General features: G+C 54.3%; 26 protein-coding genes across 26 annotated transcripts; 13 read left to right on the forward strand and 13 right to left on the reverse strand.

The window, feature by feature from the left end:
- Window positions 1-2,441: 2,441 nt before the first annotated feature.
- On the forward strand, window positions 2,442-5,082 carry COL26b_006401 (uncharacterized protein; the record flags this gene model as incomplete). Its single annotated transcript, XM_053179220.1, has 2 exons — window positions 2,442-2,474; window positions 2,560-5,082. 2 exons carry the CDS (start codon window positions 2,442-2,444, stop codon window positions 5,080-5,082), a joined length of 2,556 nt encoding a protein of 851 aa, XP_053036807.1.
- A 5,110-nt stretch (window positions 5,083-10,192) lies between these two features.
- COL26b_006402 (uncharacterized protein) lies at window positions 10,193-11,572 on the reverse strand (the record flags this gene model as incomplete). The annotated part of the gene is made up of 2 exons (XM_053179221.1): window positions 10,193-10,383; window positions 10,444-11,572. 2 exons carry the CDS (start codon window positions 11,570-11,572, stop codon window positions 10,193-10,195), a joined length of 1,320 nt encoding a protein of 439 aa, XP_053036808.1.
- A 4,161-nt stretch (window positions 11,573-15,733) lies between these two features.
- COL26b_006403 (uncharacterized protein) lies at window positions 15,734-17,522 on the reverse strand (the record flags this gene model as incomplete). Its single annotated transcript, XM_053179222.1, has 2 exons — window positions 15,734-17,079; window positions 17,129-17,522. 2 exons carry the CDS (start codon window positions 17,520-17,522, stop codon window positions 15,734-15,736), a joined length of 1,740 nt encoding a protein of 579 aa, XP_053036809.1.
- Window positions 17,523-24,320: 6,798 nt separating this feature from the next.
- COL26b_006404 (uncharacterized protein) lies at window positions 24,321-26,600 on the forward strand (the record flags this gene model as incomplete). Its single annotated transcript, XM_053179223.1, has 5 exons — window positions 24,321-24,348; window positions 24,402-24,610; window positions 24,659-25,010; window positions 25,065-25,746; window positions 25,805-26,600. 5 exons carry the CDS (start codon window positions 24,321-24,323, stop codon window positions 26,598-26,600), a joined length of 2,067 nt encoding a protein of 688 aa, XP_053036810.1.
- Window positions 26,601-27,077: 477 nt separating this feature from the next.
- On the reverse strand, window positions 27,078-28,081 carry COL26b_006405 (uncharacterized protein; the record flags this gene model as incomplete). The annotated part of the gene is made up of 2 exons (XM_053179224.1): window positions 27,078-27,788; window positions 27,872-28,081. The coding sequence occupies 2 exons, from the start codon at window positions 28,079-28,081 to the stop codon at window positions 27,078-27,080; spliced, it is 921 nt and encodes a 306-aa protein (XP_053036811.1).
- Window positions 28,082-31,773: 3,692 nt separating this feature from the next.
- On the reverse strand, window positions 31,774-34,460 carry COL26b_006406 (uncharacterized protein; the record flags this gene model as incomplete). The annotated part of the gene is made up of 4 exons (XM_053179225.1): window positions 31,774-32,503; window positions 32,557-32,762; window positions 32,815-33,569; window positions 33,623-34,460. 4 exons carry the CDS (start codon window positions 34,458-34,460, stop codon window positions 31,774-31,776), a joined length of 2,529 nt encoding a protein of 842 aa, XP_053036812.1.
- A 1,933-nt stretch (window positions 34,461-36,393) lies between these two features.
- COL26b_006407 (uncharacterized protein) lies at window positions 36,394-37,831 on the forward strand (the record flags this gene model as incomplete). Its single annotated transcript, XM_053179226.1, has 3 exons — window positions 36,394-36,798; window positions 36,858-37,580; window positions 37,670-37,831. The coding sequence occupies 3 exons, from the start codon at window positions 36,394-36,396 to the stop codon at window positions 37,829-37,831; spliced, it is 1,290 nt and encodes a 429-aa protein (XP_053036813.1).
- Window positions 37,832-38,535: 704 nt separating this feature from the next.
- COL26b_006408 (uncharacterized protein) lies at window positions 38,536-39,636 on the forward strand (the record flags this gene model as incomplete). Its single annotated transcript, XM_053179227.1, has 2 exons — window positions 38,536-38,959; window positions 39,023-39,636. 2 exons carry the CDS (start codon window positions 38,536-38,538, stop codon window positions 39,634-39,636), a joined length of 1,038 nt encoding a protein of 345 aa, XP_053036814.1.
- A 189-nt stretch (window positions 39,637-39,825) lies between these two features.
- Window positions 39,826-40,543, reverse strand: COL26b_006409 (uncharacterized protein; the record flags this gene model as incomplete). Its single annotated transcript, XM_053179228.1, has 2 exons — window positions 39,826-40,323; window positions 40,409-40,543. The coding sequence occupies 2 exons, from the start codon at window positions 40,541-40,543 to the stop codon at window positions 39,826-39,828; spliced, it is 633 nt and encodes a 210-aa protein (XP_053036815.1).
- Window positions 40,544-41,409: 866 nt separating this feature from the next.
- On the reverse strand, window positions 41,410-42,934 carry COL26b_006410 (uncharacterized protein; the record flags this gene model as incomplete). Its single annotated transcript, XM_053179229.1, has 3 exons — window positions 41,410-42,163; window positions 42,213-42,535; window positions 42,641-42,934. The coding sequence occupies 3 exons, from the start codon at window positions 42,932-42,934 to the stop codon at window positions 41,410-41,412; spliced, it is 1,371 nt and encodes a 456-aa protein (XP_053036816.1).
- Window positions 42,935-44,505: 1,571 nt separating this feature from the next.
- COL26b_006411 (uncharacterized protein) lies at window positions 44,506-46,097 on the forward strand (the record flags this gene model as incomplete). Its single annotated transcript, XM_053179230.1, has 2 exons — window positions 44,506-44,869; window positions 44,920-46,097. The coding sequence occupies 2 exons, from the start codon at window positions 44,506-44,508 to the stop codon at window positions 46,095-46,097; spliced, it is 1,542 nt and encodes a 513-aa protein (XP_053036817.1).
- Window positions 46,098-50,918: 4,821 nt separating this feature from the next.
- COL26b_006412 (uncharacterized protein) lies at window positions 50,919-54,250 on the reverse strand (the record flags this gene model as incomplete). The annotated part of the gene is made up of 3 exons (XM_053179231.1): window positions 50,919-53,531; window positions 53,597-53,692; window positions 53,774-54,250. The coding sequence occupies 3 exons, from the start codon at window positions 54,248-54,250 to the stop codon at window positions 50,919-50,921; spliced, it is 3,186 nt and encodes a 1,061-aa protein (XP_053036818.1).
- Window positions 54,251-57,234: 2,984 nt separating this feature from the next.
- Window positions 57,235-58,347, forward strand: COL26b_006413 (uncharacterized protein; the record flags this gene model as incomplete). Its single annotated transcript, XM_053179232.1, has 1 exon — window positions 57,235-58,347. One exon carries the CDS (start codon window positions 57,235-57,237, stop codon window positions 58,345-58,347), a length of 1,113 nt encoding a protein of 370 aa, XP_053036819.1.
- Window positions 58,348-59,108: 761 nt separating this feature from the next.
- On the reverse strand, window positions 59,109-61,947 carry SET2 (histone methyltransferase set2; the record flags this gene model as incomplete). Its single annotated transcript, XM_053179233.1, has 3 exons — window positions 59,109-59,828; window positions 59,877-61,477; window positions 61,554-61,947. 3 exons carry the CDS (start codon window positions 61,945-61,947, stop codon window positions 59,109-59,111), a joined length of 2,715 nt encoding a protein of 904 aa, XP_053036820.1.
- Window positions 61,948-63,682: 1,735 nt separating this feature from the next.
- Window positions 63,683-64,132, forward strand: COL26b_006415 (uncharacterized protein; the record flags this gene model as incomplete). Its single annotated transcript, XM_053179234.1, has 2 exons — window positions 63,683-63,938; window positions 63,978-64,132. The coding sequence occupies 2 exons, from the start codon at window positions 63,683-63,685 to the stop codon at window positions 64,130-64,132; spliced, it is 411 nt and encodes a 136-aa protein (XP_053036821.1).
- Window positions 64,133-69,022: 4,890 nt separating this feature from the next.
- On the reverse strand, window positions 69,023-70,582 carry COL26b_006416 (uncharacterized protein; the record flags this gene model as incomplete). The annotated part of the gene is made up of 2 exons (XM_053179235.1): window positions 69,023-70,232; window positions 70,290-70,582. 2 exons carry the CDS (start codon window positions 70,580-70,582, stop codon window positions 69,023-69,025), a joined length of 1,503 nt encoding a protein of 500 aa, XP_053036822.1.
- Window positions 70,583-72,424: 1,842 nt separating this feature from the next.
- Window positions 72,425-75,388, reverse strand: COL26b_006417 (uncharacterized protein; the record flags this gene model as incomplete). The annotated part of the gene is made up of 7 exons (XM_053179236.1): window positions 72,425-72,481; window positions 72,535-72,645; window positions 72,694-73,077; window positions 73,131-73,463; window positions 73,513-74,628; window positions 74,715-75,094; window positions 75,172-75,388. 7 exons carry the CDS (start codon window positions 75,386-75,388, stop codon window positions 72,425-72,427), a joined length of 2,598 nt encoding a protein of 865 aa, XP_053036823.1.
- A 1,953-nt stretch (window positions 75,389-77,341) lies between these two features.
- COL26b_006418 (uncharacterized protein) lies at window positions 77,342-80,747 on the forward strand (the record flags this gene model as incomplete). Its single annotated transcript, XM_053179237.1, has 4 exons — window positions 77,342-77,538; window positions 77,644-79,654; window positions 79,712-80,154; window positions 80,204-80,747. 4 exons carry the CDS (start codon window positions 77,342-77,344, stop codon window positions 80,745-80,747), a joined length of 3,195 nt encoding a protein of 1,064 aa, XP_053036824.1.
- Window positions 80,748-81,444: 697 nt separating this feature from the next.
- TIF6 (Eukaryotic translation initiation factor 6) lies at window positions 81,445-82,384 on the forward strand (the record flags this gene model as incomplete). The annotated part of the gene is made up of 3 exons (XM_053179238.1): window positions 81,445-81,479; window positions 81,575-81,733; window positions 81,838-82,384. The coding sequence occupies 3 exons, from the start codon at window positions 81,445-81,447 to the stop codon at window positions 82,382-82,384; spliced, it is 741 nt and encodes a 246-aa protein (XP_053036825.1).
- A 445-nt stretch (window positions 82,385-82,829) lies between these two features.
- Window positions 82,830-83,615, forward strand: COL26b_006420 (uncharacterized protein; the record flags this gene model as incomplete). Its single annotated transcript, XM_053179239.1, has 2 exons — window positions 82,830-83,247; window positions 83,323-83,615. 2 exons carry the CDS (start codon window positions 82,830-82,832, stop codon window positions 83,613-83,615), a joined length of 711 nt encoding a protein of 236 aa, XP_053036826.1.
- A 3,914-nt stretch (window positions 83,616-87,529) lies between these two features.
- On the forward strand, window positions 87,530-88,678 carry COL26b_006421 (uncharacterized protein; the record flags this gene model as incomplete). The annotated part of the gene is made up of 1 exon (XM_053179240.1): window positions 87,530-88,678. One exon carries the CDS (start codon window positions 87,530-87,532, stop codon window positions 88,676-88,678), a length of 1,149 nt encoding a protein of 382 aa, XP_053036827.1.
- Window positions 88,679-90,057: 1,379 nt separating this feature from the next.
- COL26b_006422 (uncharacterized protein) lies at window positions 90,058-90,488 on the reverse strand (the record flags this gene model as incomplete). Its single annotated transcript, XM_053179241.1, has 3 exons — window positions 90,058-90,226; window positions 90,294-90,398; window positions 90,475-90,488. The coding sequence occupies 3 exons, from the start codon at window positions 90,486-90,488 to the stop codon at window positions 90,058-90,060; spliced, it is 288 nt and encodes a 95-aa protein (XP_053036828.1).
- Window positions 90,489-91,051: 563 nt separating this feature from the next.
- Window positions 91,052-92,612, forward strand: COL26b_006423 (uncharacterized protein; the record flags this gene model as incomplete). Its single annotated transcript, XM_053179242.1, has 2 exons — window positions 91,052-91,501; window positions 91,563-92,612. The coding sequence occupies 2 exons, from the start codon at window positions 91,052-91,054 to the stop codon at window positions 92,610-92,612; spliced, it is 1,500 nt and encodes a 499-aa protein (XP_053036829.1).
- A 1,079-nt stretch (window positions 92,613-93,691) lies between these two features.
- Window positions 93,692-95,048, reverse strand: FYV10 (uncharacterized protein; the record flags this gene model as incomplete). The annotated part of the gene is made up of 3 exons (XM_053179243.1): window positions 93,692-94,345; window positions 94,403-94,942; window positions 94,998-95,048. 3 exons carry the CDS (start codon window positions 95,046-95,048, stop codon window positions 93,692-93,694), a joined length of 1,245 nt encoding a protein of 414 aa, XP_053036830.1.
- Window positions 95,049-97,341: 2,293 nt separating this feature from the next.
- COL26b_006425 (uncharacterized protein) lies at window positions 97,342-98,329 on the forward strand (the record flags this gene model as incomplete). The annotated part of the gene is made up of 2 exons (XM_053179244.1): window positions 97,342-97,948; window positions 97,998-98,329. The coding sequence occupies 2 exons, from the start codon at window positions 97,342-97,344 to the stop codon at window positions 98,327-98,329; spliced, it is 939 nt and encodes a 312-aa protein (XP_053036831.1).
- Window positions 98,330-105,747: 7,418 nt separating this feature from the next.
- On the reverse strand, window positions 105,748-107,689 carry COL26b_006426 (uncharacterized protein; the record flags this gene model as incomplete). The annotated part of the gene is made up of 5 exons (XM_053179245.1): window positions 105,748-105,869; window positions 105,937-106,545; window positions 106,594-106,830; window positions 106,886-107,559; window positions 107,658-107,689. 5 exons carry the CDS (start codon window positions 107,687-107,689, stop codon window positions 105,748-105,750), a joined length of 1,674 nt encoding a protein of 557 aa, XP_053036832.1.
- Window positions 107,690-123,291: the final 15,602 nt, after the last annotated feature.

Here is a 123,291-nt window from a genome sequence, read left to right on the forward strand (position 1 = left end):
TCTGGCCTTCCTGGCTGCCCAGTGCCTGCCTCTGTCGTGGGCTTCGTTATCCGAAGACAGGAAGCGGCAGCGAAGAAAAAAAAAAAAACCCCCAGTAGCGGAAGGAGACGCTCAACCAACCAACAAGACAAAAAGAGAGGCAGCAGTCGCAGTTGCAGTCGAAATGGAAAGGCCCATCTCGCATCCTCCTCCTCCTTCCCAGATGTACTGGACGAGTGAAGTACCGGGTACTTTCAACCTTCCTCTGCGTCTGCTCTTCCTGTCTTTCTCTCTTCTGTGCTTACCAGCGACAGACCCGCCGCCTCAAAGCAGGGGTGTCCCTAGCTAGTGCTAATCGCTCTGCATCTGTCTGTCTGTCTGTCTGTCTGGTCTGTCGTCTCTCGCAAGTTCGAGCTCCATCTTTCCCGCTGTCTTCCATCGTCAACCGCCTTCATGCAGTGCAGCCTCTCACACCCACACTCACTGGCACTGGCAGCGGCACTGGTTTCTCGCCTCTTCTCGCTGCTGCCGCTGGCGAACCGTCCTTGGCGCCTCGACTGAAGGGTGCAGGGTCGACTAGAGCGCGATGCCTGTGAGGGTGCTCAGGGTAGGTGCTGGGGGTATGCCAGTCAGCTAAACCTCGCGCAGGGTCAGGGTTCTGGGATGCCTGTCTGTTGCCCAAATGCTCTTGTGGGTTCTCGTGAGTGGGCAACTCTCAACTGGCCTGTTCCCACTGCCATGGTCATATCCCATCGCCCATGCCCGCCTGGTGCTCTCCTCTCTCTCTGTGGTCTCCCATGTCCAGCCAGCCAGGGTGTCTGGAGCAGGGTCACCCGTCAGGGAAGGCTGGCTGCTGGTCTCTTTCTTCGCTGCAGGGTGTGGATACCGCGCGAAAAAAGGTGTGGGTGCTTGCTTGGTGCTGGACGATGGGATGGGATGGGATGGAAAAAAAGATGGATGTGGGTGTGGGTGGGCGGCGGCCTGGCGCTGCCTCTGTCTGGCTGGCGACGATGTGCACCACCCTGAGGAGCCAGAGAGAGAGAGAGAGGAGTCCACTGCCCGTGGATGGACAAGGTGTGCTTGGATGCGTGGGTTGGGTGCGTGGGTAAAGCGGTAGCAGTACTGGGGAGGTACTGGGCACCCTGCCCACCACCCACCACCCACCACCCACCCCCCGTCCGTCGTCTCCTTCCTGCTCTCCTACCTAGTCTCTCCCCTACTCTGCTAGCCTGCGTCTACTTGCTCCTGGCCTGGCACCTCAGCGCACTGGAAGAGAGAGAGAGGCAGGTTGACGACCATTTGTTATTATTAAACCCGGACCCCGTCCGACCACCCCCCTCGATCTAAGAAAGACCCTTTCCCTCACACTCCTTTCTCTGTATTGTGCAGAGTCGTCGAGAGGAGTTGGAAATAGCTTCCTCGACCCTCGAACCTTTCAACAAACATCCTCCTCCTCGTACGAGCCTCACCTCGCCTCGCAACGTACCGTACCGTATCGTACCTTATCGCCTCGCCTCGTCCGTCCTTCACTGCGACGAACACAATATCCCCGTCGGCCGACTCGATATCTGCGAGAGATAGAGAACCACTGTTCGCGGTGCTGCTTCTCTGTCCGTCACCACCACCACCAACAACAACTCGAGACAAGGTGAGTGTTCTCTCTTTGGATGGTTCTACTTTTGCGTTGCCTACTTCATGCCCAGAAACCAGAGGGAAAACAGAACAAAACCAAGACCACGGTTCACCACAACTGCCCTTTTTTGCCTTTTGTACACAGCATTTTTGCCTCGCACCCGTGACTCCTCCCCTCCCGCCGCCTGCTTATCTCCTCGCCTCGTTTTTACGAGGGACGAGGACAACATCTGCCTTGCTGAGCACATCTGCGCGTTCTCGTCTGCAAATCCGTCTTGTCTCCCAAAAATTTGCCTGTCGTGTCTGCCTGTATTATCTATCGCCTGTCACTATTCACCAGCATTCGGCCGCCCCGTGTTTTCTCACTTCGACACACCTCACGTTCCCCCCAGAGTCGTCCTCGGCCTCTTGTCCTCCCCTTCAGAATTCCTGCGTTGTGAGACAAGACGGGCCCTGCAGCATCTGCAACGGGATACATCACTCGTGGCCCCTCTCACGAGCCAGTCCTGTCATCCCGACTGTACTGCCCGGCGAAGTATCGCAACGGCGCTTCCCTCTCCAGCAGAAAACCCCCCGCCCGACATCCTCAGAGTCACCTCATGGGTTTTCAGCCACGCAGCGACAACATACTAATCCGAGTTGCACTAGACTGCGGTAGAACCGGTCACGACTCAATTTCCCTCGTCCGACTCGCATAGCGGAATCTGGTACAAGAGTTGAGAGATTTCTCCTCCGACCATATTAGGCGCCGAGACTCGCCGTTCCCTCCTTTCCTCAACCCAGATACCCTACACCCAGTTATTGTTTTTGCCCCCGATGCGTCCTTGAAAATGGATTCTGAAGACGGGGAGTTGTTCATAAAGGTATGTCGCCAGATTTTCGTCTTATCGCTCGCTGCTTGGCTGTGCCGCCTCGCTATCTGTTCCGTCTTGCTCACGATATCTTCAGCAACTGGCCAGCTTCGTGCGCACGCACGAAAAGGCTCTCGCCAACGCCTTGCAATTCCGAAGACAGACCGCCCGCCATGGCGCCTCGCAGAGTGTCAGCTCGCTACCCACGCCGCAGTCTCCAGTCGTTCCCGAACGGCCATCGACCTCGGCTTCAACTTCGAGCGGCCTTGCATCCGCCCTATCTCTGGGCTCTCTGAACTTCACTTCGCACAGCGTAAAGTCTGCGAAGCTGGCCTTGACGCCTCACCATCTATTCTACCTACTTTCTCGATTCGAAGAACTCGCCATTCCTGTCGGCCCCATGAAGATTCGTCTCGAGAACCTCCACGATAGCTCTACATCCGCCAACTACGTTTCATTCCTTAGCAATACCCAACGATCCAGAAGCCGCGGCTCCGATGTCGGTTCCATACACTCCGTATCTAGTGTCCGCAGCGTCATGTCTGGCATGTCGGCTCTCTGGCAAAGCTTTGGCATCGGCGCCAGTATATCTGCCGCCAGAACAGAGCGACAAAAGGCTGCCATCCAGGCTGACCTGAAATACCTCTACTCGGCTTTCACCAAGATTCCGTGCCTGCGTCTCGCCCCCGATTGGCGTGCCCGCCTGATTCGCGGCTACGAAGAATTCCCGTTCGACTCTGCCGTACCACTATACGTTTTCAAGAACGTCCAAGCTCTTGAAGTCAACAGCATCGACTTTAGACAGTTCTTTGGCTGGGACAAGATGGCCGAGCAGCTTAGATCTCTCACTCTCAAGCGTGCCGGCGTGGAAGACCCCGCGGACATCCTTATCGACATTGTGCTCGACGACATGGACAAGAGGCGCAGGAGAAGTGCGAAGCAACAATCTTCCCCAACAACGCCTTGGCCCGCCAGTTCGAGTCCTCGCAGGAGTCCGACGCTCCCGCACGCAGAACTCCATAAGGCTACTTCAGCACCTGGTTCGCCGGACCCGCGAAGCTCTATCGGAGACCTCGGCATCGGTTCCTTGAACATGCACGACGACGATATGGCACCTGGCGAAGGTAGAAGGCCTTCTATCGCTCGCACCGAGACCTTTGAGGCCATGTCACCGCCGAAGAGCAGGCCGCGCAGCAACTCGCCCACCCGGCCAATCAGCTCACGCAACCACTCGCACATGAGAGGCGGCCACAAGGTTCGTCGCTCCGGATCTGGTAGCTCGCAGTCGAGCCTGTCGGACTCGTGGCACCACAGCCGTACTGGAAGCTCATCAAATTTGTTGAACATGGGCATTTTGCCTGCGTCCAAGTGGCGCTTCCTCAAGCACCTTAGTCTTGCAGACAACTCCATGACCTCCATCCCGGCTACCAGCTTGGCTCCTCTCGCAAACACCCTCCATTCGCTGGACTTGTCGTCGAACCTGTTTACTCAGATTCCCGATAGTCTGGCCACCCTTACCGCCCTCCGCGCACTTAACCTCTCACACTGCATGATTGATGGGCTCCACTCCCTGACGCGCAATCCCCTCCCCGCCATCTCAGCCCTCAACCTCCGGGCCAACCGACTCCAGTCCATTGCCGGCATCGAGAAGTTGTACCCTCTCGAGCGTTTGGACCTGAGAGATAACCGCCTCTCTGATCCCTCGGAGCTTGCTAGACTTACCGGCATCCCCGACATTCGGGAGATCTGGGTCGAGGGCAACCCCTTCACTCGCACCCACAAGGACTACCGCATCACCATCTTCAACCTGTTCCGGAAGACTCCCGGCTACACTGAGGACATCATCATTGACAACTCCGGCCCTTCCTACTCAGAGAGAAGATACCTGGTCGAGCGTACTCCGGTGCCCGCCGCGGTCCCAGTTGTCAAGCCCGCCCCTGCCGACATTCCCGCCGTCGATGTCAGCAAGCCCGCCATCATCTACGACATTCCCAAGGAGGCGTCCGTTCTCCGTAAGGAGCGACCGGTTCCAAAGGCCGTCACTAGCGAGGTTAACACCAGCTCCACTCGTCGCCGTAAGACCCCTAAAAGGCGCATAGTGGATCTGTCAACATCTGATGGCACCCCAATCTTGCCGCCTGGTGTTGCACAGCTCCCGCCGACCGATGTCAAGGTCCTGGCTGCGGACGCCACTGCTACCGCAGCCGGGTCCGACAGCAACTACCGCATCTCCCAACCCCCCGAGGTTCCACCTCTGCCGTCTGCGGTGCTCTCCGATGGCCGAAAAGCCACCTCACAACCGGAAGTACCACGCATCGACACTAGCGTAGTCCCCGAGCTTCCTCCCATCTATACGACTCGCGAGACTCCGGCCGACTCCCAGGACTGGGACGTCAGTGGCGAGATGTATCGCAGAAAGATCGAGGCGCTACGGGACAAGGTTGGAAACGGCTACCTGAGCGTGCTCAGTGAGGAGGGCTGGGATCCCTCTCGCCCTCCAACATACACTGTCCCCGACTTCAGTCCAGCCTCGACTGTACGGCCTAGCCCTACAACACCCCGTACCGCCACCACCACCCATCACCCCCAGGCCATCCACAGTGGCCGCACTCTTGGTTAAAAAGTCACCTTTCCATGATACCCTTCATGATACCCCACCCCCCTCTTGAGGTTCAATTCTACACTGGGCTGCATTCTCGATTTCTCGTTTGCAGCATCGCATCTGGCATTGCCACGAGCATGGACTTGTCCACCCATTGTCTTATTCGTCATCTTTTTCCGAGCATGTTAGAGCATAGCGTACAAGGCGTTCCGGTTTCGCGGGTTCTTTCGTTCATCCCGCACTTTTCTTCTCCTTCTCACAGATTGCACCGCCCGAGGTGGTAGAAGGCCACAGTAGATCTTGTCGCTTCTCATCTGTCTGGTTTCTCGGCGCGGCTCCCTGAAGGGGGTCTCGGTCTTGGGCTCATAGGGATAGGCGGATGAAATAAAAGCGAGTGGCATTGGCGTGCAGGTTTCCTCTTTCTTTCTTCTCTTCTTCAAGACTTCCATTTTGGCACTTGATTTTTCCGAACCTGGCGTTGGCGGATTACTTATCTCGAGTGGCTTCAGTCCTTTCTCTTTCTTTTTTTGCTGGTCATCATGGGGCACGAAAAAATTCCCGGCATGAAGGTTTTGCATTGCGCGTTGTTGGTATGGCAGATGATGACTTGTCGTGAAGACAAGCTGGCGGGCGGGCGGTCGGCTCCTTAATACATGAAGAAATGCATTGTTCAAACTTTTCGGTCTACAACATGACGTGATATGGTGACTAGATACGTGCCTTCTGTGATGATAATCCACTGCAACTTGGACGTAGAGGATCTATATTGACGATCAGGATGTGCCTGTAGCGGCGTATAAAACAAAAGCCTTGCCACCGGTGAGTAACATCAGAGCAATAGCTTTCTTCTGCTCCCCGGATTTCCCACGGTACATGAGTTATGCGCGTCGGATTTGCGGTGACTCGAAGTTACTCGCTTGCGACCCCCACGCTGGCTGCCATCGCTCTCCGCTGCTCTCCTTGGCTTTCCCGTTTCTATTCGCGTGTATACTGAAGGGAAAGCTGATTCGAAAACGGGTATTAGGCATACGCAGTGCTGTTGTCTGCAAAGTCTAGGTACCAGACACAGATAAGGCGACAACATACACATCATGACTCATTGTTTTCTTTGCAAGGCATAGTCAGGTTTGGCGAGAGTTATCACCGTTATATATGGAGTCTAGAGCTTCTTCTGGTCAATATCGGCAGTGATGGGGAGGGAGCTTGGCGTGAAGGTCTACCCTCACCCTGAGATTGTCGTGGGCTCCAAGGGGTGGTGGTTTCTGTGGAGGTATAAATCAAGGCTTCAGGTTAAAGATTTCGACTTCTCAAATCACTGTGTGTGTGTGTCTGCACTCTTTGGGCTTGATGGGAATCAGGGTAACTTATACTCAATTCAGGTCTCTATTTACAAAATAGACATCGGATTAAGTGATTGCATCCTGTCCCAGAGCCTTTTTTGCCGCCGTCCTTCGTTGTCGTAGTCTTCTGTTGATCTCTTAGTATTCATGGTCCGATGATACATCAGAACTGCGCGAGTGCTTGAGGCCGTCACTTTCACTCTCAGTACAACTTCGTAGCTGCAAGTTGTACACAGGTCGCTATCAAGCTGCCGTCTGCCGGTGAGACCCATGCTACAGCCGTCAACTCATTGGCTTGTCTTGGCCTGATTCCTGAGAGCATACGAGGAAGAACCCCTGTTCGGTACTTGAAGGACTTTGCTGTTGCTATGTTGGGAAGCAACTCTGCGGTCTCGGTGGGCTGAATTTCACGATGTTTGAGTGAAGCAGGCGGGTGATCGTTGAATTCAAATAACTTGGAACTTTTTGGCATTCATCAAAGAGCCTCAAATGAGTTCTGAGCGGCAAACCTGAAAGTAGGCATGTTGTGAATTCTTCACTCGCGCAGTTCAAAGCATGATGGCGGACACAGAGTTGACGCAGAGCTGGAAGAGACAGTTATGTGTACCAGGCATCCGTCATTCTGACCTGTTTCTCTCGTTCCTCATCTTTTGCCTATTCATTTTGATGTTTCTAAGCATGTTCCTTCTGAGCTGAGATGATTCGGAGGGCGAATGGGATGTCAGACTTCTTGGTCTGATCATAAGACATTTGCCTTGCTCAAACAACAGTCGATCTGTTAAAAACATTTCTTTTGTTTCTCAGGGCCTGTCGGTAGAAACAACGATCAGCTCTTTTATAGCACATATGAGTTCTCATGAAGTCGTGTAAGGATCAGCGCACTTTTATATATCGGTGAGTTTCGACCATGTGAATCGCCTTCTAAAACAGTTGACACGCCTGGCAGTGGGTCCTGAAGAATTCATGGGACAAAAATGAAGTATATTGGCCTTGCTTAAGAAGCGGACTGGACGAGGAAACTACGGTCTGGGCATGACTACATGCTCTCCTCTAGAGTATTGCTAACATAATACTTCAGGGACAACAGAATTAGTAGATTAGGACAATAAATTCTGGGTAGAAGGATTTGCGAGCCTCGTGTCTATGCCCTCGAGGATCATCATGTTCTGGTCGGCGGGCTTCGACCTCTTTCAAGGATTCGGCACAATGCCAATTCGATTGTGGTGGCGAGGGAAATACTGACGCATCATTCGTCTTTTCGAACCCCCCATCACAGCAGCAAGTCGTAATTCTGTCGATTCCCCAAGTGCAGTTGAGAAGTCTGTGACTTCCCCCTGTTGGGTTGTGTGAAGTGAATTGCGCCTGCCTAAAGCACGAGGGCGCTCCTGCTTCTCGGAATGGCAAACCTCACCTGTGGCTTTCTGAGGAGGCAGGTGACCGTCCTGTTCAACCGCCCTATCGGACTTGCCTTGGGTCCAACTGGCTCAACGGGTCAATCGACCTGAGGTGTGAGTGGCCACCAGGGATCACAGGTTCGGAGCCCGGTTCTGACTTTTTTTTCGATTTTTGCTTTTTTGCGCCCCTTTTGATTTATTGTGGCAACTCCCTTGTGCATGGACTTGGGCTTGAAGTCGGTCGTCTTTGATGTGCCCGATGTAATTACACAGGTTATTAGGAACCTCACCACTACGAAGCTCATGAGATCAAGCCAGTCCTTCACTGAATGTTTCTACGGCATAGCAGGCCACCACCCGATTATGTACGTTCTAGTCGCTGCGAATGAGCCCAATGGCTACCGCCTGTTCCCCGTGAATTTCACAGCCCTGTGAGCTTTTTTTTGTAGAGAATAAGAACGGAAGAATGGAACTGGTGGAAAGAGAAGACCGAAGATACCTTAGGCGCTCTCACTAATGTTGAATCCTCTCTTAATGTGACGACGACTTGAATGAAACGTGTAAGCTCACCGAAGGGAAGACACTCATTCCATTAGACAGAGCAGGGCTTCTGAATTGGTTGGTTTCTGATGCTATATTTTCGTTACGGCCATGCATTGATATGAGATCTAAGAAGACCTAAGACGTTCCAACTCTGCTTTAGTCTACGTAGCAGGTCTTGAATAACACCACGAGGAGCGCTGTTCGATGCTTGCGGGTGCCTCAACGTTCTTTAGACGTGAGTTTGCATCCACCTTCCTTCGCCCCTGACTTCTTCGTTAGCAGGAACGATCTTCGTATTAGAGTGCTATTCTGCATCAAAGGCTGAAATTACGGCAATATGCTGCCTGTAAACCGCTATTAGAACCATGAAAGCTGCTATGTACCTGATATGTCGCATCTTGTAGTGACCTTCCTCTCACAGGGACAGATTTGTCCCGAGTGAGGTAGGATGTCGTACTTGTGGAAACCCGCTTCAAGGGGAGAGGCCATAATATCTGGAAATTTGCAACTGGTTGACATATAAATATTGTGTTAGCTGGGCTATGATGATCGAAGCAACAGAATGGGCAGCATCGTTTATTCACTGCCTTCGCTTCTCCCGGGTAATTGAAAATTCAACGTGGGATGAGTGCTATATGGATGCATGATGGCAACTTATATGGGCTGATGATTATTGGCACAAAGATCGGAATTCATCATCTATGTCCTTCTCGTATACATTGAGTTTCTAACAGAGGCTTCGGGCTTATCAGGGCTTACTTGACTTTTAGTCACAAGCTATGTCCTACTACCATCACACTGTACTCAACTTTCGTTTTCCGCATCAACTGAGAGATACGTCCGACTCATTGGCGTCCTTATGCAATTACAATGAATCCCGCAGACATCTTAAGGCCATGCAGCTGATCAAAGCGAACGTAGTAGTCATTCAAGTAACTAAGTGATGTGTACTAAGGGAAAGAGAGTGAAAGCATGCCATCACTGGACTAAAATGCTTGAAGTCAATGAAAAGAGATATAATGAAACGCATCCATGCAAGTAGTTTCTCACAGTTCCAGATCGATTCGACACAAATTGTCGGACGCTCGTGATCTACTACTTGGTCACAAACGTTGTCTGCCTGCCCCTGTTCTTCCTCCCTGAGGGCGCCGCTCGTGAGTATACTCATCCTGTTCTTCTTCCTCATCATACTGATCTCGCAGATTGTCGTCTTCCATGTCATCATCATCTTCATGGTAGTCGTCCTGAGCCGGTCGAGTCATGCGGCTTCCCCGTGGGCGCTGCTGCTCTCGGCCTGCTCCGCGCCCTCCGCCCATGTCGTCCTGGCGTCTTCGATGTGCGGGTTGAGTTCTATCAAGTACGTCGGAACGTTGTGGCCTTGAATTTTTCCGAGGTCTCGAAGAGGATAATCCAGGGTCTACTGAAGATTCCCTGTATCTGGCCACCTGTGTGCGTCGCCTCGTTTCTCTATCAGAGTGGTCTTCATCGTATATCTCCCTCGCCCGCCAATGGTCGGCACGCTCTTGGCGACGTCTTGCCTGGTCTTCCTCATCTCCAATCTTTACAATCTTTAAGTATTCTTCAAATTCAGCTGTGGTGCCTGCAACAGCCTCGAAATGCTTGGCTCTAAGGGTGGCCGGGGCATTGTCTTCGCCGTCTTCCTCTATTTCGATTTGTTTGTCGTACAGAGCAAGGCCTGCGGCTATTTGCACCGCGTTTCTGATTTGGCGTCCGTTCCATGGACCTCTGTTCCTGCCTGTTGACTCGGAATACTCCTCATATTGAGTCCTGACGAATTTAATGATGCCTTTGTCCTTGACATCGAGGAACCCATCCCGCGCAACGCCATCTTTATTTAGCATACTCCAATCTGGGCAAACGTCTTAGATTTGCCTCGAGGATCTTGATTGTGTCGGCAAGACTCAAATTGGGGTAGCACAGACTGAGATGCACACGGGACCGAAAGCCTTCATCGAGGGCACCAACCCTGTTGGTCGTGAGGAACAGGATCCCGCTATAATACTCCAACACTCTCAGGAACACTTAAAAACAGATGGTCAGTTACTGTCACTCAGGAGCTGTGGGGTTACGTGTGGACTCACCTCCCACGAGAGCGTTGCGTTCCAGATTTCCAGCGCCGCGTTCCCTCTGTGTGAGGAACACATCAGCTTCGTCAAACAGAAGAATGCAGTTCCACAAGTGGGCATAGCGGAAAATATCCTTCCCAGACCTTTCGACTGCTGCAGGCGAGAACCCGAGATCGCCACATGTGATAGGAAATAACGGCCTCTCGGTCTCAGCGGCAACTGCTTCTGCTGTCGCTGTCTTTCCAACACCAGGAGCGCCATGTAACAGTATTACAAGGCCCTTTCCCTTTCCTCTGATAGGGTCAAGATCGGACGTAGAAGGACCTTGTTTGCCCCTGAAGTGTGCCGCAACAGCTGACCGAATCATTCTCCTGCGTTCGGGCTTCATCTGGATTTGATCCAGAGTAAGATTGCCTTGGTTGGTATTGAACTCGATGCTTCTGACGTCAATGCGTGTGAACTTGCGCTCTCGTAAAATGTAGGCGAATACCCGTCGGGGTAGGAGGGCGATATCTTCATCTGACCAACTCCATTCCTTCCAATTTGTCTTTTTGCCCAAGAAGGAATCACGATCGAACCATGCCTTCGCTTCAGACTCGTACAGTTCTTGCTCTTCAATGACGATTGAAGTATTCACAGGGTACGATAGGCGCGGCTGTGGAAACGTTCTGGCGTCTTCGTCCCAGATCTTCAGGGGGTACTCAGCGTAAGGTTCCGAATCCCAAGACGAGCCAACCCAAGGCTGAGGCGATCCTGAGTAGGTTTCCCATCCGGGATAGCTCTGAAGTGTTTCCTTGAAATCAACGACAATTTCGCTCTCGATATGCTCGGGAAAGTGCAATTCTCGACCTCCGTCATCTAGCAAAGGCTCCGCAAACAGACCTGTGATGAAGGTCCAGCCCGAATAGTAGTGATGCTTTGCGCTACTCCTGATGCACTTCAGAAAAAGCTTGCCGCAAGCCTTTTGCTCCTCAATAATGTCCTTCACGTTCTCGTGTAGAGACAGAGGATAGCATTCTAAAGAGGTGATGTCCATTTCCCCCGTGAAACGTTCAAATTTGACGACCGCCCAGATTGGCACCAAATTCTCTCCGTCGTAATCGAAGGAGTACAGGGACCATCGAGTGAACTGGCTCGGGTTCATTGTCGAGCCGTATCTGTAAACCGTAGGGACAGTAGCAGGACAACAAGACACCATTCTCCACACCTTCTGGACCGCAGATCGGTGTAGGAGCCTCTTCGTCCTCGCTCTATGAGTTAAGAATGCCAACGACCCGGGTTGGAAGAGGTAAGGGATATCCTCAAAGCAAACACGTCGGCGTTTCTGAAGCTCTGAACCTCGAAATCTCTCCCGGATGGGAAGCACGACTTGTTCTACAAAATTAACAAAACACCGCATATGTTCCAAGTCTCGGTCAACTGCAGCTGGCGATGTCGTATGTTCTTCGTTGCCTTTCCCCTCGGATAAGTCAGGCAAGGTGTTAATCGGATCAGCTGTACCAAGTGATTCCGAACTCAAGGGGGCGTTGTCGGTGTGATCAACCTCTTGTTGCTCGCTCTTTGCTGCGACATGTGATGCCTCCGGTGTTTGTTTTTCCATCGCTCTTTCCATCTCAGACAACTTGGATTTCATTCCAGTAAGGGACTCCTCAAGCACTCGAAATGGGCGGTGGAATTCGACGACTTTTTCTCTGGCAATGCCATCGTAACCAGCCACAGATGCTAGAGCACGAAGAACAACCTCGGACCGGAGCCTAATGCGCATAATCCTTCCATCCGGAGCCGTCTCTGAGCCCGATGATAGCTGCAATCGCGAGGCATATGCGTACTTGTGGCCATCTAGTCGTTGATCTGGAGCTCTTACTTCGACGTCATAGAAATCGGGGTGTGGCACTGGTGGGAAGTAGGGAGGGGGAGGAGGAGGCGGCGGCGGTCCGTTAGACGACGCAAATTGCTGGCGACTTTCTTTGATAAGGGCGGTGGCGGTCGCTGTGGCGGGGGCATCCGTGGTAGATGCGCCTGCTCTGGCAGTGGTTGCCGACGTGACGATCGATGTCTAGGACGTTGCGGGCGCTTCGGTGGGGGGCAGTCTCTCATGTCGTCCTCCGCCATCATCTCAGAAAACCAGTCCGGCTTTGCGACGAAGACTTCAATTCCAGAGTCACCCTCATCTTTTCGCATCCTATTCTGGAATCCATTATAGTTGTAGTATCGTACCCCCGACGTCAAAGGTCTCTCCAATAGTGACGAGTCTTCAATGGGTGGCAGCTCCTCTTCGGATAACTCGCTGTCTGAATAATAGACATAGGGCGATCTTCTTCTTCTTGGTCGAGAGTAGTCCTTCTTTCTGGGGCTCGAATCTTCTGGCAAACTGATAGGGTCGGAAATATCATGGTCTGATTTCTCAGTGGTAGCAATCTTTTCAGCCATTTTGATGCTTGCGTTCTGTCCAAACCGACTTGTACACTTGATTAAAACTCGGTTGGCATGATTTCTGAAGAGGCTGTGATACAGAATTATACAATGAAGAATTTAGATCACGTCTCGCTTTTGTACTCTTTTCGTGTTCGCTTGAGCCTTAGTAGAGTTCTCAGAGCCTTGCCTGCGTTCCATTGCAGGATGACGTTTTGGCTGCCGCGTTGCTCAGCTTCGCAGCAGGCTGAGGACTTGGCGATGAGTCTTTGGACTGTGCTGACCTCGCTAGACATCAAGATGGTGGTCAGAACTTATGCAAGGTAAGTATTTTTGGAATTTCGTTCCGTCGCATTTTCGCCATTGGCTCATCGACTTCGTAGGATCAGCTGGTGAGCCAGCCTGCCTATGCGCTCATGCGCATTTATCTGGGTTGGCTCACCGAGGGTTTAGTGATACAAAACGTGACACGAATTGCCCCTCAAAGAACTTTAATAAGACTGGGACCAGCCTGCTATTCAACATGTGTGTAGAATACGTGTTTATCATCAGTTCTAGGTAAAGAGAAAGCGGCAGAAGATTTCTTCATTTACGACGTCCATCGTCACAATGGAGGAGGATAGTAGCTATCGCCGCCTTTTGCACTTGCACAGACCATTTTATCTCTCAAAAGATAGGGGACGACAAACCGATCCCCAAACATGTGACAAGATCGTCCAGAAAACGGTTTTCAGCACTCGCAATGCGTACCCAGGGCAACTCCAATACGACAACGAGGAAGATAGGTTCAAGGCGAAATCCAGGATTGCAGCGAAGTATGTCCCTTCAGTCTAGCTTCTTCTTAGTTAACTGAACTAAACTAAATTTCATAGGGATCTAGAGAAAATCATCGAAGCTCATGACAGAGAACCAAATACAATCTTAGAGGTTAGAGATAGCTCCTGGGACCTCGTCTTCGAACAAATGGCTGCAGCGAAGGCTCGTAACGAAGAGAAGTCCGGTCTCAGATCCAAGATTTCAACTGGGAATGATGTGTTGTCAGCCTATATCAGCCTTCTACCGGACGATTACGGTATTGGAATCTTGAAAGGGGGCCTTGCTCTCATATTCGATGTACGGCTATTATACCTGAACATCGCACTTGCTTTATGTATGTGACTGCAAGAAGAGGCTGACTAGTCAAAATAGGCTACTAAGGCGCACGATGAAAATAGGAATAGAATCGTCGAAACTTTCGAGACGATTCCTGACAGCATCCTGACAATTAACATGGCCTTCGACCTTCTCGACGCCGACCCGGCTGACATGAAAGTCCAGGCGGAAGCAATCAGCATGCTCCTAGAAGATCTCCCCGTTCTCATCAAAATCCTTCTAGGAAAAGAGAAATGTAAGATATGTTGCTCATGTACATGACTCCATTCTCACTAAATTTTGTTCATGATGTAGGGTATTGCAAAGTTGTCAAGCTTCTGTTACTCAGCATCCCAGAGACCATGACAATCGACGACAGCTTGTCACGTTGGAAACGAAAAGTGGTACAGCTACAAGAGCATGTACAGCGAATGAAGTGGAAAATGTGCTCCAAATTCTCGGTCGAACTGAAGGACATCGGCGCTGAATTGAAACGTTCAGACGTAGGGATCCGGGCACTTCTTGCAGAGAGCAAATCAATGCAGGTTGCTCTGTTCGATAATGTCAAGAAAGATTATGCGTCCATCCTGTACGAGATAAATCGGGCCAATGATATTGCGGCGGACGTGACTTCACTGATGAAGATACAGTTAGAAGGCATGGAGAGGGACAAGGAGCAATGAGACAAGGAACGAGAGAGCTTTTGTCGAGAAAGAGAACACTTTCAAGCCAGGGAGTTGAGGCTGGAAGAAAGTGAGCTAGACCGTAGACCTCATCTTCATCCCGCAGCGCTGACTAGTAACAGAGAACCAGAACCTCAGCCTGGAGGTCGAGACACTACGTCGAAAGGTATCCCAGCATAGTATCACAGAACAGCCTAGAGTCAGCCTCATCGAATCTGTACAGCTTGTAGAAATTCTTGGAATTTCTCTGGGCAACTTAGCGGACGATCTGGCAACTGTTGTGGGCCATTCGGAGCGTTTTGATTCGGATGATAGGGCAAAAGCTCAGTGGTCACTACAAACTGATGAGTTTCGCAGTTGGCTCCGAGAGAACCACTCTTCATTGCTTCTTGTGGACGGAGAGTTGCAGGACTCCATGATATCCCCGCTATCAGGGATATGTGGTGGTATAGTAGGCGCCCTCATGCAGAACCGGAGCTCGGCCGTGGCCTTCTTCTTCGCAGGGTTGCATGTCGATATGCAGCAGCCAGACATTGACAGCGGGCCAGTGCCGATGATGAGGAGCCTCATCGCTCAGCTCCTTATGAGTCCCAATCTGCCCTCACGCGACTTGAGTTTCATGTCCAAGGACATGATCAAGGGATGCAGAGATGGGGACTTTCCCGTTCTCTGTGAAGTGTTCGTCAAGATTATCAAGCAGGTTCCAACTCAGACGACTGTGTACTGCATCATCGACGGTGTTTCGTGGTATGAGCAGGGACGCTGGCTGGATGATCTCGATCAATTTGCCACGGCGTTGGAGTACATAACAAAGAGGAACAATGCTGGCCGTTCTGGGTCGCTGAAAGTTTTGCTGACCAGCCCGACCCAAAGCACCGAGATTGGTCATCTTGCGAGAAAGCATAAAAATCTCTGGTGGTATGTATCGTTGGCAGCTGGCCACATTCACCCTGACTTGGGCTTTATGGATTCGAACTCACTCCCTATGCAGTAACTCTAGATATTGTCATCTCCTGTAATATGATATCAATTTTTCTCCCGAAAGAAAGCAAGTCTGGTATCAGTAATCGAGCAATTCATCAAGACCTAATAGCATCGTCCTGAAATTCCCAGTCTTCCCATGTAGGTTCGTCAGCTCCATTAGGCCTCGAGGTCCGAACGTGTCCTACGCTGATCCCTTCCACGCTGACAGCCTCTCTGGGCCACCTCACCTCAGCGTCAAATCCCTCGCTGTATGCAGAGTGCATCATGTCCTCCGCGAACAAACCCGGGTGAAGCTTCTTCACACTCTTCAGAGCTCTCTTACTAACCTCATCCACCGAATCGTGGTGCTTCAGGTCAAAGAACGCAGGATCATGCGACTTGCGCAGCTTAGCCTGCACCTCTGGCGAGTACGCCCCAAGCGAAAGCAGAAAGACATCATACTGACACAGGCTCGTCCTGCAAACCCACGACCTGCCCTCCGTGGCCCTTCGATACAGCCCGGCCATGGCAGCAACGGCACCCAGCGCGCCCGTGCCGTAGTCAGACATTGGGAAAGGCGGGACGACGGGCGCATCAAGACCCATGAAATGGCCCTGCTCCCACGCCACGCCCGTGACACAGTCCGCGATCTGTTGCCATCCAGGACGGCCGGCCCATTCTGCCCTACCCTCTCCGAGATCCGTCCCTCCGAAGCAGTCCTCCGCCACGTAGACGAACCCCTTGCCGCGTTTTATGGCGATGGCAGCGAGTTGATCTGGACCGTAGCCTAGACGGTCAATGACACCCGGGCGATAACCATCGATAATGACGTCTGCGCTCGCAAGCAAAGCATCGAACGTCTCACGGTCTTTGGGATCCTTAAGATGCAGTGAGGTGGTATGCTTCCCGGTGTTGACGTCCACCTGGAAAAAGGGAACGTCGGGAAGTTGCGGGGATGTCACTTTGAGAACGGAGGCGCCGTGGGCTGCGAGAGAGCGGCCTATGGTGGGGCCGGCTATCACTCGGCAGAGCTCGAGGACGCGAACTCCGCGGAGACACTGCTCGGGGCCGGGAGGGCTGTTTTGAGACTCAAAGGGAACTGGTGGGGCGGTCGTTTCGGCCGGCTTTATTGTGAAAGGAGAAAGAGATTGTAGAGCCGTGCCGTGTGGCGTATCGAGCAATTGCTCTTTTTTGAGGACGGGGACGCCGGCTTGGCCTTCTCTACGGTTCATCTCTTCAAGCTCCTCGACGGTGAAACGCTTCATGGCGGTCTCGATGGTCTTGATGCACTCGCCATAGCTTTGGAGGTCCGGGTTGAAGGCCGGGAGGCCGATCATGTTGAGGGCCTTACTAGCCTCGAGGGATCCATGGAGGTGGTAGTACTCTCCCGGAGTTTTTGTCTCATATAAGTTTGCTGACAGGCGCCGATAAAGAATTGACTGCGCCTGGTTCAAGTCGGTGTCTGCCGAACGTTAGCGGGCGAGCTTTCGTTGTTTAGTATGACGACATACCTGGTATTTTCGACTTGACATTTGGATGGGCTTTGTCCATGCCATCAACGGTAGTCAAATAAGCCGATATCAGGAAACAAGCAGTGCGCGCAAGGTCAACATCTATATCTCTTGAAGCCTGCCCGTACCTCAAGTCGGCGATGGCGGCCGCGGCCATGCCCTCGAGAGCTTTGATGGAGGCAGTGGCCTCCTGTTCCTTCAGGGGACATGGGAAGAATGTTGTGTCCCCAAGTGGCGTACTAAAGGTAACGTTTCGCAAGTGCTCGACAAATTCAGGAGGAAGCTGTCGTTGACACGCGGAGACGAGGGCAACCAGAGCACTCTCCGCGCCCTCCCTGACCGAATAACTCGGCGTTCTTTGTTGGACAACACCAGGTCTTTTGGGCACCACCATGTTGAAGGGGATGGGGAGGGGAGGGTGTGTGAGGTGGTGCGAGATTCAGGTCGTGATACGATGAGGAGGATCACAGACTTGCGAAGTTTCCGAAAGCCACATTTTTGTACAAACCTCAAAGCGAAGCCTATATGTATCAGGGATCAGAGATAGGTCGGGTCGAGGCAGGGCAAGTGCTCGGCTAGGGGCATGCTGATCCCTCCACTAAGGCAAGAGCTTGAATCGAGGAGCTCACTCCATGCGATCCTGGTAGCGTCGGAAACAAGAAGCGAAAGGAAAAGGGGTTCGGTGAGAGGGCCCATCGGTTACCTGTGTATCCCCAGCACCTGGTATTAGACGGTATCCGTGCCAGGATGGCCTCGCGGGAGCATAGCAGCGGGGTTCAAACATGGGATCTCTGGGTGTGAGTGGCCAGGGACGGGGACACCCGAACGGAACGTTGACGGGGAGGGTGTTCCATCATAGGAAGGGGGGTCTAGGATTCATTGGGATATTACATGGATGGAAAACGTCCGAAAGGGATGCTCAGCCCGCCATCAGTGGTTGGAGTTGCCGAAGTGTACAGACAGAAATTGACACTGATGAGAGTGTACTGAGAAGCTAGTTTAGGTGCAGAATGATATCGAATTGGAGAAGCGTAATGGCGTGCGCAAGGGAACGGAGTTGTCGACCACATGCGCCTCAGCCGCGGATGACGAAACAAAGCGGCATACTACATGTAGACTACCCACGCTGCTGAAGAAAGAGGGGTCTATCTCTGCCATGGAGAACCGCGTACACGGAACCTGTGGAGAAGGGGTGGGAGGGGGGAGGGCAGAAGTTCAGGATGGTCCCGGGATCAGAAGCCAAGGTTTGGCTAATTCCAGCTAGTCTGATGAGCCCGACAAACAAGAAGCGACCTCGCTTACACGTCGCTTCTGGCGTGCGGCATCGATCTGGGTTGAGGCGACTTCACCCCGTCATTGTCTCGGTTGAGGTGTCGAAGACGTGATACCGACGTATAATATGTTGACCGACCAAGTTCCGACGGCTGAGGACGACATGCAGGAACAGGCGATTAGAGAGTTGAAAGAAAGACTGGAATTTGGACGGAACAAAGAAAACCGAATGTGGCAGTCACAAGCACCAGTCATGCTGGGTGCAGCATCCGATGACAACTGTTTGCGGCATGCAATGCGGCATGCATGTGTTGCTGGCCAGCGCGAATCCTTGTGCTCTGGGTGGACTGGGTGATTTGACGACGACTTGACATATCGGATCTGAGCCAATCTACGCTGAATTTCAGGTCGACGAGACGTGGTGATGGGCTTTGGAACATCTAGGGGCAGAAAATCTGCTGCGGGGAAACGATAATGGATGGGCAAAGATTGAAATTCGATGGTGCGCAAAGTCGAAAAGCTGGTCTGCATCTGACTTATTGGCCTGTCTCCTCCTTTCATCGGCCTCCTCCCGCGCATACATACCCTGTCAGGTGTGTCGCGATTCATGTCTTGCCTCTACCTTGGGCTTAGGTGCACTATCCGATGATATCGACAGCGATCTAATACAGTGAGAGTCAGATCGCTCAAAGAAAACAGCGACTTCAGCGAGGGATGTGCTGTTGACGACGGCAAGTCAGTGGAGGGTTGTCGACATGGCTGACTTGACCAATTGTGACTGCATCGGGACTCGGGTAGATACAGGGAGGTGCTGCACCAAGTCCGGCCCGGACATCGATCCGATGCAATGCTGGCACTTCGGTTTGCCATTCTCGTCCATAGGATGTCGTGTGTCGAGAGATCAACCGTGGTTGAGTGATGATGGTACAGCATGAAGGAGAAAGAGTATTATTTCGCTGTCGTCAGAGAGGAACAAGAAATGTTTTCCTCTTCTCACCTAAATGCATATATTCATATCTGAGAGTATTCACTTAGAGGTCATGCATGCGGTGACTTTAAGGTGAGCAAGATAAGCGAGGAAAGCGTGCCTCGGTGAGCAGCCCATGGATTGCACCTACCACATCAGTCTGCCGGCTGTGGCAGAAACTCAGATACTCTATTATTTCTTGCGCTTTCCTCAATGAATCTTCCTTTCCGCCTCAACAAAAACATCGACAAGTCAGATACCCATTGTCTACTACCTACCCCCCGTCTCCTGCGTACCTCATCTTCACCTCACTCCGCACCGCATTGCATCATGTACGATGCAGCTCAGCTTCTCCTCACGACCACACCACCAATCTCCAATATTCGACACTGACTCCCGATATTTAGCTTTGGGCATGCAGATCAGACTTCTTCTCAAAACGCTCCTTGCAAGTAGGTTCCGGTATCCAGCATCGCGACCCATCGAGAAGAAAAAACGGCCGCGCCCAAACCGCCACTTCCCGCAAGACAACCGAGAGTATAATCACAAATCGACAACATCTCAAACGGCCCATACGGGTGTCCTGCCAGGAGGAATGGTGACCAATTCGAGAAGCATCGCTCCCGTGCCGTGCTCTCGGTGACATTCCAATCGACATCGGATCTCTCGATCGAGACGGGAGCGCGACCAGATCCATGGCGAATGGTCTTCACCCACCTCCAGACCCAAGACACTGCTAACCCCAGGTGGCAATCAGCACCTTAGCTCCCATCTGTTCTCCAAGCCTCGCCCGCCCTACGTGCTCACCATCGCCGCGGGCTCAGCGAGGGGCCAGCCCGGTCTAGCCAGACGGTCCAGCCAAAGGCATTGGATGGCCACCCTCCGCCAAAGACACAGCGAGCATTTCTGCGTCTGATGCCCGCCCACCGGGTGCCTCGCATGCATCAGAAGAGCTACAGGGCCATAGGGCGACGGAGCCAGCAAGCCATGTGTTGTCTCGCGTCCTCTTGCTTTTCAATACAACGCTAGCAGCGGCGCCACTGGCTTGGAGGCTTGCAATAATTATCACAGCTCCACGACAACCGCATCGTCTGTCTGCGCAAATCTTGCTGCAAGAAAAGTCTTGCAACACTACCGCATCAACAACTCCGCTGTGCGTGGCATTATTTGCGTGATACGAGGGGAGAAGGCTACCTTACCTACCCTTGCAGCCTTTTCAAGCGAAAGATTGGTCATCGTCTACTGCGGCGGCTTCGTCACATTGTGCTCGCACACGCTCGCACACAAACGTATGCCTGACACGCAGACTCCTCAATGCCCCCAGATAGGCGCTGCGCTAACACCAGCTTCGACCGTGCGGCTCGTTTGGTGTGGTTGCGGACTCGTGGCCCTGAACTTTGACACTAGCTGACATTCCTCCCGCCGGCGATAAGACAGGTACATACACGTCTGTTCAGCCGTTCAACGTCTAATCTGCAGCTTGTGGGCTGCAGTCCTGACAGCTCCTCGGTTTTGGCCACCGCTTTCTTCAGGACGAGGCCCGTCCAATTGATTTCCATCTGTGGCATCCAGCATATCAGAGGAACCGTCCGTTTTGCCAAGCGGGAATTTCTCATCATCTCATCAGCGCGGCAGCAGCAATGCCCACCTCAAAACCACCCCATGAAGCACACTATCGGTGACCAGAAGCGCCGACGCCGACCTCTGCTCAGTTGAAGTCGCAATCGCGCTGACGTTGACGGAGGATTGCCTCCACTGAGGAGTTCCCGCTCGCTTATTACTACTCCACACACAAGAGACATTGAAGCAGGATGTCAAGGTGTTGAGCGGCGAACAGACAGAGGGTCATGTCATGCGTTGCCGTACGCAGGGCAGCATGTATGTACTATGAGATGACACTCTTCATGTCCATACGCGCAGAGGAACCAGTAGCGCCGTCGCCGCCGTCCTTTTGGGCCCCCATGCCGTGCATACGGGCGTATCTTCGGGGTATCTTCATCTCCTCGGCCTGTTTCATTCTGTCATGTTGATGGCGGGAAGTAAGAAAAAAAAACCGCTCTGCATGTTGCCTGTTGGAACGAAAAGTAAGGGCCTAGCCTCGTCTCGCCTGGCACTCTTTTCTCAAGACCAGCGATGCTCCTGTTGCAGTAGTCTTGGTGCACCCGAGTTACCACCCACACGCCCCCTAGACTTGAGCCCCTCAAGAATTCCCCAAACCCAACTTGATCCATCCCAGATCCAGACAACGGGGGGCGCCCATCAAAGTCAAGGCCCCTGCCCTACCGACTCTCCTCTCGGCCACACCCCCCTGTCCCCGTCTGAATCCCCGACCCTCTCTTGGCCCCCGCTGTGCATCTTTTGTCGCGCGAGGACAAGACTCGGGGACAGCCCGCCGGCCGACTCTACTCGACTCGGGCGACCACCCTGCCTGCGTACTCGCTGAGAGCGAGCGAGCGGGTGAGCGGGCAGCAGGCGGGCGGGCGAGGGCTCCAATCCTCCTCCATCCCAATTCCCCCCCGTCCCTGACAAGTGACCTGACCTGACTTGAGTGATGTGTGAACGGGCTCCCGTTAGGCGCAGGTGGTCTTCTGTTGGCCCAAATCGAAGGTGCCTGGCCTGGCCCGGCCTGGCCGCCAGTCCCATATCCGATCAAAGTCTCGACGTTCCCTCCCTCACTCGGCCAGGCTCGCCGCTCTCTTCTCTCTGTCCTCTCCTCATCCTCGCCAGTCGCCGCCGTCCTGTCCCTACTTGTCTCTCTCATTGAGTCCCGTTCCCCGCCTTCGCCGACATCCGCTGCCGCAACGGCGGCCCCCATCCCTTTCTCAGTCGCCCGCAGTGCTGCGAGGCAAAAGCACAAGCTTAGATCTACTACTCCCCACGTCACATCTCATCTCTATTGTGTATGGTGTTGTTGCTCTTTAAAGTAACCAACCCCATACCCGACGCTCAAGGTCCCCACTTGCAGCTAACCTCGTCGAGCAGCCGCCCATCACCAGACCAGACGCTTGTTTGCTTCCCTGTCCCGTCCTCGTCGGAACATGTCAAAAAAGCTTGCCCAGAGAACCGATCCTTACTAGTTTGATTTCCGCCTTGGAAATTAGGACAGGCCTTGTTTGTTGGAATTGAGCCGCCTTGCGCCTTTCCGTCCAAGGTTCTGTTATCGCAACCCTCAACGGCGGCCTGTTTCTTCTAACCCGCAACCGCGATCCTCCCTCGCGGCTCCGGCTCCTCGCTTGCTGCAGCGAAGGGGTGAAGGAAAGCATGCCTACCTGGTGCCTGCTATCCGTTTCCTAGCAGTCCACCCCTCCGACACAGTTCGTGCCGTGCAGGAAGCTTGGTTCTGTGAATCCCCGCCGCGTCTTTCCGCCTTTCGACACATTGGGCTACTCACTGGTCTGGTACATCCCGTCACCCTACTCATTCTCACTCGCCTTGCCTTACTGCGGCCGTTTCTCGTCCAAAACCAACTCGACCGCCCACCATCACGCGCATCATCGGATAACGGGTATTGCTAAGAAGGGTCGGTCCATGGAAGTTCGGCTGATGCATCGATCTCGACAATGACCCGTCCAAAGGTCCCCGAAGACAAGCGCCAACGGACCGCCCAGGCCTGTGACACTTGTAAGCGCCGGAAGCAGAAGGTGAGCCCTACTTTTGTTTTCCACACCACGTCCCTGTCTGCCACCATCAACTTCAGCCGGAATCCAATTGGTCTCGACTTTTGTCACGATCCTCTCCCCTTGCCTAGCTCTCTCTACCTGCCTTGCCTTTACCGCCTTTTCTATCCATCCCCCTTGTCATCTGAGACGTATTGTCGCCATAAACACACAGTGTGGTTGTTGTTCATGATGGCGTTGCATACCATCCCCTCCGATCCCCACCATCCCCTCGCCCCGGCCTTGGGCTAGTTGCTTCAAGACTCCAAATCGGTCACATATCAGCTCCCGATAATGGGAATCCGTCCGCACATCACCCGTCGCCTAGTTTGGGTACCGGATATCACTCCAGCCCGGGTACCCTCCGCCCCGAAATAGGCGTCAAATCCTCCGATCAAGGTTGAGATGCCCGGGGTCTCACAATTCGATCAATACCCAAACCCAGTTTCACCGCACTTGTCTATGTATCCCAGTCTACCACCCTGATGATCAATGTTACGTTGCCAACTAGGTTGGACCATCTCAAGTGGATGGTGGGCAGAGCTGCGTCTCCCAGAAATGTGTTTGGAAAGTGTTTCCTGCGCGGCATTACTTGCAATATCGCTGGATCCTTAAACGGGGCACTCTCCGGTCGAGCTGGCCGGGATATTCCCCGGCTGGGACCTGACCTCGGCCGCCAACCCGACGATCTGGTCGCAGACTTCACCGGGGTCATTGGTTCATCCCATGGAGAAGCCCTAGTATCGATCTCCGGGCGGGTTTCCATGTTGCCGGTCTCGCGTCCACCGCTCTCTAGGGGTTGACTGACTCCAGGGGTCGGAGATTTCGAGCCTGTCACTTTCTTCATCTGCCTTGGTTTGGATGGCGCACTTTGTACCCAGCCTGCTTCAATGACTGACCAATATCTCAAAAGTGCAACGGTTCTAAACCATGTGCGACGTGTACTAAGAGGAATTTGATGTGTACATACACACAAAACCCAAACCACACGTCCGACCAGACTACCCCGGACCAATTAGCTTCGCCTTCGAAACGTCGCAATATTGAAGAGCTCCCCACAAGCAAGCCAGTTGTCCAAGATGCTGCATTCGCATCAGAAAGTCCCGCAGCGATCGCCACGCCGTGGGAGACGAAACCGCTGCCCAATGAGGACAAGCCGCATGTTGGCTTCGACATAAAACCCTCCATCGAGCAAGAACATGAACCGGCAGGGGGAGATCGGGATTTCGACATTCGCTCTAGGCACAGCACAGCTTCAGGCCCCGACGAAGAGACGGCACTCACGCAATCTGTCAGGATGCTTCAAGATCCGACAGGAAGACTACGTACGACAGACCCCTTAGATATGCGACCAAGGCAAAACTAACAAAACTGATAGTCTACGTTGGCGACTCCGCGTCGTTGGCTTACCTTCAACTCATTCGTATGATTGTTGAAGCCAGCGCTGGTCCTAGCGAATTCACGGAAGACCCAAGCCGCCACAAGATCATGGAGGCCACGATAGCGATGCCGGCCAACATACAGACACCGCACATCTTACCTGACAGGGATACGGCCAATGCTTTGGTTGAGTCGTTTTTTACAAACGTAAAAAAAGTCTATTCCTAGTACAACACACCTGCTAACCCTCCATAGACGTATGGTTTGATTCAAGTCTTCGACAGGCCCACTTTCGAAAGATCACTGGAGGCGTGTTACTCGGATCCTCTTACGGCACAGTCATCCTTCCTATGTCTGTTGTACCTGACCTTTGCCATCGGCATGGTGTTCGCGACGCCGCTTCCTAACAGCAAAGAGGATGCCATCTTCAAGAAGCTCAGAACGGCCCAGTTTGATCGAGCCGAGTCTTTCTTTAGGAGTGCGAAAGCCCTCGGCGACCCCATCTCTGGGTTCGAAGATGCGGATTTCTGGTCTGTGCAAGCGTTGTTGTTGATGGCTGTCTACATGCTGGCAGTATCCAAGCGCAATGCGGCGTATGCCTATTTCGGTAAGTCTTAGCTCAACCCCTCCCCTGCACACCATGTCTAACACCGTCCCAAAGGCATGGCAGTTCGCTCTGGCTTCGCACTCGGCTTGCACAGAGTCCATGAAAACCATTTCATCTTCAAAAGCGAAGACGTCAGGTTGCGCCGAAGCCTCTGGAGAAGCTTGTTCGTCCTCGACCGTTTCCTCGCCGCTTCGCTGGGCCGTCCAGTCGCGATTGACGAGGAAGAATGCTCGGCCGACGCTCTGCTTGTATTTGAGAAGAAGTCTGCCAGTGAATTGGTACGGATTCAGAACCCCAGCGACGGGCTCGACGCCGCTGTAAAATGCTGTCAAATTGTTGGCCAGATCTTGAAAAAGATCTACGCCCGCCGGCTCGTATCAATTCGCAGGACGTCTGAGATTTGGGAGCAATGCGGAGCCTGGCACGCATCACTCAGCGACGACCTGTCGTCGGGGCAGGTGGCCGCCGATCCAAGCAACCCAGCGCAGGCCATCGCCGCCCTTCACGTCAACCTTTTTTACTACCACACCATCATCATCCTCACACGGCCGTTCTTTATTTATCTCCTGAGCAAGGTTCACAATGAGCGCAAAGGGTTTACGCTGCCGGTTCCTCGCTGGATCAACCGCACGTCGAAATACTGCGAGGCTTGCCTCAGCGCGGCCAATGAGACAATCGCCCTGGTGCAGAAGGCATTCGACAGCAACTATCTTCCGCAGCGCAACCCGTTTGTCCTGTAAGCTCTCCCCCGAAAAAGAAATATTCTCAAGACATGCCACTTACATTACTTCAAGGTACTTTCTCTTCGCCGCGTCCCTTATCGTCCTCAGTAACGAGTTCTCCGCCATATACCCGAACCCGACCTACGGAACCTCCATGTCCAGCACAATTTCTATCATGAACTACTGCGCGACGAGCGACCCGCAGGCCAATAGGCTTCTCTTCATTCTCAACTCGTTTCGCAACGTTATTTACGAATTGCGCTCAAAGAAGCCCGAGCAGCCAGCCATGCCTATCCCGCAAACAATGTCCCCGACGGCCCTCCACGACCCGATCGGCAGCCTCTTCAAACGCACCGCCCCCTCCCGCAAGAACTCCTTCGCGACAACCGCCACCTCCGCGCCGCCCGGGTCCGCGGTAAAGGCGATGGCGCCTCCGCCGTTGTCCATGAGGACTGAGCACAGCTTCTCCTCCGCCCCGGCCGGCCCTTCTGCCGGCGTCTCCCCGGCGGGTAGCACGCCCGGCATGTCGCACTCGGGCGGCGACCTGAGCGCGAGGATGGGAGATTCCGACATGGGCGACGAAGAGGTTCCCTTTGACTCGATGTGGGCCTTCGGCGCCACCCCGGGTCCTCCTGCGGGCGGGCCCATGCCGGCGGGACCAAATGTACCTGCGCCGCCGCAGACGGGCGGGGTGATGCCGGTGCCCGGGCAAGGTTTCCCGGTGCAAGGCCCGGGTCCGCGATTCCAGGGGTTCGGAAACTTCGGGCCTAATGGGAACGCAGGTGGAGGAGGGGGTGCTCCTGCTGGTACGGGGGGTTATGTGGCTCCTTTGAACGTGCCGATGTACACCCTTGCGGAACATTCGTAGTACCATTTGGGCGAGGGATCGAGCAGACGAAGATGACAAAAGCCGACTGGAGGAGAATGGAAAGTGCGCTGGCGCGGCGAGATAGATATACCCAGTGTTGGTGGATCGTGTGTTTGACTGTATGAGGGCAGGCAAGCTTGCGCGGTAGGAGAGGAGGTTTGCGAAGCCGCTGTGTCGTGTGTATGTACACCATGTATCGGTATTGGAAGACCTCCGGGCTTGCTCCATGGGTAATGATCATTGGTACGGAGTTACGGTGAGACAAAATGGAAGGAAAGGATTATGCCAAGCAACAAGATACGGGGCATGGGATACCAAAAAAGCACAAAAATTCAAATTCAAAGGAATGAAACATCCAAAAGCAGACAGTACAGTGTGCATAATGTTTGCAAGTGTGTCTTGTCATTCATGTCTTCGTAAAAGCGTTTTAGTCTGCTAACTAGGTGATTTACCCCATGTATCCGTAGAGAGAGGGCTTCACGCACGCGGCAAGACAAAGTCGTACTCCAAAACCCAGGCAGCCCTGGGATCCGACTCGCTTGGTTTGTACTCCACCACCAGATCCTTCTTGACCGCGAAAACTGTGTCGTTCTCGAGGAACTTGTCCTCGCTGTCGAACAGCTGCGTCGTCAGCGGCCTGTGCCCGTCCGCTGAGACGATAAAATGTATGTGTGCGGGGCGGTAGGGGTGTCTGTCGAGCAGCTTCAGGATCTTGCCGCCGGGCCCGTCGTCGGGGACGGGGTACGGCACGGGCCGCAGGCAGTACAGCGAGTATCTCCCCTCCTCGTCGGTCTTGAATCGGCCGCGAAGGTCCATGTCCGGCTGGTCCGCGTCCTGTTGCTCGTACATGCCGTTCGGGGCGGTGTGCCAGAGGTCGACGATGGCGCCGGGGACCGGGCTGCCGCTCTGGTCGAGGACGCGGCCGTATAGGTGGGTCGAGGCTTTCTGGTAGTCTGGGGAGTCGAGGGAGGAGACGATGGAGCTGCCGTTGGGGAGGATAGGGGCGTCGTGGCGGTAGAAGGGGCCCAGGATAGCGGATGACGTCGGGTTTGCTGCGAGAGAGGATGTTGTTTGGAGCTGGAGCTGTGTGGAGGTTATTTCGTCGACGAGGGATTCGAGACCGAGGATATCGCAGACAAGTTGGGTCTCGTTACGGGCGTCGTTAGACATTTGGCCTGCCTCGTTGATCTAAACGGTGACGACATGTTAGTAGACGAGGGTTCAACATTCTTCTGTTGAGTTGACAAGAACAAAGCAGACGGCAGACGAACAAGTTGCACGCCAGCCATCCATTCACCGACTGTCAAGTCGACTTCTCTTGCGAAGTCATGGAGATGTCGCAGCAGGCTCGGCATAATCTGGGCCAGACGGGGATTGGCGTTCGGCCCCGTAGCGGCAATAACACGGGCAGTGAAGTCCGGGTCATAGACTGCCTTTCCGGCCGGTGCCGACTCTTTCTCGAGGGCGTTTTGGCTCGCCATCTTCGGTCGAATAAGCAAGTCGAATTGGGTTCAGGGGTCTCAAGGGTCTAGGTGTTATAGCTTGACAGACGGCTCCAGAGTGGGTAGCGTTCGTCGGATCAGTTGAAACTTTAAATACGCGTAGATTAAAGCGACTTCGTATCCTCGCGGAGGAGAATCCTATTCGGGAGGTGATAAAGTGAGTTCAATAGGGTTTGAATTAAGAATACGTATGTATTGATACTTGGCGTTGTTGGAGGAGGCAGGATGAGAAATTAGTCCTCTCGTCAGCTTGTCGACATGATGCTGATTTGAGCAGCAAAACACTAAGAAGGCAGATCGTTTGGGAAGAACTTCCGTCGCCACGACGAGTTGCCCACAGAAGGCCACACTGGCAGTTGCTGGGTCGGAAGCTACGGCCCCTCGGGACCGATCTGGAGGGATTGGATTGGGAACTGCCTCTCCATGACTGGTCCTCAGGAAAGATGGATGGCGCCTGTAGCGATTGTCTCCAAGTGCCAAGCGAGCGGGCTCTTTCTCTCAGCTAAACTCAATGGCTGATGCCAAGCATTGAGCCAGCCGAGTTGCCAGGATCGTCATGTCACGGGCTTTGTCCCCAGTTTGAAAGGGCAGAATTTGCAGAAGCGACGCAATGATACCTCAACGGATGTGCCGGTGTTAGTTGGGTGTCAATGGCCGCAAGCTTCCCAACTGAGCGGGCTGCATAACCTGCGAGCGGCGCAGAAGCCACTGACAAAGTTCCATGGAGTCGGTAATCCGTCAGCAGACGGAGAAGGTGGTCATCTGTGCATTTTGCCGGGCCAGAGACGAAGGCTAGACTTCTTCACGGCATCTTCCAGAGAGATGTCCAATGAACGGCGAAAAGTGGCTCGAATCAGAGAGGTTTGCTGGGTTAGGGTCAGTGAGGGCAACGTGATAATAGCATGTCTGTGCGGTGCATTAGTCTTGCAGGAGTCATCGTCTGAGAACCCATCGTCTCTGCATTGCTGGTGTATCGTGATCCACTGGACCTAATTGGTTGCGGAAGATTCTCCATGGCGGACTTGATGTCTATCGAGAGCCCAAACCATTCTCAGTGGGATGTCTCAGAGCTTTGGCACAGGACCAAGTGGTTTGGGCGAGAACAGAAGCGGCAGGCAGCTCCAGACCTTCTCAGGATTGGGAAGCACTCGGAGGTCGCGATTACCTCAAGCCCAAGCCAAGGGGGCATGCGAGTGGCATGTTGAAGTGGCGTCTCCGCCGCGGCGGATTGGAGGGGCGCCAGATGCAGCTGCAATGCAACAACGACTTTCGATGTCGGGGGATCTAGGGGAAGCCAAGTGTCTGTGGAGTGAGGTGTCGAGGAAGAAGGAAGCATGATGGGATTTCGTGCTTCACGATGGGTGTCAGTCGGCGGGCGGTTGAGATCGACCGCTGTTCATGCAGGTCATTGGCTGTTCCAGCCACTTTGAGTGCAACTGTGTTTTGGATGACCGTCGTTAGCCTCCTTGCCTCTGCCCTTCTGCAGGGCCAGGTCGTAGAGACATTCCACGAGGGTGACAGCTCTAGGCGTGGAGCTAGTGGTCGGGGTTCAGTCAAGCCACCTGCGGCCGAAATCAAATTCCGATAGGCCGGCCGGTGTGCTGGGATATAGGGCTTCTGGTGGCGGTGAACTAGCCCCAACGGTGAATCCGTGATCCAGATGAGCCTGGTCGCTGATTTCTTCGTACGATTTGTGCATACCGGCGTGGAGTTGGAGGGGGAAAGGGAACATTACCCGCGTGAATGGGTTCTGAAAGGGTGAAATCGAGAGAGTCTGATTGGCGGCTGCCGAGGAATAAGCAAATATTAGCGATGAGGAATGGGCATGCAAATAGAGTGGGAAAGTGCAAATCAAATCAAGGTTGTCCAGGAAGTTGCATTGTTGTCTGCATCCTTCCAGGCCGGGCCTTCTCTGGATCACATCCCATCCCATCCCATCCCATCCCACTTGCCCCTGCATACCTACCTAGACACCGGAGATGGGGACTGGCGTCAACATTCCCGAGGTGACAGAAGGTTCGGCCGATTTTGCAGTGACAACATCTCCATCTTACAGCCCTCTGATTTGACGAGCGACAGGCAGTACGACATCGGGCAACATCACCGCCAACAGAATCTAGGCCCCATTTGCCGGTGCCGCCGCTACCTGAACAATGGAGACCCCCTCTGCCCCGTTACACTCAGTCAACCTCGCCGCCCACATCAAGAAGGCCCCTCTTGGCTCCCTCTCTGGTGGGAACCAACAGTGAACCTCCATCATGGAGTGCCCACCCATCCGGCCGGCATTTCACAATTGTCCATTTGAGATACACCCTCCCGAAAAAGCTCCAATATCATAACGTCACTCAAAAACCCTGACTCGTCGTCAAACTGGGGCAACAGAAATCATCGAGATGCCCTTGGCAAACCCAATGACACCTGCCCTCACACGAAAGCACAGACAATGACAGCATCGTCCTGACTCTGTGTTTCTTCCCGCCGACTCCGCCCCTCCCAGCCTTCCGCGGGGGAGGCTTCGAGCATTCGGGCCGTGGCTGGCAAGAATCGGAGACTCTGGTCCATCCACAACATGCACAAGAAACAATGGTTCGAAACTTAGAGGCTCCATTGTGTTCTAGTGCCGATTTTACGTATGGGCTTGTTTTTCGCCCCCAACGAAACTTCAACGCATGAAGGACACTAAGAGGAGGGAGGGTCTGGGCCACTCCAGCGCCTCTTCCCTGTGGCTTGAGTGAGAGTCTCGAGTCTTGACTGGACCTGCCCGCCCGCCCCGTCGCAGTGCCCCACTGCCCCGGCCGTTTGCCCCGAACCGTTAGCGCCTCCACAGCGGATTAACGGAGTTGAACACCATCGCCGCGCGCGGGCCCCACCCATCAAAACTCGACTGTTTCCACTCAGCAGACAGGCACAATCCACCGCCGATGCGACGCTCTTAGTTTCGGGTACCGTTACTACGCTGCTTGGTTTCACAAACATTGTGTGGCGTTTTGAACCACCAAGAGCCAAGAATCCGTGTGTTGTAAGATCTACGGTTCTTGTTGCTTTGCTATGGGGTTCTGGCTCGGTGTGAGAATGCCGAAGCTGCATCTCCGGTCTTCGTTATCGATGCCTGTACGATGATGGGTGGTGGTTCGATTTTACACCACGCGTGGGGCACAGCGCGCTTGAGTGACTGCGTAATCGCGGCGCGGCTCTACTTACTGTTGTAAAGAGATCTTCCTATACGACCCGTTGACAGGGACCACTACGAGGCTTAGCCAGGCTGTTGTTTACGCTCTGTCAGTTGATCGCCATATGATGGTCGTCTCGCCATACTTTGGTAATCTAGTTGTTTCAATCGTCTCTTGCGGATTTCATCAGTTCGTGTATGACAAAGCAGACATGAAACAGTCAACAATATATGAAGTGACTGAAGTGGTGGATCGTGTACAGAAACAACGAGTAAGATTAGACAAAAAAGTCGGCGTAGCGCGGCTGAGTACAGAATATACACAATAATTGAAGCAGCTTAGTGTCGTGGTTACCAGCCATCTACCATCTCTTAGTAATCCCAACCTTGGTTTTCCCAATCCCTTGTTGTCCCTATATCAAAATTAGTTTGTGTGACACCCATAGACCCAACGCCGTCGCAAACCCCCACACACACACATACACATACACCTCTTTTCTCTCTACCAGTGCGTCGGTCCAAACTTCTGACCCGGAGGCGGCGTCATCTGGATCGCAGTGCCCTGCGCATCCATTGTTGATGTGACAATGTCGTTGCCCCACCACTTGGGCGGCTCGATCTTGTTGAGCGTGAAGGCCAGGAAGATGACCAGCGTCGCCAGGGCGAGTCCCAGGTCCAGGCCGGACGAGGTGAGGTAGTTGAGGCGCGACCACCAGCCAAAGTGCTTCTTGCGGATGTAGTGCTGGAAGATGTAGCCGACGATGCCCCAGCTGAGGTAGTTGAGCGGGGTGGCGGGCGGGATGGCGCCGGCGCCGCCGAAGATGACGGGGGCCATGAGGTACTTGATGGGGCTCTTGGGCCACTTGAGGGCGGCGAAGTAGAAGATAACGGGGGTGATGGCGCCGACGCCGAAGAAGATGAAGAGGCCCGAGTACACCTGGCCCGGGGAGAACATGCGCGCAGGGCCGATGAGACCCCAGATGACGGAGGCGGCGAAGAAGACGCGGCCGCCGGGGCAGGAGAACTTGTTCTCCTGGTGCGGGGTGCAGACGTCGGGGATGTTCTTCAGTGCGGCGTTGAGGACGGCGATCTGGATGAAGCAGGAGAAGGTCGTGGCGACGACCTGGCACATGAACATTGTGCGGGGCGGGATCTTCATGTAGTGACCGAACTTGAGGTCTGAGACAAAGCTGAGGGCCTGAGACATGGTGATGTAGCCGAAGGTCTTGAAACTGTGGAGGGTGTCAGCGAGGCGCGAAGGGCAAGAGGGAAATAAAGAGCTTACATCATGAGGGCGAGAGGTCGTCCGGGCTGGATGTAACCGTAGATGAACTCCGTGAGCACGTTCAGACCAATCTGGTTGTTCGTGATGGCCTGAATGATACCGATGGGCAGGGAGAAGCTGAAGGAGATGACAACAGCCAGGAGGAAAGCCCACCAGCTCAGGTTGGTCGGATACGCGAGGACAGCAACGAAGCCGACGCCAAGCATCTAGAGTTCAGGTCAGTAAGCGACGGAAGGATTTCGGCGCTTGAGCACTCACAATTACGAAGAGACCCATGTACCACCACGTAGGCGCCTCCTTGTACTTCTTCATGAGCTTCATGTGGATATCGGGCTTCTCCTTGGTGCTGCCGCGGTACTGAGCCCAAATCTGCTTTCCGTTGTGCAGGTAAGTGTAAACGATCAGGGAGGCGATGGCGGCAAATGACAGGCCGTAAGAAATGGCAAAAGTCGTGCTGATGAACAGCGGCGAGTAGGCCTTGTACGCCTCCTCGTTCAGCGTCAACTGGGGGGTCAAAATACGGCTAGTGTTGTACGGGCTGCCGGTGTTGTCATAGGTGCCCGAGTCACTCATGGGCAGGTATTGGGCGTACCACACACCGCTGTAGTGGAAGGCTGAGGCGCCGATGAGGAAGAAGGTGACAACACCGATCAGGGTGTTGGCAATGGCGTGCCATGGGGGGATAAGAGGGGAGCCGACGAAACCGGAGATCTGAGTCCAGTCGAGGGTCAGTGGCAGCAGCGACAGGCCACTTGTGCCGCCAAACAGTTGGTTGACGATGACGTTGTTCGGCGCAATCCAAGTGGCGAAGGCCATGATGCTGAGGAATTGCGCGAGGAAACCCGGGATCCAGTAGTAGCAGAACGAAGCCAAAACGATGATCGAGAACCACTTGTATCGCGGCATGGAGCCACCGATGAAGCTCGGGTCGGGGCGGTCATTCTTCTCGTACATGGCGTTCATCAGAGTGACGGAGACCAAGTTTCCGGGCCAGATCATGGCGGCCGGATAGACTGATCTTGACATTAGCAAACTGACACACCACCCCGCTCACGTACCAACTCACCGAGGAACTTTCTCATAATGCCGGCTATTCCGTAGCCGAGTGATTGTGTCGAAATCGTCAGTAGCAGCTGGAAGAGGATGCCGAAATCCTGCTTGTAGAACACAAGCTGAGCCAAAATAATATCCGTGGCATACGCAACAGAGAAGGAGACACCCGCCATGACGACGATGATAGAGTGCTCCTTGACATTGAATGGTCCCGGGTTCAAACTCCACTTGATACCAAACGTCTTGAACTGCTTCGTGGGCATGACCTTAGCCCAGCCATGTCCCATGGGCCAAGCGATAATCTGGGCAATCAGAGGTCCAAGACCAATGGACGGCTGGCGTAATGAGAACAGCGTGTTCATCGAGGCACCGACGGTCACCAGCAGCAAACCGATAGTCCATGCTCGGATCGTATTGCATGGTACGTCTTCGTCGTAGTTGCGGACGGCGGCGCGAACTTCGGGATACGGTGAGTCCTCCTCCTCCTCGGCCTTCATAGCCAACTCATCGTCAACCTCTTCAGTAGGCGTGGTCGCCGCCTTCTGGACTCTCGAGTCGTATTCTTCGGGCAGATTGGGATCTAAGAGAAGTTCATGTTCGGACCCTTGCTCTTCATCATCAGAGTAGCCGGCATAGACACTAGACTCACCCCATTGCGAGAGGCGCTCCTTCAAGTCCTCGACCGGATCAGGCCGTTCTTGATATCTCGACGTGATCGAGTCGGAGGCAGGGTTGATCTCGCGCCCACTGACTTCAACCCCTTCCTGTTTGTCGTCGTACCCGCGATCGTGGTCTACCATCATTGGTGCGGAAGCCGTGCCAGACGACTGTGCATGTGATGGTTGGACCATGTTGAAGGTATTCCCAGACTGGATTGACAGCGAGGGAGCACAATCATCGACGCGAGGGCTAAAACGTCCAAAATAGGAAGAAGGCAGTGGGTTTCTATATAGGGGAGAGTCTAAAGTGTCTACTACGGCACAGGCGGATGTGCTGTGCGTTGGGAGAGAGAGACGGGTCGAGGGGAACCCGCTGAGCTACGAGCGCCGATCCCAGACGAACATGAAGCAAACGCTAATGGGAACCTTTTGGATGTACCCGATAAGCCTCTCTGATGAATTTCTCAAGGCCAGCGGTGGCGTGATTGGACGCGGAACTCGAGGTGAATCAACCTGCAGGGCCGCAGGGTCGATGAGTAGATGACTGGCCCCGTGCTCTGGGGGAGACAGGGTGATGCTCGGCAGAGGAGAAGTAGGGGCGATCAGCGAACCGGGATCAGACTGAAGGCAGGCGAGGAGGATGACTGAAGGGAGGCAACGTCGAGGGTATGGGATGTGGGATGGGCGATGATCGGATGGCCACAGATGTCGAGGACGATGGTGTGCGAAGGCATGAAATGGGCTAGTCTCAAGGAAGGCGTATGTCCCGACTGGTATCAATGCTCGAGCGAGAAGGTTGGACTAAGGCGATGTACAGGCTCATAGGACGACAGAGGCCAATCGATAAGAAGGGAAACAAATGCGACGCTGAAACCAAGCTGCGGCACAACTCAGCACAGATGCGTGTGGGTGTGGCGAGTTGAGGGCCGAGAGGTGAGAGCCGCAAGTTGCGGGGATGAAAGAAGGTCGTGTTTGGGTGCCGCGTCGACCGAAGTGCGATGGGAGACCCTGCCAGACAGCAAAGCCAAGATTGGGGTGTTGCCTCTTGTTCCTGGCGGCAGTGGTATTGTTTCTCTCGGCTGGTTTAGCCTGGACGGTGGTGATGGCGATTTGGAATGCAAGGAAGACGGTCTTGTCTGAAACGTGGCTCAATGGCAAGTTGAGATGTCGTCCGCCGGGGAGTTCGTTCTTTCTCGCGTATTGGATTGGGCGGCCCCTGGAGCGCGCATGGAAGAGGGATCCAAAGGGTTGGATAAGGATGTCACCCCTTCAGTCGCAATCGACGTGGTGTTGTGGTGGTGGTGAGTGAATGCAAAGCGCAGACGCAGCAGAGAGGTGAAGGTTTCGCGGGTCGTGGGGGTACGTTGGATGGAGGTGAGAGTGAGAGGTGAGTGAGTGAGTGAGCGACAGCAGCATGTGCAGTCGAGTCGCAGTCGCAACGTATGTCGTTGCGCAGCGTTGCGTTGCGTTTGCGGCGCAGAGACCCCGTTGGCTGGAACCAGGTCTCTGGAGCTGCCCGCCGCCAATGGGGGACCTGACCCAATTGCAGCGACCACATTAGTGTCCCCCGCTTCCCGCTGCAATCTGCTCTCGGCGACGGCCGTCAGATCTCGACACTGTGACAGCACCATGAAATGGCGCCCTGAAATGCCCTACTGCCTCCAGATGTCGCGTGGTCGTCGCTATGACGGCCCCTGGCAGCACAGTGTGTCTGCGCTCCTCTCCCCCTGCAGCCTCGAGCGGTACGTACCTTATCCGAACTGTCTCTCTGTGAAGAACGCGCTAAAACTTGCATCTGTGCGGCGCAGCAGAAGCGACCCGACCGCGGCTTCTACTGCAAGTCTGCAGCGCAGTCTCTAACATTGTTCCGACTTCAATCCTCGACTCCTTAGCCACACCCGGCTTGGCCTGACACTTGACACTGCACTTCATACCTGGCCGTGCTCTTCTCAGACCCTCGTCTTCTCTCTCAATTCTTATCGGGCGAATCACGGCAACGCCCCATTTTCCCCCGCCTTTTGCCCTTCCTTGCCGTTTATCTTCACGCCGTTTATATTCCGGTGCGTTTATAAGGCAAAAGTAACCACACACCACAGATCGCCGTCACCCTGGACATGGCCGGATCATGCGACGAGTTGTCGTGACAGGGCTCGGCGCCATCTCGCCCTTCGGTGTCGGCGTGCGCAATACATGGAAACGGCTGCTGGCTGGAGAGTCCGCCATCACCAGCGTCGCCAACTTCGAGCCACAGAAGCATTGGAAGGATCTGACAAGCACGGTTGCTGGTGTAGTCCCCAGCCATGGCACAGGTCCTGAACAGTGGCGACCGTCCGACTGGCTCAACGCCACGGAACAACGTCGCATGTCCAAGTTTGCCCAATATGCCGTGGCCTGTGCGGACATGGCCATGAAGGATGCCGCATGGAAGCCGGAAAGCCAAGACGACCTGGAAGCAACGGGAGTTTGTCTGGGCAGTGGTATCGGCAATCTGGAAGAGATTTACGAGACGAGCTTGGCATTCAACCAACAAGTGAGGATTTGAGCCGCAGTGATCGACGAGCGAAGCCAAGCTAAAGTCTGTTCGGATAGGGCTACAAGAAGGTTTCGCCGCTGTTCGTCCCCAAAATTCTCATCAACCTGGCCGCTGGCCATGTCTCCATGAAATACGGCCTGCAAGGCCCTAACCATGCCGTTACAACCGCCTGCACAACCGGCGCGCATTCCATAGGCGACGCGATGCGATTCATTGCTTTTGGCGATGCCGACGTCATGGTTGCTGGCGGAACAGAGTCCTGCATCCATCCCTTGACATTTGCAGGTTTCGGGAGGGCAAGGTCCCTCTCCACGGCCTACAACCACAACCCCCACGCCAGCTGTCGTCCCTTCGACCGCGACCGCAATGGTTTCGTCGTCTCGGAGGGTGCGGCAGTCCTGGTCCTGGAGGAACTCGAGCACGCCAGGGCCCGGGGTGCGCACATCTACGCGGAGGTCAGGGGCTACGGCTGCAGCGGCGACGCAAATCACATGACGGCTCCGCGAGACGACGGCCACGGTGCTTTCCGCGCCATGAAGGCTGCCTTGAAGAACGCGGGCATCCCACCGGCCGATGTGAGCTACGTTAATGCCCATGCTACGGCGACACAGGTGGGTGATGTCGCAGAAGCTTCCGCAATTCGAAGCATCATGACGGGTGAGGAAGGCCACGCGGACGAGTCGCAGATAACCGTGAGCAGCACCAAGGGCGCAGTTGGGCATCTACTGGGGGCGGCTGGCGCGATCGAAGCCATGTTTGCCGTGCTATCAGTGGCTGAGGTGAGTATAGGGCGCGGCTATTTCTTCTGAAACCGAAACCTTATCTTCCCCAGACTTTGGCCCAATGAACACCACTGACTCTATCAAAGGATGTTGTGCCGCCTACTCTGAATCTCGAAAACCCAGATGTCGGGGGATCCATGAATCTGGTACCCCTCAAAGCACAAGCGAAACAGGTTAACGTTGCCATGTCCAATAGCTTTGGCTTCGGCGGCACGAATGCCTCGTTGGTTTTTTCCAAAGTCCGATAAGGACGGTTCGTCGACCGGGAAAGAACGAAGCATGTTGCGACGAAGACACCCGTCTCGTCGCAGCATCTCATCAGTCTGGCTCAGACTTTGCGAATAGACATATACGAGATGGGCCGAAGCTTGTCGTCGTCATCACCTCTGTGCAACTTGGATACACCACGTGTATGAGATAGAATTGCCGATAACCGCAATTGAAGGCGCGAATGGCGCCAACTATAATTGTCGAACTCACCTCAAGACGGGAAGCTTGAGGCTGGAGATACCCGCCGGTCAATTGTCAAATTTGGGAGTCCGTCTCCAGAATTTGAAGTCTCTGGTCTGAACACGCGACCAGTCGACTTGGCTATTCCTGGTCGCCAATAGAACTCTGCCAGTGTTTATGCAAGGGACGAGACTTCCCTAATAAAAGGTGTAATAAGGATAGTTAACGATATCGAGATACCTTATAGTCACCGTGCGAAGTAGACGTCACACTGTGCAAAGGTGGATGACCCGAAGTTCCGCCGATCTGGCACATGCGCGCTAGCTCGAAATTTCCAATTCGATGTGTTCATGAATTTTTTGGATGACGTTCAGACTTTGAGCCTCGCGAAGCCGGGCCCGAGCTGACCCAAGAAAAAGGCCCGCCCCAATTCGTCGATTTACCTCCCCTGCAACATCGAAGCTCATGCGCAGCCGAAATTCAATCCGAACAACCTCTCAACATGGCCTGCCAGAGCTGCCGCTACCAAGCCCGGCTCCTAGCCCGGAGTCTTCGAGCTACCGCAGAACTTTCAAGTGCATCTTCGACCCAGAACGTCCTCGCCCGCCGTGCGATAGCCTCTTCTGCCCCGGCAACCCAAACTACGAGACCGACAGCGGCGAGCGGAGCGAGATATTTTAGCCAATCTGTGCCCAGGAAAGATGTTAAAGGCGCAAGCTTCAAGCAGGCGATCCGCGCGGGTATGCTCGCCGCGGCACCCAAGACGATGGCGGCTTCGCTGACGACGAACCGTCTCGAGGCGTTGTACGGTGCCTGCGCCAAGCCTGCCCTGTACAAGATTTCCGAGCAAGACCGCCACAACGAGACGGTGAGGATGACGGATGACGGCGAGGAAGTCGGCGAGGCTCAGGGTCCCTGGCTCGAAGGTAGGCATAATGCCCCGCCATAAGATATCCCAAGATGCTAACATGATTGCCCGCCAAAAACAGCCCTCGACCTCCAGCCTTCATTCTCCTCCTGGTCCCAGACCACGATGCTGCACATGTACATCGTCCTAGCCCGCCTCCGCTGCCTCGACCGCGACGCAGCCCAAGCCCTGCAGCACCAGTTCATCGACCAGTTCTTCTTCGACTGCGAGCGCATGATGCACCTTAACCACGGCATGACGTCGTCCGCGCTGCGCCAGCGCTACCTCAAGGAGATATTCGTGCAGTGGCGCGGCCTCATCGCCGCCTACGACGAGGGCATCGTCAAGGACGACCGCGTCCTCGGCGCCGCCGTCTGGCGCAACCTATTCAAGTCCCGCGAGGACGCCGACATGCGCCAGGTCGCCGCCGTCGTCGCGTGGATCCGCGCCAGCCTGCGCGACCTCGAGGCCGGCGCCGTGGAGGACCTGCTCGTGGACCCGCGGACGGTGTTCAGACGGGACCTGAAGGACATGTTCAAGCTCGTGGACGCGTTTGCGCCGGAGCTGCAGGGGGAGTTTGGGACGCTGGGCGCGAAGGGGGAGGGGCTGCCGCCGCCTGAGCCGGTTGCGGAGAGGCAGGGCGCCGTGTACGAGGAGGTTGAGTCATTAAAGGAGGCTGCTGCCAAGGTTTTGTAAAGAGCTGGAATGCGCTTCTTTTGTGTACCATCATGGCAATACGCTTGTAATTCTGTACAATCACCGGCATACTAGAGGCGTCACCATGAATGATGATGCTTACGGCTCATGAGGGTCGGAAAAAGTAGACATGTCCACGAACCCCAAGTCTCCATTGGAGACCCAACAAGGAATGAAAAAACACCCATCTTATGCCTTCTCCCACATCTGGAACTCATACCGCGTGCCGTTCTCCTCAATCTCGCCCCCCTCAACCTCCTCGCCAACCCACCCGTCCAGCTCCCGCTTCTCCCTCCTCTTCCACCCCTCCGCCGCGTCCTCGCCGCCAAGCTTAAGCGGGAAGAACGCATCGCACTCAAAGTCGCCCAGCACCCTCGTTAGAAGCACCCGCTTCGCCTCGGGCAGCTCCAGCGCGGCGCCGTAGATCTGCGCGCCCCCGATGACGAAGACCTTGCTGCTGACCTCTTCACCGGGCCGGCTGCGCACGAAGGCGAGGGCCTGCTCGAGCGAGCCGACCTTGACGGGCTCCTTGTCGTAGTCCGCCGGGGTCGCGGCGGAGGAGTCGAAGGGAGGGTGGGAGCGGGAGATGACAATGTTGAGGCGGCCCTTGAGAGGGCGGAAGCGCGGGGGGATGCTGTCCCATGTTTTACGGCCCATGATCACTGCATTCTTTGCGCCGGAGGGGGCCTGGTGATGTGTGTTAGTCTGGGTGCATTTGAGGTGTGTTGCGTTGCCGTCGGTTGAGTGAGGAATGAGGGCGGAAGAAGGTTACCTGAGCTGGAAGCCTCTTGGTCACGCGCGCAAAGTAGGCCATCTCCTTTTTCAAACCCGTCCAGGGGAGGCCCCCCTTGGCTCCGATGCCCATGTTGCGCGTCGCCGCGACGATGAGTGTGAGTTCGTGGCTCATTTTTGATGACGTTGTGTGTTTTTGCGCTATGCTCCGCTTTCCAAACGGCAGGTTTGGTCAAACTCAGTTTTAAGACAGCTGCTAAATAGCTAGGTGTTGGGTTATTGGGCTGGCTTGCTTGTACTGAATGTTCACTGACAAAGCAGTATGAATGACGAATTGCGGTTCATTCTAGGTTTTGCGGGACGAGGTGAGGACGAAAATGGCTTGCACAAGGCGGGCGATTGGTGGGTTTGGTCCCCCCCAACGAACCATCGAATCAGACTACACCTCCGAGACAAACCGCGACGACAACGGTCAAGACAACAAATTTGATCAGTTATCAGGACCTGGGAAACAAGTGTAGCATCTATTCGTGATATTTTCTGGAAACTTTTTCAAGTTCAGATTCATCGTCGCTGAGCGATGGAAGAAATTGGGGGACTCGCCTCAGAAAGAAAAGAAAGAAAGGGGGAAAAAAGTTCAACATGTCAAAAGAATTCATTTGAACCCTTAAACCCCACCGATCAGATATGGACACCAGGGCGCTGCGATTGCGCTGACCTGACCGCTGGGCCATTTTGCTCTTCTCGCCGGTTGACAACAAAGCAGCAGAAGCAAGAACATATAGGCTGTCGCCTAAGATGAGAGCCATCGCCCCCGCCGTCTTTAGCCATGTCAGTCTGAACAGGGTCATATATCACCCCGAATCCCACGCTCAGGTGATGAAGCCTCGAATAAATTTATATGGTATATAATAATGTGATTTCTCATCACGATTCCAGTTTGCGCCACTGCCAAGAACTCCATTCGACGTCCCGTCATGAGTTATGAAGCCACCTTACTAATATTAGGAAATTCAGGTCGTGTTCATCCTCTACCCGATCTCATCGCAGTTCCACCGAAGGGAAATACCGAGGCCCCGCGAAGCCCTTTGCGAGAACCGCTTGTATATCAATGTTGCTTCCAGATGCACGGCTGCTGCTCCACATCTTGAGGAGAATGAACCGCCCCGAGACTGGGGGGTCAAACCGTATGGTACACTTGCTCTTGTCCTTCTCGATGAAGAACTTGGCGTGCGGCGCCATTAATTCACCGCCCACAGCTCGGACAGCTTCTTGGGTTGCCATCTGAGTGGCCTCAACAGCCTCTGCCAGAGACATATTCGACGGGTCTCGGCGTCTGTTGTTGAAAGAATAATCTTCAAAATCATACCTGTCCGACGCGAACGGGTTCCCATCATCGCTACTATCGCTTTCGAACGGCAGCGATCCGATTCTATTCGGTGCTCGCCTATTGACCGAGATTCTTGGTGTATCTTCGTCATCCGTCTCCTCGTAGCTGCACTCGGTTGTGATGTTGAAAGGTGGCAGCTGACTTGTGAACTCTGCGGGTATTTGTGCCGTCCGCTGCTCGTTTTCGTCATCTTCCCCGTCCATACTGTACATCCGTCTCTGTCGAGTGTGTGTCCTGGTCACGGTAGTTCCGTCCTCATGGTGCCGAATAGAGATGATTGGGGCCAGCGGTCTTGTGGACGATGATCGGCCTGATCTCAATGAAGCATATTGAATCTCATATTGTGCCGTTCGCGTCAAGACCTCATCCTGGTGCATGGATACGAATACCATGCCCTCTCGTACACTACGAAAGCGTCAGTCACAATCTGTGGCTCTGCGCAAGGCCGACTTACGGCGAGGAGTAATTCAAAGCTGGAGCCTTGATCACGAGCTCTTTCAAACTGAACGGCGTCGCACCCTGGTGCTTCAGTATGATATTGCAACGATTAGACTGCGTGCAATAGACGGTCTTGTCGTCTCTTAGTATGTTGTCGTAAGCATATGAAGACCCGTTTTCGAATAGTCCTCCGTCGCAGCTCAGGATTTCCATCTTCAGCTGGCCTGGCTCGACCTGACCATATCTTCCATATCGAAAACCCTTGAAACTCTGCGAGGCTCTTTCAGAATCCAGCTTCCTCCTCTTTACACGTCGGTTCTCCTCGGGGTACTCCTCCGACTGCGGAAGTGGTGACAGATTTGGTGGGGATAGATTTGGAGGCATCCTGGGCGGAGAAAAGGGTGATGAGCTGTACTGAGCCCTCTGGTTCCACAATGCTCTAACCGCCTCCAAATCGTCTTCAGCGCCGACGTCGTGTCGCTGTCGGCCGTTCAAGGATCGGATAGTTCGGTAGCCAAAAACTGGGGGCAGTTGCGTGGCCGGGCGCCGGGAGTCGTCCTCTGGTCTTTGGTCGTTCTGTAGGGTCTCTAACAAGCCAGTCGCTTGATTACGATTCCGTGAGCGCTCCAAGACAGGATCTGACGCCGATGAAATGAAAGCAGTCAGATCACTCAGGGTGTTGCCCACGAAGTTCCCCAGAAGTTCGTCGTATTCCGCCTGGAAGTGCCTGTCTGCCATCTGTCGTCGTGCGGCTCGGACGATGTCTCCCGTGTCGTCTGTGTCGTACGGATCTTCCTGATCTCCGTGGGATGCGTAAAGTTCAGCTCCCCAGAGACGGTGCCGAGGGGGAAGCGGGGGACGAGGGCCGCGGTTCGAAGGCAAGGGCGGTAGCGGGGGGAGTCTGCGATATGGCGGTAGGGGCGGAAAGTCTTGATCTCGCCGTTGAGGGTTCTGACTCGGGTCTGGCCGCTGTGACGACATGCTTCGTCAGAGGACGATTTTGAGGGTCCAGCGACGCAGACACCAGAAGACAGGAGCGGCTCGCAAAGCTCGTCGGTCCTCAGTGTCAGGTGGCCAGAGGTCGCAGGAGGGTTGGCGGTTCCGAATCGACGTAAGAAATGTGGGTTCGACGGGCGGTGGCTTCGGGGGAAGCTGACGGTGCTGAGGTCGTGGTTAACTGCACATCAAGCTGCAGGAAACCGGTCAAAGAATGCATGCACCTGAAGAACTGATTAGGTGACCAGGCGAACACATCGGAAGCTGTGCAGAAGAGGAGTCGGCAGTTCGAGTCTGCAGGCTGCCGAAGATAGGGCTCGAAGACGAGGGCGGAACCTCCTCCACTGGGGGGGTTTGCACTCACACACGAGGCGTTTGCAGGCGGGGGGCCGATCGGTGAAGGCTACCATTAATCGTCGCAAACGAGGAACGAGATGCTGATGGGTTCGAAATGCTCTAAGAGGTATGGAAGCGATATTTTCGAGAGAACCAGAGGATGCTGGCGCGAGTGGCCGTCGCAGCAGCTCGCCGTGTCGTCAGCAGGGCAGTAAAAGGCGGAAGTTGGTTGGTCGATGGTTGAAGTTGGACGGCTACTCGAAAGTCCAATCCAGCAGGAGGGAGGCAAGCAAACGAACAGTTTCAGTGGTGGGATCGCCCTGATGCACCCGCTAAAGTAAGCCCCTGGCCCTGTCCATCGCGGGGTTCCGTGCCTGTAAGAACTGCCCGTGATGCAGGGAAGGAGGCAGCGCCGATAATTGATAGCAGCTACTTCTGATTCGCGCGCATTCGTGCTGGAGAGTAAGGTACCAATTAAGCGTGGCTTTAGCGCGTTATCCGTGCCAGTCCGGGGCCTGCGTTGGACGTGCCTTGCGCCTTGGTCGTCACGTTAACAATTTCTGTTTGCTGGCGTCTCTGTCTCTGCCTCTGTCTCTCTTAGTGAACCTCTCTGGCCTTCAGCCTTGCTTTGCTTCATGAGCTGAGGCCTTATATCAACATCAACTCTTCAGCCGGCGACGTCATTTTAGCGACTTGATCTGCTCACTTGCGATTGCAGCAAAAGCTGCCTCCGACCCGAACACTGCGACCCTCGTAAACCCTCGCCTACGCCCAGCTCGCTCGATCCGGTTTCACTTTCCTCTTACCGATTCGCTGCGTCGCGCATCTCATCAGTCAGTGCCTGGCGCAAACTTATCTCAAGATCCCCCCCGACGAATCGGCCATCAGCTGAACTCGTCCAAACGACGCGACCACCACCGATTGCGCATCCATCGCGCCTTCCTCAGCCCATCTCAATTTCATCTCACTAGCTCAGCATGGAGGAGCAATCACAGCCTCAAGACAAGCCCGCCCCAGAGGCTGCTGCACCAGCGGTTGCGCCTGCCGCTGCAATTGAGACTAGCGCAGCACCTCCACAGCCTCAGCCTCAACAAGTCTCTATCCCAAGCCATCCCATGCCCGACATGGCCAACGGCTTCAACCCCAACTTGCATGCATCCATGGACCAGGTGCTTCCTGACGCTTTGCAGGAAGTCATGCCAGGAGCTATGCCGGAAATTCTCCCCGGCATGTTGCCTACGGGCGAGATGTTCATGCCTCAGCTTCTGCAGCCAGACGCGCAGCAAATGCTCATGAACAACGGCGCGTTGCCAAGTGTTCCTGCCAACGCGATGACCGCAGGTATGAATTTCTCACCTCTGTCTTTGTATGCCCTTATTGACCCTTTCCAGATGAGATCGCGCTCTACGACCGTCAGATTCGCCTCTGGGGTATGAAGGCCCAGGAGAAGATCCGCAACGCAAACATCCTTCTCATCACCATGAAGGCTCTCGCCAACGAGATCGCCAAGAACCTCGTGCTCGCCGGCATCGGCACCCTCACCATCCTTGACGGTGCCGGCGTCTCTGAGTCAGACCTTGGCTCGCAATTCTTCCTTTCTGAAGAGGAGAACCACGTCGGCCAGAACCGCGCTCACGCTGCTGCTGCCGCTATTCGCAAGCTTAACCCGCGCGTCAATGTCCATGTCGACGCCGAGGGCATCAAGTCCAAGGGAACGAGCTACTTCTCCGCCTTTGACATCGTCATCGCTACCGACCTCGACCCCGACTCCCTGAACATCATCAACACCGCCACCCGTCTGCACCAGAAGTCTTTCTACGCCGCCGGCACCCAAGGCATGTACGGCTTCATCTTCTCCGACCTGATCGAGCACGACTACGTCATTGAGAGAGATCTCGGCAACATGGCAACCAAGCTGCAGCCCGAGACGCGGACCCGCAGCGTTGTTGCCGTGAACACGAAGAAGGAGGGCGGCAAGACTATCGAAGTGGTTACGAAGCGCGAACTCTACTCGACCTGGTACCTGGCTAGTGACGGTGCCACGTTGCCTGAGGAGTACGCCAAGAGCCCGCGTCGCAGGAAGGCCGTCAGCCCCGTCCTCTCCTGCTTGCGAGCTCTCTGGGATTTCCAGGTCCTCAACGGCGGTCGTCTGCCCAATCACAATAAGGAAGATTTGGGACTGTTCACTAAGCTCGCGACGGCCAAGCACGCCCAGCTCGGTCTGCCGTCCGAGACTCTCCGTTCAGAGGTCCTCAGGAGCTTCTTGCAGAACATTGGCAGCGAGATGGCACCCGTCACGGCCATTCTTGGAGGACAGCTTGCCCAGGATGTCATCAACGTTCTCGGCCAGACACAGCAGCCGATTCAGAACATGGTCGTCTTCGATGGTAACAGCATGGAAGCGTCAGTCTACCCGCTGCACCCCGTCGGTGAGCTGGGCAGGGGTCTGCTCTCTCTTGCTGCGCCGAGCGGTCTCATGCCTAACGGAGGCGCTATGGTCCCTGACCCCAGCATGATGATGAACATGGACGGCACGGTGGACTTTGGTAATGCCATCATGACTCAGTAAGCCGTCTATATCGCATTAGATCAACCAGGCTATGATGGCAGCGTAGACTGCCACGCTTGAAAACCTCAAAATACATGGGCCGGGGGTGGTGTGTACAACAATTTGACTGCCAGGAATTGAGTTACAGGATGCCCCATCTCAATGCCTTCACCTGGAGAGGGAGAAAAGGCTCGGAGATATGTAATATTAGCTACACTGTAATAAACCAAAAAGACGTTGCTCACGCTCAGAGACGGTCGATCGGGTTCACTTGCGGGATGTGATATCTTGAACTCTTTTGGACCTCGCTAAATGCACTGCCACTTGACATTTTGTTGATGAACAGCAGTAATATGGGCCGGAGAAGGCACCTCCCAGCAGGTCGCTTTGGTGCACCGTATGACCAAGGCCCGTGGCTGCCCACTGGGTTCGGCGAGTCGAAGGACCTGCCATCACCAGATTACGAAGTGGAAAACCGACGAGGAAAAAAACTATCCAGAGCCAGATAGCTCTCATGAGTCTCATAGAGACTATTTAAAAAAGAAGAATGAAAGAAAAAAGAAAAAAAAAAAAAGTGTCATACGCTCTGTGCCCATATGGAGCGTCGAACCAGAGCGCCGTGCAGATGTTAACAGAGCCATCTGACCAACGGTATATTTTTAATGCTGTGATCTACTGACCAGGCCATATGCCAGAAAGATGTCCCAGTAGCTGTTGAGATCCCAAGGTGATTTTTTCCCCAAGTATGTAGACTCACAGTCTAGGCAGGAGGGGCGGGTGCTGCCTGCTTGCTTTCACGTTGCAACTCATCTAGGTAGGCAGCAAAAGGTGTTCGCTGTGAACCACTGCCTTTGTTCCCAGCTTTCAGGGTTCTCTGACCACTCATCTCAGATAAGGTTTCTGCGCAGGGATTGACAGACAGCCGTCAACCCCGTGTTCGCTCCTTCTGAGTGATCAAATCTACTCTCTCCTCACCCACAATGGTCACCATATTCCACCTGCACTTTCCCAACTTTTGCGTGTATGACGCAGTGCCAGCCTACTTTCTGCCGGTCCTTGCCCAACATGTCAACACCTATGCAACTACATCCCATCTCTGTTCTGTGATTATCCGGGGTCTTCATCACGGCCGTTTCTATTAGGTCGCCCACAGTATTTGCCATATGGTAGATTCTTCTTGTTCATGCCTCATAGGTAATCATGGCCTTGAGTCTGGAAAACTTCGGGAGTCAATGTAGGTACAAATCCTTCCCCCAATCTGCCGTCTGACGTATCCGTAGACTTTTGCAATATTTGTGACCTCACCCCCTTTCCATTGCCAGCACATTCGAAAATCCCTAATCTAAACCTAGCCAGGTTCACCTTTTGCTCAGTCTAGTTTCTTGTCATGACATTAAATAGGGCTGCAGGTAAATCTTCCCATATCCAGACTCTACATCTCTCCTGCTGTGTAGTGACAGCCCCAAGTTCCTCCTATTTCAGGGGCTTTTGCTAGGAGCAGCAGCTTGTTCTACTCAAAGCTCAAAAGTTTCGGCATCTTCTTAAAATTATTTACGTAGAATAAGTCAGGAGATGGGCAGTCTGTCGGTAGCTCACGTCACGGGACGAGTACTCGGGGCGTCATCCTGGGAAGACTTTGAACGTCTGCCATCTCATGAACCAACCTAGTTTGCTGACGCCAGGCCATGCAAGCACAATTTCGTTGCAGGAATGAGTATCGACAAATATTTCATCTCTCTTATGTTCACAAAGCAGTAAGTGTCGCCGCATGAGCGGATTGTTGACTGTTAACCTAGTCAGCACTCCATCTGGACGACGTTATAAGACGGCATTTTCTGTCTTTGGAGATCAGAAGTGGTACGCACGGCATATCTTGCCTTCTTGTGCTTTCTATTGTCCAGCTATAGAATAACAGAGACGAGTGTGGTGGAATGTTATTTGGAATCAGACAAGATTGTTGGCATGGAGCAAATATCCAAGAGGTATTCCTAGTATAGTAACCAAAGGAAAATACAAACCAACAGAGACGGAGATCACGACTTGATATTTTGAGTAAAGCTAGTACTCTTATCTAATAATATCATATGTCCTCGGTCGCAGCATGTCCAAACCTAGGGTGAAGCAAGCGCCACACTATCGCACGTCCCGGCCATTGTCATTTGTTTGGCCAATCCCTCGATGGAAAGCCCTCCTTATATCATACTAATTTCAAGAATTTCGTGTTATATCTTCGAGTAGCTTTGAGATTACGGTAGCCTCTCGAGACGGCGCTGTAAATAGTGTCGAAACATGGTGGATTATTTTGGGGTTTCTTTAGACACGAATCGCGTTGCGCATCATTTCGGACATGTAAGCAAAAGCGGTTCATTGGACATGTCCACCTTCTTGTCTTATCACAACTTTGGTATCAGAAAGCAAATGGAAACCTGAGGACCAACCAGTTCTTATCCGTCATCGTCCGTGATTGCATCTTTTGGGTATTCACAATGTTCAAAGGGGCTTCTCACCTGGGATCGACTGAGGGGGTGCTCTCAGACAGTCTGTGGCCTTGGAGACGCGGCTATCCAGGAACAATAAGCTATCATCCGCACGACTTCGTAATTATTCCCATAAGAAATGTTAGCTTCGTGTTTTATATAGTCATTTCACTTGAGTTCTGCAACACTATATATCCATGTGTTACATCGATGGTCATAAGTCATATTTACAGCGGGAGTCTCATCACATACAGCGGCAATAAATTCGTATGATTCCATCCGATCTGATTGGTTAGACATCCGATCCATCACAGATAGACCACAAGTAGATTTTGTGAAGACACAGCAGGCGGATGGCACTTAAAGTTATTGCTATGGAATTTGAGACTGAAGATATCAAGGAGAGAAAAGGGCTTGGACAGGTTAATTGTCACTCTAGAACGAAAGCTAAGCCGAGGTCTCCTGCAGTGCTCTTCTCAAACACGAGTGACACACGACCTTTGATAGTCACCGCCCAAATATCTGCAGAGACTGCCATCAGCTAAGCATTTGGATTTGATCATAGAGCTTTGACTTATATTCCGTGACGGAACGGCGTCTAGGCGTCTGAAGTTAAGTAGACCGCAAGACTGACCTGCCTTCAGGGCCACTGGAGTTATCTGTGTCTTGTAGCTTAGTGGTAGGTTGATCTCTTGGATAACAAGACCCAATGGGAGAATCCTTCGACGCTTGGGAGATCATGATTCGCAACATGCCGAAAGCAAGCCGGAGTCCATTGTTGCACGGTCGTGTCGAGGGATCAAGGCAAAATCGCGATGACTGCCACTCTTGTTGTCTTGACAGTATTCGCAGCACTGAGAATGCGTATGGCATCTAGTTCTACCAGCATCAGAGAGTCAAATCGTGCTTATTGGGTCGTCGCCTTTGCTCTGTGATTCATGGGAGATACCAAGCTGACGACCACGGCGATCGACGAAGAAAGTTTTCTGTCGACTTCGTGACCTACGCAAGACGGCGTCAACATCTCAAAAACTTGCTCTCGTGAGTATCGATATACTCCAGCACGAAAGACCAATGAAGCGGACGGATTGCGGATTTCTAGAAGTGAGCATGTAAAGGCCCAACTTTGAATATGACCTCTTTCCAGTAACCGACCGACTTCCATACGTCTCAGGGGACATTCTATATGATATGGTGTAGGCACCAATCTAGCAACACCTTTCGTTCGAAAATCAATTCCAGAAACCAGTCGAGTAACGCCAGAGAGTCTCTGATCTGTATGCTACTGTTGGTGTTATTGCTGCTGCGTTTGGACTGCCCTTGATGGCGTAGGCGGCCGACCGGACTCAGTTTCGGCACGCCGTCGCCCGACTTCGTTTTGTGATTATTGATGACCAGTATTCACATTGGACATGCACACCCCGACTTCTGCTGATTCAATTTAAGGAACACTGGCCACGAGCATAGACATGCCACAACATCTAACATCGGGGTGCCGGCAAAACGCCTGATTATCGACGACGACAGGGCTTCTTCGCAGCATCGTCAAGGATCTACGACCAGTCTTCAGAAGCCATAGAAGGGTCACGGGGGTGGCAATCCCTCGAACATACTGGCATATCACATAACATCAGCACACGGGGAGAATCAACTTTGAGAACCATCCATTCTTTTCGTATTCATTATCATGCCAAATCTATTGGAGTACTTTGACTCCGGCCTTTCGGCCCTAGCTCTCATATCCTTTAGAAAGCCTCCACCGACTTTTCAGCCCTAGCTCTCAGTCAAACTTCAGAGCGAGACAGACATTCCCTCGCTGCGAAGGAGCCATCCTGACTTTTCAGTCCTAGCTCTCAATCGTTCCAACGGGAGATCACACTCCCTGGTATAAACCAAAGCTAATCAAGATAATAATACAAGAGGTTTTCGCTTTTCCTATCCCTTTCCTCTGTGTGCAAAATATGTTTGTATGAATCGTGTGCGGTTGTTCTTTAACCCTTTGACTCCGGGGTTGGGCGATAGATTTTGTCTAATGTGAAGACCGCCTTTTATGGCTTCAAAGCCAAGGGCTCGATAATGGCTCGAAAAGTAGATGTTCTGGCGACTGGTGCACTCGTCTTGGTTCAGCTCCAACAGTATTGGTAGCAGGCTAAAGGGTAGTTTTGCCTGCAGTTACGTTGCAAGATTCTTCTTGAACCGATGCCGCCGCGGTGGCGGCTCGAGTAGCATACCCCTCGGGTCTTGGGTTCTTCTTGGGACGGCCGCGACCACGCTTGGCAGGCTCCGGTCTAAGGGCAGGGAGGATCTCCGACTTGCCAGACTTGGGCGCGGCAGACTTTGGTCCACGAGGGCCAGGCTTCTGCTTCTAGCGAGAGCCCCGACGCTCGTCTCCATTCTCCTCGGCACGCTGGCGCTGAATCTTGTTGTTGTTGATGTTCCAGCCGCGGATTTGAATGGGGGCTCTACGCGGTGGGGGCTCGGTCGGGGCATAGTCCTTGATGTTCTCCTTATAGTCGTACTGCACTGTACGCAACTCTGGACCCGTCGGCCAGCCAACCCGGTGAGGGGGAATAGGCGCCGGTGCCAGCTTGGGATACCGGCTGTTAGGGCCGGCAGAGCTGGGGGTCGACGAACCGCTGCCCGCCCTGCTTCTCGGGGGAGGCTCATTGGGCTGCTGCTGGATGAACTGCAGTGAAGGAGGGCTCTGCACAGGAGCGACGGAAGCATTGGTCGGGGACATGCCCGGGGGAACATAAGATTGCTGCTGAGGAAGCGGCGGAGGCTGCGATCCGGGGTATGGGGGGTACGGCTGCATCATGGGCAGACCAGGCTGTTCGTTAGTGTAGCCATTGTGGTAAGGTCTTGGAGGACCAGGAGGGTAGAAAGAGCCGCTGTTGGAGCTCATGTATGGGGGCGGGGGCTGCTGTTGAGCCTGCTGGTGCTCAGGCGGAATGCTCTCCGGTGCGGCGGGTGCGCTCTTACGGCCTCTAGACGGGCGCAGAGGCGGAAGCGGGGAGCTTCTGTCTTGGGCAGGATTCGTGAAAGGCATGCGGGATGAGGAGCCTGCTTGTTGCATCTGCGAAGGGGCGGGCGGCAGAGGTCCCCCCTGCATTGGCATGCCCGACATGTGGTACGGCTGCTGAGGCTGGCTGTACGCGGTGTTGTGGTAGTCGTGATGCCCAGGCGGCGGTCCCTCCATGGGCGCAGAGTAGAGACGTGGGTCAATCATGGGATCCACAGGCGGGTACTGTTGCTGCGGGTGAGGAGGCGGCATATGCTGTTGCTGCTGCTGCTCGTAATAGGGAGCATTGTGCTCGGGATACATAGAGTGACGGCGGCCGTCGTTCGAGGTCTCGATGGAAGCCCTCATCTGCGACATCTCAACCGGACGAGCGGGGGGTAGCTGATGCTCGATAGATTGATGAATCCGAGTGTCCGGTCCAGGCGAGGCAAGACGGGGCTCCACCCAGCCACCAGCGTTCGGAGGAGGCAATGACATCTGTGAGTCGGGATGGGCAGCCTGCATAGGGTAGGCGGGCTCCATGTGGTGAGGAGGAGCATCCATCGGGGCAGCATAGACCGGAGGAGGCGCATCTGCCATCGGCACGTCGACAGGCTGTTGTTGGTAGTCACCGGTGATGGCGCCAGCCAGCAACAATAGTGCCGAAGTGTCAGCCGACTCGGTCACGGTGTTGGCGATGACGGGCGTAGGCGGGGCTTCAGTCGCCGGCTCAGAATCGCCAAAGATATCCCGAATTGCGTCGTACGCACGGGTCGTGGTTCTGGCCGGTGTAGGAGGCTGGACGACAACTGGCTTTTCCTCGACAGGGTTGACTTCCTTCTCCTCTCCCTCAACCGCCTCGGCGGCGCTGACGAGGTCATCAAGACCAGCAATGTTGAGAGCGGAATCATTGCAAGGGAGGGGAGATCCAGCGGGAGTCTCCTCGACGCTCTGGGATTCCTTGATGGACTCGGCAAGGGCTCTTTGCTCGGCATAATCGGCGGCAATGTCCTTGAGCTGCTTGAGCTCCTCTCCCTCGATGTCTTCCTCGGCAATTTCGTACTGATCGCAGACAGCAGACAGGACGTCGGCCATCGAGTCCCGGACTGGCTTTTCCTCAAGTGAGGTGTCAACCTTCGCCACGGGCGCATAACGCGAGGCGTGGATGGCTCGGCCAGATGTGGTGAGATAGACAGTCGGATGCATAGGATCAGCCTCCGCCTTGGGAGGCTCGGCGTCGTTCTTGCTGGTAGGAAGAAAGTAGCCATAGCGAGGGTGGACGCCGTGCTTCTCGACAAGGTCCTTATCCATGTCGTCGTCCTCAACAAGACGTGCATCCCAGCGAGCGAGCAGAGGGTCGTAGTGCCAAGTGTTGGAGTTTGGCTTGCCAAAGTACTTGCCTCGCTTGGCAACCGTGGCGCCGTGCTTTGCAGAATTTGTCGAATCGCGATATCCAATTTCGTCATCGTCAAACTGGAAAGTAGGCGGCACAATAATGCGGTTGGCAATCATGGCTCCGTTCTTGGCCGGTGGGCGGTTGACCTGTCTGCAGCCATACTCATCCGGCTCCGAAGCCTTCGCAGGCAGCGGAGGTTCTCTCTGGTCGGCGGAGACCGGGCCCTCGGGGACAGGTGTGCTCTCATTAGACTCATCCTCGACGGGAGCGTGCTGCGCCGACATGATGCCCGCAATGTGATTAGCAGGCGCGACATCGCCGGCGGTCCGCTTGGAGGCGGGCTGGCCATCGGGCTGGTCTCTGGCCTTGCGCTTGGTCCGTGGTGCAGCGGCGGCGGGCGCTGCCGCGGTTTCTTTGTGTTGAGGCTCCGCCCAGGCAGCCTGGCGGAGGGCGTGAGCCTCAGTGCCCTCAATGAGCTGAGGGTAGGGCACGAGATGGCCGTCAACGTAGACTTCATAGATGCCAAACTCTGAGGCTTCCTTGTCTGAAATTTGTTTGTAATTCCAGCCGCCGTCGACGAGCTGAGTGGGCACGCGTGAGCAAGCAGGCCACACGACGACCGAGCGAGAAATGGTAAGATACTTACGTCAATAGGCAGGCCATGGTCATGGAGATACTCCAAAAGATCGAGGCGATGAATCTGCGCATCCAAAAATCTGTCTTCAAGATCCTCAAGTCCGTTCTAATGCCGCGGATCACCGCCAGTTAGCGGACGACGACCAGGGTAAAAAACATGACATGTCAGTCCGGGGTTCACACGTACCTCGAAAATCTCTTGCACGGCCTCGCGCTGCATCTCCTTGGCGGCGAGGACCATCTTCTGGTCAATCCCAAGCTTGGTCTTTGCGACGGCGAGTCTCTTGGTGAAGCGATCTTGGAGGTGATCAGTGACCACATCAAACTCTGGCACCGACGTGTAGTAATCGCCGTCCTTGGTCAGTCTTCTGACGGTCCGCGTCGCCAAGTCTTGCAGCGCAGGCTTTACGGCATTAGCCAAAGCCGCATACTGAGCCTTGAGCTCGCGTTGACGCTCGTAGGCAGCCTGGACTTTGTCGTCGCTGAACTGCTTGAAGCGGCCGCGTCGACCGGTCCCGGCTGTGGGCGCGGGTTTGGGTGCTGCCTCTTTTCTTGGGACGGCGGGTCTCCTGCCCCTGCCTCTACCTCTGCCTCTGGTCGCTCTAGGCGTCGGCTGAGGCGTCGGCGTCGAAGCAGACTGCTCCGGTGTTTCTGTGTCTGACATGATGGCGGTGATGGCCGTTCATGAAAGATACGTGACAGACTGGGGGGGAAGGAAATGGGGGTAAGTGGAGGCAAAAGTGAGAGCGGGTAAGTGTGTAATGAGACGTGTGAGGGTAGGAGAGATGAGATCAGTTAAGCGGCCGGCAGAAAAATCGAGAGACTCTCTGTCGGCCGGTCAGTGAGTCGCTTCCCTGGTGCGTGAGCCAGCGCGACTGTCTATCTTTCTCTCGGGGAAGGAGGGAGGACGGTGAAGAGTGTGTAGAGTCTTTTGGTTGAAGAAGTTCGTTGTTGGCTGAGAGTTGTTCGGAGAAAGACGAGGGTGTGGATTGGGCCAGCGGGAACGGGTGTGGGCTAAGAAAAAGCAGCCGCCTGGCCTTTCTCACTGATGTCTCTCGCAACGACCGAGAATTACTCGACGAGCAACCAATCTGAGCAGGGTAAAAATGTGATCGCGATAAAGATGAGAAGCTTCCGCAGCGACCGCTGTAGGTGAGAATGGGGCGGCGAAAGCGGTGTTGAAGTGCGTCGTGGACCAAGAGTGCTGCGAATTTCCCCTTCTTGCCTTTTGCAAAGAATAATACCGAGCGTACCAGGCCAGGCGGAGCGCAGCAGAGCGGTGCAGTGGCAGGAGCAGACCAGACGTGACCACCCTGCTACAGCGAGGCGGAAAGGCAAGGCCCAGCCCAGCACACTTACACCAATCTGGCAGGAGTCGGCAGGATTTCTCCGCTGCTGATTCGTCCGGAGTGCCTGATAATCCGGTAGCCGGAAATAGTTTCTCACCCCTGTCGAAGGGGGAAGGTACTGAGTACTTGCACCGCCTGCCATCTGGCAGTGTGCGGCCGCGTACTGTGGTCACCCACCGGCCGCCCAGGTCACAGTTACTCGCTCTGGGGCAGAGTCAGGGCCCGTTCAGCTCAGTGTAAGCCTTCTGCCCGCGATTTGCTTTGCTTCGCTGTACTGCGTACTGCGACTGTGCCTTGCCTTGCTCTGTCCTGCTTCGTTGGCTATGGGCCGCTCAGGTCCTCGAAACGGTGGATTTGCGACTTGGCAGGCCAACCGACAAGAATGCCTGAGATGCGGACTTTGGTAACAGACTCAGTCAGAGGCATGTATTCTGGTCTGGTGTACGTAGTAGTTCTCCTCATCCTCTGATTCAGCAGCAGCCCATTCGCCCTCCCTCCGTCCCTCCGTCCCTCCGTCCATCCTGCTCACTAGTCACCAACACTGCCGCCCGCTCCGGCAGACGAATCGACTCGATTCGGTATTTAGGCGGGCTGACTGGCGTCTAATGGGAATTGATTGTATGACGACGAGCATTGCAAGCCAAGGTGTCGCATCGTCGCATAATAACCACCGCCGGATGCAGAACCACACACACGCGCCAGAGTCAAGAGTCAGCAGCAGACAAACAAGCATTGAAAACCCGTGTCTAGCATCAACCGTCAAAGAGATGGACAGAAACCCAAGTCGTGGCCGGCGAGGATGTGGCCTGTCCCCCCCGTCCCATCCCTCTGACGTGACGAAAGCCACACCCAACAGCCAGTGCCCGTTTTTCACTACCCCCAGACAGACCCAAAGCAAGAAAAACCCACGCTTTGCGCACAAGAGGAACTTCCGCTACCGTCACGGTTTTGGAAACGGGGCCACGCCGTTGACTGCCGAGTGGCGATCCGGCCTGGTCCTGCGGTTGATGACGGGGAGATCCGTTGGAATCCTTTGGTAATCGCGCATCCTGTCAAGCCGGATACTTTTTCCTTTGCTTTCTTTTTTTAATCTCACCATGATGGCGGCTCCCAAACAGACATTTTTCTCAACCCCCAGTCCCAAGTTCGGACGAGTCGGACGGGGGGCACTTTTCCAGGACCTTGTCCCGTCCGAGAAGTGGGCCCTACTGCACCCAGATCCCGAGCTCCAGCCGGGTCTCTCTCTTGTCTCCAGCCTCTCCAGTAGTCTAGCAACCAGATGCAAGATGGTGTTGGTTGTGGCTAATGAGATCCCATAATGCAGAAGGCAATGGCACCAGATTACGTGTGTTTCCGAGGTGTTTTAAGGCGCCCGTTGGCTTTGGCAGCCACAGCCATCTGTTGACATTCATGTCTGAATGAGTGCAAGGCAACCACCTGCGCCTGGCAACAGAGCAAACACAGACCTGGAATGCTGATTGCTGAATTATCATCCCTTGCGTCTGCTAAGGTGCTCAACACCCAAGGTTCCGTAAGCCTCATTTGAAGTCTGGTCCACCAAGGGGGTAAGAAGAGACGAGCACACGATGGCCTCCCAAACGCTCACTCAGCGATGGCTCATCAAGCTCACGAGATGCATCAAATCAACCAATCCCTCGAGAAAACGTCACCTTACAGAAATGCAACATGGAAAATCTCCTCTCCCTGCAAGAAAAAACCATTTGAATTCCCAATGGTACCAGAGAAAAAATAAAAGTCCACACCGCACAACACACACGCCCCAAGGTGGAGCTCCATTTACGCACCGCAAAGTCCCTGAACCAGCACCTTACAACTCTGTTAACGTGGTGAGGTACCGTGTACGCGCTCCCGCCCCGGCGCGTCTCCAGTTCCCAATCGACGCTGGAGCACCCCCTGCGGTTCTCCATAATCCGGTGTCGCCCCGTCCAGGGGGTAGGGTGGCAGAAGCTTTGTCGCGCGGTGCCTGCTGGGAAAGGCCAAAGAGCCCAGCCACGGACGACGGCGGCGGGGGCCACTTGCGACCGGCTGAACCTCGTCTATTCCCGAGCCGCCGGGGCGCACTACACCTTCGGTCAACGACCTCTCATACCGCCCGGGCAAAAAAAGTCGTCGGTGACTGTGGGGTAAAGTAACTTAAGTCGGCGCGACACCACTCCACGAATAGCTACACCACACGACGTCGCAAACGACGACAACCGCCCTTGACGATCCCCTTCCGGCTCCAATCGCACATACACACTCGCCAAACCCCCGCGACACCCGATTGACAATCACAGCCATGGGGAAGAAGCGCACCGCCAGCCAGATCACTCACAAAAACCACTTCGTCGACTCCGCTAAGAAGAGGAAACCAAACGGCCCTCCGTCGAGCAGCAAGAAGTCCAAACAGCCCGCCAACGACAACCCCGCAAAGAAGAAGGCGCAGCAGCAGTATCACCAGAACCAGGAACCCGTCATCCCCTTCTCGCCCGAAGACGCGATCCTACTCATCGGCGAGGGCGACCTCAGCTTCGCCGCGAGTCTGGCGACGCACCACGGCTGCCGCAACGTCACGGCCACCGTCCTCGAGAAGAACGAAAAGGAGCTGCTGGAGAAGTACCCCCACGCCGACGAGAACATTGCCCAAATCACCCACCCCGGAAGCAGGCCCAAACCCAAAACCAAGGCAGAGGATGGCGACGGCGAAAACGACGAGGAAGACGAAGATGCGAACGAAGACTCCCCAGCGGCAGACGAGGAGGAAGACGATGAAGACGCCGAATACAAACCCTCCCTGCCTCCCAACAACAACAAGATCCTCTACAACATCGACGCGCGCACAATGAAACCCTTCACCCGGCGCACCACCTCCCAGAACCACCACGGCACCGCCACGACCACGAAACACGGTCTCTACAAGCGCATCATCTTCAACTTCCCCCACGTCGGCGGCAAGTCCACCGACGTCAACCGCCAGGTCCGCTACAACCAGGAGCTCCTCGTCGCCTTCTTCAAGTCCGCCCTGCCCTCCCTCGCGCCCCGCGGCACCCTCGTCGTCACCCTCTTCGAGGGCCACCCCTACACCCTCTGGAACATCAAGGACCTCGGCCGCCACGCCGGCCTGCAGGCCCTGCAGAGCTTCCGCTTCCACGCCCGCGCGTACCCGGGGTACCGGCACGCGCGCACCCTCGGCGTCGTGCGGGAGAAGAAGGGCACCGGCGAGGCGAGCGGGAACGCGTGGAGGGGCGAGGACCGGCCCGCGCGGAGTTTTGTGTTCATGAGGACCGGCGAGGCGCCCGAGGCGCTGCCGGCGCAGAAGAAGAAGAAGAGGAAGGGCGGGGAGGAGAGTAGCAGTGACGAGGAGTCGGATTTCGACGACGAGGTGGGGGATATCGAGGATGACTTTGAGTGAGGGCATTTGCGCGTGTGTCTACGGGATCTCATTTTCTTGGGTTGGAGCATCATTTGCGTGAGGCATACAGCACGACGGCATGGGCATTAGACAGTCTCGAACGGTTTCTAATCAGGCATGGGTACCACGGCGTTCTTCAGGAAAGGGAAAAGTCAAACAAATTTGGAGGAGCTTCACAGCATTTCAAAAGCCAGATACCATGCTTGTTACTTGTGCAATTAGCCTCCGTCTTGGGGCTTGCACGACAAGAAAAATCATTTCTCAGAATTTAACAATATGCCATTATGCCATGACCACGTATGGTAATGTGGGTATGCTTTTCAGGGTCCCCTCAGGGCCCTCGTGAGAGAGAAATAAGCAACGCCGCCGTCCTTAAACCCGCCCCCCCTGCCTGCCTGCCTGCCGAGAAACCACATGCTAGAATGCCGCCTGTGCTCCCACCTCTACATGCCTGATCAAGGGAAAAAAGTTGTGTTGATGCTGAATACGCAGATATAGCTTCCGCAAGCCCGCATGACCGTCTGCTCCTCGTTTTGAATATCCACATGGCGAAAACAATAGAAAATCGAAAATAACAATGGCAGCAACCAAGTGCTCTGGGTCTGCTGAATCCCTTTCCGAAAAGAAAAATGCAATATGCTTGCTTGTACGTACAGCGCCGAGTCTCGCTTATTCTTCGCTCGTTCTCGGCTGGCCCTCCTTCCAAATGAAGGTGCCAAATTGGCAACTTTTCCCCCTTACGTCCTGTCCTCGTCCCAGTTCTAGTGGCCGAGAACCTCTTGCCTGGTCGCTGCAGCGGGCTCTCCTTCTCCAGCCACGATTACGCCACCATTGATTCGGGGCCCATCAAAGATACCCTGAGTTTTCGTGGCTTCCTCTCGCTCAGCTTCCTCGTTCTCTCTCATCAGAGCTTCCTCCTGCTCCCTAAGCGCTTGTTGCTCTTCAGTCAGAGACTCTGGAGAATCAGTCGGCGCCGGCTCTGTGGGCGGCGGGGGCGGTGGAGGAGGCGGCGCACCGTCCTCCACATCTTCCTCCCTCAAGCGCTTCGTTGAGGGTCCATCCGAAGGCGTCAGGTTCGGTGAAGCAGCCGCCTCGTCCTCGCGCTTCCGCTTTCTCTCTGGGCTACCCGTCGACGCAGTCTCCTCGTCGTCAGAAAGCATAACTTCATCGGCGATGTCCACCATGGCATCAACGTCCGTTGCTGGACCATTGACGCCTGCATCCTTTGGCCCATGACGGACAGCCTTCTCCTTCTCGTAGTTCTTCATTTTCACTACAGCCCTGTCCAAGAAATCCTTGACGTAGGTCTTGACCTTCCTGGCTTGCTTCTGATCCAAAGGCTGGGTTGGATCACGGACATGGTTTCTTTTGTAGTCCGATGAGACCAGCTTCTTGCTAATGTCCTTGCCGAACCGCTTGAGATCCTCCTTGGGAAGCTTGTGTTTGTACTTATCAATCACGTACTTGATGTGAGGAAATAACTAAAGGACGTTAGTAGGCATTCATGCCGCGTGGGAAAATGGACGTACCGTATTCTCATAGATCTTCATCTGCTTCTCAACACTGAGAGAGCGCCACTTTTCTGGCTTGGGCTCTTGCACGGGTGTTTCTGCCCGCTGCGGTGTCTGAGAAGCCGAAGGCCTGGGAGTTTGTTCCTTCGTCACCTTGTCGATGATGTCCCTCAGCCTCTGTTGCTCCTCTCGCGCCTTGTTGGCTATGGTTGGCGCATCAGCCGGCTTAGTCGGCCTCTCCCACCTTGTTACACCGGTCTTACTATAGAAGTAGGTGTTACCTGCCGGGTCGGTTGCAGTGAACCATCCAGCCGGAAGAGGGCCGTTGGGGAAGTGTTGTCTTCTGGGTCGTGGGGGACCGTTCGCTAGGTGTGGATTCCGCTGTGGCATACTGTTTCTTGGACCCTTCGGAATCTCGACATTTTGGAACGGGTCGGGAGTCGATTTGGCGGTAGTGTCTTCTTCGCGTTCTGCGTTGCGCCTCTCCTGAAAGGAGTTGGTGGTCGGGGCGTTGGGGTCAAACTTTCGCTTCCCAATGCGGTACCCCAACTCCAACTTTGCCCACTCTTCCAACAGCTTCTTCGACCTGACGCTGACCTCTTCGTTTTCCGATTGAGCCAGCTTGGTGATTGTGTCTTCAATCTTTGAGCCCTCTATCTTGTTCCTGGTCAATCGAGGAAATTTGTCAAGAATGTCCAAGACCTGGAGAATGACATTGTGGTCGTCGATGAACATGTTGAGGGTGGTTTTGAGGATTTGGTAGGCGTGCATGCGCATGACACAGTGGATGACCCGCTCATCACTGCACTGCTGGATGCGCTGCAGCAGTTTGACTGCAATCCATTTCTCCTTCGTCTGCATCAGGGTCGCCATCACCTTGCGTGCGCCATCCTCATTGAGGCTTCTGGCCTGTACGCTGTTAACGTACTCCTCATCATCCTCTTCGACCTTCTTCTTCCTGGGCTTCTTGGCGACCGCAGTGTCCCAGCTGTCTCCATCGTCAATGCCGAGAGCTTCAACAGTTGCGAGGGGCAGCTTGGTGGATCGCTCGGTCTGAGTCTTGCCACCAATAAATCCAGTGCAGTTGACCTCGCCACAGTAGCAGGGTTGGGGGTTGGCCCCGTAGCGGTCTACGTTGTAGTTGAATACCAGCTCCTCGCCAGCCTTGATTTTGCGCGAGGTGAAAATACCCATGCGTAGCTTTTCTCCGACGACCCATTTGTCGACGTAGCAGTTTGGATTGCAGGAGTGGTTGCAGAAACGACCCAGGTTTCCCTTCTTCGTGGCGTCGACGAATTCGTGCTTGGTAAGCGACATGAAGTAAAAATGCTTGATGCCCTCATCGTCGTACTGCGACATGCGCCGCCTAAATGTTGGCTCGTTGATGACTTCGCCAATGTACTCGAAAATGAAGTCGTTAGCTTGCATGTCGACATTGGCGCGGAGACCGAATCCTTTCTTGTCTGTCTTGATGACTGAAACATTGGCGTACTGCTTGCGCTGAAATCTCTGATTCTGGCACCCGTCGCCGCAATTTCCAGTGCCCACAACGCACTCCATTCTCGTCGCTCTGTTGATGCAGTCGGAGTCCTCGCCACATGAGTAGTTTTTCCCGTCCTCTGCAACGCAAATTTTAGTCAGGGGCCGCTCGCGATTGCCTCGCGTCGGGCAGAAAGGGAGGCATGGGGGACTTACGCCACTCGGAACGGCAATCACAGTCCAAGGCATCGTGATCTGTTGAGCCCATGTGCTTCGATCCATATAGACAGTCCGGAATGACTTGAAAGGTATTGCATGCTTCCTCTCGAACATCGGGCAGATCGCTGAACAGGACGGTTTCGCGCTTGACGGGCTTCTGAGAGGCTTTGCGGGAAAGCTTCAGCCGGCTATTCGTACCAGGAGTGGAGGCCCCCTCGTCGTTGGTATTCTCGCCCCCAGGCGACATGCTGACGGCGCGGGAGCCGTGGTTGCTCTTGTTGTGCGATGATGCCCGGCTCGTTTCTCGCTCCATCTTGACCCCATTCGGCGCAAGACCGTCTTCGATTTTTACTTCCTCCATCTTCATCGTCGCCAGCGCTTCATCCTCCATCAAGCAATCGAGAAAGCCCTCGGCAGGGCGGGCGCACAGGAGGGAGGCGGGAGATTGTCGCGAATCGGGTCGTCCTGAAGAATGGATTGGGACAAAGGGTCAAAGGACGCGGACGCGACAGGCGAAAGAATTGGCGAATCGGTAGGCCGGTACGCTTGTGAGAGCTGCAGCAGTTTTGTTGGGGTGGAGCAGGAGAGGATTGGAAAGGTATGGGAAGAGGAGATGGGGGACGACTTGCGAGGCGGCGGCGGCGCGTTAGGAGAGAGAGCGGTTAGCAGTCCGAGCCAAAGGTTTCCCGCATCGCAAAAAAGCTGGTCGTCGCACGAGGATTGACAGCAAACCCGGCAGCGATTGGGCAATGGCAAATTTTTAAAAATCGACAAATCACCCACCCAGAGAAACCTAACACTGGGCTGTCGGCAACCGAGAGAGAAGCAATGTTTCCAGGGCGAAGTCGCAAAGGATTTGGAAGGGACGACAGGCGAGAATAATCTCACAGTGGCTTCCAACTGAGCCTGGACGGCAGCCACTCAGCCTGCCGCGCTTGGGCCAAACCTAGCCACTTCCGTTCCTTGAGCGAATCTGCGCCGAGCTTACTACCAACAGCGACTTCATCTCGGTGGAGCACACCCGACCGCGGCGCGACACCTACAATGTGGACCGGGAACACGACAGGCGCGGAACATTGATGCGGCCGGGTTCCGAGGCCTAGACTTCTTTCAAAATCCGATCGTAGCTTCCCCAGAATGACTGTCGCGAGATCCATCCAATTGTCGCGTGCGTAATAACCCCACCTGAACTTATTGAAGTTTAAAAGTCCGAGTTGGAGATCCCACGTCACTGATGCCTCCACAGAAAGAGCACGCATTCTGCCCAATGCTATTCGACGCAATGTAAGCGCATTTGATCAAAGAAATGGAATTACAAGAGGCTGCACGCAGGGGCGGATCACCGTGTTCTGTTGTTGGGGCCTCAAGTTTTGCATTTGCTATTGCTGGTCATCTAATTCGAACTGGTCAGCAATGTTGTGTAACAATGGCGGAGCCTGAATACCTTCTATGTGAGGCGTGAACAGCGCCATGAGGCTGATTGAGATATTTGGCACCCCGTCCGCCTTTGTTGCGGAATTCACTCAGATGCGAATTCCCGAATTACTTGCCTCGTCAAACATGGTCACAGTTAAGCATGGACCAGGGCTTATCTGGAGCAAGAAGATGGTTTCCAGGTTCTCTCACCGACACTTCGCATCCACCTGCCCTGCATGCTCTTCCAAGAGAACACCCCTGGACATGGCCTTTTCCAAGCCTCTCCAGATTTGCCATTGGAATTTTCCTATCCTCCCCGTGATGTATTCACTGCGCCTACCTGAGTTGTTTCGGCCAGAAAAGGTATCAAGGGACAAGAGGAAATATAGCTCTGAGCCGAATGCCAATCCCGCAGTCCTAGTTCCGGAGCAAGTGAGAAGTTCGAGCTTTGTCGCACGAAACGAATTCGAAGCCTTGGATAATTCCCACACATTTGATTGTCTGGGAACAAGGCTTGGGCCACGGTTCCTGTTGAAACGAGTGGCAGGATATTGGCATATCTGGCTAGGACTGCAACTGTTGCCCACTGCCGATGGCCATCGCTCCACTCCAGGAATGCCACGACGCATGTTCATCCGATGCGCAGAGATTCAAGTGCAACGTCGACGGCGGCAACGAAGCATCGAGCTACTTTGGCGCGCACCTGCACGATGGCCCAGCCCGAGTCATCCACTGGTCTGGAGGGTAAGGGGAGTTTGAAGCAGCATGACGCACAGCTCAGAGGTGCAGAAGACAAATTCCCGGCGAAAGCGGTGTTGGGCAAGGTGCTGTACCGTCAGATGGAGAGAAGCAGGCATGTAGGCGTACCCGAGTTGGGCAACGATGCCCTGCTAGTGACGGGCGGTCGGTGCCGTTTGGTGTCGTCTGGAGATGGCTCCGCCATTGGCATGGACGGGTTGTACATGGGTGGGTCTCCCAGTGGGAGGATGCCAACTCATTGTGCAGCAAAGACGTCGCTGAAGCCGGATGAAGAAGACCAGCAGCCTGAGGAAGTCCAAGAGTATAAAGAGGCGGTGGACGAACGCGGCAATTGGGGCAGCAAGACCATTTCCCGACCCTTTGCACTCGATGTCGTTCGTCGCGACAGTCATCAGTTTTGAGTTGCGTGTGCCTGGTTTCCTAATTCTTCTCAGCCTCATTGTTTCGATCGCTTCCTTTCCGCCCGGTCACGTTTTGGGCCGCCCCCCAGAAATCATGGGGATTCAGCCCACTCAGGTGCAGCGCGGCCTCACAGTGTCTGGCTGCGGCTCCCTCTGTCAACTGCGGGAAATGTGACGAACCCGTGCCCTGTGCTGGCTCTTGTGCCGTTGTTGGTCGGTGATTGGAGAAGAGGGAATCCAGTGGTTTCCCCCGACAGTCACCAGCGAGCTGGATTTGGCTGCGCGACGGCCAATGAAGGTGCTGAATGGCATTCCGGACGATGGCATTGCGCGGGCACTAAAAAGGCCCCTGTTTCCTTATTCGGTCGTCTGTCGATCACGTTTCTTCATTTTCTGTTCCACCGTCGACAAGGAGACCGCGATGGGCGAGAAGAAAAAGGCGCGCATTCCAAGCGGAATGATGGGATGACAGTGAACTCTAACGGAGGTGGGAGGGAGGAGATGGGAACGCGCTGAAGCAGCCACCACAGCGGAGAGGGGAGAAAGTGAGTTGGAAGGGGGAGGGGCAGTTGCTGACTTGAGTTGCATGGTGGGGGGAAGGCCACGCTCCAGGGCGGCCGATACGAGTTCCATGCTGCCAGCGCACCGACCAGCAAGCAGAAGGAAGGGAATGGACTTCACTCACTTTCTCCGTCACTTTTCGTCTTCGCCAGCTAGTGCTGAATCAGTCTTTGGGTTTCTTAAGCTGACGTGCTATATCCAAGCTTGCTGGAGACAGAGAAGGAAAACAAAAGTCATGTTTTCGGCAGACACCACGACAATGACGTCCTGCAAGTGGCAGAGAGTCAAGTCAGGCGGGAGGTGTTCCCCGATAGGATTGGCTAGTTGGCGCAACCCTCCCCCTCTGGCAGTATCAAGCACTGCATTTGCAGCTGCAGGCGGCACTCTCTCCATTGCCTTGCCTTACAGAGTCTGCTGCATGTAGCTCTTCTCAGCCCAACACCGGCCACTAACAGCTCAGCATATGGGACTCTGCTGCAGCCAGCGGCGTGTGCAGGACGGGCGGGAGACAGGGATACCCGCTCTGTCGATTGCATAGGCATAGGCAGAGAGAAGCTACCTTATGCAGTCATTTGTGATGCCTCTCAAAGGGTGCGTGACTGTGGTGCTGAGGAGGTGCAAGTGGGAGCAACCACAGACATTGGAGCTTCTTCTGATCTGAGCCCCATTCTCGACCTCGAATGCGAACGAAGAAAAAGGCCCCGCGGTGTGGCTGTCGGCCAACCAGACAGCTGCTTCCTCTTTGGGCGCCTTGGTGAGACATGCGCGACAAAATTTGGAAAGGGCGATTCGGCTGCCGCGAAAAAAGCAAGAATCCGACGACGGAAAGAGAGGCCGGGCGCGAGGGGCGCCTAAGACAAAGCCACTGCCGGGTCAGACCAGAAGCTTAAGGCGGCCGACGACGATCTGAGGCATAGCGAGAAAAGAAGCAGCCGCCGGAAGCCAGAGGCGGGGAGCGGAGTGGCAGCATCACGGCGGGACCTGACTTGGAGGATGCTGCTGATATCAATCCATGGACGGACGACAGAGAGAGAGAGAGGATGACTATGACTCCCATCCTCACCCACACCACGCCCTCACACACACACACCACACAAACTATCGCTCGTCGTTGACCTGATCTAGCCTTGGCCGCCACGGCAGCTTGTGCCAACATCCATCATCCCTCCCTCCCTTCCATCCTCTAACCCACCACCACCCACCCACCAACATCCCGACAGAGCACATTACATTAAACTTGCGCCCAGTTTGGCAGTGCCGCAGTGCATCCATCCATCGAAAAAAAAACAGATAGTCGCAGACGCAGACGACGACCGGCGATTCTCCGCGCCCCTACCGGAAGCCTTCCCTAGCCACCTCAGATTCCCGCTTGATTTTCGGCAATCACACCCTCGACGTCAGTCGGTCACGCCAAACCTGCAACCGCTTTTTTCGTTCGTCTCGTCCTCACTGTAGGACACCCAAGGCTCTGGTGCGCCGCACTGTCTCTACCTCTTCTCGTGCAGTCATCGTCTTCGTCGAAAGAGGTGCGGGCATTTCCCAGCCACCCTCGCTCGGACGTTGCAACTTTGCACTACTCCAACAAGGGGAGAGTGTAGGGTGCCTTTGGAGTTGTGACCTGTTTATCCATTTGCGCCAGCTCCGAACTCCCCTTACTTCCATGAATCTCACTCAGCACGACGAGAACTAAGGGCATGGGAGGCCTGCTGATAATTGCAACGGTCCAATTCGCCTCTTCCTCCGTCGCTTCGGATCTTAAGACAAACAGCATCCGCCTCGTCCTCTGCTCGACTCCTCTCGAACAAGACTCGATCCAACGACGGGATTCGCATCCTTGCTGCGAACAGCCGTCGCAACATACCGTATCAGGCCTCGACTGAACCGACGTCCTGGAATGTCTCCTGAACAGGCCTAACGCGTAATTAACCACTCGGCAAACTTGTCTCGCTTGTTCCAACTTCCCCCCAAGGTCTTCCACTTCCAAAAACAAACGCCTCAGACCTGCCACTGAACCCCGGTCACGCCAGCAAGTCCCCGACCGCGCGCCGTGCAGGGCCTCCCGCGCTCATAGTCGCAAAGTGGCCCAGGTTTTCCAGGAACAAACGAAACATTCGAGCCTCCACTTCTACCGACCAGGCCTGTCCAGGCTGTGTTACCCCCTCCATCTCGCGCCTCGTCCAACTTCCCCTCGACGTTGTCGTGGGACGGGGTCTTTTCTTCGGCGGCCTCTGGTCAAAGACGCGCGCTTGCGCAGATCTCACGACTTTCATTATCTCCAGCTGCACGTTCGTTCTTTCCAGTTGTCGTCTGTAGGTGCACTTACCTGCCTTCTACCCACGGCAAAGCGAGGCGACACCCACCACGGCGGCTGTTTTTGACCTTTGCTACGACCTCTTGCCGCCTCGGCCGCGCTTGTCTGCCTGGCATCTGCCTGTTCGCTGTGCGCAACTTCAGTTGACGACGCCGGCTCCGTCCGTTACACTCGCTCTAGCTTCCACAAGCATCCCACCTTCATTTGAACGATCACCTTGGCTCTTTGCAACTCCTCACGGACAGATCCATCCTTGCCAGCGCCGAGACATTCGTTTGCTACAACCCCACGCCGCCAATGCCGGTCCCAAGATCCGTGTTCCTCACCATCTTTTGCTTTCGTGACACTTGCCCCGGCAGTAGCTAGCCTCTTCACGATGGCCTACCCTTTTTCAGAAGAAGAAAAGGTTAGCGTGTTGTTCGCCTTTATCATACGTATGCTGACGCGCAGTTCCCCAGAGGTTAATCCTCGCAGAAGTCATCAAGACCAGCAACTTAGACCTGGGCCATCTGGTTGACTTTCTGAAATTACACAAAACCGAGCCGAACTGGCTCAAAATGCAGCTGCCTCCTGGTATGAGTGCCTCAACAGTCGTGAACCCCGGTCTGTGTATACTGACAGACTTGTCCAGGCCGTACGATGGAGCAGTGCATACAAGTCACCGAACAGATGTTCCAAGGGCCCATGAGAATACCAGATCTGAAGCGCAAACCTGTCGGTGATCTCCTCGACAAGCCATCCAAACGTCTGGCAGTAGCTTCTCCGATGGAACCTCCTGCACAGCTGCCGCCACTGGCTTCTGCTTCACAAGGACCGTCTGCTTACGCGAATCCGATGTCTGTACGATCTCTCTTACCAGCGCCCACACAACTGCAGCAAACTCCACTGCCAAATATACAGCCGAGACAGATGAACGCTGGCCCGGAGAGTGGCACGGCGTCCAACGGTTATCCGAGCCCAAACCAGCCGCCCGCAGCGCCGCCTCCGCCTCGTAAGAGAGGAAGGCCGTCGCGGGCAGATAAGGCGAGGCAACTTAGAGCGATGCTTCCTCAACATTTTACGCCCCTGGCTCCAGCACCTGCACCTCGCAATTCAGCTGGGGAAAGTCCCAGCACCCCGGCAGAGAGCTCAGCCTACAGTTTATCACCAGGCCCTGCCTCGGAGACAACTGGCGAGCCACCAAGGAAGAAACGCGGGCGACCTAGGTCAACGGAGAAGGGCGTACCAGAGTTACCGGTGAGTAGGCAGCTGCCACTTGGCTGGTAGGTTCTGACATTGGCAGGGCACTTATACCTATAGAGTCGACCAACCTAGGACACTGTCAGGTCGGTCCACGCCAAGCGAGACTCCCCGCGGCCGGTCTGACGAGATGCGCCAAGATCCATACCCAGAGCGCGAGCAACTTCCAGAATCGGAGAAAGAACGAGCCATACCACATATTGGGCATTTGACACAGGAAGGACTGGCGAGATAGAAACTTGAGGTTCCGCCCATCACCAATGGACATACCAACAGGCCAAAGAGGCGGTGGCGGTACATTCTACCCAAGTACTCGTCTGAAGCACGGCGGAAAACGAGGTTGACCTTACCTACCCAGCCCGCACAGCTAGCTGCGGCAGCAAACACCACACCACCTTCAATGGGCGCAAGGCCGCTCATGTGAGGAGGCACATGTATGATATACGGAAGGCGTTGTTGGCCAACTGCTTTTACTTCAGGATACGGAGGCTAGAGGAGGTTTATCTGGTTTGGGGGACTTGGGACAAACATCAACGTGTACGATAGGCGGTGGCAAGGTACATTGACAACTGAGAGCATAGTTCATAGAGCCATAAAATATCATGATTGGTATTGCCTCAAACCAACTGTCTGTCTACGTCCCTCAATCTTTTTTGGAGACCATTCATAAAAACGCTAGATAAAAATCAAAATAACCGGCCAAGACCGACCGGGCCAATAAGCTCCTATATGAGATGCATCAAAAAGAAAAATTATCCCAATGTGACCGCTCTCTGTCATTACCAAGACTTGACAATCTTCTCCAAGGCCTCGATGAGGATATCAGCGTGATGCTCCTGGAAGATGAGCATCGGCCTCAGGCGGACGGCGCTCTCTCCGGAACCACCAATGTTGATGCCCAGACCCTTCGCCTTCTTGAGGAACTCGTCGCGGCGCGGGTTGTCGAAGGCGATGAAGGTGCCCTGTCCCTTGCCGCGCAGGTTGGCGAACTGACCCGGGTACTTCTTGCCGAGGGCCTCGAGCTTGCCGAAGAGGTAGTCGCCGACGCGGGCCGTGTGCTCGACGAGGCCGAGGCGCTCGACCTCGTTGACGATCTCGCGGAAGAGGATGGCGCGGGCCGGGTCACCCATCCAGGTGTTGAACTGGCGGTAGGGCTTGTTGGGGCGCAGCTCGGGGTTGCCAAAGTAGTAGCCGGCGGTCTGGGCCTTCTTGGAAAAGGTGACCATGTCCGGAGGGGTGGGGAGGTCCCAGTGCTCGTGAGCCCAGAACTTGCCGGTGGCGCCGACGCCGGTCTGGACCTCGTCGACGATGAGGAGGACGTTGTGCTTCTTGGTGACCTCGCGCAGGCCGCGGAAGAAGGCCGGGGAGGCGTGGTTGTCGCCGCCCTCGGACTGGATAGGCTCGACGATCACGGCGGCGGGGGGCACGTGGTAGGTCTTGATGAGGTGCTCGACCTCGTCGAGGGCGGCCTGCTCGGCGGCGGCGTTCTCCTCGGCGTGCTCCTCGAGCGGGTACTTGAGCTGGGGGAAGGTGGCCTGGGGCCAGTCGAAGGCGGGGATGTCGAGCTTGTGGATGGGCTTGGAGCGAGTCGTGGAGAGGGAGCCGAAGAGGCGGCCGTGGAAGCCCATCTTGAAGGAGAGGATGGAAAGCTGCGAGGCGCCCGGGGCCTGGTTGTTCATGGCGGAGGCGGTCTCCTCGGGAGTGAAGTCGACGTCGTAGCCACCGCGCTCCTGCTGGCGGCGCCACATGAAGGCGGCCTTGTAGGCGGTCTCGTTCGCGTCGGAGCCAGCCATGGCAGTGAAGACCTGGTCGAGGCCCTTGGGGGCGACCTTGAGGATGCCGGTGCGGAGGACCTCGGCCCAGTCCTCCGGAGGGAAGTTGCCGAGGGCGGGACGGTTGATGATTGCGTTTATCATTTCGGGGGTCTCAGCTACCTTGGCGAGGGCGGGGTTGTTGTAGCCAAGGGGGATGGAGGCGATTTGGGCGTAGCTGTGGTGCGCATGTTAGGATCGTTGACTAGAGGGTGAGACGTGGGAAAGCACTCACACATCCAGCAGGACGTTGCCGTCGGCATCGACAATGTAGTTGCCCTTGCTCTTCTTGTAATCCGTGAGCATGTTCAAGCTGCGGGTGTCAAAGACCTCGTGCAGGTCCGCGATTTGCTTCTTGGACTGAGGGCCCGGGATCTCGGTCTTGACGGCCGGGGCGGAGGGCTCGCCGGCGAAGAGGGAGGCAGCCATGCGCGGGGCGGAGGCGCAGAGGGTGCGACGGGAGAGGGGTGTCCTGGCCGCCGTGCGCATGACGGGGCGCAGGGCCGCGGAGGCTCTCATGAAGGCCATGGCGATGGTCTTCTTTCGTCTGCTTTCTTCCTAATGTGGTGTTTGACCTACTCGTTCCTCTTTACGACGCTGCCTTCTTCCTGTGATGCTCGTGGGGGTGAAGCTGTGCGATATCGGAGACGTATCTATCCTCCCAGTTGCAGTCAATTGGCCAATGGTGAAGATGCAAAGGAGAAAGAGAGTGACATAATGAGACACAAAGCTGGTGCGCGGGGGAGGGCCCGTTTATAGATGGCGGGTGGCCACGGCTTATCAGGTCCCCCGGCGTTGTCTCGTCAGGCCGTTTGGTGGAGAGAGGTGGTGGTGTATTGCCATCGGCCTGGTTTGAGCTTTGGTCCCCTGGGTCCTGGTGTTGACTCGAGGCGTTCAGACGCACACACCGGCGCGGTGCTTGGTTTCCCACCATGCCGGAACAAGGAGCGAAAGCTGCAGCAGCTGCGTTAGCTCGGCGATATGGCAGGGAATGAGAGGGGGGCGGACAGGCGGCCAGTTGGAGGGGCGGTTGGCCAAAGCCAAGATTACGTGCCCAATGAGAAATTGCGGGGCGAAAGCTGGGGGAACGAAGGTCTCAGTGACCTCACACACGCTCCCAAGACGCCGCGGCGGGGGGACCTTGGAGGGGTAAAATCACGCCCTTTACGCCGGCTGGCTGTAGCGGGCGGCCGTGTATCAGGGTACCTGCCTCTGACACAATATGCAGCCAGCTTCCATCCTGCTGCAGGAAGCTCGGGCGTAGCGTAAACGTCGTAATATGTAATAGCTTCATCTGTTCTAATGGACTCGCTGAGCTCAAGCTATTGTTCAATGGCAGGTTCGGCATCTCGGATGGCATCGACCGGTCGCGGCTCCAGTTGGCTTCCCCCTCGCCACCAACTAGCTGTGCCGCTCCCGTCTCTGCCGCCTTGAGCCGCCAGCCTGCTTCTGATTTGCATATTGTAGTTCGCAGCCTCCAGGATTGCAGCGCCAGAAGCCACACCGCAACATCAACCACAACGTGCCTATAATATTACCGCATCTATCACAGATCCGACGTGCGCGCTCTCGGTGTCTCTCCGCGCGCCCCCGCCGCGCGTATCAGGCGATAACAGCGTTTCCCGCCGACCATGATAAGCATCTGGTGGGAATCTATCCACTTAGCCAGGGAGCACCTGGGGACTAGCGCGACGCCGCGACCTGAGATATCCACTGGTCGCCCCTGCGGATCGAGAGCGCCGATGCCGGGACCGGAAACCGGGCCGGGAATGGCTTTGCCGGTCATTGAATAACAGTGAATAATAGATTCGCCATCGGCACTTAGGAAGCCAACTCGGTGACATAGATTCGAACATTGCGGCTTGCTTTCTAGATTGGGTGAAATTCGCGCCGCACTGCCGCCGCCGGAGGGCCCACCCGGAACGCCGCATGCCGCCGGAGGCCGACACCTTTGGTCGCCGGGTCAGCATTCTCTTCCTTTAGCCATCACTGCAACGACATCTCATGCTCATGTTGGTAACTCTTTTATTGCGCATGACCAGTCTGCTTCGGTCAGGACACCATGCGAGACGAAAAACTATAATCTAGCCTCTCCCTTATGACCTGGTTGTCGGACAATACAAAAAATGCTATGCAATCTGGCGTGAGAAATTCTGCCACTTCTGGATTACACCCAGGAACAAATGATGGAAACGTCTGAAGAAATGAAAAGAATTAAACGCTATGCCGTAGATGATGAATGGGCTGTCTTCCAAAAGCATGCTTGATGCTACGCAGTCTTCCTGATGCGTCAAATGTTCACCGAACAATCTCAGTCGGTATGTGGTATTGGTCTGTAACGAGAAAGAAACGCATCATGAGAGCGCCGAACTAGTGCTCCTTTTCTTCGAGCTCTCGCATGTACTTTACGAAGCTCTTCTTGTGAACCTAACACAGTCAGTTAGATATTATCGTGCTGAACAAAAGCTTTCACAACTTACCATGCCGGCGTAGCGGCCGTTCTTGAGCACGCAAATGAAGCGGAGACCAAGCTTGACGAAACATTCATATACAAGGTCCATTGGGGATCTGATATCCAATGCTACGGGAGCCTGTTTTCTCGTTAGCCATAGCCAGATGTAGGAGGTCAAATTACTCACTGGGTCAATGTACGGAGTGAAATCTGTCTTATCTCTCTCCGTCTCTTCATCGTCGGAGTCTTCGATGGTGGGAATATGGGCCATCAAACACATGCTTGAAGCCTCGTCGTCAAGACTGTCCAGGGCGAACTCGAGGTCGGGTGCTGGGATGAGCCCAACAAGAATACCATCCCGAATGATAGGAAGACCTCCGTCAAGCTCACCTGCCCTGTGCAGAGTTTGAAGCTTCTTACGCAGACTGACGGCGGATATCACTGGAGAAGCGCTGACGTCAATGATTCGTTCCCGGCGGACACGAGGGACGATGTCTGCCAGGTCGGAAGTGAAAATTGGCTTGTGCTTATTGTCGAGGAAGGGGTAGGAGTTCATGTTCGTCAGGAGGTCCTACTCATATTAGATTGAACACTCAGTTTGCAGAAACGCCAGACTGTACTCACGTAGATGCTGTTTGGCTCAATGGCGTCAGCAGTCCATTTGGCCACGAGGATAGCCAAGGAGAACGGCAAGACATAATCCAAGCTTCCCGTCAGCTCAAAGAGAATGACTGCCAGTGTTACCGACAACCGAGTGACACCGCACATGGTGGATCCGGCAGCGATTAGCCCATAGACACCGGGCTGAATGCATGATCCTGTTGGTGATGCGGCACATCGAGTCCAGAGCCCAAAGGTGGGGTACATCAGCACGATATACTGAACGACGTGACCGACGATTCTTCCCATGAGACCGCCAACGACCATGGACGGCACGTAGATTCCGGCTGGAACTTTCTGCAAAGAAATTAGTATCTTCCCGACCATAGCCAGGTGTATTACGCACAATTCCAAATGTGATGATCGTCAAGAACCCCTTGATCAAAAAGGCGGAGAAAAGACCTGAAAGCACAGGAGGGATGCCTTCAGCCGTCGTTGGGCATAGTCCGTAATCTTCGCGATCAGATCCGTCGTGGCATGGCGCCGCAAGGTTGAGCATGAGCTTAGCGACTGGCTGCTTGGTGTGAACGTTCCAGTAACTCATGATTCCGGTCACTACGGCGACCAAGGCAACCTCGAACATGGGGTATTTCTTGATGACGTCGATCCGACGGAAGGTCTTGGCCCAGTGCTTCGAGGCCTTGATGAACAGAGCTCCAGCAGCGCCGCCAAGGATCCCGATGACGATGAAGAACACGATTTCAAAGTAATGCCAGTCGGTTGTATATTTGACCTGGAACATGACGATCTTGTGGGTGCCGTAGGGGTTGAGAAACTTGAGCGACAAGGCTGCGACAATACAGCAGAAGAATGTGCGGAAAAGCGTCTTTGCAGGGAAGAAGTACGACACCTCCTCGAGTCCGAAAAGAACACCTCCCAGCGGAGCGCCGAAAGCGACGGCGACACCGGCGGCTGCAGCTGCGGATAGGACCTCGCGCCTTTTGGCGTCATTTTGATCGTACTTCGCGAACAAGCGACAGGCAATGTTGCCGACACAAGTTGCAATATGAACGTAAGGACCCTCTTTTCCAAGACTGAGACCAGAAGCAACACTGAGAATGAGAGCAGCTGACTTGATACCCAACGTCTTCAGACCGAGAAAACCGTGCAACACGAAACCGCTGAGGATGACGCGAACTTCAGCGACACCACTACCAGCAGCTGAGTAGTAAATCATCGGTGGCGGCACGTTTTCCGCGGGTTCTGATGTCGTCGTCACCGGCTCAACAGGCTCTGGAGGCGTCGGGCTCTCGTCGCTTGTAGGTTCATCGGCGTACGGGGCAAGTTCCGCAGCGAGGTTCTCGTCGAAGGTCGTCATACGATACGCCGAGGGCACCACGGTTTTGGTCGTCAATGTCATGGCGCAAGCAACGCAGGCCAAGCCAACGACGCCAATGAGGTAGATCGTGAATTCGGTTCCCACATCTCCAAAAGGCCAGAATCTCAAAGACTCCGACCAAGTCTCCCAATCGTCGCAAGGTCCTTTTGGGCAACAATTCTAATGGCAATTAGCATCTTCGGACTTATCTCCGAGGTGAAGGAACGTACCCTCTCGCTGATGTACCAGCCCCGTGTGCAATAACCATATTTGTAATCGAATACGGTAGCCTCGGACAAGTTGACTACGTATGCAACGAGAGCAACGGCTACACCACACACGGCGCTAAGAATCCAGCCCTGCGAAGCATCGAAGATGGCATATATCCTTCCCCAGAAGTCCTTGCGCATTTTGAGGGCCTTGGCTCGGTGGGCATCGACGATGTTATCGTGAACCCAATCGGTGGACGTAAACTGATCGTACCATACTCGTTCGTCGGGCAGAATTGATCGTTTCGACTCGGACATAGATTCTGGGAAGTCGGAGAAGGCGTGCGATAAGCGAGCGCCGAATGACGGGTTGCGACTGTGGTGCAAACTTCGGATGCTTCCTGGATAGCAAGGACATGGATCAGCTGTCATGTTTTCTTGGTACACGCAAAGCATGTGAAGCGAGCGAGACACTTACCGGCCGTGCTGTGATTCCTCGACAGGCCCGGAGTCAGGTGTTTGGGACTCTCGGGGGTAGAAGCTTGGTGTCGCCGAATCCGAGATCTCGAGTTCAAGAGTAATGGTGAGCGCTCGTCCGGCTCGCCGAGCGAGCCTGTCCGGTCGAATCTCGGTCTTCTCGTGTTCGTCGGTGACGGAGGCACAGACAGCGCGCCGTCGTCTGGTAAGTCGGCCATGGTGGAAGTTGTTGTAGAGATGCAAGGCGGCTCGAGCCGTTAAAGTTCTCGGGTCTGTTTCGAGTGATGCGTGATTGGGTTCGCCCTCACTAATCGTCCAAAGATCGGGCGCAGAAGCAGAAGCAGAAAGCACACAAGGCTCGTCGCCTCGAGATGGGATAAACTCGAAAGCACAGGACACGGTCGAGGTCGTCGAGGTAAGGTCGGCGAACTAGACACTTATTGGAGGACGGTCAGGGGTAGTTGGAGGCGGAGGTCTGGACTTGGGCGTCGTTGACAAGTCGGGCGATCAACCGAATAGACAAGGTTGGTGGCAGGTTAGAGCTCTGCACGTGAACCCAGCGTGGAATCGTTCGAGGTTACTCCAAAGACGGTAAGAAGCAGACACGGCAGGATATGAGTTGGCTGGGGAGGCGACGGGAGGCTGACCACGTCGAGGGGTTCGGAGTCAGATGCGACGAAGCAAGGTAGGCGGATGACTATCGCGGGCGAGACATGGCAGTTCCTTGGCAGGTTTACTTATCCATCAGATGGCACCTCGAGTTCGGCCAGGCGGAAAAGGGATCGAGATGGTGGACAGGCAAATGAAGGGGGGGAGGAAGAGAAGAATGGAAAAGATCAAAAACCTCAGGGCCCGTCGCCGCAACGAACGATCGGCTCTTCAGAAGAAGTTGGAAGCGAAACAAAACGCGACAACTTGGTTTGAGACGGTCTTTACCCCGTCCACTTTCCTCAGGCCCTCCCTCCCCCTAGTGCCACCGAGACGGCGGGCAACGGGCTGTGCACCGGGCACGCGCGGTAAGTAGAGAGGGCGTGATCCACCCTGGCAGACAGTGCTGTAAATTATTTGTTGCAATGGCGGTGGAAAAGGAAGCACTAAAGGGTGTAGAAAGGCTTGGCCGTGAGGTCATTGCACCGGGTGACCCTTTGGTGGATGTCTCTGGATGCCACTGGATGGCGGTTATTGGCCCCGAGTTTAGCGCATTTTCCGCCGAAACGGTCAGATCGAGGACCCTGAGATTACTGAATCCCTACCTCGCACTGAAGGAAGCAGTGGAAAGCCGACCTGTCCCGCAGAATTCCACCACGCCGCACGCCATCAGCAGCCAATCACAGGCCAATCCCGCGCCCAGTTCCCTGCGCAGCACCCGTCACGAGTAAAGGGTGGCTGCAGGACGGTAATCCCCTTCGAATGCAGCTAATTCCAACTCAAAGTCCAACATCAAGGCCGCCGGTGCACTACAGCACACCACTTTATGTCTAGCTCACCAAGCCACTTATTGACAGGCGTTACTCGACATCCCTCAATTGCGGTAGCATCGCGACGGGTATTCTTGAACCAACCTACCGATCAGCGTGTTTTGGCCTCGTTTCCAAATAATTGGATACAAACACAGCAGCCCTGAGATCCAGACCCAGACAAAAACCAGCATCCTGGGCCCGGCCATGTCTTGTTCTCCAACCCCAGATGTCGCTAGCTGAACGCCCCAATTAATTATCTGGGAACTGAGGGAAGTGAGGCGTGGAGGGCGCCACTGTAACCCGTTGCAGACACGTGCCTGGAAACCTTCTTGGGTGCAACGGTGCAACTCTAGAACGGAACGTCTCCGTACCACCACCACCACCACTACTACCACCGTCTTGAGGCGCCCTTACCTAAGCATCCCGTGTGCACCTTGAGGGACATCACCAGCACCAATTCGAGCTTTGATTCGCCCGTCGTCGTCAATCCTCCGTTTCGGTCACCGTTCCGAGTCGCCAGAACCCTCGACGCGTCGACGCCCTCAGCCAACGTCATCTCATCGCGGCAATAGTCTTTGCGCCACAAGCGGCACTCACTCTTCGCGCGGAATCATTCTGCAGGCCTGTCAGCCAGTTCAAGCGGCCGTTACGGTTCCGCTCATCTGACTGTGCGCACCCTAATTATGACCCGGTGAGCCGCAGACTGGCGACATGTCAGACAACGGGGATAAGAAGTTGACGGTGCCGAAGTTCTCAACCTTCAAGCCCAAGGCACCCGATCCTGTGCCGTTGGCCAAATCCTCGTCTGGTGAAGTCACACATAGCCGGAAGGATGGTGCAGGTGAGGTAGCTAAGGAGAAGAAATCCCGGCATGAGTCCAGGCACCGAGACGACCACCGGAGGCATAGGTCAGATCACCGATCAGAGCATCGATCGGAACACCGCCACCGTGATCGCAAACGCAGTCGCAGCCGCAGTCAGGAACGGTCCCTTGTTGTTGCTAAAAGACCCAGCGTTGCCACGACTCTGGAAGAAAGGGCTGGAAACGGCGTCTTCGTCATAGACACAAAAGGTGACCCCCTCATTAGGAGATATGGCGGCAACGACCGCGGCAAGGTGCCCACATATCGTCGTGACGGGCGTGGGAAAGTCCTCGGTTCTGATGGCTACCTCATTATCCACAGAGATGGCCCCAGGGAAGAATTCAGCATTCGGATGCCGGGCGAGGGCAGCTCTACTTTGCGAGACAGAGCTCTATTCCAGGCGAGGGTTCATAGGGTGAAAACAAGACGCATTCGCCCACGAGACGAAAGTCAAGAGGAAGTCGAAGAGGACTTCGTACCACTCAGCAAGTCGTCCAAACGACGCCGCACTGAAGAGCCAGAGTCCGACGGAGACGACAAACCCTCTTACAGATCAATCGAGGGCAAGGCCAAGGCCCATGAGTTCTCTGATAGCGACATCGACTTTGACACCGACCAGGAGGGCGACTTGAATCCGGAAGCAGACGACCCACTCAAGCAACGTTCAATTCACCTGTCTCGTCGGGTCAAGGAACATCCTGATGACATTGCAGGATGGCTCGAGCTCATCGCCCATCAGGACGTTCTTCTCAAAGCTGGCGAAAGTCTAGACCGCGAAGTAACAAAGGGCGAGATGCACAGTTTTGCAGAGATCAAGATATCAATGTACGAGTCTGCACTTGCCCAAGCCAAAAGACCGGAAGACGAAGAACGGCTGCTCCTTGGTCTGATGCTTGAGGGTGCCAAGGTCTGGTCCTCATCAAAGCTTGACAGCCGTTGGTCGGACGTGGCGAAGAAGCACGAAGTGAGTTTCTGTCTTTGGAAGGCCAGGATCGACCACAAAGTCACGGACCTGAAGACCTTTGAGTACAGCGAAATCAAGAAGCTGTATATTGAACGCCTGCGAGCCGTCGCCAAACAGTCATCCGTTTCGGCTTCCCCAGGGCCAGCGTATAGCGCCAATACCGATATGGAGGCTTCCCGTTACGAGCAGATGATATACATCTTTTTGCGAGTCACCAGGTTCATATACGACGCTGGCTATCGTGAATCGGCAGTCGCAGCGTGGCAAGCGCTTCTCGAACTCAACTTGCAACGACCTTCCACGCATGATGCCCTGCCAGAATCTGAAATACTGAGTTCTTTTAGAGACTTCTGGGAAGATGAAGCACCAAGGCTAGGAGAGCACAACGCATCCGGCTGGAGCCACTACGTCCAGACCAATGGTTCGGTGGATTCTCCAGAACAGCAACGAGACGACGACACGGTGGTGCAATCCAGAGATGTATACAAGTCTTGGGGTGCGACAGAACGTCTCCGGGCAACAAGCTCCAGGAGTCCAGGCCGAGCCACGGATGATGTTCTCGAGGACGATCCATACCGAGTTGTCATGTATTCGGATATCCAGGAGCTTCTCTTTGTTATCCCATCCACAATAGTTTCCCATGTTTGGGAGCAATTGGTGGATGGCCTTCTCATATTCTGCTGTCTGCCCCCGGTGTTTTGCTCAAGCCCATGGATTCAAAGCGCAGAGAATGACTCCTTTGTTGTTGGCAGTCTAAGGGTTTTCGAGGCCGACGTCCTTCGCAAGCCGAACGAACCTGATGTTATGGACGAGACCAAGAGTATACCGGCTTTCGAGCAAGACGGGCTGCGCCTTGCTGTGTCTTCCGATCTACTCTTTGCTAGACGGAATTGGTTCTCCTTTCTCAGTGGCTGGCCTTGCACTGCCAAGTCTCTCGATGGACCCGTAGACTTATCTTGGGTTGCGAATTGTCTTCGACAACTCGTAATATCGGTCGGCTTGAAGGATTTGGCAGAGTATTCATTGGCCGTGGATGTCGCCAACGAACCCGGCAATGTCAAAAAGCGCGCTAAAGCTCTCATCAAGAAAGACCCGTCAAACCTGGCCTTCTACAACGCTTATGCGCTGGCCGAGGTTGGGGCTAGTAACTTGGAAGTTGGCCGTCAGGTTGTCTCATCAGCTACTAGTCTGGTCTCAGTAAGTGCTCACTGCGCTCCACAATAATTTTCCATATCCCTAACGCGCATATCTCAGCCTGCCAGCTCCGCCGGCGGGTTGTTGCTTTTCAAGACGTGGGCATGGATGGAACTTGACGAAGGGAACAAGAATCAGGCCATACTGCGTCTCTGTGCCTCAGTTGACCAGTCCTTGAGGAATGTCCCGGGATTGGCAGCTCCGTCTCCATCGCAACTCTTGAAGGCTCGCCAGACTTTGCTGGACGACCTCGAGCACCAACTCTCTCTCAGGCAGCCAGATGAAGCTATCTTGAGTGCAGAATGCCTTGCATTGCTGGTATATCTCACATCGCAAGAGGGTAGCGAACCCACGTCTGAGGCCCAAGGAAGCATATCCATGGCGATGGAAAGACTATGGGCCGTCTCTTCTGAACTGTGTGCACAGGGCCAAGCGAAGTCTCAAGCCCACGAAAGGCTCTTGCAGGCTGCTGCAAGACTTTTATACCATCACGCCAGTCGAGGGTAAGTTCACCAAGTCTGAACCAAGAGTTTCCAGACTAACATACATCAGGCCATTCCGGCGAGCGTACTTGAGAGATCAGCTCGCTCATTGCATCGACTTGTTCCCACGCAACACCATTTTCCTTACTCTCTTCGCATGGGCCTCGACGACTTTCGGCATCGATGATCCTGTCCGGGACATTCTTCGGAAGGTCACACTTACCGATGCCAACGATTGCATTGGGAGCCGCATGTTTGCGATTCGCTACGAGCTGCTGAAGGGAAACGTACACTCTACCCAGGCGGCGTTTGAGCGAGCTCTAGATACCCCAGCATGCAGGTCAAACCCAGAATTCTGGCGATGCTACATCAAGTTCAGCTATGCAAGGAAACAGTTCCGGCACAAAGCTAAGGAGGTCTTCTTCCGCGGGCTGCGACATTGTCCATGGTCGAAGGATCTGGCCCTCGAGGCATACACAACGCTCATCAACGTCATGGATGAGTTCGAGCTCAGGTCTGTCTTCAACACGATGACCTCCAAGGGATTGCGGATACACGTCGATTTGGAGGAATTTGTGGCGAAGCATGAGAGAAGTAAGGTGAAGCGTCGTTAGAGAATCCAGATAAGTCTGGTTTAGCATGCATAGCATGCAGGGGCTAGGGACCGCAATTCCTGCTCCTGGGGAGAAAGCCCAAGCCATGATGATGATGGGCCATTAGAGTGATTCAAACGGTGAAGCAGATTGGTAGTGTCCGGGGTTGGCCGCAGCACGGGCTGGGCGCCAGAATGATTCACCAGGAACCTCAATGGGTCTAGCTATGAGCTGCAGTAATGAAGAGTCAGAGTGGCGATGCGTCAGCCAAAAATTAAGACGCGGACAAGGCAGTTGGTAATAGAAACCATCGAATTAGCACGGTTTCGTGCTCGTTGTAGGCAAAGTGACTCATCAGCCATACATTCCGTCCCTTCTCTCCCACTGGCTCGCAGTGAATCTAGGGGTCCACAGCCCGGTGTGCCCCGCTCTCAGCGCAAAAGCCTAGCCAAAGCGGCAACAGCACCCAAAAAGTTGCAGAAAGCGGGCAGCCAGCCGTGCCTGCCCCACCTTGACCTCTGCGATTGACGCTTTTTATTAATGGGACCTTTCCGCCTCTGCAAAAATTCCATCATCACCAAACCACCAGGACACTTACCACGACAACATACCCTTTAGGGCCCTTTTTTGCGACCAAACTACTCTTACGAAGCCCTACCGGCATCCCCTCTTCACCATTCCAACAGTCAGCACCGAGCTTACCGGGACAAACACAATCATGGCTGTGCGCGCGCAGTTCGAGAACTCCAACGAGTGAGCAAAAGCCCCGCCGAACCCGACCCCGCCATCCTGCTTTCTGCAGCGATCCGGCCACCGACAACTCGGTATGCTGACTTTGAGACTCCTAGGGTCGGCGTCTTTGCGACTCTCACCAACTCCTATGCTCTGACCGCCCTCGGTGCGAGCGAGAACTTCTACAGTGTCTTCGAGGCCGAGCTGCAAGATGTCATCCCCATCTGCCGGACAACCATTGCCGGTACAAGAATCATTGGCCGGTTAACAGCTGGGTAAGCACATCAACACCTCTAAAATCTCTGATGGTGCCTTTTTCGGTGGCCATGTTGGAGGTCGCGTGAGCATCAAACAATTCAAGCTGACCACCACCATCCAGTAACCGCAAGGGCCTCCTTGTTCCCACGAGCACAACAGACCAAGAACTCCAACATCTTCGCAATAGCTTGCCCGACGAAATTCGCATACAGAGAATAGAGGAGCGTCTTTCCGCTCTCGGCAACGTCATTGTCTGCAACGACCACATCGCTCTGATTCACCCTGACCTGGAGCGCGAGACGGAGGAGATCATTGCCGACGTTCTCGGCGTCGAGGTCTTCCGCCAGACCATTGCCGACAACGTGCTGGTCGGATCCTACATGTCACTCTCCAACCAGGGTGGTCTCGTCCACCCCAAGACCTCGATACAGGACCAGGACGAGCTTTCCAGTCTTCTGCAGGTGCCTCTGGTCGCCGGCAGTGTCAACCGCGGCAGCAACGTTGTCGGTGCCGGCATGGTCGTCAACGACTGGATGGCTGTCACCGGGCTCGACACCACGGCGACGGAGCTGAGCGTCATCGAGAGCGTGTTCAGGCTCGGCGAGGGTCTGGGTCCCAGCAACGTCAACACCAACCTCAAGGACACCATGGTCGAGTCGTTTTACTAAACATAGAGAACGGCGATCGGGGAAGAGTGGAGGAAAAATCGGTGTGCGGCTGTTCTGGGTTCATTCAGGTCTTTGGTTAGTTTGGGATACCATTAATGGGTTGAGCAACGGTTTTGAGAGGCTCGATTCCTTGCGAGCCAGTTTTAGGGTTCAGTCTTAATGCTGAGGACGCGAGAGAGAATTCTTGCGCCTGGCATGGAATACACCTAGCCCACGGGCAGTTAGGACCCTACCTGTTTCTTCGAAGTCGTTGATGTGACTGTGCTTTTCCCAAATCCGAGACATTCGTATTGTATGTCCATTCTGCGAACAGGGCCCGTTTGTGTGAAACATCGCGTGAACTATATTAATGTCATTGATTCTGGCATGGTATAAAATGAAAGAAGGCCCAGACACCCGACTCGAATTCGGTCTTCCCCTCGAAAGCCGCCGCAGAGTCAACATCATGCGTCTCGTACTACAGGAGGTCAAGACCGACGAGGAGTTTGTCCCGCTCATCGCCGCCCTGCGCGAAGGGTTCGCAAACCCGGACACGGCCGTCTGGCGACTCTTCATGGGCGACTGGAGGCCCGACGACCCCGCGGCGCGCGAGGCTGCTCTCGTGGAGGCCACGGAGAGGATGCGAGCCGAGCACCGCGCCGACCCGACGAGCACATGGCTCAAAGTCATCGACGACGAGACGGGGCAGATTGTCGCCGGCGGCCGGTGGAGTTTCTTCGAGAGGGGCGGCCCGAACCCGTACGACGGGCATCGGGAGGTCGAGGCGACGTGGTTCCCGGAGGGAGAGCCGCGGTGGGTTGCGAGTTTGCTGTTGAACGATTTTCTGGAGAGGGCTGTGAGGAATGCGAACCGGCCGCATGCGTGTTAGTTTGTCGCGGAAAGCGAATTCAGGTTTCACGTGGGATTCGCTTCGCAGACTGACGTCGGGATTACACCAGTTCTGAACATTTTGTTCACGATCCCGGAGTACCGACGCCGAGGCGCGGCGTCTCTCGTCATGGATTGGGGTGTTGGACGGGCTGATTGCATGGGGTTGGACGTCTACATCGAGGCTAGCGAGGGCGGGAAGCCGCTGTATGAGAAGTATGGGTTTGAAGCCATCGAGGAGAGCTATTACGAGGTCGATGAGAGGAGACTACCACCGCCGAGGGATGTTGAGCTTCGAAGGGAGGCTGTGAAGCAGCTGTCGCCGTTCAGACGCTGGAGCATGCTTAGGAAGGCCAGAGGTTGAGGTGGTGACGTTGGTTGCGACGGTGGTTACGTTGCTTTCAACATACAGCCTGGTGAAGTTAGTGAGACGGACCAACTTTGTTATAGCCTATTTCTTAAGCATTAAGTTATCTTCTAAAATAAGACAGCATCCTCAATAATGTTAGTAGGCATTTCATCGGCATTACGCGCAGTTCGCCACATGAGCTCCTGGGCCCAGCTTCGCCATGTAATGCGAGCTACGAAGTGCAGACGATAAATGCGATCAGGGCAGGGTAGCATTGTCGGTTAGGGTTGAAGGATTTCTGTTGAAGAAATCATGATGACGTCCTCTGCCAAGATACCCTGTTCCTGGCATATCAGCCGCAACGTCGATCAGCCGCCGCGACTGCGCCTCTGGAGGCCGCGACGTACGTCACACCCGGCAAATGACTTCGTTGGCGACATCCGGATTGGCATTGCCATGGCAAGAATATCACTAATGCCAGGTCCCTGCAAGCGTAGTCATGGCCATCGCGATATCCGGCCGATGAAGCCGGCCCCGGAACCCCGGAGGACCACCGGCCGGTCCGGATGATGAATGGGGGCGTTTGTCGGGATAATGCAGCGCCATGAAGGCCCGGCCGTCTACGAGTTCTTGGCGCAGTGAGTAAAACCGCGATCAGAGTCAATTCCGATAAAGTGCTGTCGGAAACATTACGAACAAGTTGACCAAAGGTAAAATAACAGATGGCTATTCAACCCCGCACTTCAACCGCATTCACAAGTGCCGAGGGTGGGAAGGGAAAGACCACATTCCCATTCTTGACGGGTGTCACGATCTGCAACCCTGGGCTTAGAGTGGCCTTTGCCTTTTTGGCCCGAACAAGTTAATTTTGTCACCTTCTGTGTCGGTCCCGAAAGGCGGCAAAGCACCGGCCACCGAAGGATTCCAGAAAATCAGAGCTTGGTCCGGCATGAAGGGAAACGCTACCGCGGCGAGCATGGCTGGGGAACGTGCGAGGACCGAGAGGGAGGGTTCTGTGTCGATGATGGGCGATGGGTGATGGAATGTTGTGGTGTTGGGTCGGGGTCTATTTCAAGATATTCTTCAACGCCAGCTGCCTGGTGGAATGGAATTCGCCATGGAAGAAGGTCTGTTTAAGCCTCACGGGATGGGGGCGCGTATCCCACAGTTTTGTTTCTTCGCTAGAAGGAATGGTGGAGATTGCGATGTGGTGTCTGTTTTGTTTGATCGGCCGTGCGAGACGGAGGATACGACGAGGGGGGAAGGGGGCGGAAAAGGAAGCAAAATGTTTCTTCGATCTTGTTTCTTTGTTTGGACTAGGGGGTCGGAACTTTTTTTCTTGATCTCGCTAGTTTGAACATCTGCACGTGAATATCGACTGAACGGGTTGTTGCGTGCCTGAGCGTGGCCGGTTGACGAGCTGAGCAACTGAGGATCATTGGCGTTTCGATGTTTTGCCTTCCTGCTTTGTAGATCCTTGATGGTGCGAAATCGCTCAGGATCAAGGTAAGATTCAAACGGACGGGTTCTATGACCGCACTTGGGGATATCAACGTTCAGCTAGAGAATTGGTGGTGAGTTGGGTTGAGTGAGGGTGGCCACCCAGCTGAGAGGTGAAGTGGTATTGTGAAAACAACGTTGGACATTAGATCATGACTTGCCCCGTCCCAAGTTGCATACCAACTTTATGGATGAAATACCTAGAGCTAAGGGATTGAGGAATGCGAAGACAATTGTGATTGTGCCGAGTTGACATCCGCACGCACGGGACAGCATTGAGCACAATTCATTCCAACAGTGAATTCCTCCCGTCTGGCCGCTGCAGAGTGCCAAAGTGCATCGGCCTGCAATGCGACTTCCAGGGTCCAGGAGCCCCAGCGCCCAGGGATGGCGGTACGTGCACCATGTACCCCGTAGAGAGCCCAGGCAGACGTACCTCTTGTGCGCTTCTACGTACCTACTGGAGGGCCGACCGGCGACCGGCACAAACGGGGGTCCTCAAGAGCCCAGAACGCAGCGCAGCTGCCGGACTGCGAAAAGAGCGCTGAGAGAAAGAGACCGGACTCTGGTGGCTGATTGCTTGCCGAGGGACGGGCTGACGAGCCGATGCATGGCAGGGCGGCCAGAGGTTGCTGTGAGTGGAGGAGTTGGAGGGGGAGCTGGTCAACTGATGATGGCTTCCATGTTCTGGCCACCGGCCACCGGCCACTGGAGCCAGCGGATACTGGATGCTGGGCTCTGTATGGGTTGACGGGGTCTCACAGCCCGAAAGACGAGGGAAAGTTGGACATGTCTCCCCCAACCTCCTCTAAATGTCGGCTCTGACTTTGTTGACGTCGCTTGCCGCGTCCGCGTCGGCTTCTGGTTCTGGTTTTCTTTTGGCTTTTCCCAGGGACCTGTGCTTGCCGCCTCCATCACGTTCCGTGGGCGTCGCTGGCTGATTCCAAGGTTTTACTCTCCGTCATAACGGCCTGCAAGTCTGAGCCCGACCTCGTGGGAGCAAACACAATTCCTCAAGACCCAACGTGCCAACGCAAGGATCCCTCGTTGAACATTTCCTCCTCTTCGACATTCTCTGTGGTCCTGCAGTGCAGTGCTGCAGCGAAACCGACGGCTTTCTCTTTGCTCGATACCCTTTCGCAGTCATTTGGCTGCGCACTCACTCCACGGCCTACCTCCGGAGCCTACCGTACGGAGACGGCCTCTCTACCAATCGTGCCTGCAGTTCCTGACTCGGCCGTTCGCCTTCCTTTGACCGACTGGATTGCAAAGCGGCACAACTTCTGGCCCCCGCTTTTTCTCCTCCCGCGATAGGAGACACAATACAACACCGCATCAATATCAACACGACACAAGACGGACGCCTTCAGAGAGATCTACCCGCGCTGCTAGCTCTCAGCCACAAGCGCAGTTGCGTACTCACCTGCGACTTTGACAGCTCGACGTCCAACAAACCCCCCCCCTCCGCGAAGAAAACGCCGCCGACGCCTCTCGACACTTCTTTTTTTGTTCCTCGATCCGGCAGCCTGCGCACACCTGCAAGGACCGGGTCCGTCCGTCTTCAACCATTTCATTCCGAGAGGTTCATGCGAGTTGTGCAAGCCAAGCAGCCTACCACGCAGTACACCGTCGCCTGTCAACATCGCTCCCTAGTCGCAACCCGGCCGCTCGCTCTCCTCGCTTGCAGGGGAACCTGGCCTCTCGCCCAAAGTCTCTCGCTCCCCTTTGTCCAAATCGACCGACCAGCGTTTTTCCCCTACCAGCGACTGAGACTCTGAGTCTGTCCTCCTCTCTTCCCTCCCCAACGCCCTATCCGCACTCATTTTCCTGACCCAGGCCGCTTGCGACTCGGGGTGCTCCTAGCTCAAAAAAGGGTCCCTCCTCTTCGGTCACTGTTCACTGTTTGGGCCTTGCCAGTGTTGATCCATTCACATTCCCAGTACCAACAAGCCCGCAAACCCCGGCCCAAGCCTATCCCAGCGAGCAGAGCTTGTACCTCCCTACTGAAGCTGGGAGGCAAGAGATATTGCCCGTCCCACACGAAACATTAACGCATCATGCTAAGTCGTCACGCCGCCTCCACCTCAGACTACCCGTCTACCGCTCCGCGCCCAACGACGGACTTTGGAATGGACGGCTCTCAAACTCTACGCCATGCACATAGGCCCGCGAGCAGAGATCCAGCCGTCGATCCAACTTCCCCGAGCGCTACCCCCGGTGCTGCCATAAACACCAACCCGCCTACCCAACCCGAACCGTGTCGCATTAGTCCGTCTGCCGCCAACCGAAGCTTTCCAAGACTCCAGACTGGACACCAGAGGCAGCAATCTGTTCCAAACTTCCCCTCCACACGCACAAACTACTCTATTCCGCAGGTGACGCTCTCACCATCTACAGAGCGAGGGAGCGGCCGTCCCTCGTCGGTCACGATGCCTCTTACCGGAGACAACAGAAGTGGAAAATCACCAGACGCCGCTCGAGGAGGGATACTGAGCGGTTGGTTGGGCGGCTCCGGATCTCCCAACAGCGCGGAAGGAACCAGTCCGACAACCCAGACGAACAAAATGAACGATGTCGACGCAGACGGAACGCCCTCGAGGTTGCAGAGGAGGGCGACAGCTGGCCAAACGTCAAAAGGAACTTCGCCAAATACCTCAAGATTCGCCTTCTTCAGCTCTCCGTTCGGGAAGAGTAACCAGGCTGCCCCCGACCCGAAGCAAGACGAGGAGCTGTTAAGCCTCAACATCCAAGAAGCCCTCTTCCCTCCGTCTTCATCGACACATCGGGACGCCTTCTCCCCTGCAGCGTTCAAGAACCTCGAGACTACGGCAATCGGCCTATTGACGAAATACCAAAACGCCGTCCAACGGCAGCATGCCACAATACAAGAGATGCGGGAAGAGAAGGACGCTCAGGAGGACGAGAACGAGGAAGCCGGCACACGAATTCAGCACCTAAAGGTTCAACTTGAGAACATGGCCTCCAAGGTCGCCGAGCAGGAGCAGTCCATGCAACAACTCATGGCGGAACTAGCGGCGGAGAAAAAGGCAAGGCAAGAGGAGCGTTTGATGAGCCAACGGGGCCGGCCTATTTCCGAGGGATCATCAATATCCGAAGACCTGGGTGTGGAGGAAGATCAGGCGAGGAGAAAGTGGAGAAAGAGTGCCGGGTTCGACACCGATGAGGAAAGCGTTGAGGACGCCAGCGTCTTCTCGAGATCACGAAGCCCGACCACCGCCGCGCCGAGCGTCTTTGAGGGTAACGATACGCCTCCCGCGCTCGCCAGGAGCAATACCGGCAATACCCTGGGCCCCCCGAAAGCGTCGCGGCCGGTTGCCCCAAAGACTCCGCAGCAGACGAGCGTGTTCCAGAAGTTGATGCGAGGTGTGACGGGCGACGCAAACCAACAAGCCGGCGCGACGTCATGTACGAACTGTCGCGGCCAGGACGAGCGGGCTGCGTGGGACACCGTCAGCCTACTGAGGGATGAGAACCGCGGCCTGAAGCACCGTGTTGCTGAGCTCGAAACGTGTGTGGATACTGCGTTGGACGTCGTGAACGGTCTTAGACTTGACTAAGAGAAAGAGGCGGATTTACATATACTTCTATAACGGCCCATTATCTGTTGGATTTTCATTGGCGTTTAGGGTTACGGAAACGGTTACGGGATAACACGGACAACGTGATACCAATGAGCTGGCATTATTGACGTTTGGCGATATACGGCATATACCTCTCTAACGTATGAGCTAGGTGTAGAGAATCAAGCACTTGTTGAGTACTTACACGGCTGCGTGTTGCATGATGTTAGCGAGGCGAAGGAAAGTATTTTTGCAATCAAAGGGGAAAAAAAACCTACATCTGACAGCTCTTGGACAACGTCACAAGACGTTACAGACCTCGACTTGTCAGAAGCTTGGACTGAGCAGAAGCTGTGATGGGATGGGATGATGTGTTGAAACAAGTGTCTGTGCAACGACGTTGTGCGAAAGGGACGACAAACGTTTCTCGACGGGACATGCTGTCCGTTTAAGTACATTATTCCACTGGCAGTTCGGAGTAGGTCGGTTGTTGAGGAGGGAGCATTTGCTGCGTGGTAATACGAGCTTAGTGAGATGGCTGAGGCACCTTGATGAATGAAAACTTAATTCCAACCTGTAGATGCGGCGGAGTGTGTTCGCCCATGCAGGAACCGTCTTACAGGACGAATAACCATATGGTTCGGTGGGCGGGGGCGGCACACTGGTTCTGGCGGGGGCGGCACACTTCACAGGCTGACGCACCTGGAGATCGGTCTATTGCTAGATGCATTTACGATAATGATGATAGCAGTCTTTGTGAGTGTGTCTAATGTGCCCTCAATGCTCGCTTTTCAAAGCTTTGGGGACTTTACGATAACCCTGCTAGCGCTCGCGCTCAAGTAGATACCCGCTTGGTAGTCTAAGTAGTTCTAAGCAAACACATCCTGTGAGGATGAGAGCCGTACAGGTTTGAAGCAAGCAAACATGTCATACTGGTACGCACTGACTGTTCGATTCTCATCGCAGCTAATACAAAACCACAAGATTGATAGGTAGCTTCTATGGTTTGAGCATGAATGTTCAAGGGCTGACTGCCTCGCATAGCCTCCAATAAACCAGCGAGCCCGGAAAGGTGCCGCCGTGGTTTGGCGACGAATGTATACAGAACGCCTTCTGTTTTGAGAGGGGGAATTTGGGCATGATCTTAGACCAGAGCTTTGAATGCTTCGATCGCAAAGCACACCGTCCAACCACACCATTGCCTCTTCAGTCTCAACATCACGGCACCTTCGGAGTCATATTCGGCAGTGTTCTTGATCGCGGGAATACAATTCGTCTTCGTCTACACCCTTCCAGCGAGCCGGTCTGCCGACTCGAGAGGTAAATGTACAGCGGAGCAACTCCCCTCCGTCTCGCTTCCCCTCCAAGCCGCCCTTCTAGTGGTGGTCGTTGCCGTGGCTGTCGCCGTGGTGGTGGTCGTCGGCCAGGAAGAAGTACTCGTACGCGCAGTAGCCGGCGAAAGCGACGGTCGCAATGCCCAGGCCGGGGAAGGATCCCTTGAATCGGTTGAACCTCGTGAAGGGGCCCTTGTATCTCCACGACTCTCTGTATCTCGACCGTCAGCGGTTGTCCAAAGATCGCAAGCACCCGCATGCCAGTGGTTTGCACTAACGCTCTCTCCCAAGGATCGTATCTGGGCTGTCCGGCGGCCTCCTTGAAGGCTCTCATGTCGAAGCCGGTGACATTGGGCTTCGGGCCGTGGGCGGCCCTGAGTATCCTATGGTCGGAGGGAGTCCGTTAGTCGTCTGGTCTCGAATGCACCAAGTCAATTGAGCTCTTTGGAAGGGGCATACCTCGATGGCTGCATGATTGCTGTGTGAATGTCGTCTCGCCGTACAACAATGGACGATTCGGGGTTGTGGTCAGTCGAGTTGGAAGGAAGCTGATTGGAGATCTTTGAGATGTTGTCGTCGGAAAGTCCCGCGGGTACGTACCTGTCTGGCTCGGGGCCCCGCACAGACCACCCCTCCGTCCATGGTCAACTCAGCAAGCCTTTGGGCTCGTAGATACACATTCTGTCCCTAAAACCGAGCTCAGCCAGACGTATCTTTACCCAGCGCCCATCGCATAGCACGACTCAGAACGAACGAAACAAACATCAATCGTCGCAACGATACCGAAGCACGCGCAGAATCGAACCTTTTGGACGACGCACCTCACCCACCGAGACCAAGTTCCGACGACCGGCGGCGGAGAACAAAGGCGCTCTTCTGCTGCCAGCCCCCGTACCTCCTCAACCCCAGACGCAAATGCAGGGCCGTGGATCGTCCACAACCCCTCAGAGACCGACGAAACATTGTTCGACATCGCGGTAGACTCGCAACACTTCATATATAACTTGAAGCCCCTTCTCGGGAGGCATATTCTGGCATGCCGCCACCGATCCCTAGGTTCCCTGGCGGGCCCAACACCATATCGCCTTACCACCAGCAGTTCCCCTCCCACGCCGCCCAAGGCCATGCCGCGAACCATGGGCCTCCCCTCGGCGGCAATCCCTCCTACCTCAACGCCAACGCCCAGATCAGCCCCTTTTCTACGAACGGAAATGTTCTCGGCGGCACTCCAGGTCTAAACGGCGGCTTCCCCCTCGGCGCCGACAACAGCCTCAGCAGCCACGCTGCGCGCATGAGCTTCCACGCCGCGAACTTGCAGCAGCAACCGCACGGCCAGCCGCAGCACAACTTTGGGCTCGACCATGGCGGTGCGCCGGCGCGAACGACCCAGAACAAGGGAAGGATACGTGAGGTCTGGAAGCATAACCTTGTCGAGGAGATGGCCGTATTGAGGGAGCTCGTCGACAAGTACCCGTATATTGCCATGGTTAGCTGAGACTCAGCCCCCGAGACTCGGGAAGACCAAAACTGACGACTGTCAATCGTAGGATACCGAATTTCCAGGCGTGGTGTCACGGCCGATGGGCTCTTTCAGGGGGAAGAGCGATTACCACTACCAGTGCCTGCGCACCAACGTTGATATGCTCAAAGTCATCCAGATCGGGCTGACACTGTTTAACGAAGACGGCGAAACGCCTCCTGCGCGACCAAATTCGACTCAAGACCTTGAACTAGGTGCCGCGGGCAAAAGGGCCGCGTCGCAAGGTCCCTTCCCCTATGCCTGGCAGTTCAACTTCAAATTCTCCGTCAAGGACGACATGTACAACGAGAAATCGATCGAATCATTATCGAGCGCGGGCATCGACTTTGCTCTCCTCGAGAGAGACGGTATCGACCCTCACGAATTCGCCTCCCTCCTCATCCCGTCCGGTCTCGTCTGCTTCGACAACGTAAAGTGGATCTCCTTCCATGGTGGCTACGATTTCGGGTACCTCACCAAGCTCCTCACCTGCAACGACCTTCCCAACGACGAAGCGGACTTCGATGGAGTCATGAAGAAGTACTTCCCGTCAGCTTATGATGTCAAGCACCTTATGAAGCATGCCATACGACTGCACAACTCGGGACTTCTCACCCCTAGCGACCCCAGCAGCGCCGACATCCTCCAAAAATTCGAGCACAAGTCTGGTCTCGAGAACATTGCCGATTCCCTCAAGATCAAGCGTGTGGGCAACGCGCATCAGGCCGGTTCCGACTCTCTGCTCACGGGCAAGGTCTTCTTCCAGATGCGCGACAAAATCTTTAACGGAGAGATCCCCGAAGAGCACGTCGGCAAGGTGTGGGGTCTCGGCATTCCGGACCTCTTGGTGCTCGAACGGCTGCCGTTTGGTAACAACGCCGGCAACCAGGACCAGTCGCACCAGGGACCCAACGGCCAGCAGAACGGCGGGCCAAGCACGCCCAACACTGCTAGCGTCGGCCTTGTGAGCACACCCGCCGCGCAATCCCACAACACCAACGGCCTATCGATGGGCCCGATGACACCGGGTGGGGGCGGCGGCGTGTTCGGTAACTTTGCCTTTGCAGGCAGAAGTTAGGGAGTTAAGCCTCCGGACGCCCATTACTATTACCACACTGGGATACTTTAGGGTTCTGGCGCGTGTTGTACCCTGAGACTGGCCATGGTGACTTGTTCTCAGGGGCACAACCTCGCTGGGTTTGGTTTTGCATAATATTTCTTCTATCTTGAAGGTCCACGGGCTGTTATCCACTCCTTATGTCGAACAAGCTCAGCCTCGGGAGTACATCTAGTTTGAGGCGGGTTCCAGAGGGGTGAGCAACATCCTTCTGGGCTCGTTTCGTCTTTTTCGGTCAAACGTCTTTGTGTGCGCGGACTCGATATGGAGTTGGGATTCGGGAAGGTCCTGGTTTCATGAATCACGTCAGAAAAAAAAGGGAAAACGAGCACGGCTGTTGGAAACCTGGGTTGGACCAAGGAGTGGGGCGGTGTTCATGGTTTTCTTTCATTTCAAGGAAAGGGGGGAAACACACAAACACACTGACACACAAATAACAAACGCCATCGAGGACGTTGATGGATGGAAAGCTATATATGCATTACCAGCCTGGAAAGTGAACCCAGCTTGCGGTGCTGGAAGGGTCAAGGAAGGAAATCGGGCTGTCACCAACTAAAGAAGGAAGAAGACACAGCGGGATTGAGAGAGAGCGAGATAAGAGAGGACGAGCGTATGAAACTTCTCTTAATCATGTACTGTATTGTGAATACCTGGATCAAACGGTGGGGTTGGGGGAATGACTGCAATTAAAACGCGTGTTTAGTTGTTCACAGTGCTGCTGCTGATGATGTATCCTGATTCGGTCCGTCTGCGAAAGACGTATGATGGTGACCACACTTTTGATTTAACGGTTGTTTTTTGATTGGATTGGTCTAGACACACTCTGGTACAACTGTACTTCTTCGATTGAAACCTGCCTGGCTTCTAAGAAATTTCCAAGAAAAAAAAGGGGGACGCTGCGCCTGAAACTCCAAACCCATTTGAAATGACCTTTTACGCTGTAACAAAGAGACCTGCAACCTGGTGAAGGCATAATGATGTGGTACACACAACGAGGAGGACAAACGCCGTTTCGTCCCTCTCGAAGGAGCGCAGATTGCTCATGTAATGAAGACCTTCTTGAGCTTGTCCACCGAGTAGATATCGCCGGTCCTCAGATCCTTGACCTGGTCCGGCGGGAGGCCCGATTTCTTGGCGTAGTCTTCCAGACGCTCCTTGCCGTAGGCGCGGCTGTTGGGGAGGAGCAGCAGGTCGTGCTCGACGTAGCTCTTGGTGTGGTGCGCGTACGGGACGTTGCGCGCGAGGTCGTTGAGCTCGGTGGAGCAGATGGGGCACACGGACTGGGTGCCTGCCGTCGCGGAGGCGTTAGTGGCGGTGTTTGCGTCTGAGGGGGCGACGTGGGACGAGTTTGCCGAGTGGCAGGCCGGCGTCTTGAGGGCGGACAGGCCGGAGGAGAGGGCGATGTGGAGGAGCGGGAAGGACGGGAGGGCGAGGAGGGAGTTGTGGGTGCGGGTGAAGAGGTCCGCGAGGGTGTTCCAGCGGTCTGGGCTGTAGAGGTCGGAGTAGACTGCGTTGGCGGCGTTCGGTGGGTACGCGAGGAGGCCGAAGGCTTTGCGGAGCTCTTCTGGGTAGGTCGCCTTGAACGGGACCAAGTATCTCTTCGCGTGGGCGATTGCCTCGAGCAGCTTTGGTTGGGACTGGGTGCGGACTAGTTCGATGTATTGTTGGAACCGGAGCATGAATTCGAGGTTGCTCTGACATGGTTCGTTAGTATTATTGGAGGGGGCTGGTGGCTGAGGGAGAGAACGTACATCCATCTTTCTCAGTTCCTTTTTGTTATCCTGGCACCATGCAAGAGCTTCTACGACGCTTCCATTTCGCAACGCCTCCTGGATTCGACTCATTTGTACAAAGGTCTCCACGTCCACGAGGTCATCCATGCCGCGCTCCGCTGTCAGGGCTTTAGCGGACTCGTTGTAGCCGTGCCGCAAGAGGTAGTCGACCAGCAGACGATCCAGCCGCGCGCGGCTCCACGCTTCATACTTGACGTCGTCGACGGAGTGCATGCCATACAGGTCGCCGAGATGTGAGATCCTGGCGCCGGCCTGGCGGGTCAGACGGGCCTCCTCGTCGGCATGGGCGGTGAGTTTCCGTTTTACGCCGCGCATGCGGGCGATCATTGTGTCGAGGTTCTTGAGGACATCGTCGGGGGAGGCGCGGCCGTTGACAGAGGCGGTGGCTGTCTCTTTGAGTAGGGACTTGATTGCTGTCGAGTCCTTCTCGACTGTGAAGTGGGCTTGACGGAAGTTCTTGCGGAGGAGTTCGTAGGGGAGGCGGAGGAGGGGTTGGTCCTGGTGTCATGGGTTAGTCTAGATCGAGACGGGAGGGCAAGGAGGTGGCACAGACGAGGAGGAGGTGGTCTTGGTGTTTGATTATTGAATGTTCGTGGTCTGCCATATTGGAGCTTCGAGAGGATTGCTCTCGCGGGGTTCAATGGCGAGTTGGAAAGTTATTGGTGAAAGGCCTCCTCGGCGGAGGGGTGTTGGTCGTCGGCGCTGTGGCTTCGGGAATTCGGGAGATGGGATTGAGTGGAAGCTGGGAGCACAGATGCACTGATACGGCGCCAACGACGTTGACGTTATCCGGGCCGATGTCAATGTGGCGGGGCCAGGGTGGCTGTTTAGATATATGGAAGTTGACCTTGGAGCGGGAAGTTTTCAAGCAAGTTTCATGGGCTGGGTTAGTTTCGTTCACTGATCAAGACGTCAAACTCGCTCGTCAACTTCTCCTGCCAGGACGTCATTCACAGCTTGCTCTCGTGCTTCACTTCCGATGCTTCATCTCCAACCCCACAAGTGACGGACTGCTATCTGTGCACAGACCATATCTGTGGCTCGCACCCGCTTACATAAGGCCGAGGTCCCTGAAGCTTTCTGGAGCCCCACCTCCCGTCTCTCGTAAGCACCCCAGTCACCGTCGTGATCACTGGTGGTAGAATGAAGCAGGTAACACACGAACGAGGCGACGACTCACAACGGTCGAGACTATCTTGGCCGATGCAGACGCTGTGCTCGTCTTCAAAGTGGAATGTCTCACAACCCATCAGTCACTTGATTCATGCTGGCAGCCCACGGCGGCATCAGGTGATTGGCGAGGCTCGGCATTTCCTGACGCGCCAGGCGATGGTTGGGTGCACTGTACCGAAGCCAGAGGCTAACAAACCCACACTCCTCAGACCGGTCTGCTATGCGGTGCTGTCGTAGCTTGCTGCTGGCCCGTAGCCCGTACGGATAGCTTCGGCCGTGCTGTGTGTTGTACTAACAAGTCGCGGGTGACGATAAGGCGCGTCGTCGATAAGACGCGACAAGCATCACTTGCATGTCTCTCGGTCGGGGAGTCTGCTGCAGCGTGTGCCCCTCTGAAGAAACGGGATTGGATCGGGGCAGTCGCGGAAGGAGTACGCTGGCACCCACAGGCCAGCCGGGCGCCTTGGGGGTGTGGCTTTCGGCCTGCTGATTGGCCATGTCCGAAATCCTGCCTCAGGCCTGCATCCTTCCTCGCTCTCAAGCGTATTTATCTCCAGCCTCACCCACTTTGCACGTGTTCACCCTCTTCCTCTGCCGCGTGACCAGAGCTTCCCGCCGTCGTTGCGCTGCTGCTCCCCCCCAAATCGACAAGCCCGACTCAACCACCCCGACCTGCTCTTGCCCAGGAATTAAAAGAGTAGCGCAAGCCTGCAGTTCGTCTCGAACTACTGAAGATTCTTTTCAAGAATTGCATTTCGCGTGAATTTCTCGACTCGTCCTCGAGAGTTTTCGACCTGAACCTCGACACTTACAACGGTACAACCGGCCCCATCCGGAGCGAAAGGGCCCCCCAGCTGCCGCACCCGCCGCCGCGCGATATCACGAGTTTGATCACGCCGCCAACACGTGAACTCCAGCAAAACCCGTGATCTGGAGCTCCCTCCCTACACCGCCCAGACCACGCTGCGAAGCACATGATCTAGAGGTATGCGACCTGTCCCATTTTTCCTGACGATCTTCCTCTCTGCCCTATCGCTTCTCTCAATCACACGGCCAATGCAACGCGCAGGCCTGCCCTTCTCTGAGGGCGCGTCTGTCGCTGTCGCTTGCGCTATTTTCTGGAATGAAGCCCATCCTCTGCGACGCGCATCGCGATGTTTTTCCCAACCACAATCAAGCGATTGATCTTGAGAAATCCTCTCAAGAACTGATGAATGATACAAATCTATCATGAGAGGAAGAACCACTACCTGTGCTCCTATATCTACTGCTCCTCTACGTGAGATGCACGGTCTGAAGGACTGAATGCCCTCAAAATGCCTGCTACGCCTGCCTCCCTTCAGCTCATTCATAGTCTCACTCAACAATGCTCTTTGGTTGACAAGACCTGAGCGTTAAAGCAGGAACGTCAACGCAAAGGGCAAGTGCTCTCATCATTCTTGCACTAGGCTGGCTGTCGTCTTCCTTCCGGATTCTGCAGCCGCAGTGAATTTCGTCTCACCTTCCGTCCAGAGTGCGTCGTCTCACCTTTTCCCCCATTGGCACCTCCTCTTGCTTCCCATCCCGGTGCAGTCAGATTTTTCGATGCTAACAACCTCGTCAGCCTCATCAACCAACCTTGGGCGCTGATTAAAACTCTGAATTGTGGACGCTTGTCTAGGATTACCATCAACCACCTCTTCGTCCAACGATAACTTTGGTGGCCTCCTCACCCCATAAGTACGATGGCCGAAGTCCTCAGCGACCACCCAGACCTGTCTGAGCTGGCTCAGTCACCCTCTCCTGGTCAGAAGCGCAAGCGTGACATGTCGGAGTCTACGAGTCCTGGCCGTGGCAAGCGCACCAGCGCCGGACCTGATGCAGACACCACTGCCTTCATTGAGAATGCCATCGAGGCCGCCAACGCCGCCGCCGCTAATGGCGTTAATGTCGCCGACTTCAGCGCCCTCCAGCAAGCCGCTGCCGCCGAGCACTCCGAGGCCGCCGACCCGGCCAATGCGTCCAGCACCGCGGCTGCCGCTCTTGGGATGTATCCCACTCTCCACGTTCCGCCCACTACTGAAGAGCAATTCGCTGCTCAGGCCGCCAATGAGCCTCCTCACCAGGATCACTTCCCTTCCCCTGATGGACTCATGTCATCACTGCCGAACGTTCCTCAGCCTACCAATGGAGTGCAGGGTGTGCCTCAACCACCTCATCAGACACATCAGCCTCCTCCACCCCAGCCGCCTCAACATCGCTACTCCACCGGATCTGCCAGTACACCAGCCAAGAAACCCGATGTTGGCTCGGAGGAGTGGCACAAGATGCGCAAGGACAACCACAAAGAGGGTGAGCACGCCTAACTTTACTTGTTGAACGTACACTAACATGTGGACAGTGGAGCGCCGTCGTCGTGAGACGATCAATGAGGGCATTAATGAACTCGCCAAGATCGTGCCCAACTGCGAGAAGAACAAGGGATCTATCCTCCAGCGCGCCGTCACATTCATCAACCAGCTCAAGGAGAACGAGAACCAGAACATCGAGAAGTGGACTCTGGAGAAGCTGTTGACGGAGCAAGCTATAGCAGAGCTCAGTGCATCCAACGACAAGCTCAAGCAAGAGTGTGAACGTCTTTATAAGGAACTAGAGACGTGGAAACGCGTTGCTCAGAATGCTGGTCTTTCGTACCCTCAGGCAAATAAGGATGAGCCAGCTGCCGCAACTTAGAAGGTCAAGGCCGACAGCTCCCAGCCTCGCACTCAGCCGCGCCCTACCGCCAAGCAGGCCTTTTTACCTGACACGACTTCGGAGGTCTCGGGCAGAAGTCATGAGTCTCCCGAAGTCAAGTCTAGCTCATCTCCGACACCTCGCAACGTTCCCTCTAATTCCGTCGACGGTCATCGGGTTGGCAGTGTTGAGCCTCCCAATAGACTTCCTACCCAGCACCAAACCTCGATTTCCCTTCAACCTGGCCAGCTGGCTTCTCAATCCGCTGCCGTCGGTTATCAGCAAATGATGGATGAGGACGCAAGAATCAGGTACTACCTGACGGTGCTCCAAAACCAGGCTTACACCGCGCCTCCTTCCTTCCCTTCAACTTATACCCCTCAGCAGCCCTAAGCTGCTTTCTTCGATGTTCTTTACTCAATTATAAAGCACGATGGATGTCACATCCGACAGACAGATAGTCTATAATGAATCATTGCTCCCTAGCCCCTTCAAACTCTGTTTTACGCGTACGGATTGGTATCAGCGTTGGAGGTTTCGTGATGGTATCGTAGGATTTCGGGTTTCTTTGAGCAGTCATGCATACGGCCGGACGTCCCGTCTGCCCGGTCTTGGCGTCGGAGGTTACGCTTCTCTGGTTGAGTCGCTGGCTATTTATCTTTGAGGCAGAAATAATATTGATTCTGGCGTCAAATATTGTGCCTGGTCTACGATGAATGGTCTCAAAGGGCACGTATTCCGGTCATGCTAAAGTATGCGGACTCGTGCCCTCTAAAAGTAATGAGCCCGACGTAATCGCGCTCGATGTCACATGCAACGACGATCTATAAATGGCTGGTTGATTTCCCCTTCTGAAGACTTCACCAAGGAAATTTGTCAACTAGGTGATTCCTCAGCTGCAAATAGGCAAGATCGGGGTCCATCATTTTGACTATCTAAGCTCCCGGTCATACAAGAGACTAAAGGGACGCTGTTGCGGTTTCTTCATATCTCTGTCGTCCGTTCTCGCCGGCGGTTTATCCGGGGTGGGGTCTGACGCCTTGTACCGGATGTTTGTTACAATTGCGTATTGGCTGATCCCGGCAGCGGACAGTCAGGGTTGCTTTGCTTTCGACTTATTAGCCATCCGCATGGTACCTGTTGATTATTCTTTCTGGTTTGTTTACGATGCCTCAAGTGTTGCGTCTTGGCTTTTTAATAGACAGAGCGAGGCTTCTTGGCTACTGTATTGGACCCTTGAGCAAGGCCTGCTGTGTATGTCAGTTCTTCGGATATAGTCTATTGCCGCCCTATTTGAGGCTGCTACAAATTTGCACGGTCAAATTTGCCCCGAAGGTTTACTTCAATATCTCCTGCTGGCCATTGGTGGGCCCCAGATCCCAGTCTTCACAGCCAGTATAAGTTGTAGCGCCACGAAACCAGGCCTATACCAAGAACAACATGTAATGCAAAACGCTGATTGAGTCCTGGGTGCTGTCTTTCGTCCTCACTGCCATGTGTCGCCTATATCTGCGATGCCGAAGATGTATGTGTTGTTCCCAGCGCAATCTTGAGGACAGACAGGTGACAAGCGTCGTCCAGGATAGGTGCTTTCCTAGGAGACCCCAGAAAGCACTCAAGGCAATGACACATTCATGTTGACAATACATTCTGTCGCCGTTACCGCGGATCTTCTCACTTGGAGATCTCATCGTAACCTGTTCTATCTGAAGCTTCTTCAGGGTCTAAAGTACCTAAAGATCCAAAAGTGTGCTTCAATGATGTTCAATGTCATCGGCTCAAGATATTCAGCGTTTAGGTGCCCTGAAATCGTAAGGGCGAGGAGAGATACGAGCCGAGGGGCTTGTCCAAACAGGTCTCTGGAGAAACCATGAATCGGTTCACTTGAGAATATCTCCGTCGTTGACGACTGCTCGCTGTTTATTCTATCCGTGAGTAGAGGATCGCTATCTTCACCTTGACATTTCGGTGCCGTCATGTTAAGTAGCTACAGTCTAAAAAAACGATGACTCTTTGAATACAGCTTCTCAGAAAATTGAAGTAAGACCAGAAACCACGCATTCTTTCATTTCGGCACCCTCTAGAACCTAATGTACTGGAGTCATGTATGGTAAGCGGCCTTCCTCGGCCGGCTACGTCCTATGTCTTAAACGAGATCCTCTAAAGCCCCGAATGTCATGAAGTTGACAGTGATACACATTTATGGAGATAAAAGCATAGTCTGCATCTCTCGTTGCTCCACCGCGGTTTAGTTGTCTTAGAAGATGGACCCGCGTCTGGATGCAAAGATGATATCTGCCCAGGTCTAAGGGCAACCTGCGATCAGACGTACCGCTAATGGGGTCAACATAGCAATACAATTGCTTTACACCGCTGTTTCGCATTTTCTGCCGTGTATTCGCCCCTTTAGTGACAGTGTATCATTTTTTTTTTATCTGGCCATTCAGGTGGTGAGAACCCATACGGCGTCTGCTCTGTGCTCAAAAGTAGATGCCGTCAGCAATTTCATACTTCAAAACCCGAATCCGTCATTCAGATAGATGCTTCATCTCACCAGAAGGAAGAAAACGACCGTCATACACCCGCCTAAACAATCTAAAGCAATATCACAAGAGCCCTGGGCAGAATGATCTCGAGGTACTTTACAACATGTAAAAGTGGCATCGGACAACTCAGCTCGTCTCTTAGGGCAATAACTTGGGGCCCTGTCTGTTTGGCCGTTGCCTTACGTCGAACGTGCGCACCCCGCCAGAGACGTGCAAGCATCGTCACTAGAGAGGGATTCGGTCCTATCCCGCGGGCTTACTATCTTTCTTTGTTTCTCCCGGTGTATCAATCGGCGTATTCAGGTGGTCTATGTAATACCCGTGTGTGGATTTTCAGATCAACTTAGGTCATCGTGGAGTTTTGACAATTCCTGGTCTGAATCTGATGGAGATATGTAGTACTGTATATTTCCAGATATCAGCTACAGATCCTTCAGAGCATATTGCCCAATCTTACATCACGTTTAAATCCAGTGTTTAGTGCTGTTGACCAGACTCACGATGTCATTCTCGCCCAGACGATCCTCAGCTACATGGTCGCTCAGGCAGTTTGGACGCTCATTGCACTATGTTATATCAATTTTCAGTTGAGCCTCATGTTATAAGGTGCCGGGAAGAAACAGTTTTTGCGTCCGGAAGTTTCTGTTGATGACCGAGGTGTGAATTCTCTTCAAATCACGCGAGACTCGAGTAGGAAGGCTATGCAGCGCTCTCTGTTGAGTCAGAATATTCGTCTTTCTAGAACCCTGTTCTTCTTGGAGTATTCCTCAATATCACTGTGGCAAGACAAGTCGAGAAAGACGTACATACGCGTCTGTCAAGCCATGTTACATCTAACTTCAAGGGCGAAGTCACAACTCACCACCCCACAATCCAACCACCGCGGACTCCGAGTCCCAACACCATGTGCAAGTCAATCAAATATTTTGTACATATACCACGTTACGACCACTTCCCCGCATGCACACTCCAAATCAATTTGTTCGGTTCTTGCATGATGCGCATGAACTATTTCTCCGATCAGCAATATTAACCATGATCCCGTCGTTATTCCCAATGGCTGGTCGGTTTTGACATACGACAGAACCAAAGTTTGACGTTGATGTGTACAAGAAATAGTCATCTTTTCTTTGTCTTCCGATTCCATTGGCAATAAACGCAGAATACAAGTGACGGGGAGCATCGTTGAACTCAAGGTCAGTCTTTGCCTCCTGCGGACAGAGTAGCACGTGCATAGACGGACCTGGAGTCTTTTGGTTGGTTTCGTGAATAACGCCAGTCATGCCGATCCATTCGTGTTTTGAAACAATGTTTGCTTTGGTCAAGACTTCTTGGATTTTATAATGGAATGTGCTAGACAGTTGCCAGTGATAAGGGCTGCTCCTGCTCCGGTGTTGGTGTGTTGGTGTGCTGGTGTTTGGATTACCTCCAACAAATGTCCTTCGCTTCCATGACTACCAGAAGGCAGTATACAGGCTTCTACATTGATCCTATCGCATTTCAAAAGACGAGTTCTAGAAACTGAAGACTCGCTCGAAGGACAGCCACCTTAGTAGAATGTGGCGACGTAACGTCCATGCGTCACCTCGTGATACCATCCTTTTCTATTAGGTCTGCGACCCTCAAGACCACCATTGAGAACCGGAACTCCTACCATCGGTCATACGAGTATCCGTCCAAAGACACCAGACCGCAGCCGCGGGCCATCGGAAATGCATGCCGTACATGTAGCAACGCAGTTGGCCGCACGGGGGGGCCTCGGCTCTCCCGAATATGTCGGATTATTGGGGTCGGATCCAAGGGAAAGAACTCGGTCGGCAAGAAACAGGTAGTTTGTCACAGTCTCCCCACAGCCTCCCTTTTGCCTGCATAGCAGGTGAATACACATGCACAATCAGCAAACAACGTCCCCATCTTTGAACTGACTTGGCGAGGCATAATGATCCATCATCTGTTGTTTGGATCACAACCTCGCCTTTATCATTTGTTTGTTTCTGGTGTAGATTCCCCTGCCGGATCTGGTAGCGGCAATGAACATGGCCTCGTAAGCTGGGTGAACGCTGGGAAGGGGCACAGCCTTGTGTGATGACATGCATCATTGGCAGCAAGGTCTGAATTGCCAGCCCGGCACGAAGGGCTGGGATTTGTTTGACTCCTCTAATCTTCGACTGGGATATTCTTATTTTGTCTCAGCTTTGAGTTGGGTTTATTTCTCTTTTTCTCACAAAATCGAATACTCGATTATCCAATCCATGTTATTCACACAACCCAATACCGCAACCAAAGACTTGAGGCGAACAACTTCGGTAAACCAAGGTCGGATTGAACAACTCTTCAGAAACAGACTTTAGAGGACGCAGCAGCAATCTTTGATTTGGATCAGAAACGGACTCCAACCCACGTCACAACCGTTTCCCACCATCACCCACACAACCAGGGGCAACCCGCCAAAGTACCTCTACCTCATCCCCGTCCCCCCTACCACAAGAAACAAGAAATCAAACCATGTCATATGTCCATTCCCACCTGTCAAACAGAAGAGATCAACCTGACAGCAAAAAACGTGTGAGTGGGGGGGAGTGTGCGTGCTTCAAGGGGGAAAACAAGAGAACCGACGCATCGAAAACCGAACCCAGCCAACGACACTCTGCAGCGATCCTCGGGCCGTGCCAGTAGCGCCCCCCCTCCCTTCAAAACACACGACAACACCACCAAAATTCCTCGAGGAAAAAGAAAAGAAAGCACGAGGGTGGTGGTGGTCATCCATCAAACAAGCAGGGGAAAAATAGAGAACATAAAAACCACAAGGATCGTGTTCGTGGAGGGGCGTGTGCTTCTTTCGCAGGGCAGTCCGTTTCCCGTCAAACAAAGAACGACAACCCCCAAAAAAGGGGTGGTACGCCTCGACCGGTGACTGGCCGGAGGGCGGATCCACTTCTTCACCGGTCTGCGGGGCACCGGTGACCGGGGTGCCACTTTTTCATCACCTTCGCCGTGCGGCCGGAGACGCAAAACGACACGGAATCACACAACGAAAAGACCAACGCCGCACCCTACCCTCCTTCTCGGTGGGGTCCAACTGACATCCGACACGTCAAAATTACTCCCCGAGCAGTAAGGAAAAAAAAGGGTCACTTCTAGTTTTTTTACGGGACCCAGGCTACCGGGATACGACTAAACATGCCAACATTCTGTTCGCAGTAGCGCCCGCGTCCTCCCCGTCATACCTCTCCTCCCCCCGGCGCCCATCATCATCCCACCCACCACCCCCTCCGCACGCAGTCTTTTCCCTCTCGCACATCCCACACTATCGCTTCCCGTCCGTTACCTGTCAGATTGTCATCTGTATGCATGGCCGGGTGTGTGCCCCCCTCCCCTTGCCGAAGGACCCTGAATACAGTGGGAATTGGGACTGTCCTCCCAGTGGGAGAGACAAAGCAGGCGTGGCAGGTTTCTTGGAAGATTGCCGATTGGAAGGAAATATAGTCATATATATTTTGGCCACCTCGGAGGTTTTTTTGTTCTCTCCCATCTGCACATTGGGCCACGCTAAGTGAAGATCGTGTCGTTGATCTTGGGAACCGCAAGCGGATAAGGCTGAGTGTGAGCCTCATTGACGTTGGAATTCGATGAGGCTGACGGACTGAGACATGCGTGACAAAGAGAGGGAAATGAAAACGTTGCATACTTAATTCTGACCTCTCACAAAAACATGTTTCGAGCAGACTGCCCTCATTATCTCCTATCTATAGCGGCCCTTCATTACAAGCAAATTGTCATGACTGAACCGCAAAGGGTCCTAGAAAACCCCAATTTCCACGGCCACTTGAATGCGCAGTTTGGGTTGGCCAACGGTCAAGCCGCCCTGGCATGCCAAGCCCCTTCCTTCCTTCCTCCCTACTTTTCAGACCAATTTTTGTTTTTCTTCGCCCCCTTTCCGTTTCCCGCCAACCACGTAACGGTCGATTCCAAGCAACAATTCCAATATACTCCATCTCCAGCAATGGCAAGCCTCTCCTTCTCATCTGCGCCTTCTTTCCGTGCCGAACCCCCCTGTATCTTGAATTCTCCAGCTTCCCTATCGTGTAGGGCCATAAAAGCAAAAAACAAACGGCCTGGGCCAGCGGTATCGCCAAAAGGAGAAAATAAAAAGTGGTAATTCGATCGTTGCCCGTCCAACTGTGCTGCGTCCTGAGCCGGTAATCCGTGTTTGCTGATGCTCGAGGATGTTGAAAAGAATAGCCAAAGATGGAAAAAAAGCGTGGTGTCATGATAGCGTAAGGTCCGACGCCCAAGCACAGAAGAGCCGCCAGTAATTTGTATGAGAAATCTTGCCTCAACTTTCCGTAAATGGACTCCAGCGTGGTAAAAGGTTGAAAAATCAGGGGCCTTTTCTGAACACCCCTGGGAAGGCATTCATTCCCATTGAAAACAAACGTGAAAACAAACTTTCCCCCCTGCTGCGATGTTTGCCTGTCCTGATACTGCTGCCGCCTGCTGTAGTGCTCGGAATGCTGATGTAACTTTTCGAGAGCCGCGGATGAGATTAAAAACAAAAAATGCCCCTCGTTATGGAAAATTCAAGTCGTAAAAAGCAAGAACAGACACTAGCCACGCCATATCTTTGTCGTTCTGGTTGTTCCATTGCGAAGTCTTGTGCGAAAAGCTCGAGAGTCTGCAGACAGATTGATGTTGCGTCTGTCGGATTCGCGATACGGCTGTTGGAGGGATGACCAGTTGTTGTCTTTTTGATCTTTTTGGTGGTCCTTCGGCGATGCCCCCCCTGGATCTCAAAGCGAGTCACGACAGTAGACTTCTCTCGCCTCTTGAATCCTTCTGTCGAGTGTTGAGCCGTTCTGTTGGTTCCAGCCGTCATCGAGGGGCGAGCTGCAGATAGGGGTCTTCATGCTGGTGGCCGTCAATGCATCTGCCCGCGACCAATAGAGTCTGGCTTTCCGCCTGAGCCGGGTAGGCCTCGTGTGTCGGTCGGTAGACTATACCCAGAAAACCCTTGAGAATTCTGAACGGGTGTCTGACTTGTGCTTACGGACCGAAACATACTGCCCTGATCGAAGCCACCTCTCGGCATCCCATCGTAGGGCGAAGGCACGTACTGATTCTGTGCCAAAGGAACACTGTGATTGCCAAAGTGTCCCGGAGCAGGACCCGGCTGTTGCGCCGTGAAGGAATACACAGATGCGCCATTGGGGGCAGTTGATCCCCCCTGCCAAGGCTGAGTGTACATCCCGGTGGGGGCGGCGGTTGGATATTCGTTGGGAGACGTGTACATGGATGACCGACGATGGGGATCATGGGGAGGCGGCACCAAGTCCTGTGGCAGAAGACCGCCAGGCGGGTGAATGTTGCTGCCCTCCACGAAATGATGATCGGGGTGGATGTTTGAGGGGAGCATTTGGGTTGAGTACTGTTGTCCACGCAGCGGCATTTCGTTCATGTAGGCGCCGCTGGGAAGGGCCCCGGCTGGGCTGTGGTCGCTACTCGACGCGTGCAAAAGGTCGTGTGGTGCTCCTGTCTTTGATGGCGATGTGCTTGATGTCATGGAGGGGTGGTGCTCATCCTCCTCCTTCACGAAGCCGTTGTCTTCCGTGTCAGATGGATAGCTCTCTGGGAATTTGTCTTCTGACATAACATGGACATATGAGTCGCCATCTAATTCACGTTAGTATGTAAGCCACGTCAACACGAAACAACACTTACCGATCTCGTTTCTCTTGTATCTTTCTTCGTGCTTGGCAACTTTGAAGATCTCGTCGAGATATGGCTTCTTCTTTGCATTGGCCTTGTTTTCTTTGTCCGAGAAGAATGCTGACATTGCCTCGGTCGTGGCATCCTCGAGCTTCTGCACGTTCAAGTTCATCTTCAAGATGGCGGGATGCTGGTTCTCAGGGGGCTCTACGATCATGCGGAGGATGTGGCACAATAAATGGACACGCTCTGAGCTATGTGTTAGCATTTGTCAAACAGAATTGTTCCATACATGGCAAATTACCTCTTTTGTAGAGATGATCAGGCTCCTTGTGGCGGACCTTCTCCTCCTTCGTAGGACCCCATGGCTTCGGCCACCAGTCGGGCGCCTTTTCGTCCTGGCCAGTATACGGGTGATTCGTTTGCTTCTTTGGCTCGACGACCTTCACCCAGGCTTTAGCGATGAGTTTGCAAGCCGTCTGCTGGCAGTTCTTGAAACGTTGCTCGTAGAAGTCCCACACATCCTTATCGTTGCCGACTCTGAGATTCCTCGTTGGGTTTGCCTGTGACACTACCACATCGTCGTCGTCGTCGACCTGCCTTCGGTAGGATCCTCCCATGCCGCCTCGATGCCTCTTGCGGGTTTTGTAGCCGTTCTCGTCGTACATGTCACCAACTTGTCGGCGACGGTCTTGTGATCGATGCCCATAGCCGCCTCCGAACTGGTGGTAATCACTCTCGAGGCTGAATTCGGAATCGTCATGCATAGGGCTTGGAACTGTGCATCGTGTCAGCGAAAACTCGACCTTGCGTGGAGGAATGTGATAGGTACCAGCGTCGACGCCTTGGATATGCCGAACAAACGCCTTCATGCCGAAAAATTTGTTGGAAGGATTTGGCTGGTTCCGTCCTCCCAATGGAATGTTGCTGAAAGTCTGCGTGCTACCATCATCCAGGACAGCAGCAACGAAGTAATGTCTAGCCGGGATATTGCAATGATCCCTCAATGCCTTTCCAATGTCCTATAACCTCTGTTAGACGCTAGATACAGTCATTCATTCTCATGGCTCACTTACGATCGGCCTACGAGCGTCCGCCGCTTGGGCATGGCTAATGTCATGAAGCCCTGGCGGAGGGTCGGCAGGATGCCGCTCCTGATGCCATTGCCGAGGGAAAGTATCCCGGGGATAGTCGCGGACCATGGTGATGGCACAACCGGCGTCAGTATGACTGGCAGGAAAGTAGCATCCAAGATCTGAGCGTGCAAGCTTGATGTGTCGTTTGGAAGAGTCTTAAGAAGGCTGCCGAGGTCGACTTCGATTCAAGGTGTAACGTTGCCAACCAGATACAGAAGGTAGAAAGACGAATACGATGTGCAACTGTGCGAGAGTTAGACAAGGTTGACATGAAGGCAGCGGTAGCCGGGCATCTCACGTCGACGCCGCAAGAGGCGGAGCTTCTGAGAGATGACTGTCGTAGGACAGAAGCCTGTGCTTGAGAGAGCGTACGAAGCTCAGATATCAATGCAATTGACCAGTGCTCAAAGAACGCAGCATACGAGGGATGAATGTGGTTCGGAGAACGTTCAAACCTAATGCAGGATGCAGGTCGTTGAGACTTGAGAGTGGCGTGTCAGACCGTATGCGCGAGGGTAGATGCAGCAGAGACGCGACTTGTTCCGATGTTTGCACGGCGGGCGGGTCGCTGACTAGATATTGCAGAGTCGAGCGGCAAGATGCTAGGCTTGTTCTGGCCAGGGCGAGCCTGTTGTGATGTATTGAGCAGATCCGGGTGTTAGGAGACGCAACGGGATCCTGCCTGGGATCGTCGCGGTTGGCGGGCGGATAGCAACCAAACGCTGAGCTGGCAGCAGAGAAAACACCAGACAATGTGTCGCGGATGAGAAGACGAAATTGGCGGACCAGCGAACGGACCTAACGACAAAGAAGACGTGATGTGACTTGTCCAGGACGATACTGTGTTTGAGGAGAGGAGGAAGTTGGCGAAGAAGGCGGGTTCGGGTGGTTCACAGAGATCTATCAGCTCGCGAAACTGGACACCGGGATGGACCTCAAAGTCCTCTTTGTTTCCAAGATGACTTGAGACATCGGGGGGAAACCTCTCCACTGGTTCGCGGTCTGTCTTAGAGCAACTCTCCACGCAATGTCTCGGGGACAAAGTGGTAGACCAGGAGAGGAGTTGATAAGTGAGAGGGATTGGTGGACTGCCGACAGCACGCGTTTGCTTCCCCGAGCAAGGACGAAACGAAGAAAACGAATACGGCTGCCTTCGGGAAGGAAACAGAGAAAGGGAAAAAGAGCCAATGACTACCGGCTGGAGGGTGAGGGCCCTAGATGAGGTCAAGGCTCGCGGGCTGAGGTGGAGCTTTGAGGATGGGTCTGCGAGGCGGAGGCGGGTTGAGCTTGTCGACGGATCCAGTACTTTCGTAATGATCTGAGTTAGGGCTTCTTAGTATATCTCGATTGCTGCTGCGGTATGTGCAGCGGACTGGGGAGTGCGGGCGAGAAGCACTTCCCGCAAGCGAGGGGTGGATAACGGCGCCGCAAATGACTTGAGGTCGAGGGGCAGCGAGACCGGCATCCGCAGTTGTAGAAACAAGGACAAGCAAAGCGGCAGGAAGCTGGGACCCAGGAAAGACCCTAGTCTAGTCAACTTGAGCTTCCTACCCTCCTTCAGCTTCTGGTAGCTGGTGAGCAGGAGAAACTGGAAATGTGGTGAGACGAAGCACTGGCGTCTGAGAGAAGGCCAGATGAAGGGTCAAGTAAATCGGTCGGTCTGAGAGAGAAAACGGACGGACACAAGCCTGAAGCAGGACGACAAGTCTTCCGGGGAGAGACTGGCAGCTGTGGAGAAGAGGGAAAAGGCTTCTCAGGTAACCCTTCGGGTGTGGTGGACTGTAGTTGAGGTACTTATGAAGCACTGCCAGGGGAAACGAATACATTTGGCCCCTCCCTAGTCTGCCATCTTGATAAGGTGTGGCAGGTGCCCGTCGGGAGGGGAGGGAGGGAGAGCTCCATGTCCCTCCCAAACACCACCATCCAATGCCGCAGCTCGGCGTCCCAATATGTGGCCTGCAGGTGAGGTCGCCCACAACCCCAGGCTATTGTGGTGTTTGCGCTACTGCGGACAAGGTCTACCATGTACAGTACTCAGCAGTACTGTACGCATGTCTGCGCATACATGGGCTGTACCTGGCCAAAAGGAGCCAGAAACTCTGGTCCAACGAAGTAGGGGGCCTTTCGTCGCTTTCCTCCACTGCGTAGAAAAGCCCGTCATGCGCTGTCACTGGGCACCAGTCTCGTAGCGGGCGATCCTCTTGGCCCTAGCCGTTCCCCCAAGGCTCCCCGCCATGAGCATACCGAGGAATGCCGCAATGAGCACCGCCAGTCAAAGGTCCTGATCGGGCATCGGACCTGACATCTGGCAACTCATTACGACGCTTCTTCTCAATACTCGTGTCGCACTTTGCTTACTTCGTCTCGAGCTCTGTGCAGACAGCTTCGAATCGCCAACCTCCCTACAAAACCCCACGAACCGGACACAAGCTGCAGCCTATGGCCCTGTATGTGTGGTTTGCTTCCGTATAGTGACCACTGTGTCCGGCAACGCGTTTGCTGAGGGTTCAGGCAGGCATTTGTGCGGGGTTGTTGAACCGTAAGCTGGTACAGAGTATTTCTGCAATGGTGAGGGTGCCATCGAATAAAAGCGAGTAAAAAATCACAAATTGTGTGAGTGCATGAAGGTGTGGGAGAGGTCCCATGTCGACGAGCAGGGGTCAAAGTGAGACAACGGTGGGCCGGGCTGAACGGCGCATCGGTCGGCAAGAGCCTCGCCAGCCATACGGGGCCGTAATTACATGATATTGGCTGCACCAGGAACACTGATTGCATCATTTTCAAGGCCGTACTGTCTCCCGGGGCTTTCTTTTTTCCCGCGGCGCTGCACGCTGAGAATGCCGTGAAGTACGCTGGGGGAGGCTTCCAGGATAGCCGTATCGCAGGTATCATGAACAGCATGGCGCCTGCGAGGTGCCCTGGTGGGTTGCAACCGTTGGTCCAAGAACCATGTCCGGCCAGTCTCTCTGATTTGCATGTGGCCGGCAGTGATGGGATAGATTCGGTGCGCAGGAAAAATAGCGAGGGGCTCGGGTGCTGTGTGCCGTCAACACTGATGTGATATACTAGCTTTTGCATCCGTTTGCTCCTCGTTTGATCTAGATGGGTGGATAGAAGAGACAGCTGGTGGTTCGGCCCTGGCATTCGATTTGAGAACAGTCCCATCAATTGGTCGATCGACTTTCCAGCCGATCGTAGCAAATCAATGACTGCTTGCTACGGTCCATTTGAAGGACGTTTCACTAGGTGTAGGTTTGCGGGCGAGTCGTTGATAGAATAAATAGTGGGAATGGGTGACCGTCCCGCGGCGGGAAGATGTGACCATGACTCAAAGCATACCCGTTCATCTATCGCGGAGGCCCTGGTAGCGAAAAAGCTGTGATACTCACCCGAGTGAAGCTTCTCGACTGTGAATTCCTATTTAGCTGGGGTTGGTGCTCTTCGGAGAAGTGTGGGCACTCACGACCGAGTTGACAAGTAGGTGGCGTGAATTTGCTGGCTTCGAAAAGCGAATACCGCAGGCACCGGGCGCGCCGTCCAACGAGTTGAGCGGACTTTTGTGTGAGGGCGGGACTTTCTTGTTGGAAACCTCGACGCCGTCTCCGTTATTAGCGGTTAGGTTACCCCTTGCTTGTCGACGGAGGTGGGCGGGGGGCCAGGTTGGCAGGGCCGTCTCAGTCCGTGAGCGTCGGGCGCAAGTTTTTTCCTGACAGTTCAGGGCCAGCGGCGGGAAGCGGTACGGCACGGAAGTTAGTACGTTGACTGGCAAGCAAACAAATTTTGATGGGACCCAATGCCCCATGGCCAAATGCACAACATGGCACCAACTGAGCTTTCGCGCCGTTTGGTGGTGACGGGCATCCACACATCTAAGCCAGCAAGAGTCCAGATGCTTTCAGAGGTCGGCACTATGGAAAGGCTTTGAAAAGAGGTGGCTCAGTTAGAATGCCGATTTTTTTCTAGCCAGCAGCCGACGCCGATGTAATCTGAATTGCAGTGTTAAGTGGCAGGTCGTTCATGATGGGCAGACCGGGTGGTGACGCTGGGGCCGCAAGATGGGATGAAGCTTGCAGAGTGAAGCGGATCAAAACCAAGCATGGCGTGGTCGGGGATGGGTTCCGAACGGGGATTGTCCTTTTGGCGGATTCCCCTGGCGTCCCCTCGCATCTTTGGAGGCGTCCAATCGACTGGACGGCCAGAATTTGGTTAGGCGTATGTACTTGTCGAGCCGTCAGCTTTTTGAACAAGAAATAAAAGGAAACATGGGCACAACTGAGCAGGAAACGGTAGACAACATGTTGCCGTATGCATAAGGACGCCAGATCAGACCAGCGGGTGGTGAGGTGCAGACAGCTGTAATAGTTGTGCATCAAGGAGTCGATTGAGTGGTGCGTCAGTAACCCAAGGACCCGTCTGGACCGTGTCGATAGAGTGGTGAACGAGACGAGAAGAAAGGTTGCTAGTCTCCGTCATCCTCACAAGTGACGATGTGGGGAGTTTTCGTGGACAGGTGAGTGGAATGAAAGTTCAACGGCTCGGTGCCCATGTCGGACCAGGGCGCAGGAATGCAAGAAACGTTTGGAAGCCAAGGAAGGCGTGTTTGCTTGCTAGGTATTCCAGGGTGGTTGGCGGCTGACCACGCCCGAACCCGACCTGCGAAGCGTGCGATGCAGTGGCTGCGGCGGCGGCGGTGGTGGTGGTGGTGGTGGGAGCAGTGCATGAGGATCAGGAAGGGGATGCAGAGCACCCGACGGCATCTTGTGTTGCTGCCGCTGGTGCTTTTGCATCCGTTCTGCGTCGTTTTCGCACCGTGTCGCAGGTATCCATACTGCGAAGAGGGTATTTGTACCATGTCTGATGCTGGAATTGGGTATGTGTGATGCTTGCTGGACTCCCATGCCATGCCGTCGCATTCCATGTCCACCACCCGTTGTACGTGGGTATCTGCACCTCCTCGTGGAGTGGGAGTCCCGTGGTGGACGGGATGAAAATGGAGTCGACATGGGTATCGGGGCGATGATGATTATGATGAGGATGACAGTGATACAGAGCACTGATAGAGAGATCAGTGATGAAGGGAACAGAAAGGCGTTGCCAGATGGCGCTCTGCATTGTCGCAGCAGCACCTAGGCACTGCTGCTGGTGCTGATGCTATTGCCGCATCCGGCGATGCGCAAGGTGCCGAGGAAGGAACGGTTTGACAACGATCATGAACTCGGATAAAATGGTGGGGATTTGGAGGAAACCCAGCGAGGTACGTACCCAGTCACCTCAGGTGTTTGCTTCGATGGCCTTTTTTTTTTTTTTTTTTTCTTCCCTCGACCTGGGGACACGTTCTGGGTGGAGAAGGAACGCGGCCGCCCAGCCTTCCCCACTCGCTGAAAATGGATAATGCAGCTAGCAGCGTCGGACAGACCTTGCTCAGCGACTGGGATAAGCTACTCACCTCCTCGCCCAGCCGAAGTCAGGTCAGGTTCAGGGACCGAGAGCCCGCAAAGCCTTCCCGGGATCAACGTTGAAATTGGCTCAGTACCAGAGAAACAAGACCGCCGTGAAGTGTCATCGGGCGTGGGAGCTACCTGGGATGCTCGGAGACGAGCCTGCTTTACAGGGACTCAATCAGGACGCGAGGGTGGGGGTTACATGGCAGTGCGAGTCTTCCGTGTTCTCGTCCCGGTTGTCGTCAACCTGGAAGCTGGAAGCTGAAAGAGACATTCCCTTCCAACAGCCCGCAACACTCAAAGGACACTGCACCAACAAACATTGACATGCGGCACAGCAATGACGAAAGACAAAAGTGCCGTTGATAGGTTGGCAGGCCCCCCGTGTGGTTCATGCCTCGGACTTTTGATGCCAACTTGTAGCATTCCAGATGATTATATCCGTACATACGGAACTGAGCCCGAAGGGTTGCATTCTGGCCTGTATGTCTCGCCTTCATGAGATAACGCGCGGCCACTGAAGGTGTTCAACGGTCCAACATGCCTTGGCTGCATGCACGCAAAATCGAGAACAGGCGATCATTAACTCAAACTCGACATCTCTCAGTCTTTAGAGAATCGTGCACGCGGTGCAAAGGAAGTTTTAATTAGTGTACGTCGTCTGAACAGGTCGCGAGGTGCCCCCAGCCTAGGAACGGCCCGGACATTGCACCGATGGGCCGGTCGCCGAGTGGCAGAGGAGCCCGCTCCCCGTTCCTTATTTTTGGTCCCTTGGGGTAGTCGGAATGCTCGGCTCAGAAACGACGAAAACTCTGACCATCAAAGCCTGGTTGATGGCCCATATATCTCAGGTCAGGACTGGTATTGGGGCAGCAAGCACCCTGTTGCCGAGCATTCGGCTACCCGCCTCCGAGTACATGACCTGACCTTTAGTTTGGATCTGCCATGCTGCGTACGGATACTGACATGCGGATTGTGGTGTTGTCGTTACTATTATGGCAATCCAATAATTGATAGTCCCGTTTCCGAGGCGCAGCGGGGCCGTTTTGTTCGCAGGTAGGTGGACTGTCACAAGCGTCCATGCGGGTACTGGCATATGTAAGTTCCTGAATTGAGTACTCTGTTCCGTTCGTTGCTCGACTGTATCTGTAGTGTAGTCTGCGATTGCCAAAGTCCAGTTGAGGGGCTGTTTCCTCGACGAGCCCCGAGTGCCTGCCTGCCTACCTACCTCAGGTTAGGTACCTTAGGTATCTACCGACGGAACCTCCTTCCTTTTGTTCTTCAAGGTAACTCGCCAACATGTGATTGGTCCAAATGGGTCATCGCACCCACTTTTCAAGCCCAGCCGAGAGCGACAGGAGCTGTCCGGGTCTCTCAGATTGAATTGCAGCTGCCACCTCACCGACAGCCGAAATAATCAACCCTGCATCTCGCTGGTTGAGCAGCATTGCTCTGCTCATGTTTTCCTCCTCGTTGCTGGCGGTTGCAGTTGACCCGGGGGTCGCATCGGCGTCGAGATTTCATTCCCCGATGTAATAATTCTTTGGCTGGCTTCCGCTGGTTCAAATCCCGACACGATGATACTGCCGACTACACCACAGAGCTCACGGTCAACACCGAAAATATGTTGTATGTTCTGCATATGCTAAGTATTCTTCCTACATGCCCTCGCCCTGGTCAAAGTCCGATGTCCGTTAGCTCATAATGTAGCTGCACCCGCACCCCTTGGGGACTCCTCGATTGTCGACGCAATCCGGCTTAGTCTTCGACACGCCTGGCTGCATTCGAGTCACACGGCAGGCTGCTTCCTACACGGCTGCACAGAACCGGATGCCTTTCCAAGTCGCCTTGCTGGAAAAAACCGCCTGTGGGAATGGGGTCCAGCAAGGGACCATTTAGCCACTGGTCTCGACAGGTCCAACGTGTCAGTGGCCCTGAACCACGCACACTTTCGGCCATGGGCGGTCCACACAGAAGCCCGCCGTCGACTCTGTCACATATTGCACCGGCTCGTCTCGAACAATAGTGCAAAAGCAAGATATCGTCACATCCTATCGATCCAAAACTGCCGGCCTGGAAAAACCTTGAACTCCACCGCGCTAAGCTTGGCTTTGCAGTGCATCTATGCATGTTCCAGAGTCACCCAGAGCATTCGAGCGGACGCCCGTCGGCCACATCGCTTTTGTCCTGGCCAATCTGCGTAAGATGCACCTCTTGGTCCAGAGGCATGTCTGAGGCAATCTGGTTAGTGGGAAAACTCGACGTCTCAGTGCAAAACCACGAGCCACCCCACCACTTGCGCCCATCAGAACAGAAAAAAAGCAAAAATGTTTGACAGCCACCTGTTTTATGCTTTCTTTTTCCTCTCGACGGCACTTGTTCAGCCGAGAAAAGCGCGATAATTCCATTGCCTGACCCTCGCTTCGAGCTGGATAATACATAATACGCTTGCAGCCAAGGAGCCCGCTTAGGGCAGGTCAATAATTGCTTTGGCGTGACACTATCTCTTCAGCGTCAGGCAAAAACCTGTTGCTGACGCACTTGCGTTTGGATTCAAAGCCATGTTGTTTTTCGTAATGAGCGTTGGCCAGAAGAAAAAAAGCATGATGCGCTGATTTGGGTCGAAGGACTCCTACTCGGAATAGCGCTGACCTTAGCAGTAGAGCGCTCACCATCTCTCGTACATTCCGCAGTGGATGCACTATTCTACTATGAAGGGCGACAGATGTGCCCTTGCAATATCTACCCGCGGCATCACCGTACACTGGGCGGATAGTATGCAGGTTTACGGGATGCAGACCACCGGTTCGCCATGTCAACCTACTGGGAACGCCTCGTGGAGAACATACTGCATGTCTCGACCTCTCTGATTGACTTCCGCCGTTCCGCCTGCAAGGAGCGACAGGCTTGAAGAAGACTTTCTACCATGCCTCTGGGACGATCAGCTTGTTGGTGTCAGCCAGGCAAGGAAAGCTGTCAGACCAGAAGAGGGGGGTTGCATCAGCTAATTGCACCCTCCACCTCCCACCATCTCTATTCTCTGGCTTTCTGTGAGCTCTCTGTCTCTCTCTATCTCTCTTACGACGGACGGGAGGCACATAAGGTTGATAGTTCCTCTTCAGAATTGTTCCGCCGAGGCGATACACCACCGTACAAGGCATGCAGCGGGCAGAAGCCGGGGATCAGTGAAGGTACTGACTCAGTTCCTCGCTTGTTGCTTGTTAGAGATCCTTGGCTGCAAGGGCGACGGCGACAGTGGCCGAGATTCCCTCAAGCCAGTGCTTCTTTTGAAATGCGCAGGGAGCGCTCAAGCGGATCCTCATAGACTTCCGCCAGCTGAATCTCTCACATCCAAATGTTCCTGGTTTCTCTGCTCTACCGTTTCCCCATCCCAACCCTTACCCTTGATGTTCAACTAACGCTGTGATTCGCAGCATTGTCGACGATTCCCTGACATGCAAGCCGAGGTGCATCGTCTCCACCAGGACGGCAGGGCGTCCTGTTCCGTCACCAACATCAAGTACCTACGAATATGGCAATACAGCCACTCAACATCAGCTGGCGACTGGGGTAAACCCACCAGAAGCCGTTGGCACTGCGCCTGTGACCCAGACCCCCCGGCGGCTCTCTCCACTTATAACCGTACCTACTACAGCCCGGTCTGACAGCTCACCTCACCTCACCGTTGGAGTTATCTCCACTACTATTTTCTCCTCTCTTTCGTCACTCCGGGGCACGCGGGCCATCAGATGGTTGACTTCGTGGATTTTGCTGCCTGCCGGTCACCCTGCTCACGTTTTGCGGCGCGGACTGGACCCTCTCATTTCGCAGCGCAGACAAAGGGCGTTCTTGGCTTGTGCTTGGGGCCAAAAAGCTAGTCCCAATGTCCGTGTCTCCGGGTGCTCGCTTTGATACGGCGCGGCGCGGCATAGCGGCTTGATTGACCTCACTCTTCCAACTCGGATGAACGCGTCTGTGTTAGCTCATTTTTGACTTCCAACTCTAATTGAACATCAGAAGCACTTTCATCAGTCGGATGTCGCTCAGGAAGCAGGGTCTGAACACATATAACGGTCGCAGTATGCAATTCGGCAAATCTTCAGCGCTGCTCGGCTGCCTTTGGCCATGTGCTTGCGTTACGCGCGGGGCCGTTGGTGCCCTGCACCGCTCATTTACCGCCGCAATGGTAACGCGCCCTGGCAAAGTCGAGCCACCGACAAACACTGGAACACCAATTCCGAACAGGACCAACCAAGTGGCCAGTGACCCTCACAGACCACGAGGAAAGGGGCAACAGCAAAGCCGTCAGGCTCCGTCATGACCCTTCTCGTTTCGACTGTCTCCTCTCATTTCCTCCCTGTCAGCATGTCTCGGAAAAGATATCTGAAAGAGTTGGGCTGTGCTTATTAGTCGCACCCAGCAAACTTCGAGGACACCTCCTCATCTGTACGCGACCTCCCCAGTCTCAGGTCGCCTATCGAGCTTTTAGCGACTAGAAGGTGGCAAGCTTTCTGGACAAGATCTCCCCGAAACCATTGGTCGTCGTCCTCGGTGTTCTGATTCTCGCCCAGCGTTCCTACGTTCGGGTGCAAAAAGACCTAGTTCGGAGACATATAAAGATTCGGAAGGCTGGCCGAGACTATCGCGAAGATCCGGTTCGACAAGCGAATAGCTATTTTACCACCATCATTATCATGTCACACGTGGCCAGGGTCCAAATAATATGTGGACAAAAGTGCCTGAGCGGCTCGAGGAGCCTCAACGGCACGACCGACGTGTGATCCTATCTTGACCTGACGGACACCGTTGCTTTGTTTGGGTATGCTTGCAAAAAGTAAGCCGCATGGTATTGTGGCCAAAGTCGAGCAAGCGCAGGCCAGGTCCTGACCCCCGAAGCCGGTTCGATGGTTACGGAAACTCTGCCGGGTTTTGGCGTACACAGAGTCAGTCTGCAAATTCGTTAATGAGCCTGAAGTCGCCAGTCTATTTGGACCATTTATCGTCGGCTCGTCAGTTGACTGCTTTATGTCGATACAGAACTTGAGTATTCAAAGAGGACCAAGTAACATGGTCTTCTCCGGCTATCTTCAAAACCACAATATTTCCATGTCTCGGCCTTTTGGAGAGATAACGAATATCGACACAAGAAGTGCGCTATCTCACACGAATGAATGTTTTGGTCCCTTTCCTTGGTCGTATCGGTGCCCTTCGTCTTACAGAATTACTCGGGGTGCAGATATTTCGTCTGGGTTACACAGCATAGGCGGTGACACAGCAGGTTGGCCAACGGCACCACGCCAATCCTCATTTGACGGTCCAAGCAGCCAGTGATGATTATGACATCCTACAAGCTTTAGCACGCACCATGGTCGTCCATGAAGCGTTTCCCACTGGATACCAGGGTAAAGTCTGGTTCCGCCAAACGGAGACCAGTTTGACAGTACGCAAGCCCTTCCAACGAGTTGCACCTTGCCCTTGGCACCTCGCCTAAGGCCGGGCTCAACAAAGATACGGTTCTCCTGGCCGAAGCGTTTGCTAGCGCCTTTTAGGGTTCCTTTTGTTCGACGAGAAACACTCTCGCGACGTTTAGCAACCACGCCACAAGACACGTTTGCTTTTTGTAGCGCTCCATGCTCCAAAAATCTCCGGAGTATCACGAAAACCACAGGAGCTCGTGGTTTGGGCCGACCACAGAGCGAAGTCGGTAACCTGACCCCCCCCCCCCCCCCCCTCCCGAACTCTGTCATTAATGACCACGCACCACGCCCCCACCACGCCGTAAAGGGGGGACTGCGACGAAAATTTGCAACACTCGACATGATGGAACAAGCCAAGTGTGTTTATCGAAACGAGTTGATAGCGTCTTGGTCGACGTCTGTTTTTGGCACGGCGTGTCCTTTTTCAGCGTGTTGCCCCAGTGCTTCAGGGGAAACCAATCGCGTTCCATGGGAAACGTGCGCCCGATATGGGAGATCCGAACGCATTACCGGCGACGCTAGACTTTCTTAACCCCATCTTTTGGACGTAGTCGTTACTCCATTATGTTGTGACATGTCAAGGCAACAAAAAGTCCCAACGTGAGGGGACACAGGCTACTAGTGGGCAGGATGGAGCGCCGGGGATGCCCAGACTCGGGGCTTCACGAGCTGGAAACGAGAGGCGGAGAAGGGTACCGATGTATCATGGATACCTCTTTGCCTCAGGTCATATGGCTGTTTCCTGTTGACAAGGCGTCATGGAGCAGGACACATTCCAAATCCTGCCGCAGAGAGTCTCTGACTCCCGGAAGATTGTCATCAGCTCGGTCACCTGAGATGTAATGACGGCCAGACTCAGGGTTATCAATGGCCCCTGACATTGGCCGCAAGCCACAGATCGTCGGTTCAGCCACGGCGTGTGGTCTGTCGAGCTCTTTGGCTCTGGATGGACGGCAGCGAACCAGGACGGGTTCGACATTTGCCGGTCTAATCTGCACGTCGCACAAGCCAGCCGTTGGCTGTTGAGAAGCTCAGCACGACAAACGGCTCTGCGAGGCAATTGATTCGAAGAGCCGTGCGGCCGTGGTAAATTGGAGGCCGGGCGTAAGATTTGCGGGTGAAGCAAATATGATAGATTTTGATGCGTAAATGCGAGAGCGGTCTCCGGGTCGTGGGGCGCCATGGCGAGCGCAAAATCTTAGACCTCAACAATTCAGCTGTTGGAAGCTATGTATCTGTTTGCTCATTTCTCATCTCTTCTCGCGGTTGCTTGTCGAATACCGCGGCCGAGAATCGTGAGTGGTCGCTCTGATGTCGCGATCCCTCCGGCTACCTGCGCTCCAGTACCCCTCACTCCTAGCTCTACGTTATCAGCACCCACGGTCTTCTCCTGCGATTCAGTACTGTCGAAGAATTCAACGCCTCTTTGATGTGAAGTTGGAGGCTAGGGCATCTTGTACGGGCCCTTCTCTGCTGACCGAGATCCAGATTCCACAGAGACGTCTTATATACCATCGTAGAGCCCGCGTTCGATACCAACTGCCGTCGACCATCCAGTTGCACCGTATGCCATCTCCAAAGACCACAGCAGCCCTCAAAACGTCTAGATATCCTGTTTGACATTAAATGAGTGGCCTGTCGACACGACCAATCCTCGAGTCCATCGATCCGACATATCCTCGACTTCGAACCGAACCCCCTTTTTCGACGCCATACACAAGGAGACGGGTTGGAGGTGGCGGGGAGAAGAATCGAATCGACATACACAGACAGGCATGGTGGTATTGGATGGCTCGAGAGGCGTGATCGCCCCGAGCTCGTGGCCCTGGCGGCGTGGGCGAGGTCCTCGGGCGTCCTGGCCGTGATACCGACGACAACAAACGCTCAGGGGCTAAATCTTTGCACTTCTCTTTCGGCTTGTGCCGGATCGATATGAGGTTCTTCTTGAAGCACTAGAATTGACCTGTCTGAAGACTTTAGTTTATGGAAGCTGGGCGGTCTCGAGGTTGTTCACGTCGTGTTCGGTAGGCCGGAAGCGCGCCGAAATCCAGCTCCTCGTCGGCGAGGCCGAGTTGTTCGTGGGGCAAGCCTTGTTATTGATGCAGAAACGTGTTTCCTCCTTGTAAGAAGTGATCTGTGAAGCTTGCGTGATACGAATTGCTCCTCGTCATGTCCTATCGTGGTCTCCTTTACTTGAAGCTCGTGGAGCTTTCCTTGTCCACTGCGCTCTCCTCCCACGCGTAGCCACCACTGCATCCCAAATCCACGGACATCTTTTGACTCATCCCACTGCTGAGAATTGATATCGCGAGAACCTGAACGTCCCACCATCTCCTCTAGCGCCTCCCGTATTTTCCTAGAAATCCCTAGGCGCTTGCACAACCCTTTCCTAGAGAGTTAATCCCATGAACCCCTACGACCAAAAGGGGTCATGGTTCAGCATTATAATGCCTCCGTCTATTTTCATGCGGCTACTTCGAAGTCGTCCGTACGAGATTGGGCCTAGCTTTCCAACGGGGTCTACACCATTGCCAACGCGTCTAGCGGATCGTAGGGATAGTCCTTCGTTTTGAACCAGCTTCAGCTATGTGTTTCTCTTTTGACTTTTCCTTTTCTATAACTAACTTTGAGGCTGGGTCGCCGTGGTTTGGTGGGCATATGCACGGTATCGAGGGCTGGGCCAAGTGTTTTTGAGGCTCTGCGGTGAGGGGAGGAAGGCGGACGAGGTGGATGCCTAATCCGAACACCGTTGTGTGACCGGCCGCGCGACAGCATCTGAAGTGACACAGCCGGCGGCTTCTTGCTTGTAGAAATCTTGCGTTATTATTTAAATTGACTTTGGGCTTTGTATTGTTCGGGCCAAAGCAATTCGAATTTCCGTCGCCAGTAACATAATGTTGGGCGAACAAACCCCGAGGCTGGCTAGAAGAACTCAGCCGAGATGGACCGAACTGGAAGGACTTGAGATTCCCGTGTGTCGTTTGTAATCCAAACTGCCCGGAAGGGTTGGCTCTGATAGTCTGAATTTATATGTTTCGACTCTGACGCGGACATCCCCTTTTTGGCGGGTACGATCATGTGAATCGTGTCTCCTTCCTAGCATCCTTGCGTTCAACTCTGCGCGGACTATATATTGCAACGCAGTTTCCATCTATTACGGTAGTCAATCAATCGCCTTGTTCAAATCTGCTTGGAATGATATCTCGCTTTGTCCGGTTTCATTCACCATGATTGCCCTCAATCGTACGTGCACCTGAGCGTTGGTATCTAAGGATTAAGGGAGGCCATGAAGACGAAACACTTGGGGAAATACTCGTCCTCATGGTCGCCAGAAGATGATGGAAGGTACCACCTCTGTTGAAATTAGGACAGTTGCACCGACAACGGTAGGTTTGATCAAATAAACTCGACATTGCCGTATGCTTTCCCACCGAACTCTAGTATAGACTAGTCCGATAAATCAGTTGATGTTCATTCTAAAGATTTTCTCGGGACAAATCTCTTCCATTTAAGCATATGCCAAAGTCAACTATGTTCTCGTTGACGGCCATGCGCAGCACGCAGATCTGGGACTGTAGTTGCAAAGAAAGCCCATCCATCACATAAAGCCAGATCTGACTTTCAATAACACCGGCAGAAGCATTTCATCGGGTCGCGCCAATGCCTTTTCTAAGGTGCCGGTGTCTAAATCAGTCATCGAACGCTCTCAGCTCCAACACCAAGACATTGAAGCTAAGAAACGGGTCATCACCTAAGAGCTGTGAGGATTCAAACGCTATAACCAACGGGAGATATTCACGGACGGCGGGGAGTGCCCGGATGGACACAAGCATTCAAGGACTGAGAATGGAATGCAGCAGCTTTTGATGCCTAACTTATACGCTTATTTGACACAGGCATCTAGAAAGAAAGTGTACGGCAACAAGCATTCTAATTCTATCAAATGGATTGTTTGATACAACGCTTTTATAAGGTAAGAGGACTTACGCCGTTAGCCAGCGTCACCCGCAGACGTCATCATCACTTAACTATGCCAGTATACCGGTCTGTTCATGTACGGAATAACTGATTCTTACAAAACCCCAAGCCGATGCTCAACGGTTATTCTCTTCCGGGCAAAGATACAGGGGCCGGCACAAGAAGATTACAATATCTCAGTGACAAGGCATGCCATCGTGACATATTGAGTCTGTGTGACCAAGGATACAAGACCAGCGGCACTCGCTCCACCGCTGGATAAGTTCGTCTAGAATACAGAGTCGACAACGACGACAGCAGAAGTAGTGCCTTGCATCAAGATATCATAACGTAAAGCCACACTCACATCTATGCCGCGAAGCTATGCTGGCAGGATTGAGCAGTATCTCGCGAAATGGCGTCGAACAAAACCAACATTGCAATCCTCGCTTTTCGTACGAAAAATTCCGGTGTTATAACGTCCACTATGGAAACTTCCGACTTCGTCCAGGTGGACATGCCAGGTTTGAAACCTCAAGACACCTCAACATGGAGACCAGGACCGTGACGTAGGTAGGTTAGGACCACGGCGCAAAGGAGCCTGCATCACATGGTCAAGTCATGAGAAGAGACACACATCCAAGTTGTGGAACTATCAACCCGGTCCCGTCCGGCCCTCGACAACCACATATCGCCGGC

This window comes from Colletotrichum chrysophilum, assembly GCF_026319265.1.
Source record: "Colletotrichum chrysophilum strain AFK26 chromosome Unknown scaffold_47, whole genome shotgun sequence".
NCBI classification, from domain to species: domain Eukaryota; kingdom Fungi; phylum Ascomycota; class Sordariomycetes; order Glomerellales; family Glomerellaceae; genus Colletotrichum; species Colletotrichum chrysophilum.